Source organism: Acomys minous (assembly GCF_964271855.1).
Source record: "Acomys minous genome assembly, chromosome: 2".
Lineage (NCBI taxonomy): Eukaryota > Metazoa > Chordata > Mammalia > Rodentia > Muridae > Acomys > Acomys minous.
Window position 1 is genome coordinate 125,343,358 of NC_140484.1, and position 131,700 is coordinate 125,475,057.

The following is a 131,700-nucleotide window of genomic DNA, read 5'->3' on the forward strand; positions in this document are numbered from 1 at the left end:
GCTATCTACTCAGTACCATCAACCACACCAGTAGACACTATTAAATTTGATGGTGGTGGTGGTGGTGGTGGTGGTGGTGGTAATGGTGGTGGAGGTGATGATGGTATTTAAGACAGGTTTCTCTGTGTAGTCCTGGGTGTCCTGGAATTTACTCTATAGACCAGACTGGCCTCAAACTCAGAGATCTACCTGCCTCTCCCTCCCCAGTGCTGGGACTAAAGGTGCACATCACCACCACCCAGCTGATATTATTAAATATGTAATTAACAATAACTATGATAATTTTGATCTTCTTTATACATTATAGAAAGATTCAGTCTACTAGGTATATTTTGTGTACATGTGATAAAAATGTTAAATATATATTTCAGCACTTTTGAAATGCACAGTATTTATTTTTATCATCATCATCATCATCAGTAGTAGTAGTAGTAGTAGTAGTAGTAGTAGTAGTATTGCCAGGATGCAGGGCCATTGGTCACTAAACTATATTCCCTAGTTTAACTGAAACTTACTTACTTCAGCATAAACAGTTAATCTGCAGGTACCAAATAATCCTAGATCCACCTAATTCCTAAATCTCTCTGCTAGCAATATCTTATCATGGAAAATGTAGGCTTAAATTTTTCAAAACCTGCTTTATTTATGGTTAATCACTTCAACCTCACTTCTTTTTCTTTTGTTTTGTTTTGATTTTCGAGACAGGGTTTCTCTGTGTAGCCTTGGCTGTCCTAGACTCACTTTGTAGACCAAACTGGCCTCAAATTTACAGCAATCTGTCTGCCTCTGCCTCCCAAGTGCTGGGACTAAAGGCGTGCGCCACCACGCCCAGCTCTCAACCTCACTTCTAATCCACCAACCAGGGGAAGAGGAGAAAAAATGTTAATAGGAAAAGGGTTTGAGGACCTGTTGAGACTTAGTTCCACTCTGTGTTGTCAGAGTACCATCGGGCCAGTCCAATAGCCGACACCAAACAGCAGACCCATAGCAATGGCATGATCCAGCAGAAACTGCAAGGCTCCACCAAATCAGCATGCGGAAGCAGCCCCAGGATTACCACCAGACGTTCTCTGGAACATGTCTCTCCACGAAACAAAGAGCAGCAAAGACCAACGAAGACCAGCAAAGTGTTTCACACTGTAGCAATGCCAAAAGCCTCGTCTCACTGTCCGTGGGTCTTTTTATACTCCTTCCCACCATCACACACCCTCTCATGTGTCTGCTGCCCTCTATTCCAGAAAATGTCAAGTGACCTCTCACAAGGAGAAGACTAAGCATGGATGAACTAATTGGAAGGCCAACAAATAGCAGCTCCAGACTGGCAAACAGGAAGATTGGCAGATAAAAATTCAAACAGACAATGACAAAGCCCAGCTGAAGGCCCCAGGACAGTCAGAGTTCTGTGCTGTAGGTCCCTTGATAAATGCATCAGGTAATCAGATGCCAGGTTGGTAGTGGCCATTGCTATAACATAGCTAGGTGCCCACCTCTTTATGGGGTCCAGGCAAGAGAATTATAGCCTTCTATCAGTCTGGTGTGTGGTAAGTTCTTGTGCCTGGTTTCCCTGGTCCTGCTTTCAAATGACAATATGCTCCCAGAGTTCCAGTTTTCCCTGATAAATATATAGGATGACACATTTTCTACTCCTAGAAATAAGTCATTTACCAGTCTGTGCTAGATGGGTGGTACCAGCCAGTTGGTGCCAACTACATGTCTACCAGGTGCAGAGCCATCCCCTATCCGCAAAACATAGTCAAAGCTGCTTATAAAATGGAATTTCAGAGTAAAGCTCAGTCTGAAACACCTTTCAGCACAATAGAACTCAGCCTGAACTCAACACTTAGCACAGTGCTAGGTACATGTTAGGGATGGAATTATACTTGTTCATTAGATAGAAAGTGAGTTCTATTATTTGTGTGGTTTTAAAAATCTGAAAGCTTCTATGGGTCCAGACTTATCCCTAACCCTGATGTAATGAACTGTGAAAACTCCTGCTGAGTAAATCTAGGTCGACTCTGCCCAGGAGAGATGGCGTGCATGTCGTTTGTGATTAACCTGCATACATCTCAGGCGGGCATGCATCCGTACTCTCCAGGGGGGGTTATACTTACTTCAGCCTGATGCTCAGATGATGGATGAGCACAGAAGAGTTAGGTGGAGGAAAGCAAAGGCTAAAGTAGAAAGTCTATCAAATCCCATGAGGCCAAAGTGAAGCAAGAGCTCACTGGGATGGTTTTAATGCAGAGAAGCTGTGGTTTCTTCTGCAACCAAGAAGCAACAGTTCACACTGAGCTAAAAAGTCTCTGGTACCTGTTAAACAGGAAGCACTTTTACATCGAGAATTGGTGGGCAGAGTTCTGGGCTCCATTCACAATGAAAGCCCTAAATTCCCACAACTTATTTTCACCATCATGTCTTATTTCTCTCTGCCTTTTGACTATATCTTACCTCTAAATTCAAGACCAACAGGCTAGGACTGAAGAATAAATATGATTCCCAATGTGACCTTCAGTTCCTCTTGGGAATTATTTTCCAGGACAAGCAGAGCTATGAAGCCAGGACTTGAATTCTACTCACAAGCTGAGTTACCTTGGACAAGCTGCTCAAATCTCCAAGCCTCTGTTTCTTAATGGGTTTAGTATCTAACTCAAAGAGGTACTTTTGTGTATTAAATGAGATTGTTTTTAAGAGTAATATTATCAGTATCTTGCATTCTCTTTCCCCATCTGTCCCAACTAGCTTCAGTCCCAGAAAAGTCAACCATACCCTACAGGCAGGACATTTCTTAGTTTTGGTCGTTATTGACTCCTTTGAGAGTGCCACTGAGTTACTCAAAAGAGTTGTAAAGGCTTGAAGACTTGTGTATTCCTCACTCAACACTCTATGTCACCTTAGGGCTCTCGGCTACCAGATGAGGTTCCTTACCCTGGTATGATAGATGAGAAGAAAATATCCCCCTCACAGACAGAGCGCAACACCCAAAATTGATAGCTACCTAGCGGCCAGTCTCTTGCTGCTGTTTCGATGGCAGCCTGGAGAAGCATCCCAACAGTTCTCAAGGTTTCTAGTGACAAATCACAATCTCCTAAAAGATCAGTACTCAATGAGGGTATCGTGACCTTAACTTTTTTCAAGGAGAAAATGATTTATCCACTGATCCAGACCAGTGTGCCTTTAAAAAAAAATGATCTAAGGTCAATTCTTCTTTAATCTTCCTGTATCATGGAAACACATCCCACAGCAGTCCAGCCTGCATCCTGACATTTCTTTTTTATAACTTACCATGGTATCCAAAGACATTAAACATCATGTAATTTAACCCAAATTTGTTTACAGAGAAACACTGAGATTCAGAGAGCGCAAAAGCATGACAGAGGGTTAGAGCTGTCAGAGCTGTATGCACGCCGCCAGACAAATGGTAAACAAGTATTTCTTTTAAGTTTTAGGAGTGTGTTGGCTTGAATGAGATGCTCCCCATAGTCTTGAGTATTTGGATCCTTGGTCCCCGTTTGGTGGCATCAGTTGAGTAGGTTTAGGAGGTGTGGCTTTGCTAGAAAATGTGTGCCACTATGAAGAGCTTCGGTGTTTTAAGCCACATGCTGTTCCATTTTCTCTTTCTGCTTGTGTTTATGGTTCAAGACGTGATCCCTCAGCTCCCAGATTCCAGCTCCAGCCATCATGTCTATGCTGTCATGTATGCTGTGTACCACCCCCCACAACAATGAATCCTAATTCTCTGGAAGCATAAACCCAAATAAACCCTTCCTTCTATCAGGTGCCTTGGTCATGATATTTTATCACAGCAATAGACCAGTAACTAATATGGTTTTACCTTTTGTTGTCATTTTTGTTCATTTAGTTGGTTGGTTGGTTGGTTAGTTCATTTGTTTGTTCATTCGTTCATTTTGGTATTGAGGACTGAGCCAGGGCCTTGCTCTACCACATCACCAAATACAGCCATCTATTTGCAATGTGATAATACCACACTGTAGAAGCCACTACATGTTACTAAGAGACTATACTTTAAGGACATTCTTTCTTGTGTTGTAGAATATGTAGCATGTCATTTTCCATGTTTCTCCAAATGGATCCCTGGTCAACAACCTCAATTTCATCTGAGAACTTATTGGAACCGAAGAATCTCACACATCTCAGACCTGCTAAATTAGAGACCCTTCGCAACATAAAAAATGACGCCTTGCCAGGTATGATGTTACACGCCTTTAATCCTAGCACTTGGGAGGAAGAGGCAGGTGGATCTCTATGAAATTGTGGCCAGCCTGGTCTACATAGCTAGGTTCAGGACAGCCAGAGCTACATTATAGAGAGATGATGTCTCAAAATAGGAAAGGAAGAAAAGAGGAAGGAAGGAAGGAAAGAAGGAAGGAAGGAAGGAAGGAAGGAAGGAAATAACTTAGTGACCTGAGGAACTTGCTGAAATCTCATAGTTGTTCATAACCACACTCAGCACTTATAAATTATTCTATGGTCACACAGCTCAGGGACTACAGATTCTTTAAACCAGGCTTATTCTTCTTGATAAGTAACTTATCTCTGATGATTTTGATCATGAAAATTCACATGTTTCTTGCCACCTCCACAGAAAGCTTTTGATTCCTTTGAAAATCTCACTCTCTTTGCCCTTCACACAGGTATCTTCCAGAAGAAAATTAGTTCTCCCTCATTAAGCCAAGTCTATCACCTTAGAATAGAAGGAGGTGACCAAGGTTTGGTAGGAGCACTCCCTTGAGAGATGGAGGAAAAGGAAGATACCTGTGAGTTGTGAACACCCTGCAATAATAACCAGCCAGGCCTCCGTCTCTAAGCAACAGAGAGCATGGGGAGTAATTAGAGGCTCTTGCTTTCATATTGCATTCGACGATTTTCAAGGCATATCCACATCCTACCAAATGTTCCAACTATCTCAGGAGGACAGAAGAACAAGAATTATGATTGATGAGGCCCAGAAAGGCTAAATGATTTTTCTATAGTCACCAATGTCAGTGAATAGTAAGGCTGGGACACAAACCACAACCTGATCTTTTCCCCCAGAAAGCTCAGGACAGATTATGTCTTGTGCTAGTCTTAGAAATGCTCTGATCATCAGTCAGTGCTCTCACAGGGGTTAGCTGGAAGTCAGCTACGCACAAGAGTGACCCATAAACCCATCAACATCAAGACAAAGGAATAAGGAAGCATTCCAAGGTCAACCATAGGTTACTCCGTGCTTTTACTGAAGACTAAAGTTGAGGAACAAATCCATTTGTAAGTTCTTATTGTCTCTGATCTTAAACCAGGTGCTCCTAGATGGAACATTGTGTCTCCAAAGGCTAGAACTTTCCTGAGCCTAGGGTAAATTCTAGTATAAGTTTGATAAATGTATGAATCTCTGCGTGTCTGTGTGAGGTCCTGGTTTTGTCCTTCTCATTGGTTTTCTTGCTGTGCCCTGTCCCATGCCTCAATAGCCTGGGTCAGTGTATGACTCCTAATCATGAATAGAAGTCAGTACAATAGAGCATTCTTCCTAGCCTAGCACACAGCATAAGCCCCTCTGGTCCTGAGACAGAAGTCTTAAATAAAACCAACCCTCATTTCCCCAAGATACAATTGATTTGATATTTTCCAAGCAAAAGGATTTCTTGCTTTTAAGACAAAATCAAAACGAAACAAAATCAATATGGTATTACTTGCCTTTTGATGTGATAAACTTGCTAAATGATAGCCGCTGGGCCTGATTCTGACCTATCTAGGATACAAAAGATTAGAAGGAATGTCTCAGTGTCCTGCCCTCATCTGACCCGAGCACCTTCAGCTGATCCTCTCCACCACATCTCCATGAGTTTCTGCAAGTCGTACAATCAGCACAATGGAAGGATGACCCACCGTTAACAGTGACCATTAGGACAGAGAATTAGAAAGTGTTTTCATTTTGACCTATCTGTGTCTCCATGCTATTATTATTATTATTATTATTATTATTATTATTATTATTATTATTATTATCATCTAGCAATATGTTTGCAGTTTTTAAAACAGAAGCCAGCTCACCTCCCTACACCCAGCTACCTCCCCTCCGCCCTGCCTAGTGCTGTAGAAGATAAGCCTAGGGCTGTTCACAGGACTTTTCAAACTCTAGCGTTTCTGCAGGTGTTCTTTAAGGGAGGTGTGGCTCTGAGTGCTGCTTCCTTCAATCTGCCAATCACTCCCCCACCTCAAGAGAGTAGCATACAGAATAGGACAGGTAGGTGGGAAATCTGTGACACCAAAGCCTGCCTCTGCCTCTCTCTTTACCTACAAGGTTGCCTTGTCAAGCCCAAAATTAAAAGAGAAATGAGTTGTGTATGCACCAGTTCACTGCAGAAATACCATCCTCCAATTACCTTTCAATGGCATTCTAAGTCCAGGGCAGGGTGCCATCAAGAGAGAGTTCTGTGGGTACATAGGCTAGCCTGGCCAGGTACTGCCTAGAAAAAATACCCAGGTACACAACCCTTTGGGAAGGAAAAGAATAGAAATAGATGAAAGAAGTTTATGAATTGGCATATTTTTCTCATTGGAATGACAAAATACCTTACCAAAACCAATTAATTTAGCAAAATTTTATTATTTTTATCTATTTTTGGTTTGTTGAGACAGGGTTTCTCTGTGTAGCCCTGGCTGTGCTGGAACTCAATCTGTAGACCAGGCTGGCCTTGAACTCAGAGAGATCTGCCTGGCTCTGTCTCCCAAATGCTGGGATTAAAGGCATGTGCCACCACCACCTGGTTTAGCAGGTTTTATTTTGGCTACCATTTCGAGGGTACAGAATGGTACATTTCTACACTCATTGTGAGAAATTATGGTGGCAGGAGCTTGAGGCAGTTTGTCATACTGCATTCATAGTAAGGAAGCACTCAGATCTCTGTGAGTTCAAGGCCAGAATGGGCTACCTAGTGATATATAGAGATAAATATATAAATAGATAGATAGATATACATATACATATAGATGTTTTGAGTTGGGATTTTTTAATACACCCTCACATTAATCTTCGGTTAAGAGAAAAAATAGTAGTATATATTATTTTTAGAATAAAAAGTAAAATAATAAATATCAAAATTGATTGGAAACTCCCAATACCAGATCACGAAAAAAATAATCATAGCCTCAGAGATATGTATTTAAAAAACAAAATAGGGGGCTTGAGAGATGGATCAGAGGTTAAGAGCACCAACTGCTCTTCCAAAGGTCCTGAGTTCAATTCTCAGCAACTACATGGTGGCTCACAACCATCTATAATATGATCTGATGCCCTCTTCTGGACTGCTGGTGTACATGCAGGCAGAGCAGTGTATACATAATTAATGAATAAATCTTTAAAAACAAAAATAAAATAAATAATACCAGCAAGATGGCTCATCAAGTAAAGGTGCTTGCCGTCAACCATAATGACCTGAGTTTGATTTTTTGAACTAACATGAGGAAAGAAGAGTAGACAAGTTGTTCTGAGGCCTCTAGTCTCATAACTGTGGCACACACACACACACACACATACATGCATACGTGTACACATGCACAATGCACACACACACACATTCAAACACATTTTTGAGAGATTTGTTTAAACTTTTATGTGTACATATGTGTGCCTGTACAAGAGTATATGCATCACCTGTGTGCAGGGGCCTGTGACGGACAGAAGGCTCAGATTCCCTGGAGTTACAGGCAAGTGGAAGGCACTGAACCCAGGTCCTCTGCCAGAATAGCAAATGTTCTTAACTGTTAAGAGCCCAAATTAAGTACAAAATATAAAAATAAAATAAAAGCCAGGTGCAGTGACGCATGCATGTAATCACAGCACTAGGAGAGACAGAAACAGGATCTCTGTAAATTCATCCCTACCCTGTTGAGAAGAACAAACAAACAAAAAATAAATAAATAAATAAATAAATAAATAAAATAAAATAAAATAAAAAAGAGAAGCTAGATGACATGGAATAACAATAAATAAAGCCACAAGAAAGTAAAACACAGAAATTTATGAAGTTTACAAAGTGGTAGCAGACAAAAGATAAGCTCTCTTCTTGAAAGACCTAAGAATGTGGCAAATCTCTAACCACACTAACCAAAACAGAAATGAAAAGCTAACATTAAAACAACCATGGGGTGACAGCTACAGATACTATTAAAATTAAAAGAGAAGAAGGAGGAGGAGGAGGAGGAGGAGAATCATCTCAGAATATCCTCTTTAGAAGACTCTGGTTCTAGGGCTGGAATGATTACAGGTGCTCCCTGCTCTCTGAGAGAAGTAGAGTCTGGGTCCTAGTACCCGTGTCAGGTGGCCACAAGCACCTGTAACTCCAGCTCCAAGAGATCCTAAGCCCTCCCCAGCCTCTGCAGGCACCCACACACATGCATGCATACACAGCCAGACTCATACGTAAGAATAACATAATAAAAGCTAAAGAAAAATGACAACCTGTCGAGACAGTGTGTGTTGGGGGAGGGATGTGTGTAATATTTGAGACAGGGTTTCTCTGTGTAACCCTGGCTGTCCTCGACCTGCTTTGTAGACCAGGCTGGCCTCAAATTCACAGAGATCCAACTACCTCTGTTTCCCAGAGTGCTAGGATTACAGGTGTGCATCACGGTGCCTGGCTCAGTCCAGATATTTTCACCATTTTCACAGTTCTACCAAACCTTTTTGGGGGAGAAACAAAATGTAATAATAAAACAAAGAGCAATAAAATACCTAGAGGTGATTCATGAATAGTATGAGTAAAGTAAAAAAACACTATAAAATTAATAATAATGAAAATAAATTTAAGGAGTGCCATGGCTTACTTAGATTTCATTTTTAATTTAAATGTTCAATACTGTTGGAGGACCCTGTTGTTTGAGATTGTACCCCTAGCCTTTCTGAGCTCTGCATAGATGGAGGACTCCCTCTCTCCAGCAGGGCCTCCTGTTCTCTGCCTGAACCTCATCTGGAGAGTGTCTTTAGACACAGATGCCTCTAACCATACCTGGTATATGGCCTTAGGCACAGTTTCCTGCTAGCTCTTCCCGCTCTGTGCCTATAGGATAACTGGTACTGTGCTCCTGCTCGTGTGATGGGAGTGTACTGCCAAATGCAAATCAAAGCATCCCTGGACCCCTAGCCTTAACCAATTATGTGCACCTATCCTGTGAGCCTCCCACCCACTCCGCAAGGACTATTATGTAGCCTTTGTTGAGCTATCTCGCTGAAGTGGTTCCGGGAAGTCATTTCTGTCGTGTTCTTACTTCATAGCTCCTGCTCCTTTGTTCCTGGGGACTGGTGGCCAAAGACCGCAGGATGAGGGAGACACACAAAATATTACCAAAACTTGGCCATTGACCTGTAAATGCAACTCAAACCCTGAGATCCCACCCATTTTCCAACTGATGTCACCTTTGTTTCTCCTCTTTATTTCCATGAACCTTAACAGTGACTGACTTTCTTTTCAGCGGTACGTTTTGAAAAAAAAAAGAAAAGAAAAATATAAACAAACAAAACTCACTATATTATAAGGTAAGAATATTTGGTATGTGTTATATGTCTCACTGTGAAGGAATAAAGTGTATATTATCTCACTGTAGTTAATGCAATCCTGTATAAGACAGCTCCAGTTGTAAAACAGTCGAGTCCTTTATGTAACACTAAGAAAGAAGAATATTTATCATTTAATCAATACGCCGCTATTTCAGAGCTGATAAGCTAGAAAGTGTCTTTCGGCATCAGTGATGGATGTTATTATCCTCAAGGTAGAGTGAACTGAAGGTCATTTGGAAAGTTGGGAGACTCTCCAATTGCTTTCTTCTGTTCTCCAACTTGAAACTGTGTGGATTTTATTATTATTATTATTATTCCTTCTTGCCTTACTCTACATTTAATAGACAGGTTTCTTTCATTTGTTTCTGTGATTCTGAGTATTTTTCTTTCTTTTTTTTTTTTTTTTTTTTTTTTTTTTTTTTAAACAGGGTCTTGTTGACCACAAAACTGAACTGGCCTTGAGTTATTAATTAGAGGATGGCACCACACATTGGCTTCTTCATTCATTTTTTTTCCTAATCCTTTTTAAATGAAGCATGTACATAAGGACAGCTCCATACCTATTCCACTAGAAGCTTCTGATTTACTTGACTCATTCTAGAAAGAAGATAACTATTTGGAAGGTTGGGGTTTCAATTTTAAAATCAAGTCCAACAGTTGCCCTTCAAACCTTTGGGGGGGAAAAAAACCAATCTTGTCCCTAAGTCTTATTCAGATAAAATTACCCCAGTCTTTCTGTTCTATTTTTGTGTAAGATTATTTTTTTCCACCTCATGAACTGTTACACCCCTGGTGAAAAGTTACATTTGAAAATGTCACTTTAAAGCAATACATGCTATGATCAACATAGAAAAAAAATGAAGTCAGGCTATGGTGGTGCATGCCTTTAATCCCAGCACTAGGGAGGGAGAAGCAGGTGCATATCTATGAGTTCGAGGCCAGCTGTTGGGGATGATAGGCCATATGGCCAATGTTCAGCCATCTTGTCCAAGTCTGCACCTTTAAGTCTCTGTCTTTCCCAGAGCTTGCCTTTCAGCAGACACTAGCTGACCCTGTTGTGAGTCAGCAGTTAGACTAAAGACAGATAGGGATGGAGCGACCCTGTTGTGAGTCAACAGTTAGACTAAAGACAGACAGAGATGGAGCGACCCTGTTGTGAGTCAACAGTTAGACTAAAGACAGACAGAGATGGAGCGACCCTGTTGTGAGTCAGCAGTTAGACTAAAGACAGATAGGGATGGAGCGACCCTGTTGTGAGTCAGCAGTTAGACTAAAGACAGATAGGGATGGAGCGACCCTGTTGTGAGTCAACAGTTAGACTAAAGCTAGATGAAGACAAAGCAAGATACCCTGTGTGGCAGGACATTATGACCCTGCCTGGAATTCCCTGTGTTTTGAGAAAAGCCTGCAGCTGCGTTGCTATAGCAATATGCTTCCCTGCCTTCTGAACTATAAAAGCTGCTGCCTGACTAATAGAGATTGAGAGTTTGATCAATCAGACTTGCTCTCCTTTCTTATGCCTTGCATTTCTCAACAGGTGACCTCCCTCCCGAGTTTTAGTCAGCCAGCCTGGTCTACAGAGTGAGTTCCAGGACAGCCAGGGGAAAAAAAGAAAAACTCTCTCAAAAATGAACAAATCTTGAAAATATATTCAGTCTAGAATAAGTCTAGATCTCTAATTTGGGAACATGAAGAAAATCAATATCATATAATACACACATAATAAAGAAGAGGAAGTTAAGAGCTCAAATGGTGGATGAAGTAACAATATAAACACAAAATCACACCAGGCATAACCACTAGTATAAAAATGAAAAAGTAATAAAGTTCATTAATAATTAAAGAAATAAAGAAATAATAAAGAAATAGAAAGATATCATTCTATACGTAAAATGAGAGGGGGGGTAGTTTTGTGGCAATCAAATCCAGTGTAAGTGAAAGAGCAGAGAAACTGGTGCGTTCAAAATTAAAAAGGGGGCATAGGGGAGAGGAATAAGGGGAAAATGGGAGGGAGGGAAGAATGGGAGGATACAAGGGATGGGATAACCATTGAGATGTAACAAGAATAAATTAATAAAGGAAAAAATTAAAAGGGGGGGTACCTGCCCTGACCACACCCACCCTAGCCATGTCAGCCTCCGGAGGCCAGAAGAAGCCCAAGCAGCTCCATGGGTACCATGATGATAGATGAATGTGTGACAGAGAGATGGGAAAGATGGAGTGCCTGGTAGAGAAATGGATGGGGGGGGAAAGCAAAGCTGAGAGGTTTGTACACTGTGAAGAAAGGTGGAACTGGAGACAGTGAAGTGTAAAAGAAACCTTTTACGTCTGTACGGAAGCATCACCTATCAATAAAAAGCTAACGGCTGAGGCAGGATAGAGGAGGTAGGACATCCGGCAGGCAAAAAGCATTCTGAGATAGTACTAGGTATGAAAGATTCATCTGGCAAAATGTGAGGAGGATGGACACACAGTACCTGAGCAGAGGTAGCCAGCCACATGGCAAAATGGGTTATTTTAAGTTATGAGCTAGTCAAAGAAGAGTCTAGCTATATGGCCTAGGTATTTGTAAATAATATTTTGAGCCTCATGAATCATTACTCTGGAAGCTTAGGTCCAGGAGGAAAGCACCACAACAGTGAGGAGCAGGCAGATACCAGGAGGCCATGGTGATGTCCTAGCCCATGCTGTTGCCAAGGGCCATGTATAGGTCTGTGATCCTGCTGTAGCTGGAATCTGAGCTGATATCCGTATCCCAAGTTGCCACCAAAGACCAAGAGGATTTGTGGTCTGGGCTGCCACTGGAGACCATGTGGATATCTGAGAGGCATGCTGCCTCAGGGGGACATGCTGATCTGAGTGGCCTGCACTGTCGCCTGAGGCCATAGGGACATCCAGGCCCAGGCTGCTACCAGGGATTATGTCTCTAGTCTGGCCAGACACCTGAGGTGCAGTGCTTAGGGGGAAGAACAGGAGAGCTGACCTTGGTAGCGAAGGTGAGGGTGAACCAACACCAAGGACATGAGAGCAGGAGAGCTAACCCTACCCCTTGCCATCAGCGACAGTGGGTGAGTCAGCCAGAGCAGCAGTGGCAGAGTCAGAGAGCGCTCCCTGGTGGTATGGGTACAGGAGAGCTGGTGGGATGACCAGCTCAGTTACCTCCAAGACCCAGATCCAGAGCTCTGAGTTGGCTCACCCCAACTTCTACCCCATCTATGAACTGCTGGAGTATGTCAAAGGGCTGGTCCCACAGATCCAAAGCTGCAGGATCTCCATGATACAGGGCAACAACAGGGTATCTGAGAGGAGTCTTTGTGAGGATCCAGTATAGATAGAACTAGCAGAATCCAGAGGCCTCAAACTAGACCAATGACTCACTTGCAAGTGAACATTGACAAGTAAAGATACGTGGACAAAAGGGTATACTATGGGACTCAATGTGACACGCTACCGCTTTCACAATGAGGCTTTTTTATGTTTTGTTTTGTTTCTTTTTTTTTCCTTGGCATGGGAGGTTGTTTTTTTTCTTTTGGAGGGCAGATACAAAGGAACAGGGAGATGAATAGAATTGAGGCACATGATGTGAAATTCACAAAGAATTGATTAAAAAAAGGTTTTGGTTTTGGTCTTTTTTTTTTTTTAAGTAAAAAAAGATGGGACGGTTTTATTCAAATTATTTGGAGGACAATTTGACAAGACATACAAAGAGCAACTACACATGTTTATCCTTTGATAGCATAAAATCAATTCTGGTGAACTTTCAGTCTCCTTATTTGCCCGTATAAGGAGCTGTCCAAGGGCAGGAACCAAGTCTTACTTATTTTGAACTGCCGGGCCCAGTTGTAAACATGGTGCAGAGTGAGTGATCATTATGTTTTTGCTTCATTGGAACGATCCCGAAAGAATCACATTTACAGTATCCTGAAAGACACTGTGATGAAGACAAGCAGAGGGGAGGGTACATAGCAGAGTAGAAGAGGGTGTACACTTCCTGACCAATCATAACCCCATGCTGTGGATGGAGAGGTCTAAGAGGGGTATAGTCCAAAGACAGTAAGGACTCATGGATGTCCCACCCTGGGTCAGATGCTAAGTCATCGTGTAGCCCAGGACCTGATGTTTACAACCAGAAATGTCGGGAGCACCAAATGACCTTATTTTCAGCAGTAATGGTGAGTCTGGCTGAGACTACACTGTCTTGGAACCATCTTGTGGGGAAAGTGTGGAGAGTAAGCTAAGTTCTCACATGCAGCTGAAAGCTCCTCAAAGCCGGCCTGGCATTTGGACAAGCTAAGTTTACTACAGCCAGTTCTGATTAAAAATGTCCTTCCAAAACCCTATAGTTGTGGGAAGAGGGCAAACTCTGAGATCTCAGGTCTGTCTTTCCTCTTCTTGGCAGAACTGTTTGGAAGTGTGAAGTCAACTATTCGAGAGTAAGCAATCTAGAAGCTTGCCAGGAACCTGCAAAGAAAAGCTGTACACAGAGACGAACAATGGTAATTAACTGAGCCAATCTGATTTTCTTTCAGGACCTTGATTTGGAACCAATTTGAGAATCCACTGTTTAAAAAAGAGAACTCGGGAATGCCACGCTGGTTATTTGTCGCTTGCTGTCGCCCTCGTTCCTGATGCATCCCCCACTGTTCTCTGCCCAGACTTCCCATGCACCATTATGGTCCCTTACTTTCCACCTCTGTCTGGGTTCACAGTAGTCAATGAAACAACTGGCAAAGGCTTGAAGATGCGAGGGAGAGAAGTCATGGCACTGACCTCTCCCACATCCCCCACCTCTCCTTCCTACACCATAGTTGGCAACGTTGCCCTTCCCTTATAATTACAGCTATCCTCAGGTGGCCTTGACATAGCTCCAATTTTTATCCGGGCTCCAAGATCGCCATTTCCACAGGCCTAGCGGTAATGATGCCTGCATGTATTGCCCGTGTCTCTGACCACATTTTGCAAATAGTCTCCTCATCAAAATCTTTCTTTACAAACCCCAGGTAAGGGGTTGGAGAGAGATCTCCGTGGTTAAGAGCAGCTGTTGCTCTTGCAGAGGATCCAGGGTCAGTTCTCAGTATTCATCATCCGTAATGCCAGATCCTTGAGATCCAACCCCATCTTCTGACCAGACACGCCCAGAGTGCACATACACACATATATACATTCAGGTAAAACACTTAGACACATAAAATTAATTAATCTATTAAAAAAATCCCAGCTAAGGAATGCTTTTGGGGCCTGAACTGATCCAAAAACAAAGAGGCTGGGAAAAGTCAGCTCAGTGGTATAGCAAAGTCTTCCTTCCGAGGGACCGGACTCTCCATGTCTCCTTTAAACCCTTTGCTACTGATAACCCCTCTCCATCACAAAGCACGCCAGGGCTGAGCTTAGTACACAACTGGCTTCCTTGTGCTCACATGTCTCTTCAATAAATGACCCACTATGCACTGGGCATGGTGCCACATACCTGTAACCCCAGCACTTGGGAGATTTAGCAGAAGGAGAGTGAGCTTGAGGCCAACCTAAGATACATCACACCTTTTCTTTTTTTTTTAATCCCCATTCTCTTATTCACACACCACAGCTGCCAGGCTGCTGGGCAAGTGCTTTCTATTGGTCATGGCCTACAGAGCCGACATACCATTCGGGTAGGCCACTCCACTGCAGCCTACAATAGCCTGGTGCTTACATCCATCAAAAGGAAGAGGGGAGCACTGTCTCTGGATCTGGACTTTGGGATTGCCAAGTAGGCACAAATAAATGAAAAAGAACCTCTTTTACACCCACTCCATTGAGACTTAAGTGCCCTCAACTGTCTTTCTTCCTGTGGAGAGAACTTCCCCATCTTATGTCACTCAGAGAGGATTCACAGCTCAGAGTCACATGTTTTCATGGGCTCAAATACCTGACACATTGACTAAGCTCCTCAGAGAACCAAACTCCTATGGTTCTTTTGTGTCCTGATTTCATTAACATTTTTAAACTCTGCTGTTACTAAATTTTCTATTCTTGCACCTGTTCGCATATTTTATCTGTAAGGCAACCTGCCACTGAGCATTGACCTGAAAAATGAGAACCCAAAACTAAAAAATAAACTAAGAGTCTGGATAAAGCTAAAAATAATTTCAATCGCTATTGAGAGATATTCCATCATCACAGGAAGACTAGCTAACATCTCAGTTCTCTCTGGCTTTAAGACTCTTTGAAAGGCCTTGAGTGGTGGAGCACACCTTTCATCATAGCACTTGGGCGGCTGAGCCAGGTGGGCCTCTGTGAGTTTGAAGCCGTCCTGCTCTGCCTACCAAGTTCCAGGACATCTAGGGCTACATGAACAACCCTGTCTCAAAAATAAGAAAGAAAAGAAGTAAGGGAGGGAGGGAGAGAGGGAAGGAAAGGAAAGGATGAAAAGAAAGAAAGAAAAGGCAAGGCAACGCTTTAAAAAAAAAAATGAATGTTTTTGCTTAAATGCTAAAGTTTCACCCTTGGCCCAGCTTCATTCACCACTGAATGGCATTTGCTTGTCTCCCATTGGAGGAGGTTGAAGGTACCACTTAACTCCTACTTGAAACTCTCCTAGTCTCTGAAGCTAGCTGTCTTAAGAACAACATTTTCCTTCTAACCATCTCTGTATTCTTTTGAGTGAATACCAGTGTCCCCAAGGGCAGGGACTCTTGGTTCGGGCCCTAAACAGCACAGCTTCTCTGGAACCACTGTTGTATAAGGAAGAGTGTGAGTTTTCCCGTAGGCTTCCCAGCAGCCGAGCTGAGGCAGGCATCGGAAAACATTTTACCCAGGTCGCTCTGTGCGTCCAGTATGATGACAACAGTAAAAGCACAATTCCCCAAACCTCCTGTCGTGTAAACGGAGTGTGATTTAGTTCCTCTAGTCAGATAGGATGGTTTGAGACTTAAGCTCAGAGCTGAGTTGGATGGGGAAAGGGACACAGCCTGAGCCATCAAGTATTTCACATAAAACAGAATTGAGCAGACTTGCTTCAAGAGCAGACTTGCGGCGGCGGCCCCCTGATTGGGTGTAAGCCTTAACACTGCAGTGTGATTCTCGGTAATGATTCCTGAAAGCTCAGTTTAAGTTCTGTTCTTTTGTCACTTCCAGCAATTCTGTGGGCCATAAATGCTTTTTCTGCAAACTTCTCACTTAAGCAAGTGGAACAGATTCTGTTCCTTCTAAGTTCATTTTCTAGATGCCTCAGTCTCTCATCTGGCTCCGGCCTTGCACACACCAAAGTTACTCCTACATGCTTTATTGTGGCTCAGTTTACCTAAGCTCTATAGTGAACTTGTTCTGCCTCAGGCCCTGGCTGGCACCCAGATGGGTCTCTTCCCTTTTAGAGAAACAATAAAGTGTGTAGTCACTCTCAATCAGAAATTACTAATCTAATTTTAAGCTTGTGTTTCTTGGGGGTTTAGATGAAGAAACTCACGTTTGAGGATGAACACTAGAGGCATCTCATCTTTGTTCCAGGCGGCCAATTGGTCACTTACTCTGGGCATCTTCTAATTAGCGAAGCAAGGGTGAGTAAATGCCCTCTGAGGTAATGTATTTTAAATCTACCATGACTCAGGAGCATTGCTCATCACAATCAGCCTGGCTTCCATAGGGAAAACAAAACACACAAGATGTCCCTAACAGATGTGTCGTTCCCTGCCTACAACAGAACAAAGAGCAAGAAAGAGTTACCTGCTGCTCATCTTGGGAGTTGTGGGATCAGTAGCATTATAGCTTTATCTCTCATTCACGTCTTCATCCTGAGGTTCAGGCATATCTGGCCTTCCTCCATACTGTTCTCCTGCCTTGTTAACAACCTGCCCATCCTCCATGGCTCAGCTAAAATTCCACCTGAACTACAACCCTTCATTCACTATTGGTGGAAGTAATTTATTCCACATCTGTACAGGGAACCTTGACATTCACAGATTTCTACACTATTCACTTTGCTTGTTGTTGTTGTCATTGTTGTTGTTGTTGTTGTTTCTCGAGACAGGGTTTCTCTGTGTAGCCCTGGCTCTGGCTCTCCTGGACTCTCTTCATAGACCAGGCTCAAACTCACAGAGATCTGCCTGCCTCTGCCTCCTGTGCTGGGATAACAGGCATGCACCACTGCGTCTAGCTTCACTTTGTCCATTTTCAACCCATCATAAACATCTGGAACATAAAGTAATCTAAAATTTTGTTGGAACTGAGTTTGATTCACAGCTACTGTAAGGAGAATGTCTGATCCGACTAATGGTGAGGTTTGGGAAATGAAGTCCTGGAGGAAGAAAAGGCAGTGGGTGAAGCTCCTACTCCCGCCTTATCTACCCTCTACCTCATAAAAAAGAAAGGAATGGTCCTGTCTGTGATCTAGTTCCTAAATTTCATTAGAAGGGGGAGTCAGGAGTTGTAGTTCATACAAATAAAAGGAGGGGAAAGGAAGATGTACAGGAAGTAACCAAGAGCCAAGGGAGAAAGACTGCAGCAGATTTAGCTAGGTGCTTGGACTCAGGCTCCACTCACCAAGTAGAAGTTGAAGGTCTATGGTCCAGAGGACTGATGGGGTCCCCAAGAGTCAGTCACCTTTATTTCCATGCTCCTTTGTACATGCACTGATGCAGCCCCATCTGGCAAAACACTTCCACCATGTTTGTTTGTTTGTTTGTTTCTGACTTCTGTGTGGGTGATATGAAGCTATAAGGAACACCCAAGGGCAGCAGTCCCAAAGACCTTAGCCGTTGCTCTGAAAAGTGGAGCTGCCCACTAGAATCCACTAGTGAGTCCCTCCTTGAAGTGTGACCCTGGGAAGCAGAGATTCTGCTTTCTCCCTTCTAGGTGAGCAAGGGCTCATCTGTGTGGTCCTTGTATTACAGCAGTAAGTCAAAGCAAGCTTCTTAGACCGTGGAGTGTTTGGCCTGAGATGCTTTCACAGGGATGGACCACTGACCACGCAGGAATGAAACCAAACTCAAGTGCTCTGTGAGGCTTTTACTTTGCAGTTTTTAGACACAGAAATAGAGAAAAATCAACCTGATTCTGACAACTGGAGTAAAGCGTAATAACACTTCTGAGCTTTTACAGCCTGTTTTCCTACCATCTGGAAAATCACTGAAATAGAATAATAAAAATAATGGCAATAACCCTAACACTTTGTAAGAACTTTCTCTGTGTCAGACAGCATGCTGAGCCTCCAGAACTCGCTTAGCCCTTACAACAACCCCAGGAGGTTAGTGATCAGCTCACCCTCGCCTAAAAATGGAGAAATAGACACAGTAAGCTTAAGTAACTGGTTCAACATCACACAATTTACAAGAAAGTTTATCTGGTTTCAGACTTATCACCTCAATTATTACTATATCTATTTCAGGGCTGAAAGGCAGAATATATTAATAATTGGAAATAATAAGAAGCCTGCCCAAGCCTGTTGGTGCACGCCTGTAGTTCCAGCACTCAGAAGGCAGAGGCAGGCAGATCGTTGTGAGTTCAAGGCCAGTCTGGTCTACAAAGTGAGTCTAGGACAGCCACGGTTACACAGAGAAACCTTATCATGAAAAACCAAGACAATATCAAAAACAAACAAACAAACAAAAAAGCCTGGTCACATTCAAGTCCCATTTCCAGTTGCTCCAAAAGGCAGGCTGTAAGCACACTGTCCAATACTGGTCTGTCTCACAAAAGTCAGTTTCTATCTAGCAGCTAAACAGTTTAACACGAGTCTTAAAGCATGCCATGTGCTGTCCACCAACACCTTCTCCCTCTCAACCTAGTCTCCCATCTCCACTGGGTGGCCAGGATGGTGCTGCAGTTCCAAAACATACATCTTTAAAACCCTTTAGTGTCTTACTCTAATCCAGGAGAAAGCCCAGACATCTCCATGCAACACAGAAGATCCTCTAGACTCTGCAATCTTGTTCTTTATTTCTCACTATTATTGTCCCCCTGGTACATTCCCATAGTGCTATATGAGGGAGAAGGAAATGTATTCCTAGGCTCCCCTGAGCTCCTTCCTGCTACCACCTTTGTCAAAGCTTTCCCCAACTCTTCCCAAGTGGCCATTGTAGCTGGAGTCTGCTTTGGTCCTGCTCCTTTGACTGGTCTTTGCTATTCCCTACACCTGAGGTAGAAGGCCACAATGTGGATTTCAGGACTACTGCATAGCCTCAAAGGACTGCTTACCTAGTTGATTTCCAAGCATTTTCATTTCATCCACTGGCCTCCAAGTCCTCTGCTACCTTCTTGAAATGACATACAGAAAATGTCTGCACAGTGTCTAGAACAGAGTCATTGCCCAGCATGTAATAATTTTCCTTCCTTCAGTCCTCTTACTCCCCAGGTAACCCTATTGATGGAGGGCTGGTGTCCTCACCCTGCCTTTGTAAAGACATCGCTGGGCAGATGCTCTACGTCATTTGCCCTATGGCATATCTGAAAATATCGAGCCTCTGACAAGAATAGCTTCAAGTCTGAATGCTCTGCACCAAATGTGGACGCTGTGCTGGGATCGGCGTCTATGGCTGTGGGAGGGTATCGAAGAGCCCAGCAATAAGGAAGGTGGGCCTCCAGAGGATGGCAACCTAGCAGGCCCAGTGGGCCTTTCCGAACAGGACCTTGCTCTAAGCCTAGATACTATAGAAAGAACTAGCTCAAGGCAAGCTGCTCTGGAAGCACTGCCGCATCTTCATAGAGATTCCACTTAAGTCTACAAAAGCGAGGTGGTGGGACTTCTGCTGCAATTGGAACCATCAGCTCTCAACTACAATAATTACAGTTTGGCCATTTTGTAAGCAAAAGGAATATTGGTTCAAAGATGTGCTCTGCCGTGTTGTAACTTTCTCTGAAGAAACTGCCTTATGCTCCTGGGACACAGGCTTCATAGTGCAGAGGCATCTATGAATAGCCTCCAGCAGCTACACTTCCAAAAGGAGAATTTAGTTTGTAATGGTCTAAGAAGTTTAAGGGGGAGCCTAGATAATTATTTAGATAAACTGGACCCAGGAAGGCCAATGTATTAGTGTATTATTACTATGATGACTGTCTGAGAGAACTAATCTTGGAAGGAGGAAAGAGGTATGTGGACTCATGGTTTCCGTGGATGCTCAGCTAGCCTTGTTGTTTCCAGGCTGTGGTGAGGGAGAACATCATCCTGGAAGAAGGATCGAACAAAGCTGCTCACTGCAGGCAGCCAGAAAGCAGAGAGAGACAGGAAGAGGGGTGAAAAATAGAAAGCCTCAGGTACACGCTGCCAGTGAACTACCTTCCTCCAACTTGGTCTCACCTACTAGAAGTTTACAGCACCTTCCAGAATAGAACCACTAGTCAGAATGAAGCCTTCAACATGTGAGTCCGTGAGGGCCATAACAACTAAGTCTTTTGTGTACGCACATCATCTGAAGAGCTGGCTCTTTGATCAGAAGCCCTGCTGACATTTCGGCACCTATTTGATGAACACAGCAACATAAACGGTGTGCCCATCAAGACCTGGAATATGGAGAGCCTGCTTTATTCAATCCCATTTTATATGGCAAGCTGTATAACTGCTATGGGCCTATGCTCGACCTCTCAGTCTTACCTGCAAGATTCAAGGTTTGGGATCTTAAAATGGTTTTAAAGCCATGAATGAACCCTACTGACACACTTTTAAAATACTATTTTTATTTTGTATTCCTTAAACCTCTTTCTCCCTACTCCACCCCAATCCCTTCCAACACCCCAACACCAAGAAGGGGGGGAAAGAAGGTTAGTGGGGGTGAGGGGGCATGGTTTTCCTTATCTACTTCCTGCTGTTCAGGATCCCTGGGGTTCCTTGAGGCAAATCCAATCCTCCTTTCAGGTTATTTCAGATTTCTTCTCATCAGACCTCATCAACAGCAACCAGGAGCAGCAGTGGGAAGCACCAGCAGCCTTCTTCCTTCTTGGAGCCCCCAGTCTCTCTTTAGGTCTGACCTTTATCCCCACTGACAAAAACCACGCCCCTGCACTAAGTAGTTCACAGCTGACAAGCATCATGTGCCCTTGGAAGCTGCAGACAAAGTGGAGCAGTTCCCATATCCCACACCTGGCATTAAAATAAAAATATGTTTCTATATAAACCAAAACTTCCACAACAAAACCCAAGCTATGGAATACATTTGCTAAGAGAAAAGCATGTTTATCTATAAAAGCAAAGGCAACCATCACAGTGTGGTAGAAAGGCATATTTAGGTAAAGCCCTTTGTCCTTGGCTGAGTATATCTAAAGATGTTTCTGCAGCATTCCTGCAGCAGGAAGTCCTCCATTGTCATCCTATCTCCACGTTAGGATCTTTCTACAGGGCCCCTGTTCTGCACATCGACCTTTCAGGACCACCTCTTAGTGTTGCAGTTTAGAGAACTCATAGTCTTTCCCATTTATGGTTCTAAGCCCACCCACTAAGGGTTAATTGTATCACAGTATTGACATTCTGTGATTCTGGTGGTTGTTGCTTCTAATATACCAATCCAAAGATCCACACAATGCTCGAAGAGGTCCACAGTCCTGCTCATGTCTCTGTTGCTGCTGGGAGCTGAGCAAAGACACTTGTGTCCTTCAGGCTTCTGGAGGAAAGAGCACCACTTCTGAATGAAGGACCGTCTTCAGGAGTAGCCACAACATGCAGAAATCTTCTCTCTCAGGCTACTTTTAAGTGTCTCGCAAATACCACTCCCTCGCCTCTCCCCCATCCATAGCAGCTTGGAGTGCCACAATTTTCTACATTTCTAATTCTCTCTCTCCCGCTGTCTCTCTCTCTCTCTCTCTCTCTCTCTCTCTCTCTCTCTCTCTCTCTCTCTCTCTCCCTCCCTCCCTCCCTCTCCCCCCCTCTCTGTTTGTTTTGTTTTTCAAGACAGGGTCTCTCTGTGTTAGCCTTGGCTGTCCTGGACTCACTTTGTAGACTAGGCTGACCTCAAACTCACAGCGATCCGCCTGCTTCTGCCTCCCAAGTGCTGGAATTAAAGGGGTGTGCCACCAGACCCTGCTCAATAAGGGATTCTCAAGCCACTTCCTGCTGTATCGTCTCAGGCTGTATAATGTGGCTCTGCCATATAACCATAGTTACCAGTAAAATGTTAGATGACAAATCCAAATGGAGCGAGAATCCCTTTTCTAGCAATCCAGAATTGGAATTAAATGATTCCCAACTGAGCCAAGTGTTCCCCCCAATATGTGTTCTAGTGTGCTTCCTGCCCTATAAGACACTGACCAAAGCCAGCCCAGAGAAGAAAGAGTTTATTTAGCGTACAGTTTACAGTCTACCATCAAGGGATCTCAAGGCAGGAGCTTGAAACAGAGGCCATGGAGGAAAGCTGTTTACTGGCTCGCTCCCGTGACTTGCTCGGCTTCTTTTTTCTTTGTTTCTTTGTTTGTTTGTTTGTTTCTTTCTTTCTTTCTTTCTTTCTTCTCTCCTTCTTTTCTTAAGGTTTGTTTTATGTGCATTGGTGTGTTGCTTGTATGTATGTCTGTATAAGAGTGTTGGATCCCCTGGAACTGGAGGTACCGGTGTGTGCCACCATGTACGTGCTGGGATTAAACCTGGGTCCTCTGGAAGAGCAGCTTGTGCTCTTAACAGCTAAGCTATACCTCCAGCCTCCTCATCTTGTTTTCTTGTACAACTTAGGACCACCTGCCCAGGAGTGGTACCATCCCCAGGGGGCTGGGCCCTCCCCAAGGCCAATCTGATAGAGGTATTTTCTCAGTTGAGATTGACTCTAGCTCACCGTAGAAATCCTAAAACCCAGTAGCACAGTGGATAACAACAGCACAGGAAGTTCTTGAGAAAGGTCACACGGAAGAGAAGAAAGATCTTTTCTGGAGTCAGACACTCAAAAGTTTAGATTCCATCCACAGAAGTTGTGTGACTAAACAAGTTCTTTAGCCTTTTGGGCCTCAATTTATGCATCTGCACAGTGGGAGACATCATGGCTACTAGACATTGCTGTCTTGGAGAGTAGAGTCCATCACTCGAGAATCCCTAGCTTCTGTTCCTTTAAATCCCTGTGTCAGTATTTGCCCCAGTGAGGTAACCATAATTAGTGAGGTAATTGTAATTGGTGAGGTAACTTTAATTAGTGAGGTAACTGTAATTGATGAGTCAGGTTTAAAAGTTTCCAAAATAAAGCTAAAACCATAGGAACCATATGGCTAAGAAAAGGCTAGTTTGGGGCTAGAGAGATGGCTCAGCAGGTTATAAACATTTACTGTGCAAGCCCATGACTTGAATTTCATCTCTGAATCCCATGGTGGAAAGAGAGAACCAAGTCACAAAGTTGTCCTTGATTACGTGTGTCCTGGCACATGAAATACACACACACACACACACACACACACACACACACACACACACATGCACACACACACAAATAAATAACTAAATAAAAGGTTGTTTTTCTTCATTATCAAACATACATATATCTCCAATAGAATAAACAAAGAGAACTGGATCTTTCTTCAAAAAGTTAAACAGATTATATAACCCTACAATTACACTCTTAGATGTGTACCAAAAAGACTGAAAAGAGATTTTTGAAAAAAGTATGTATTCTTGTGTGTTCACGTCAGGCCTATATACAAGAACCAAAATAGATACATAATAGATATTGCTTAATAAATTAATGGAAACATTTGAAGGAATATTTGACATGAAATACTGATACATGCTGCAACACAGATAAACACCTAAAACATTTTGCAAAGTAAAAAGGGTATGACAAGAATGTCTTCTATCAATAGCTCCATTCATATGGTATATCCTGAACAGAGAGATCTGCAAAGGCAGAAGAGAAATTGGTGTTAGCCTGAGGTTGGGAGAAGGAGGGAAGGGGGATGCTTACCTAATAGGTAAAGGGCTTTACTTGGCAGGGATGGAATTAGATAGAGATAGTAGTTGCACAACACCATGAATCCAAGCAGTACAGTGAGAATGCTGCCCCGAACTGGGGTTTTCTCTGCAAAGACAAGGAGGAATCACTAAGGCTTCTAAAGTAGGTGTGTACAACAGGGGACCTAGCTGAGAAATACAGCCCTGACTGCTAAAAGCAAATCCTAGATATGAAGCCTGGGCAGAGGCTTTCTCAGTGTTACTCTCCAGGTAAATGGCTTCCAATGGGGCTTCCTTCTTTTTTGAAGAGGAGGTATTGCCTCAAGACGTTTTCTTGGAAGTGCTGGCTGTAGACCAGGCTGAACTTGAATTCAGAGATCCACCTGCTTCTGCCTGAGTGATGGGTTTAAAGGCATGAGCCACCACCACCCAGCCCTGTGTGCTTCTTACCCACCACTGAGGTCAGCCCTCCTTCTCTGATCTCATCTTCTGAACCTGTGCTCACTGCTGTAGCCATTGTCCCTGTTCCTGGATAAAGAAGGCTCTCTCACACACACTTCCCAGTTTTTGCAAATGCTATGGCCTTCTGCACACAACGCTCGCCAACACTGCCATCTGCCAAATCCGCTTCCACCTTTTTCCCACTCTCCCAAAGGAAAGCCTTGACAGAACTTCACGCCCAGTGGTATAAGCCTCGCTTACGTGTTTCCTTGGCAGCCGTGCCTCCCTTCGTTGTAGTAGTTATTAAACTCACAACCAACTTGAGACCAGGACAGTGTTTTGTGTCATAATCTATCACAGTACTTAGCACCATAACGCCATGACTTTTGGGGGAAAAAATGAATCATTAGTGAGAGGCAGCAGGAGATGATATACAACTATAACGTACAAAAGTCTTTGACCGGTTTGCTGCTGCTGCTACTGCTGCTTCTATTTTCTTTCTCGTTCTTTCCTTTGACTTATACTGTAATTTGCAGACTTGGAACTGTGGGTCTTTGTTGACTTCCTGGTACACTCAGGGAAAAAGTTGTCCTTTAAAAAAAAAAAAGATTTGCAAACGGTAAGGCGTGGCCATCACTTTTAAACCATGAAAGCAATGTGATGTCAGCATAGTCTACCCCAAAGCTTTAGTGGCAAAGGTTCCTGTGTCTCAGGAATTATACAAAAATCTGTAAAGTGTGCTTTAGAAAGAACAAAGAACCAACCCTCTAGCCTTTGTCACATACGCCCCCTAGTGTCAAGAACTAAGAAGTAAGCTAAGGTAGAAAATTGAATGCAGATAAAGCCATTTCACTGGCCTTCTCTTTAAAAACCACCTGGATCACTTACCATAGAGAAGATGACTGACTGTGTGAGCGTACGGTGATGAATTCTCTTTCATTTATGTCACTCAGATGGCACTCACAGTGCCTGGAGCTCCCAGTCATCCCAAGCAATTGTGCCAACCTTAGCCCTGGGTCCTTAAGCATCTGAGTCTTTGAGAGAGTTTGGGCATTATCAATGCTCATAACGCCGTTATATCACCACTAAACATGAACATGGAAGCCTACCAAAGAAACCGGCAAGTAGCTTTGCATTCTGCTGGGGATTTATCATCGTGCAGCTGAATCCGCACTGTCCTCCCACTCACTAATTAGATAATTTACCACAAATTACTGGAAAACTGGAAAAAAAGAAGTGATGGCTTCATTATATATGTGGTTGGCAAACAAAAGCGGTGTTTATCTAAATTTGGTGTGCACAAAAGTACAAAATAATAAAAAATGGTCCTCCATAATGAAAGACACGCTGCCTCTGCTAATCTGATGGCCTTTGAGTTATGGACAAACTAGGTTTCTTCTGAGTAGTCACGTTCCTAATGTCCAGGTCACCTCACACCCAGCAGAACAAGAAACGATTCGCTTGTCCGCATCAGTGAATGGTAATAAGTAGCTCCTTCCTAGAAAGGAACTAATACACTTTTAACTTACTTGGTCTCAAGAAACTCTCAAAATGTCTTGTAAGTCCACTTATGAAACCCAAATTCTTCACTCGTTCAATTTTCATCTTTATTTTCCCTAATTCTGCCCAAGAGCCATGTAATCCTTTGCCCCATCTAAAGGTTTCTTACCAGATTTTAACCAGATTTTCAATACTCACACACTTAATATATATATTGATCAAAGGCTTGTTATGGGTTTGGCACTATGCCAAGTGTATTGAACACAGCAACTGATGTGGTTACCACCCTCATGAAAGATATAGATAAGGTTATGACAGGGGAAGGCTGAGCTCTTGATTAAAGCCCCGAATGGCATATGTGTGGCACAAAGGCTTTGTGAGGTGGCATTTCAGCGGGGATCTGAAGAACATGAAGAAGTTGGTTTAACACATTAGAAAAAGTTCTTCACGCTGAAAAAGCATCACATGCAAAAGCCACAGACAAGACTCAAGATGAGTAAGGAATGCTTGCTCACTCCACCCCTCTCTCCTGGACCCTGTGTCCTACACTCTCTGCTTAATGGAAATCCTTAAAAACAGCCTTCAATCCTACCTTTTCCCTCTTTTCTAAGTTCTTTTATTAGTGCATATTCACTGTTCAGGTGGTGAGCTTATGGCATCCTTATTCAAGAGTGTGATTATTTGTGCTTGTTTACGCCCCACTCTCTGCTCTTTTTACTCTCCCCTTCAGTTTCATGTCACACACACACACACACACACACACACACACACACACACACACACACACACACACACCCCTAGATTGCATATGAGGAAATACATGGGGTCTTTGTACTTATGGGTCTAGCTTACTTTGCTTACTATGGTACTCTCCCATTTTCCAACAAATGTCATGAGTTTGATTTTCTTGATAGCTGAATAAAACTTCATTGTGCACATAATACAGCCTCATTGTCCATTCGTTTGGTGATAGACTCTTAGGCTTCTTTCATAGCTTGGCTATTGCAAATACTGCCAATATCCCACTCTCAGCTGGACTAGAAAATTAACTGTTTAAATACTTACACGATCCTAATGTATTACTGTTTCCTATGGGAGGCTATTCTCTACGTTCTCCTGTTCTGCTTTCCCCATTTAAAGTTCTTGGGAAGCAAAAATCCTCGTATTCCCCACAGAACCTAGCAGAAATTCCTGTTCAGTAAGAACATGAAATGTTGCCAGACTCGATTTTTTTTCCATATTCTTCACAAGATTGATCTTTAAACCCAGCTGACATTCAGATACTTCTGAGAATGAAATTGAAAAATATTTTAAAGTGCTTGGCCTGATTTAGAAATCGCTCACGAGTTAGGAGACCGCCTCGGGTTGTTGCTCAGGAGCAGAGCGGGGCAGTGCCTCCAGCCTCTGTGCTGGAGAACACAGCTATCCATGTGGTTACCACCTTCATGGAAGATACAGATAGAGCCGCCAACAGGTCTCCATTTGATCTACTTAAGTTTTGTTTTTAATGGGCTTCGGTGCTTAGCCTAGTGGATATTAGGTAGCCGATTCTCACAATGTTGACATCTAATCAAGCCACTGAAAACTCGTGTGTCATTTTCAAGATTTTACCATGTGGAGCAATGTCTATGGTAACTGAAGCTGGAAAGGGGCAAATCGTGAACATTATCGACCCAGCAAGAGAATTTTCATTTTCCTAATAAAGGGGGACTAGAACAGTTGGTCCTCCAGTGCACCAGAGGGCCAAGCAGAAAGATGGGAACTGCAAATAAGCGCTGAGGGATGGACTTCCACACGTCTCCTGCCTGAACTGAGGATACAATACAGTCTCTCCCCTAATTGATCAGCCGCGAGGACTGCGGGTCCCAGGATGCTGTGCGGCCACACAGGACTCGGTCTGGGAAGCTTGCTGTGGTACTGTAACTCACCGCTAGGAAATGGGCGCCAAAAGGTTCTCCAAGACCCCGGGTTCTTGCGGGAGCGACTGGATAAGGGGATAAGTTGTGAGTCGTGTAAGTGAAGTGTAGTTCTATCTGTGAGAAGGCCCAGCCTCGTAGAACAGGACCTCTCAAGTACGTGTTTTAGTGACAGGCCGGAAACTACATTTCCCAGCATCCTTAAGGGAAGAGAACTTCATTGTACGAAAGCCTTTGCGAGAATCAATACGCTTTCCGCTTCCTCTTACTGACCCGGAGCTCCGAGAGTATGAGGGGCCGCTGGATTTGGCGGCTCCTGCGCCCTGACGGCTGCGGGGTCCGGGGGACGTCAGCTCCCCACGGGCGTCTGTCATCCGCCCTGCGGAGAGGTGAGACAAAGAATCCCTTAGGGAGACGTTCTGGGCGGGTCCTACCTGCTCAGGCCTACGCGAGAGTGACACACCCCCTGCCGGGCCCCGCCCACAAGCGCATAGCCACTCGAGAGGCTCCGGGGCTTGCGGGGTCGCTGGCTGAACCCACGGGGTCTTGGAAGAGGATGACCTTCCTCCCCCGGTGGACCTGCGCTTCCGCTTGGCTTCTGAGTTTTGGGGGTGCGCGCTTTAGTTTCATAAGAACACTTAGGTAGTTTGAGTATCCCGTTCAGAGTTACTTACGTAGCCACTTGGAGTTCAGGGTTTTGGTAGAGTGTGGCGCACATTTCTGGTCAAGTGCTTTATTCCCATGGTAATTCTCGAGCTCGTATGTAGTAGGCATTTTTAAGTGACTTGTAACCTATTCGTTTCCAAACACTGGGCCCTCTGTTAGTCTGTATTTCCTGCAAAATATCTTACTTTATCCCTAGAACTATTTCTAAGGCTTTTTAAAAATATGTTTTTGCTTTTCCGTTTTTAAATTCTTTAAGGTCTTCCTCCGTAAAAGGCACCCCATCCGAACCTTCACATTGTTTTTCCTGGATCTAGGATGATAAGCTGAGCTATCCAAACACATCTCTCCCTCCCTTCTCCACACTTGTGTGACCTTTTTTGTTGTTGTCATTGTTTTGTTTTTAACCTGTTCTTTATTTTACCCACTGACCTGCAGTCAAGGCTACCCTTGTAAGGCTGCTGTTTAGCTGCAGAATTAGTCACATGTCTTTGATTATATAATTAGGCAGTTAGTACGAATACACATTCTGATAGACTGTTCAAAAAGGGGGAGGAGATCGTCCACTGGTAAAAAGCACGCTGCACAAGCATACTTGCACGAATTTGAATGCCCAGCACCCTCATAAAAGACCCTTGCTATGGCTGCCAGCCAATTCCAGGTCAGTGAAAGCTGCCCTCTCAAAGAATTAGGTGAGGCATGGACAGAGCAGGCTACCAAAGGCTTCTTCTGACCCCTCATGGGTATGTGCATCCTCACATACAAAGGGGTAGCAGTGGTACAAATGTGAAGAAATATTTCAAATCTCAGTTTATCTGTGTGCTTTTAGAAATATAGTTTATATATAAAAATGTATAAATAAACATCATTTTAAAATACATGTCATTCTGAAAATATAATACCCTAAGAAAATGTTAATATTATAATACAATTTTGTTGAGTTATTCCACTTGAGTCTGATTACTCGAGTAAATCTTAAGTCTCCCCTTAAAATTAGTGCATGGTTTGTGCCTTTGTTCAATGTAACAAGTATTTACTGGTTACTATAGACAACTAATATCAATAGCCAAGCAGATTTGAAAGTTGATCCTTATCCCTTGGAAAGACCTTAGTTATCTAGTCCAGTGCTCTTTACAAGGAAATGTTGGAGGTGCAAAGAAAGATGTGATTTGTCTAAATTTTCTCTTCAGTGGTGCTGCAGTCTTTGTTGGTTACTGCTTTCCACACTTAGCAGTACAGGAGAAACACTACAAATGTTTCCTTCAAGTACAGACTCCCAAGCCTTCTGACTAGAAGTATGAATTAGTCCTGGTGGAGAACAGGCTTGTTAGTTCATGTAGTTTGACATAGATCTCCTGAGCCAACACACACAGTATGTCAATAAACTATAATGTAAGAGGTGGGGGGGGGGGCAGAGTTTACTTTTGCGGTTGTTTGTTTGAGACATAGTTTCACTGTGTCGCCCTGGCTATCCTGGAATTCACTCTGTACATCAGGCTGGTCTTGATCTCACAGAGATTCCACCTGCCTCTGCCTCCTGAATGCTGGGACTAAAGGCTTGTACCACCACCGCCTGCCTGAGAATATATGATTTAAAGTTTATCATTTGAATTCCTATAGAGAAATAACAAGCTAGGCCCAGGCAAGATAAATCTGCTGGTAGAGGTATTGCTGCCAAGCCTGGTGACCTGGGTTCTGTCCTGGGACTCATGTAATAGAAGAAAAGAACTGAAAGTTGTCCTGACCTCCACTGTTACACACACATACATTTAAGTAAAAAAAAAATTAAATCTTAAAGAAATATCCCATGTATCTTTCATTATTCTCAGCCCCATCATAAATAGAATCCAAGGTAGAAATGACAGTGTTTGTATACCTTGGTGAATTTTGCCCCTTCTGTTTATCTATCTGGCTTACTTACTTCTCTAAGATTTTGTATAATTCTAGTGTCATTTCCAGATAATTTTTATTCCCACAGCAGACCAGGTGTCTCTCTCTCCTGTGGATATATTTTGAAATTACACCATAAGAACCACACCCTAAACACCCAGAGCAGAAGTCAACACCTTCAGTCTTCTGCTACTCAGAAGGCTGAACTGGGATCACCTGAGCCCAGCAATTGAGGCAAATGTGAACAAGTCTCAGGCCCCAAAACACATTCAACATGCGTCTTCTTAGAGCAGCTGAAACTGTTGGGCACTGAGAACTCAGTAGAGACCAACAACAGACGTGGCCCTTAATCTCACAGCTGACTTCGGTGATTAGCAAACTTTCAATAAAAAGGCAAATGGTAAATATTTTAGGCTATGTAGACCATATGGTTGACTACAACTTCCCTGTCACTATTACGTAAATTCACCCTTAGATAATAATTTCAACAAAGTTTTTAAAAATTTTTTATATAGAAACAACCTTGAAGACCGGGTGTTGGTAGCCTGATAGCAGCAGTTGACGGATGCCTAATCTAATGAGGAAATTAAAATCTATAGTTGCATAAATAAGGAAATTGTGAGTGATGTTGCAAAAACTATTACATAGTACTTTTAAAAATCCATTAGAAGAGATCAGATTTAAAAAGAGAGAGAGAGATCAGATCTCAGGAATTGTTGCATCCTTACCACCAGAAGAGACATTTGTGGAGAGCACTCAAGAATGCACATGAACAGGCAAACGAGAGCTTTCTGAACACAGGCTGGGCAAAGGCCCCAAGATGGCACATTTGTGGAATAAAAGGCACAGCAGGACATGAGATTAGCTGTAGCCTGCAATAATCTGATGGCAGTGTCAAGGTCTCTATCCCATGGAGTTGATTTTGTGTGAGACATTCATTATTTGTTGACTGAAGTCAGGAACTGTAGCAGTTTGACTGCCCATGAGTCCTAAGAGCTTAGATATATCATACTTGCCTCTGAACACCACTTTTTCCCATCAGTGAGAATTTTAAGAATATAGTAATAAGCATGAAAATATTAAAATATGTAAGTATTCCTGATTCTTTTCTAAACTAGTGTCATCATCTGTGGAAGCAGTAACTAAGGGTACCAAATCATTACCTCTAATGCAACTGGGTAATTCAGATACTGATATCTACACTTCTGTTTTTTATTTTTCTCTCCTACCTTGGGTCTAACACACAAAATCACTTTTTTAAAGATTTATTTATTTATTTATTTATTTATTTATTTATTTATATGTAATACAATGTTCTGCCTGCATGTAGCACTTGTAGGCCAGAAGGGGCACCAGATCTCATTATAGATGGTTGTGAGCCACCATGTGGTTGCTGGGAATTGAACTCAGGACCTTTTGGAAGAGCAGGCAGTGCTCCTAAACTTTGAGCTATCTCTCCAGCCCCTTAAAATCACATTTTTTTGTGTTTGTTTTTTTAAACGTTTCTAGATGACATTCAACCAAAAAGAAGGCTACTATGCGAGTATATTTCAAAGCATGGTTCTACCTTTCCACCTGCTTCTTCACTGTACTTTTCCTTGTGCCTAGTACATGACCTAGTGCTTAATACTTAATATTTGTTACTTAGATACTTAAAAATCACATATGCCTTATAAATTACTAGCATAACATAATACCTGAAGCTGAACCTGTCTTTTAAGTACCTAGATGTATAAGTAGCTTGGGATAAAATAATAAATACAAATAACACAAGTGATAGAAAAACTGGGAGCTTTGTAGTCAAAAGAACCTAAATCTGAATTCTATTACCTATGTAAGCATGGTATGGTTTGGGCTAGTCTAGACTGGTTTTGGTATGTAGCCCAGGCTAACAGTGAATTCATGATCCTTCTGCCTCCATCTCCTGAGTGCTAGAATCACCATATCCAGCATGAGGTACCATCCAGCTCTAATAAGCATGGAATTTAAAAATAAGAATACTACTACCTTGCTTTGCCAGCATATAAGTTATTGGTATAACATTTTATTCTTGACTATTACACTAACTGACAGCTATTATCTTAATGTCTAACAATAGTAAATAAGTTTTATATACGCAGAATTCATCCTTAGAGAAATAATTTGTAATAAAATTCATCAGAAACAGAGAAAAGGACAATAGTGTGTCTAAGTTTGGGGGATTTAATGGAACAGGACCAGAAGACTCAGTAAATGACTGGTAGCTCCTAGGGTTACTGTACTGACCAGAGAATGCTCCAGAACTTAAAATCAAATTCACTGACTGTGACTCACCTGTGTGTCAAAGTGCTGTTGTATGACAAAAGTTTTCCTGGGGAGGCACAACACATACATCCACTCACCCCAGCTGGGGAGCCCATGACAGACTGAAGTACAGACACTACCAAAGTCCAACTTGGTGAACCATGAATTTTATTGGGATTACTTACAGAAGCAGAAATGAGTAAAAAGACAGTTGCACCACCAAAGCCCTCCCCAGCATCAACAGACTGCCGGCTGCTCAGGTTGGAGTGTCCTTTCCAGTGCCTCAGTTGGTCTGAACCGCTTCCAGGTGGTTCGGCTGGTTTTTGCCTCTTTGGAGCAGCTGCTCTGGTCTGAGTTGTCTTTCAGCTCAGCTTATCTGAATATTTTTAGCAATGTGGCATCTCCTAGAATAATCTTTGCAGGGTCCTTCCATCTGAGAGGGACTCTCATCTTGTACTGCTCATCTGGCAGGGAGCAGTATGCCTTTCTGCTTAAGGAGCTTCCCTATAGGATGAAATGCCCCCATCTTCAAGGGAACTGTTAAACAAATGCCCTTGTGGGTCCTGATGATGCAGTAATGAAAAATACAGCCAAGGTAGCATAAGGCGTATAGTGTGGTTCAGAAAGGAAACAGCTGACATGCTAACTGTAGCTGAAAACCAGGAAATAAATGATATGGGTACATATGGGAACAAAAGATAAGAATGTACACATAGAAAGGTTTTGTAGCTCTGTAAGAAACTTCTCAGCACTGAGGGAAGTGGGGCAGACTCTGCTTCCCAGGAGTTAGGATAGAAGCATTGACATCCAAAGCAATTAATATACAACATGTTAGGATTTAGACCGACTCTCAAATCATTTCTAACTGCCAAAAGAAGAAAATGAAACATCTGTTAATGTTCGCCATGTGCCGAGCAGTATTATAGACTTTTCAAATGAAAAGGATTCAGAAGAGTCAGTTAATTTTGGATTACAGGACTCCTAATTAGGAAGCTAGAATTGTATTTAAATAGATGAGGAGAGCTCTTTAGAAGCCAAAATGTGATGCCACTGTAAATTATTACAAGATAACACTGTCTTCTCTTTGCAGGTTTCTTGACCACCACAACTAAGTCGGGTTATGATAGAAGGCCAGTGGACATAACTCCTTTAGAACAAAGAAAATTAACTTTTGATACCCACGCATTGGTGCAAGACTTGGAAACTCACGGTGAGAAATATGAATACTTAAAAGAAGAAAATTAGCAGCACTCATGTAATAAATGTCTAAGTCAACAATTAAGAGGGATTATTGAAACAGAAGTGCTTGCTATACACTAGAATGTTTTATTACCACTTAAAATCATAGTTAGGAAGTATATATAGTGAAAAAGCATAGTATAAACTTATATGCACAAAATTATCCAAGTAAAAAAAATTTTTAGGTGAATACTAAATTCTGGGAAAGTATAAATGTTGAAGAATATTAAAGAACAAAATATTTCCAGATACAGTAAATATATTACAGAGAACACCTAATTTGCAGTGCAGAATGGTATTCCGAAATAGTGAATCTGCCTCCTGAGGCTCTAGGAAACCTAAAATGTTTAGGAGTTCTTAGGAAGCAATAAAAAAAGTTTAGTAATTTTAAAGAAACGTAGGCAAAAACCATGCAAAAAAGTAGAACACAGAAGAATAACTAAAATTGTATGTGAAGGTGCTTAAGTTTATAACCAAGTACAAATGAAAAAAAGTACCATTTTATTGTCATTTATGTATAACTGCAAAAAAGACTAGAAATATTCAAATTTGTTGTAGATTGAATTATATTAGAAATTACAGAGTGCTTCTAGAGGAAGATAGCATCGTATTTCTCAGTGTAACAGTTGAAGTGCTGAACATCTGTTAGCTGTCTCTTTTCATGAAGACCATGTTTTAAAATGCAGATTTACTTGTATACAGGATTTGACAAAACACAAGCACAGACAATTGTATCAGTACTAAGTATGTTATCAAATGTCAGCCTGGATACTATCTATAAGGAGATGGTGACTCAAGCTCAACAGGTAATACGTTCATTTTTTTTTTTTAAATCACACCTGATTGTTTCATTAGATAAGGAGGAAAAGAAGAATTTGAAAGGCCTGTCACAGAGTCTGTGTCTGGAAGAATTGAGTGTCTCTAAGAAGAGTACATGATGCCTGGAGTGGGTTATAAATTACCTGACTGGAGTGTTTAAATCTGACTGGATATAAAATTCTTCAAAAAAAAGTTTAAACATTATTTACTGGGGGTGAGGGTGCGTGTCATGGCACAGCTGTAGAGGTCAGAGGACAGCTGCACAAGTCAGTTGTCTCCTCCCACGTGGGTCCCAGGGATTGAAGCAGCAGGTTGTGAAAGTAGACACACTAGTCTACCCACTGACCCATTGTGCTGATCTGTGCATGGGCTGAATCATTTTTAAGACTTACATATTTCAACGATAATGAACAAAAATCAATGACATTGAACTGTTGAAGAATCTGGGTTTTTGTTTTGTTTTGTTTTGTTTTACTTATTTTTTATTTTAATTTTTTAAGATTTATTTATTATGTATACAGTATGCATCAAATCACATTATAGATGGTTGTGAGCCACCATGTGGTTGCTGGGAACTGAACTCAGGACCTCTGGAAGAGCAGTCAGTGCTCTTAACCTCTGAGCCATCTCTCTAGACCCTATTTTAATTTTTTTAAATTTTAGTCTTTTTTCTTCAGATGGTTACTTCAAAACACAGATATAAAACTAGGATTTTTTTTACATAAAATTAGAATCTACTTTATGAAATTTAGTTATTTTAAGGGTTACAGAAAATCAAGTCTTAAAGACTTTTACTATAGTCCTTAATTAATTAGAAATTAAAACACTGATCTCTTACATTTACATTTCAAAAGCATTACAATTGCTTTTCAATTTTGCATTATTTTAGCTTATCTTCAGGGCCATCATAGATTAGTAAATTAACTAAAACAAACAAGCAAAAAACAAGCATTTAATTAATTCTCCCACAGTTCTGATCTGTCCTATTGTGACCTATTCAAAGGAGCTATTGACATTTTCAATAAAATCACTTACTATTAGATTTTAAGCCTACTTTTTATACAAGCATAAATTTAAATTATGACTTGAGGAATGTTCCTGCTGCTGGAACCATTTAATCCTACATATTAAAAGTAGCACTAAGTGTAGAAATTTTACTACTAAAATTTTGGTATTTTACCTGGTGTGGTGGCACAAGCCTGTAATCCCAGCACTCAGGGAAGTAAAGGCAGGTGGATCTCTGTGAGTTTGAGGCCAGCCTGGTCTACAAAGCAAGTTCAGGACAGCTAAGCTTACCCAGAGAAACCCTGTCTTGAAAAACAAATAAATAAATAAAACTGAAATACTATTTGTTGAAGAACACATAGGAGCTGAGCAAGCATTTTTTGTTGGGAATCTTCTTTATTAAAAGACCTAGATATTTTTCTTCTCTAGAAGATAGTTTTCCTCCTTGAATTTCCTCATCTTTATTTTGCTATTTCAGATACATGAGTTTCATATGTATTTTTTAATTAACCAGTAATTATACCTACCTGTTAGCATGTTGACATATTCTTTTAAAATTCTGTAAAATAATTTAAAAATGAAAGGATGCCACTGTCCCATATGTCACTCAATTTGTTTTTATACTTTACTTCCTAGGAAATAACAGTCCAACAGCTAATGGCTCATTTGGATTCCATCAGAAAAGACATGGTCATCCTAGAGAAAAGTGAATTTGCAAATCTGAGAGCAGAGAATGAGGTGATAGAATTTTTAACTTACTACTAGTGATAAAAAAGTAATTGATCTCACAAGTATGCTACTTAGTAAATAACTTAGTAAACCAGATAATATTATGTGTTACAAGTTTTTAAATAAAAATTCACTGTTTAGAGCTGGGCATGGTGATGCACACCTTTAATCTCAGCACTTAGGAGGCAGAGGCACCAGACTATGTGGTGGAGCCCAGCCTGGCTTAGACAGCACATTCCAAGCCTACTAAGGCTATAAAGTGAGATCCTGTCTGAAAAACCAAAAACGAAATTCACCGTTTAAAAGGTTAAGTTAGATTATCTAATCTTTATCTGTAAACCAATTTCTTGAATACTGGGTACATATTGTAAGCTTTTTATGTAGATATCGTAGAAAAGGGGGAAAATTGGAGCTTCAATATTACATAACTTTTCTAGTATAGCCATCATATATTGGTTTTAAAGCATAAAGTACTGTGATGTTTTCCATTTTATTTAATACTATGTTGTCCTTGTTATTGAGGAAAAAAGTATTTAAGATATTATTTTAAAATTCTGCTTATCTGTGTGTGTGGCTATGTTTATAGAGGTGCAAGTGCCACAAGATGGCATCAGATCCCATGGAGTTGAAATCACAGGTAGTTGTGAGTAACCTGCCTTGGGTGCTAGAAACCAAACTCAGACCCTCTAGAAGAGCAGTAAGCACTCTTCACCACTGAACCATCTCTGTCAACCCCCAAAACATGTTTCCCTAGTTAAATCAGAAACAGTTTAAAATTTAAGATTTATTTGAGGATAGGGGCTTAGAAGGGAGGCTGGAGAGAGAGGAGACATGCCTTCTGGTACCTGTAGAGGTCAGAAGAGGGTGTCAAATGTCCTGAAATTGGAGTTACAGGCCACTGATCCAACTTTGGTCCTCTGGAATAGCAGCAAGCAGTCTTAACCAATGAGCCATGTCTCTGGCCCTAGATTAATTATTTTTTAAAATTAAAAAAATAAATCATTTAAAAAGTAGAATCTAACACGAAAACTAAGTGTTTTGTACCTAAATTTATTTAATGAGTACAATGGTCTGTTTTTTACTTTTTAAAAAAATCATAATTCCATAATTTAAAAATCCATAGATACCGAATTTTGCTAATATATGTTTTCAAACTTTTAAAATAATCATAGGGACTTTTGGATTGATGTTAATTGTCACCTCTTTTACACCTAGAAAATGAAAATTGAACTAGATCAAGTTAAACAGCAGCTGGCTGTAAGTGAAATTTATTCTACTAATTTCAGAACAAATTCCCATTACAAGATCATTTTTTAAACTACTAATTTTCTTTAAAGCATGAAACCAGTCGAATCAGAGCAGATAATAAATTGGACATCAACCTGGAAAGGAGCAGGGTAACAGACATGGTAAGACTATTCTTTAAAATTTAATTACATGTTATTCTTTGTGTATATGCCTAGTAATGTGCTTTGTAAAGATTATTTTTAATTATGTATAGATATAAGTATGTTGTGTGTCTACCTAAGAGGCCAGAGGTGTCAGACTCCCTGGAGCTAGTGTTATACACAGTTGTGAGCCTCCTAATACGAGTGCAGGAAATCAAACTGAGGTCCTCAGGAAAAGCAGCAAGCCCTCTTAACTGCTGAGCCATTTCTCCAACCCCCCCCCCAATAATAATGCTTTCTAATGAATTTTGTTATTTATTCCTTTTAAAAATTATATATAGCCTTTTTCATTGTTGTTGTTGTTGTTACAATACATGTAGAAGTAAGAGACAACTTTGCAGAATCAGCTCTGTCCTTCATCTGTGTGGGCTCCAGAGATCGAACTCAACTTACAGGCTTGTGTGGCAGGCATCTCTGCCCACTCAGTCATCTTGCTGCCCTTTCTTTTAACCTGACTACATATCCTTTAGTTTACAGATCAAGAAAAGCAACTTATGGAAGCAACCAATGAATTTGCCAAAAAGGTAAGGTTAATATGTACAAGTTTATCTTTCATGTATCATGTGCTTTTTGGGGGGGGGGGGTGTTTTGAGACAGGGTTTCTCTGTGTAGCCTTGGCTGTCCTTGAATTCACAGCAATCCGCCTGCCTCTGCCTCCCAAGTGCTGGGATTAAAGGCGTGTGCCACCACTGCCCGGCTCTCATGTGCTTTTACATGTCTCAGTTTGTGAGTTTAGATTTTAAATACCTCACCCTATAGATCTGATTTCACAGCTGCTATAGTTGCCAGCACTTTGGGGAAAGCTGTCCCTAGGAAAGGGTGGTGCATGAATGCCACCTTGGAGGAGGAATTCAAGCTTTCCAGGGCTGGAGAGATGGCTCTCCATACCACAATTACAAAAGACTAGTGTTTCGTTCCCAGCACTCACATCAGGCAGCTCACAACCACCTGTCCATCCAGTTCCCAGGGATCACATGCCTGATGCCTCCAGCACACATGTGTGCACACACACACCTTAAAATAAACAAATCTTAAAGAGAAGAAAAGAATTAAAGATTGAGCACAGTAGCACATGCTTTTAATTCCTGCACAGGAAGCAGAGGTAGATCTCTGAGTTTGAGGCTAGCCTGTTCTTTACATAGTTCAGGCCAACCAGAGTTATGTAGTGAGACTGTGTTGAAAAAAAAAAAAACACACCCCTCCCAAAAGAATTAACTTTTCCATGACATACGTTTTTTTCCCCAATTTTTTTCGAGACAAGGTTTCTCTGTGTAGCCTTGGCTGTCCTGGACTCGATTTGTAGACTATGCTGGCCTTGAACTCACAGTTATCTGCCTGCCTCCCGAGTGCTGGGATTAAAGGCGTGTGCCACCACGCCTGGCTATACCTTTTAAAAATTAAGCTATTTTTTACATACAGAGTAGCTACTTTTATTTTAAAAACAAAAAACAAAAAACAGAATTCACTATTGTTTAAGTAAAATGTATAGATTTAATAAGCAAATCTTTAAATTTTAAAAATAATAATAAATATTTATATACCAGATAGCATTATACATGTCCTTGTGTCTGTTAATGAATTTAGTCTTCAGGTCAGCCTCTGCACTTACTATTACTTCTACTTTAGCAATTTTGGAAATAATACACGAAAAGGTTAAAATCACATAGCCAGTAGGTGGTAAAGTTGAAATAAGAACATAGATTCTAGGGGCTAGAGATGGCCCAGCAGTTAAAAGTACTGGCTGCACTTCCAGAGGTCCCAGGTTCAATTCCCAGCACCTACATGACAGCTCACAACTGTCTGTAGCACTAGTTCTAGGGGGATGCGATTCCCTCACACAGACATCCATGTAGTCAAAACACCAGTGCACATGAAATAAAAATCAGTTTAAAAAAAAAAAACACAGACATATTCGAATCCAAAAGATTCTAATCTAAGTGTAGTATGTGATTCCCACACTCAGGACTGCCATGCGTTTGAAGCCAGGCTGGGTTACTATCTGGTATTCTTCCTCAGACTCTAAACTTGGTACTTAGAAGTCCTGCTTACATTCTCAATAATCCTGTAATATAATCATTAAATAAGCAAAGCCTAGCTTTCTAATTTAGCCTCATCCTTTTCTTAAAGAGTTCTCTTGCTTAGAATTTAGTAGAAGGGAAGCTCACCTGTGCTCTTTCAAGAATCTGTTTTCTTACAGTTCTTGGCTAGAGAAAGTAAACAAGGATATGAGCAAATTCTCTCAGCTAATTTCTGAGCTCTGTTCCCTATACATGCAGAGCTACCCACCAGGTATATGCCAGCTCATTTTATATTGATCTCTGTTCATATTAAAAACTTGGGTTGGTTTTTTTGGGGAGGGGGCAGAAAATACTTAAAATTTGTCCTAGTTATGCTTAAAATATTAATAATATTTCAAGGACTTTATATACAAAGTGATAGTTCTTAGACTAAATGTTTGCTTCTTAGTTTATCACATATAGTTAGGTCTCAAATATCTTAGGAGATTTTCAGTAGACTGTGCCCAGTATTGAATGATCTCCAGATATGAAATTGGAGGAATGTTTTGTCACTTGGCAGTATTCATTTACTATTAAGACTTTTTCAATGCACCACTAGCACACAATTGAAGGTTTTAATATACAAGATTTTGTCCATGATGCATAGGGGAAATTTTTAATTCTCTGCTTATTCTGATTTGTTACAGGATACACAAACCAAAAGTATTATTTCAGAGACTCGTAATAAAATTGACACTGAAATTGCTTCCTTAAAAACACTCATGGAGTCAAGCAAACTTGAAACAATTCGTTATCTTGCTGGTATGTCTGTCAGAGAAAGGAACTGCTGATGGTGACGTTTTGGATATGTTAGTTCCTACTTCCCAGGGTATCCATGCCAAGACAGAGGGAAAAAATGGAGCTGAAACACTTCTTTATTGCTTGGTACCGTGTTTTCCTTGGGAAAAGGTTCCAGTTTCAAGATTGAAGTTTATCAGGCATCTGTGTAATTCACTGGTAGAAAAAGGTGTCTGGCTTTCAAGAAAATAAATAAACCCAAGAACAAAATGGTAAAATTAATTGAGGGAAATTCCACATGAAAATTTCATTTTATTGTAAAGTTTGAATGATGATATAAAGATCACTAAAGTAGATGTAGGCTATAAAAGCACAGCAAGCAGAGAGGAGTAGAGGGTAAGGAAACCTCTCACCTCGAACCGACTGTGCAAGATACTGTCCCAAAATTAGATTGTCTCATACTGAGCTCCACAATTTCTATCTGACCTGAGATTTAATGCCCCATGTGACTGGGAGAATGCACTTGTGTTTTATTGTATTTGTGTCTTCATTTGCTTTTCATAAAACCAGTATATTTTAATTTAAATTATCTATGTAATTCAAGAAGAATGAAAATCCCCTCACCTCTTTATTTACTACTAGTAGTTTATATCTTGTCTTCTGTATACAATGTGTACGCTTGTGAAAAAGAATTTCCTGTTATAATTAGCACCCATGTGATAAAATGTGACTAAATGTCTTAAATTATTTGAACATTAATACATTTATAAACATCTTTTTATTACAAAAGATGGTATTTTGCTGTATCAAAATGTTAAAATTTCCTCAACAATGTTGCTTTCAATTCTTCATCCTTAAGAGCAGTGCTACTCTGAGCATATATGTGTGTGCTTCACTAAATACAAACAAAACACACCCATGTTGCTGCACACATTTAAAATTTGGGGTCACATGGACATGATAGTGCACACCTTTAGTCCTCACACTTGGGAGCCACAAACAGGCGGATCTCTGAGTTAGAGGCCAGCCTGATCTACAGAGTGAGTTCCAGGATAGCTCTCTTTTAAATGTGTGTATTAGCAAATTACTATAAAAATAAAATTCCTGATTATAGTGGTTATTCCTGATTATTCTGGCCAACCCCCGTTTGTGATGTGGCAAGTTAGAAGGTGATATGTTTTTATCTCTAACATCAGGTTCCTGCTTAAATTCAGATTTTAAAAAAAAAATCTACAGTTAGGCTTTGAAAACCCGTACTCTAACAAAGTCTGTAGGACCAAAGGCCTTGAGCGTCACTGTAATGCTAATGGAAATTCCCAAACAGCCATTTGGAATGTTCATTATCTTCCAAAATCAGTCCCAAAGCAGCAAAGGAATGGTTTGAGAGTCTACTTGGTACTTCCCAATATTCTCCTAAGTATTTTCCTAAAGAATACCATAGTTAAAAACAAAATCCTGTCAGGGGGTAGTGGCACATCCCTTTAATCCCAGCATTCTGGAGGTAGAGGCAGGCAGACTTCCTTCAGTGATGGAGTTGACGTGTGAGAGTTGTTAAACCCTTTCCTCCCCAAGCTGCTTTGGTCATGGTGTTTATCACAGCAATAAAAGCCCTAAGCCACAATTTTAGTAACTGTGAACTACTGGCTTACATTTTCTGACATGACACCTATATTTTTAAAATTATTTTCATTTTTACTAACATACAGGAAGCTATTAATATAAATTTTGCCTTTTATCCTTGGTTTAATTTCCTAGGAAATAAAGAACATGGGATATGAATTTGATTTTCTTTATTTCTGTTCATTTAATTGGGTGAAATTAACTAACTATAATTTCTAACATAGTTTCTTTCTTTTCACAGCCTCAGTGTTCACTTGCTTGGCAATAGCATTGGGATTTTATAGGTTCTGGAAAGAGAACTGACACTCCTGCTGTTGGTGCTGATCCCTCCATAAAATATACTTACTACAAATTCTTCAAAGTACTTATGGACTAATAGCAGTGTCTTGGTATTTAATTTTTATGTTGTATGTCTTTACTATGTTGAAAACCTGTCACTCAAAGCCTGGTTTGAGATAGAAGGGCATTTCATCCTTATTCTTTTGGTAACTATAGCAACAAAAATAGTTTTGTATTTGGGCTTTGTAAATGAAGTAGGATTTGTTATCAGATTGCATACTTGAAAACAATTTCATAATCTATGTACTTACTAGATTTTTACTTTCTAGGTTATTACTGCAGTTAAATTTTAAATAAAAAAAATACTACAACAAAGTTGGTTGCCTTGGAAAAAGCTTTTTAAGAATAAAACTTCAGTTCAATTCAAAATAATCCTGTTATTTTTAAAGATACAGAGTGTATAGAGGAGCTAAGAGACATCCTTGTGTCTATTTGAAACAGGGTCTCATGTAGTCCTGGCTGGCCTCAAAGGGGATATAGCCAAGAATGACCTTGACTCTCCGAAGTGCTAGATATAAAATAAACATGCACAACCATGCCCAATTTTATGCAGTGCTGGATATTTAACCTAGACTTACATGCACACTAGGCAAGCACTTTTCCAACTGATCTACATCCCCATCCCATCCATGCCATTTTTAACACTTGCTTGTAGACTTCTGACTAGCCTGATCTGATCTCAGCAATCAGATTCTTAGGACCAGCAAGTGCTGCTGGTACTAGCTAGGCTGAAATAGCCATCGTATAGGAAGAAAGATAAGGAGAATGGAAACAAACTAAATCAGAACCACAGCTGCTTATTGGTCAACAAAGGAGAATGGGGATTATGGGGAAAGAAGAAAACAATAAGCCATGTGCTTTGGTCCTGCTGAGTCTGCCTTTTAGCTATATTCCCATAAAGCTTGCAGCACAGAGCAAAAATGGAATTCTGAACCATATTATTTAAGGGGGTTTCTTAGCAAAGGTGTAGCATATGCTTTTTTGTAAGAGATTTTCACTCATGTAAAGCTTTTGAGTGAGATGTTTGGTAGTTGTAAAGCTGTTCTGTTTGAAAACTTATTTCAATCTTATTTTTCCTTCCAAGTCTAGATGCTTTCTAAAAGTTAGAAGTCATCTGAACAAATAAAATGTTTTTGTCAAGGTGGGTGAGTGTCTATGTGCACACACATGTATGCATGCATGAGTGTACTGAGACGGTCCCTGTGAAGCCTGCATGCCCACAATTTCATACTTCCTTCCCAGTTTCCTAAGTGCTGGCCTTAGAGGCTGTGTGCTGTAATAACTGGCACAGAACAGAATTCTTAAAATCACATGCACATTAATAGTAGTTCATAGCACTTTCTAGACAGTAAAGTCAATACTTTATTATGGAGCCATAGTGTCATTGTAATAATTTTGATTATCTAGAATTGGATTTCCTTTCACTATTAGATTATAACATCTTATATTTCACAGCTTTTGTGAATAATTACCAAAGTATTACTCACAAATGTTGGCTTCTATATATATATATGTATACAAAACGTATCTTGGAATTTTTTTAATCCCTTTAATATGCATTTTCACCTTCATAATGTAAGGATTTCTGCTGACTTAAATTTATATCATCTTTAAAGTGAAGGAAATTAAATGTTTATTTAACTTACTTCATTCTTTAGTACCTTCTCACAAGTATGCCCCCAGGAGACACTTTTTTCTTCATTTGCCGCTTCTCTTTGCTAGACTCACATGAGTCATCTTCCTATAAACAAGAAAAAGATAGTCATATAAAAGCTTTAGGCTTTTATTTATACAGCATCCAAAAACAGAAAGAAAAAAAAAAAGCCATGCTAAATATTGTGTGCTCTGATTAAATTTCCTTTAGGATTTTGTGTAACTACATTCTAGATCTAAAGCACTTGTGCTTCTTGTTGTGCAGGATCAGGAAGACTGAGAGGCCCCTGGAAAGTCAGTGCTGTCTCTGCTTCCTAGAGACCCCAAAGGGAGAAACTGTCATTTCTGCTTGTATGGTGACTGACATGCCATGGCATAACTTCAGCGTAGAAGGTGCTAATGCAACTTCATGTGGAATCTTTAAGAGCTCTACAGGGCTGGTATTTTTATTTGACTTTCCATTCAGAATCTTGTTTGTTCAGTATTCCTTTACAACTTTTGTTTCATTTTCCACTTTTCCCATTCTTCCCCTGTTCCTGAATCTTTCACATCATCTTGGTATTCACATGACCTAAAACAGAAGACTCAATAAATACTATAGAAAGCAGCAAGGGAGAGGACAAGAACAACAGATGCTCATTAGATGTTAGTGATTGTTAGGTAATTCTAGTCAAAAATGCTGTGCGTACCACTTACCCCAGGCACAGGCATACTACATGTTCTGGAATAGTTGGCCAGCAGTGAACAGGCTCCATATTTTTGTTTTGTCCTGTTTCTTGACAGGGAGGTGCACACGTGCGTGCATGCCTGTATGTACACTTGAAGTTTGTTTGTTCCGTTTGGGGTTAGGTTTTTGTTTTTTCTTAGGAAAGAAAGAAATATGAAGTGTGGTGGTGGGAGTCTGGGAAGCGCTGAGGGTGGGGAAGAACATGGCCAGACTACTGTGGAACAGTTAAAGTACTTTTTACAAAAGAAAATACCCTATTTAGGTGAGAAAAAATGTGTACAGATATTCCCCAAAGAGCCTTTCCAGCACATGTCCTTGAGAAGAGTTTGTGGCTAAGAGTTACTTCTGAAAGTATTCCTGACCGTGCCATTGATAATACGCTGGAGAGCTAACTCTTGTATAATACCATGTAAACATGAAGTTGATACTATGTAATACAATCTGTAAAAACAAGGCCATCTCTCCATATCCTTCTGTCTGCTTGATTCCTGAAGGTTAACTTGGAATCCTCCAAGTTCTAAAGACAAGTTTGTCAGAATTTTTCACAAGTACAGTAAGAAAATGAGAGTGGATGGCTTATGGTGGCAGTAACACAAGTGATTTAAAAAACATGAGTAGATTTGGACGCAGGCAAATTAAAATTACAGCTACCTAACAAGCCGCTGTAACTTTACAAACTATTTTATCTGGCACTAGGTTTCTCAATTTGTAATATGAAAGAGTGGGTAAAGTATTCAACCACACTAAGAAAGTGAGACACCTTCAAAGCAGTACAAAGCGCTTAATGGAAAGAGTGTCTGGTTAGCAGGTCTTGAGATGGCAGTGTCTTGGGACAGACTTGATAGGGGACCTTGAGATAGAAGAACAAAATAAACAAAGGCTTGGCTCCGAGAAACTGTGCTAAATTCAGAAAGGATCACCTGCATACGAAGAACTGATGGATGTACAGCTGATAAAGTACGTTAGAACTAAACCCAAATTGAGGAGCCCACTTTATTGATGCAAGATTTCCAGAACAAGAAGTGAGAGAAAACCAACCTGACTGTTTACTCAATGAACCTGGATGGAGAACGACTAGATATCTAAATTCTGTGCTGTGAGTCCACAGTTTATGAAAGAAGAAAGAACTGTAGGGAAAGACTCAAAAATCCAAAACTGGCCTGCATAGTAGTGTACACCTTTACTCCTTCATTCCAGCACCTGGGAGGCTGAAGCTAGCCTGACCTGCATAGTGAATTCTGGGCCAGCCAGGGTTACAAAGAGAGACCATGTCTCCAAAAACAAAAAACACAAACACAAACAAAAAACCAGTTAAGAAATAGATCTGGGGGCTGGGCAGAGGTGGTACATACCTGTAATTGCAACACTCCAGAGTCAAAAGGTAGGTGGATGTCTGTGAGTTCAAGGCCAGCCTGGTCTACAGAGTAAGTTCTAGGATAGCCAGGGATACACAGTGAAACCTACACAGTAGACACAGCTGGGAATTTCAGACAGAAATGTTTAGTTATCAGAACAAAGGAAAGGAGCCCTAGTCAGAGCATAACACTAAAATGTAAGTGTTTGGGTCTTTGTACAGAAATAGAGACATGGTCAAAAGGCAGGATCTGAAATTTGTTACTGCTTCACACTGTGTGATCAATCAAGCCACTCAATTTAGCCTGACATGGTGGCACATACCTACAACAATCACAACACAAGGTAGACAGAGGCAGAGGATTATAAATGAGACCAGCTTAGGCTACCTAGTTCATTTTAGGTCTGTGATACATAAGACTCTGTCTCAAAAGAATAAATGGGAGGAAAGTAAAACATATAATACACATATTTGTAGATAAAATGGAAAATTTGCTACATCTCAGGATGTACTACACTGTTAGCAGTGCCTTCATCTGGAGAATGGGATTTGGTGTAAGGAAGAACATTTATCTGGTTTTAACATTGTGCAATCAAGTCTACTATGTTGTGTTCTCTGAAGTGATTAAGAAGCAAACTGTTCGGATAAAATACAAAGCCAGGATGTTTTGTTACAGATCAGACAAGGTGGCAGAGGTATGAAATAATTTATTCATGGTGACTGGAAGGGAAAAAAAACTTCCCTAAAGGATGAGATGTTTCTCAGTCCCCATAATGTCAGGATAAGCTGTCCCCAAGGCCACATCACAGTATATTTTGGTTGGTTGGTTGGTTTTTGAGGGTGTGTGGTGTTGTTGTTGTTATTGTTGTTGTTTGTTGCTGTTTTTGAGACAGGGTTTCCTCTGTGTAGTCCTGGCTGTCCTGGAACTTGCTCTATAGATCAGGCTGACCTTGAAGTTGGAGATCTGTCTGCCTCTGCCTCCTGAGGGCTGGGATTAAAGGCGTGTGCCACCACAGTGTCTTTTCTTGCAGAAGAGTGGGAGTCAAAGCCTAATCTACTGTGAGTAGATGCTTTACATTCACTGCTAACATTAAAGCTGCTTTTATATCCTCGTTCTATGTTTCTTGCATTCATTCAAGTGTTGTTGATCTGGGTTTTTGTGGGAAGGTTGTTTATTCTGTCTAAAACTGACACTGAGGGGAATCACAATTTAAATTCTTGCTCCTTTGATCTTGGCCCCCATCTTTTTAATAACAAAAGTTTTGTATTTGAAACTCAAAGCAGAAAAATGCTTATTTACAGTAGCAAAGATGGTCAAATTCCCAGTCCTGATGTCAGCTTTAGAAAAGACAGCTAGCTCTAATTTACAGCACAATTTCAAATAGGCCAAAGGCTTACCCACATCAAAAAAGATTATTGACAGCATTCAAATTCAGCCCCAAATCAAAGCTTACAATCTTAGCAACTTCTATAGGCCATTTATCACAAAAAAATAAATAAATAAATGTGTAAGGACACCAACCATAGCCACGACGCTGGGGACCTGAGTTTTCTCCAGCGTCTCCTTGAGCTGATCCACTTCTGCTCGATACTCATCCAGTTGACACTCTAACTTTTCCCTGCGGAGTCGCTCATAGGCCAGCTGGCCCTGCAGCTCTTTGATGATCCTATAAAAAAATGTTTCCTCAGTCAATTCTGATTTACCCAGCAACTACTTGGGGGAGGAGGTTCGAGACAGGGTTTCTCCGTGTAGCTTTTGCTCCCCTGGACTCGATTTGTAGAACAGGCTGGCCTGGAGCTCACAGAGATACGCCTGCCTCTGCCTCCTGAGTGCTGGGATTACAGGTGTGAGCCACCATGCTCAGCTCCAACAACTATTTTTTGTTGATGCTTTCCACTGTTAAGTCATTTATTTATCAACTGTACTTAGGCTCTTATATGAACCAGCAGAGATATATGTACTGGGGACAAGTAGTGATCATGAAATAAATAAGCAAAATACATGGTGTCCTGGAAGGTAACAAGTACCAAGAGAGGAAAAAATAAAGCAGGGATCAGTTATACCAAACCTGGAGCAGTGATTCACACTTCTGTGCTGGTTAGCTGCTTGTCAACTTGAAACAAATAGTCATGTGGGAAGAGGGAGCCCCAGCAGAGAATTCCTTCCATCAGACTGACCTGGAAAGATGTCTGTGGGACATCTCCTTAATTAATGAATACTGTGGGAAGGCCCGGCCAGGCGCACCTGGGCAGGTGGCCCGTAGGGTATAAGAAAGCAGGCTGAGCAAGCTATGAGGACGAAGTCAGAAAGCAGCTCCAGCACCTACCTCCAGGTTCTCCTTGAGTTCCTGCCCTGATTTTGTTTGGGGGGCATTGTGGAAGTTTTTGGAACTTTGGGCTCCAAGTGCTAAAAGCCTAATGAGCTGTTGTTGGAGCTTGAAAATATGAATTCTGAGAGATGTGGGCTGATTTGTAACATTTTTAAAAGAAGTGGAGACTACCAGGGCCATTCCTGTGATGTCTGAGTTAAAAGTCTCTGGTGCTGGTTAGTTAGGGCTTAAGAATCAGCTGTGATTAACCAGGACCAGCACCACCAAAGTGAAGGTGCTTTTCTGGGCTAATAAATACTGGTTAATGGGGCTCCAAAATCAGCTGTGATTAACAAGAGATCAGAATCATTGAGTTAAATTTTTCTAGCAAGTATTTCCTCAGGGTCAACACAGGCTGTGGTCCAGTAGGGAGTTCAAGGCTTGCATCTTAAACTAAAATATGAAGTCAGGCACAGTGGCACACGCCTTTAATCCAAGCAGTCAGGGAGGCAGAGACAGGCGGATCTCTGTGAGTTCCACTCTAGGACAGCCAGGGCTACACAGAGAAATCTTGTCTCAAAAGTAAGTGAATTGTTTGTTTTTTAAATAAGGATCTGTCTCTAATAGTCCCATCTATCCTAGAACTATGTAGACTCGGCTAAACTCAAATTCAGAGATTTACCTCCCAAGCACTGAGATTAAAGGCATGTACCACCATATCCAGAAAACATAAAGAGACACTCACATGGAATTCACAGGCACCGAAATACAAAGTATTGGCTTTAAAGACCTTACTTCTCAGACTCCAGCTCTTCCTTCCGCTGCTTTATATCCTCTTCTGTTATCCCACCCAAGTGTTTGAAGTTGCTCTCAGCAATTTCCAGAAGTGTTCTCAATTCTACAATTTTCTTATGAGCTCTCACTAAAAAATAGTTAAATAGGAACCTAATTTAGATGACAGTACATATGCTTACAGGATGATGATTCTCTCTCAACATTTGCTTCTTTTTCTTTTGCAAAAGCTCTTTGAAAATATTAATTTTATGTACAAGTGGTTTCCTCACATGTGTGTCTGTGGACTACATTCGTGCCTGGTGCCTGTAGAGGTCAGAAGGCACTGGGCCCCTGGACCTGGAATATCAACAGTTGTGAGCCACCATGTGGGTGCTGGGAATCCAACCCAGGTGCTCCTCAAGAGCACAAACGCTCTTAAGTAACGAGCCATTTCTCCAGCCCATTGGCTTCTTATTTAATAGGCCATTGTCTGCTACTTATGGAAGGAATTGATGGAAGTGTGATATATATCTAGAAAGTTAAATACCAGTGATGCAGGTGATGAAATACTTAGTTGGAAGATTATCTGTTATTAGAACATGTATCAGATAATTATGATGCTACATTATAAGTAAAGTGTCTTAACGAAGATTGGCAGTGTTTTAAGATGAGAAGTAAGTACCAAACCATATCATGTTAGAAAATTAGAGAAAACTGATGCCAGTATCTTCAGGCTCTCTCTTGGTTGAATTCACAATGGAGCATCTGCTATGTCCCTGGGAAAACAAGCCTGAAACTGTACTGGGAGCTTTTTGTTTGTTTGGTTGGTTTTGGTTTTGGTTTTTGGTTTTTGAAGACAGGGTTTCTCTGTATAGCCTCGGCTGTTGTCCTGGACACACTTCATAGACCAGGCTGTCCTCAAACTCACAGTGATCTGCCTACCTCTGCCTCCCTAAGTACTGGGATTAAAGGCGTGTGCCACCACACCCAGCTGCTTTTAAGTCTTTTTAAAGGAAAAATAAATCTAGACATGAATTTCAAATTTCAAAATCTAGTTTAAGCACTATATATTTCAACCAGAATAACTAGAAACATCCTCCAAAGATGAAGCAGAAGGGAACTGACATTTTCTGAATCTCTGTCATGAGCTAGTTCCCATTCTTTCATGTATGAAATAAGCCTTATAGCAATTATCTCAGGTGTTTTCATAGATGAGGAAGCTAAGGTTCTGAGAGCAACAGAGCTAAAACATGGTGAAGCTCTGATGTCTGAATCCATTGCCTAAGACCTACTATTCACTATGTGGCTGTTTGTGCTTAGATTAGCGTCAGTTCAAACACATTGTACTAACTCCTCACCACTCAGGGATCCACTGAAACCATTCTTCTCATTCGTTAGAAACAAATGATGGCTCCCTGAGCATACACAGTGAGAATATACATTAAGGTTATGTGGCATGAAAATACTCCCTTCAAGATACAGTGGGTACGGTGACAAGTGTATTATAAATAAGAAGCCTGAAAGCCTTACATCCAGTTACAGCATGAATTTGGACAAGTAACTATCATCTCTAAACCTAGGGCTCTGTCTTAGTCAAAGTTCTTTTGTTGTGAAGAGGCATCATGACCCCAGCAACTCTTATAAAGGAAACATTTAATTGGGAGTTAAAGTTTCAGAAGTTTAGTCCATTATCATCATGGCAGGAAGCATGGCGGCCCACAGGCAGACATGGTGCTGGAGAAGTAGCTGTGAGTTCTACATCTGGATCAGCAGGCAGCAGGAAGAGACACTGGGCCTGCCTTGAACATTTGAAACCTCAAAGCCCATCCCTGGTGACATACCTCCTCCAACAAGGCCACACCTCCTGATAAGGACACTCCCTATGATGCTATTTTCATTCCAAACACTACAGGAACTTCAGAAATAAAATAATATAGCTGGGTGTGGTGGCACAGGAAAGAGAAGAGAGAGGAAGAGGGAGAGAGAGAGAGCATAACACCTATAAGAAGCATAGCCCCATTCATTGGCTTCTGATTATTTGTGTCAAGTAACATGTACTCAAGGAGGGGCAGTCTAACTTAAACTAATTTAGATGTTATCCATGTTTTGAGGGTTATCCATTTGTTATGGTGAATGGATCTCTCCCAAAATTCACATTAAAGCTCTATATTCCAACGTGGTATTCTATGATGACAGGGGTTTTAGGTGATTGTGTTTTAATGGCATGGCAGCAGGGGGTCCTGTTCTCGTGGGATAGAAAGCACTTTAGATGGCTTATATTATGTCCTTGTTCTTCCCCATCCCCTCCTCACTCTTCCACCTGAGGACACAGTCATACTGTAGTCAAAAGCACACCCCTCTCCATAAAGCAATCATGTTGGACTCTGATCTCGGACTTCTAGGCCCTAATTGTAAAATATAACTTCTGTTGTTAACCTTCCTTGTCTCTAATTACAACAGCCTGAGCATATTAAAAACACCACAAAATGGAATCAGATTATCCTCCAACTGTTAATCATGAAGAGAATTAAGAGGCTAAAAATGTTATATTCTGCCTCACCCTCCAGTGGATTATATCCACAATAGTTAGAATGACATCTTTAAACATAAGCCAATCAACAGCCCTGTCATGGTACGAATGACAATGTCTCCAATAGGCTCGGGCCCAGAGTTGGCGGGAAACTTAAGCAGGGCAGCCTTGCTGGAAGAAGTCGCGGGGATTAGGCTCTGAGAGGAAAAAGTGCCCGCCACTCGAGTTTGCTCTCTCCATCATGCCTGTATTTCAGGATGTGAGCTCTCAGCTTCCTGCTCCTGCCATGCCTGTGGCTAGCAGCATGCTGCTATAATTATACGTGCCTGCCAAGATTAACACATAGCTTTCTGGAACTATAGGCCTAAATAAACCATTCCTTCTCTAAAATGCTTGGTTATGGTACTTAGAAACAGAAATTAACTAATACATTCTCCTGGCTGTTAGGAGCACTCACTGCTCTTCTAGAGGACTCATTTTGGATCTAGGCACCCATATTTAATGGCTCACAACCTGCAATGCCAGCTCCAAGAGGATCCAAAACCTCTGGCCTCCAGGGGCACCTGTACACACACTCCTCTCTCCCTCACCCTCTCTCTCATGCACACATACACTTGAAAATAGAATATATTTTTTTAAGAAAATGAGAAATGCTTCAATGGTTCTAAAAAATTTTTAAATAATGCAAAAGCATGGAAAAATGATGTATGTGTTTACTGATGTAACCCTGGCACTTCATACTACCTGATACATAATATTCAGAAGCATAAGTTGTATAGTGAAAGAAATCACTGTGAAAGCACAGTTACAGAGACATCTTGTAGTACTATGTTGAGTTCAGAATATTTCAAAATTCCAAAATGGAAAATTTTGTCTGGTATACTACCATAGTCCTCAGCCAAAGCTATGAACACAGCACAGATCCACACACGTTGGGTAAATGGCATGCCTTCCTCATCTGTTTCGCCTATGTAAATCCTATTCATTCAAGGCAAAGCCCAAACCCCACTTTTACAAAGGTTTCCTTGCTACTCTCTCAAGTGAATAATCCTTTTAAACTTATCCCTATTCCCCTAACTATCCTGGCCAAGCTCCTATGAGTCATCCTTCCCTGCCTTCATCTTCAAACTCCTCCTGCGCAGATTAATCAGTAAACCCATGACCCTCTTTAAAAGCACATCCAAATTTCACCATCTTCATTCCAATAAAAGCTATCAGCAAGTCTCTCCCCACTTAAGGCCACATCCTCCTGACTTCCCACTTCCATTCTTACTCCGAAAAAGAAAATGGCCTTTTTACCCTCTGAAAATCTAGATACACAAACAAGGAAAACTAGTAAGATCTTGGCTTGCTTTCTCCACAACAAACAATAGATAATGTATGGTCTTACTACTGTTGTCTAGATAAAACACCAAAAAGTGTGTGTGTGTGTGTGTGTGTGTGTGTGTGTGTGTGTGTGTGTAAGAGTGTGTGTGTATGTGTAAGGGTCTGTGTGTGTGTGCTCGAGCATGTGCGCACACGTAGTATCTTAATGGAAAACACATAGTGCTAATGCAAGCTCTTCTGGAATAAAATCTTAGTATATAAGGGTTGAAGCCAAACAAAAGTTTGTTTCTGGTAGTCATGACTACCATTACAGACTATAGAGCCCAGGAACCTATGAAGATAATGCTGTATCTGCTCTTGCGCAATTCTAATAGAGTGTCCTAGACACATTCTGTTATATCCCCAGCAGTTAGAAAGACAGTCTTTAAACATAAATCAAATAACACCATTCTTGCCCTAAACTCCTCCTAAGGCTTAGAAAAAACCCTAAAGCTAAAGTCTTATTAAGCCCTTTGTGATCTTACCAGACCCCCGCTCACCTCTCCAACCCTCTGTTAACTTCTCCTTAGTGATTCTCTCAGACACACAAATAACTCACCTTTGCACATGCTCTGTTTAGAATGTTCTCCCAAGATCTCCATACAGTTCATCCTCACCATTCACATCCCCTCTGAAACGTCGCCTCAGAGCTCCAACAGTTCCTATACCACCACCCTGTTTCGTTTTCTTTACACTCCTTTGTCTGTTTGTTGTTGTTGTTTTACCCTCCACTATGACTACCATCACCAAACAGAAGTTCCTTTCAGTTGATCCATTTCTCTAAAAACAATTGTCTGGCACAGTAGATAATCAGTTATATTTGTTGTACTAATTCTCTATAAATTCCTGGACTGTAATCCAGGACAGCCAAGGCTACATAGAAAAGCACTATCTCAAAAAACAAAAAACAATTTAAAAACAAACAAAAAAATCCTGAACTGAGTATATGCAATAACAATTAATGAAAAAGAGGCCATAAATTACGAAAGCAGAAAGGATATATGTGAAGATTTAGAGGGAGAAAAGGGGAGAAATTATCTAATTATATTATAATCTCAAAAATAATACAAGTATTGGTGCTGGAGAGATGGCTCAGCAGCTAAGAGCACTTGCTGCTCTTGTAGAGCTTTGATTCCTGGTGCCACATGGTGCTTAACAGCCTATATAACTGCAGATCCAGAGCATCTGATGCATTCTTCCAGACTTTTTGAGCACCAATAATACACATGGTGCACAGACATAAATACAAGCAAAACATGTATGCATATAAAACGAAAATAATAAATCTTTACAAAAATATCATTTGCCAACAAGCCTTGGAAATAGTTGAGGGGTGTGTGTGTGTGTGTGTGTGTGTGTGTGTGTGTGTGTGTGTGTGTGTGTGTGTGTTTGTGTGTGTGTGTGCGCGCGCGCATGTGTTAAAATCATACTATGCTTACTTTAAACTTACTATATAATCCAGGCTGGCCTCAAATTTGTGATCCTCTCATTCAGCCTCCCAAGTGCCATGATTATCACTCTTGGGTTATCTTTTTCTGTGTTTATGATCCATTTAAATATGTTTGTCTTATTTAACTTTAGTTTGCATGATACATTCTTCCATTCCAAAGGATGTATCTTACACTAGTTTATATTTTCAATAATCCTTGGGACTAAAATACTGGAACTGATTCTGGCTCCAAAAATACCAAATTGCTTTTCTTTGTAGATGGTATCATTTGAATACTTTCCAAACACGTAGTAACAAGTAGGCCCTATTGTTATTGTAAATTTTTATTTATGTGTATGGTGGGGAGGACCCTTGGAGCTGGAGTTACCCCAGAATTGGGTGCTGGGAATTGAACTCTAACAGAGTATCAAGAGCTCTTAGCCACCCACTGAACTATCTCACCAGCCCAGTATCTGTCTGTCTATGTATATGTCTGTCTGTCTGTCTTCCTTCCTTTTTTGTGGTGTGTATATATGATATATGTTGTCTGTGAGCACACATTCATATATACACATGTTCTTTTATGTGCACTCAGGCAGGCACATGCTAGAACACATGTTTGGGTTTCAAAGGACAACCTCCACTTTAGGTCCTTGCCTTCCTCCTTACCAGAGACAGGGTCTCTTTGTTGTTCATGGATGCATACTCCAGGTTACCTGGCATGAGAGTTTCGAGGCATTCTCCTGTCTCTGCCTCCCATCGCGTTAGAAGCACTAGGATTAAAGAAGCATGCCGCCACTGTGCCAGCATTACATGAATTCTAGGGATTAAACACAGGCCCTCAAGTCTGCACAGCCAGTGAATTTACTCACTGAAGCAGCAACCAGTCCCATAGCCATCGTACTCTTTAATGGCTAATACATGATAAAGGCAACATACTCACTTCTGGCATTTTCTTTGTCTGAGTCACTCAGACACAAGTCCTCCTTGGCATCAGTGCTTCCCTCAACACCATGCCTTATGAAAAAATTCACATGATTTTCATCAATTTCAGTGTCATCTATATCATATTTCTGTAGTCCCTCTAACAGTTTCACTGCTGCCAAATGGGCAAATCTGTAGAAAAGAATTAATAATTAACCAGATCCTCAAACTTCCACACATTTAGTTCACACTTAACTTACACAATTTCATCATATATGCACTTCTATCAACCCACCAAGCGGGGAAGCAGCCTATACCTGACTGTCACTGAAATCTGACACACTCAGCATGTCAGAACCTTGTGGGAATGATGGCCATTGAGCACTGTAAAGTTCTCCTACTGAGAAGTGATCCCGTAAGTGCTGCTGCTAAGAATCCCCCGGGAAAGAGATCTCATAGTAGAAGAATATTTAGTGTGTCTCAAAACAGAATTAGTCTACTGAATACCGAGCCCAGAACCATCCTACTTGGTTCCCTATTTCATTTCCTTTTGTTAGCCCAAGGTAGGTGACAGAACTAATCCTGGTTCCAGTTTTAGAGTTAGCTATAGTTCTTACCATACTTAGGGACTAACTTGTTTTTCATCCTTCAACCCAAAGCCCTTAACATGTTTTGAAATTTAAAGAAACAGTAATGGCCTTTCCTTCTGTTTTCTATTCTCTTTATTCCTTTTCACATTTCATGAAGCCTCTATTAATAAATTCTTGATCTTAGAAATTCTTCTGTTGCTAATAAATGAAATAAGCATATTTTCCCACACTTTCTTCTAGGACATGGAGAATCACCACATATTAAATTCTGTTTTCCATGCTGCTGTGGTTTGAATGTGGAATGCTTCCATACACTCGTGTTTTAACAGCTGGTTGGTCCCCAGCTTGTGGCACCATGTGGAAGGCTTTGGGAGATGAAGACTGGCTGACAGAAATAGGCTGCTAGGGATAAGGCTTGGAAGATGATACCCAACTCTGTCTGCTTCCATGTCTCCTGCATATGAACAACCACTACCACCATACACTCTCACCACCATGCCTTGGCTGCCAGGCCTTCCCAACTGGGATGAGCTGAAATTCTCTGAAACAATGAGCACAAGCAAGCTCTTCTCTTCTCAAGTTGTTGCATTAGGTAATCTGGTTACAACAATGCAAAAGAAACTAATACATTCATATTGTTTTTAAAACTACACACACATACACACACACACACACACACACACACACACACACACACACACACACACTTTTTAAAATCAGGTACAGCGAGTAAATTATTAAAGGTCTATCAATGCAGCTGAGTTTAAAAGTATCCAGGTTTGGGGCTGGAGAGATGACTTAGCGGTAAAAAACACGGATTGCTCCTTCAGAGGTCATGAGTTCAATTCCCAGCAACCACATGGTGGCTCACAACCATCTATAATGTGATCTGATGCCCTTTTCAGCACTGTATGCATAATAATAAATAAATATTTAAAAATAAATAAATAAATAAAAATAAAAGTATCCAGGTTTGAGTCCCATCACCACAAGTGACAGATTTAGTAATAAATGTATATAGAAAGTTGTACATCTGACAAGGGAAGAAAGCCCTGGGCTATAATAGACTGGAGACTTCCTGTATCTTCACAAGACAAAAAAGAACTTTGGGTGTGAGGCTGCAGGTGTGTGCACCAGTTAGTGACCAGGTCAAATGCAGAGATATTGAACCTTAAATTATGAAAGAGGCAAAGAACTGTAGCACTGACTGGTAGCCAGTGTTTGCTACTATGTGGGTTCCTTCCTCTCTTCCACCATTCTCCACCCCTACACTTCTTCCCTTTCAACCTGCCAACACTAGGTAGGAGAGAAAAAAGGATGGAGGGGAAAGGGAATGTCACTATCATTAGACTACTTCCTGCTGATTAGGGCATCAACTTCCTTGGGGCCAGTTTGATCTTCACCTTCAGGACATCTAATTTCTTGTCCTTTCTTTGTGCAGGACTACTTGACAAACTGCAACCAACAGCATCCAACCCCTAACCAGCCACACCTATTGGGGCTCCAGCATTTATATAGCCTCTGAAAAGTCCCCAGAATTCCAAATGTCACATGCTCGAAGAAACTATCTGAGGCTGGCAAACCCATGCTCCTGCCAGAGCACAAGGCAAATCATAGTCAGCTGAGGCAAAGCAGCCCACACCTGGGAGTAAAATATTCCCATAACATTTCTGTGTTTTTTAAAGAAAAACCAAAGTTGCATGAGTCTCACCACACTGACTGCTAGGCAGCACGGCAGAGGACAAGCAAGAAAATTCCCCTCAGAGCTTTAAGAAAGGGAGAGAAAGAAGCTGAGCGTGTACATGGGTTTACAATCTGGCACTGTGCAGAATTAGTTTAAGAAAGCAGACCTGGACCCATGAGCAGGCAGGCACAACACAGGGCTCTTGCCCTGGCTAGTCTACTAAGTGAGCTATACTGACCAATCACCTTAAGAGAGATGCCACTACCAAACCTACAGCTTGAAGAACCAGGGCCCCGCACCTTCACACCTCTCCTCTTTACTAGCCCCACACAGGCTTATACTGCAGGAGTCAATGTGGGCCCGAGAAACTGCTTGTGATGTGGACACATTTACTGACATAGATCTCCAAGGCGGGAAAATGCATGCAGAGGGAAACAGAGAGCTTCCGCTTGGAAATGGTGGCCTGACCTCTGAGACGTGGAGTGAAACTAGCTATTGGTAGCTACAAGCAGGGCCTGGAACAGACCCTAGCATTGCTAGAGCTGGCAGGATTACTCAGTGCCCATGCATCACACCCTTGGGGCAGACTGTGTGGGCTTGGCCACCTTGCCCACTCTCAGAACCCCCAGAGGCCATAGCTTTTGTGCCTCCCATGCCCAAGCACGCACTGGTGGGGCACTGCGCCTGTACATGGGCACTGCGCCTGGACGTGGGCACTGCGCCTGGACGTGGGCACTGCGCCTGGACGTGGGCAGTACAAGGTTCACATACAGAGAAGACAAGCATCAAGCTAGCCAGTAGTGGTCACTGTCCTAGTCTTGCCCTGCTCAGTAAGGCCCAGCCTCCATATAATTCTTTCAGGTTCAACCTGTTTGGAATAGAGAGAAAAACAACTCGCTGCCCACTTCTCCATCCCCAGCACATGTCAAAAGAAGCAGCTTGTGGGGAGAGGGGACATCAAATATCTCCCATCTGCTTATAAGACAAAACTAATGGTGGCCATTAGGGTTTGTTTTGTTTTGGTCTTTTTCTTTTTGTTTTGAGACAAATGTCTCACTGTACACTCCTGGCTTGCCTAGAACACACTATGTAGGATAGGCTGGAGTCAAACTCTACAGAGGTTTACCCACCCCTGCCTTCAGAATGCTAGGCATGCCCTACTGTGTCCATCTCGGGTTTTTGTTTGGTTGGTTGGTTTCGGTTTTGTTTTTTGAGACAGAGTCTCTCTGTGTAGCCTTGGCTGTCCTAGACTCTTTGTAGACCAGGCTGGCTTTGAACTCACAGCGATCCACCTGCCTCTACTTCCCAAGTGCTAGGATTAAAGGCGTGCGCCATAATACCCGGCTTCCCATCTTGTTTTTTAATTGCTTTATTTTTCTTTTTACTTTCGTTGCCCTATGATTTCTCATACCTTAATCCCACATACTGTTCCTCTCTTGCTAATCTTCCTAGTACTTTCTCCTTATTCCATTCCTCATTTTATTAATATTTTACCTGAGTTGATTTTTAATATCCTAATTTACCCTATAAATTACTTTATTCATCGTTTTTTATTCTTCTTGGAGATATAGTTCTTATTTCCTTTTTTTCCTATTTTATTATATTTAAGTATTAGGTTAGGTATATGGTAACACGTGCCTATAATCTCAGCATGTAGGAAGCTAAGGCAGGAGGATTGCAGCGTTGAGGACAGTTTGGGATATATGGCAATTTAAAAACAGCCTAGACTATAGAAAAAGACCCTGTCTCAAACAAGCAAATAAAGCTGATTTTTTACAAAGTCACAAAGGCAGTGAAAAATGTATACCATTTTCAACAAATAGTGCTATAATTGATATTCATATACAAAAGAACAAACTGAGATGCATACCTAGTACAATATAAAAAAAGAACTCAGAGTGAGCCATAGACCTCATAGCCTAAAACTATACAACTTCTAGAAGAAAACACAGAATGCAAAGTTACAAAGATTTTTTAAGGTCTAACACCAAACATACAATCCAAAAAAAGAGAAATTTCAATGAAACTGACTCACTTCCAAAGATGTTTCTAGGGTTATGAAAAACATCCCACAAGTGAGAGAAAAATCTTTGCGATGGATATTTTCTGAGAAAGAACTAGTATCTAGAATATATAAAGAACCCTTTAAACACAGCAAGAAAACAACCCAATGAGGAATAGTGGCACAAACCTCTAATCCCAGCACCAGGGAGGCTAAGACAGGACTGCAAGCTGAAGGACAGTCTGAGCTACATATGAAGTCAAGTGAGTGACTGGGCACAACCAAACACCAGGTCAAGCCTCATCTGCCACTGTAGCCCATGCTCATGGCTTAAATTCAGGCACTTCTGAACGATAAAATCGCAAAATGTTATGTTACAAATCCTCCAAGTGTCAATGTAAATGCTACTTCAAAAAATGTTATGTTACTAATCCTCCAAGTGTCAATGTAAATGCTGCTCCAAAAAATGTTTTCCTTGACAACAACCTAAGTTCTCTGCTGCTGTAATTTCTTTTTATGTTTTACTATCGTCTGCACTGTTTTCAAACCCACATCACTGACAGACAGGAAGAGCTGGCAGTTTTCCTCACTCATCGATGCCATGTAATGTGGTGTGGCCATGGTTATAACTACTAAGAAGCTTTGTTTGCATACGTGTTCTTCTTTGAAGTAAAGCTTCTAGGGCTTCCGTAACCACGAGCCCCTGGAAGGCAGGCACTGTGCTTCCCACCTGTATAGTCTGACTTCTGGCCACAGTGCCTGGACCATAGGAACTAGAGAGGATGCTGAGTAAACAACAACCAAATGAGCACAGCGATCTACACTAACTATTCCTTGAGGCCTGGACCTGAATAAGCTCACAGAGTTTTATAATATAGCCTAGATTTATTTCCCATGTAAACTCCTAAATATTCTTCAAACCCCTTAGAATTGCTTCTCTATTATCATTATTGTTATTCTTTTAAAAAAGAAAAAACAGTATTTCTCAATAAGGCATCAAGCATATTTGGGTAGAACAATGCATTGTGCACACTAATTAGATCACTGCAGGATGCTTTAGAAGTCCTGGACCTAACCTTATGTGGTAGATGCTCATTGCCATGGCCTTTGCTCTCATTTCTAAATGCCCTATCCCCAACGGAAATAGAACTAATACAATTATCTAATACTATGATCCAGATAAGAATAATTGCTTTAAAGAGAAGAGATAATAAGAAATAAACATCAATCAACTTAAAAACTGATTCCATCTGCATCTTATTTGAGTCCCCCTAACCTGTGTTAAATCCTTAGAAGTTTTTAAAGATTTATTCATTTATTATTATGCATACAGTGTTTTGCCTGCATGTATGCCTGCATGCCAGAAGAGGGCACCAGATCACATTTTAGATGGTTGTGAGGACCATGTGGTTGCGGGGGGAATAGGACCTTATAAAAAATAGGCAGTGCTCTTAACCTCTGAGCCATCTCCCCAGCCCCCCTCAGAAAGTTTCAAGTACAGGAAAGTAAGTGCACAACTTTAAAAGCAAAATCAAGGAGCACAGTAGATAGGAGTTTATACCTCTTAGCCACATCGCTGGGTTTCTCTCCTGCTTTGTTGGTAATATTACTGTCGGCTCCCATTTCAATTAACCACTGCAAACACTCTATGTGGCCCTGTCCAGCAGCTTTTTAAAAAGTAAAACAAAGAAACACATAACGCATACAAAGAAAAGTTGTTATTGGAAACAGTTTTCTGAAATTTTAACCTTATAGTAACTAACAAAAGTAGGCTGGTACAAATATTTTATTTTTCACTTGTACATTTATTTGACATTTAATCAAATATCTACTGTACTTAGGTATTATCTAAATAATTTTGGATACAGATATAAAATTGGAGCTCAAAGTTCAAACAAGCAAGTCGGAGAAACTAGAATCCAATCTTCCTCACCCACACCCTAGCACTACATCATACTGCACAGCACCTACTCAGTATTGTGTTGTACTCCAGCGTGTGAACATTCCAGTCACAAGGGTCTTAGGGACATCAAAAATCTTGCTCCATGCCTACCTACTGCATATGAAGAGCACACACAAAAGAAATCTTCTCTCAAAAATTTTACATCTATTTATTTACTTTGTGTCTGTACACGCACACATGTGTACCTGAACAGTATAAATCTGGAGGTCAGAGGACAACTTTCAGGCCCTTCTACCATGTTGGTTCTTGGGATCAAACACATGCCATTAGGTTTGGCAGCTAGTACTTTATACACTGAACAGTATCACTGACCTCCCTACCCAAACTTGCTCCAGCATAGGTAGATGAATGGACGGATGGATGGATGGATGAATGGATGGATGGTTTCAGTAATCATTAAATGTAGTGAGAGATATGCAGTTATCTGTCATAAATACATGCTATTGTTACTAAGTCCCCATAAAGACATCATCACTTTGATCTTTAGCAATTTGTTCTATTCCTCAGTTCCTACTTCTTCTTCATCTCTTTCCTATCCAGAAGCAGCTAACAAAAAGTATTTCCCAAAGCTCTATAAGTAAAGACAAAAATAGTACCATACTCTGGCTTTTCTGTTCTTAAGTGTGATCAAAGTCATACTATGATCATCAATAATGGTATAGTTTAAAATAATTAATTTACCCTGGTGTGGTGGTGCATGCCTTTAATCCCAGCACTCAAGGAGGGAGAGGCAGGCAGATCCCTGTGAGTTCAAGGCCAGCCTGGTCTACAAAGGGAATCTAGGACAGCCTAGGCTACACAGAGAAAGCCTGTCTCAAAACAAAACAAAACAAAAAACAAACAAAAAATAGCCTGCCATTTCTATGGAAAGAGGAAGGACAAATAATTTATCTAAAATAGAATATAAGAAAAAACATTCTTGGCTGGAGAAATGCTGCCATTAAGAGCACTTGCGTTTACAGTTCCCAGCACCCACTCAACAGCTCACATCTCTGTAACACCAATATCAGGGGATCTGATGCCCTTTTCCAGCTTGTGCAGGTACCAGGCATGCACATAGTGCATCTCCACACATGCAGGCAAAGTCATACACAGAAAATAAAATTTTAAATGGTATTTAAAAAGAAAAGAAAAGAGCAAGGTACGGTGGCATACACATTTAATCCCAGCATCCACGACAGAGGCAGGCAGATCACTGTGAGTTTAAGGCCAGTCTACTTTACATACACAGAAAGGGATATACAGCAAGACTCTGTTTCCAAAGTAAGAATTTTTTAAGAGAGGAAAATAAACTAATTCTTTTAAAAATATTGTTGTAAGAAGGTTCCTTAACAATGTATTTCACATGTCACTGTAAAAGCAATGTCAGGCTGGAGAGATGGCTCAGAGGTTAAGAGCACTGACTGCTCTTCCAGAGGTTCTGAGTTCAATTCCCAGCAACCACTTGGTGGCTCACAACCATCTATAATGTGATCTGATGCCCTCTTCTAGCATGTAGGTGTACATTGAATACATAATAATAAATAAATCTTTTTTAAAATACCAACAACAACAAAATCACCAAGAGCCTCTGCTGGCCTTAGCATTGAAGGCATACTTGTCTAGCAGCATAAAAGGCACCTGAATTAGAAATCAGGCTGTGTATTCCATATAACATTCACTAACATCCACCAGGGGAGATTTCTGATAACTACTTTAAAGCTGAATAATTCACAAGAAATCACAACAGAAATGAAGCAAGAAGAGCTCACCTTTGTGCATAGGAGTTGATCCATTATCATCACGTTCATTCAAATTGATTACCCCATCTCCTATCAGTTTCTTAAGCATTTCTAAATCACCCTTAAAGGCAGCCATGTGACCTGGAAAGGCTAAATCTGAATAAGAAGTCAGCATTTTAGCAAATACAGGGATTTGTTCTTTTCCCTACTAAAGCTGTCATACAATCCATATTTCAGTATTATCTTAAGTATGAAGCTACTCAGGTAAGTTCAACTGACACACTAACAAATAAAAAGAATGATAAAGTAAGATATTACCAAATTTTCTACACTATCTAAAACAACAAAATTACAAGTTATAACTTAATAAAATTTAAAATTTTCACCCTTTGAAAACAAAAAGACTATGAATGGGAGAAAATGTTTGCAATACACATCTGACAGTTTATGTCCAGAATACGTTAAATAACAAAGCAAAACTAGAAAAGCCTTATTTTTAAGATGTCAAAAACTAAAACATGTATTCCATGAAAGAAGGAATGGATGGCCAATAAAGGAAAAGATGCTCATGAAAACAGCACACACCCATTAATGACTACAACAGAACAGACTGACTACTACCTATATTGACAAGGATATAGAGCACTTTGGAAAGCAGTTTGAAAAGCAGTTTCCTGACAGGCATGGTGGCACACAACTTTAATCCCAATACTCGGGAAGCAGAGGCAGACGGCTGTCTGAGATCAAGGCCAGCCTAGTCCACAGAATAATTTCCAAGACAGCCAGGGCTACACAGAAAAACTCTATTTCAAAAAACCAAAATAGTGAGAGTGAATAAAAAAACAATAAACAAAAAGCTGGGCATGATGACACACATCTTTAATCCCAGTACTTGGGAGGCTGAGGCAGGAGAATCTCTGTGAGTTCAAGACTAGCCTGGTCAACAGAGTCCAGGACAGCCAGGGGAAACTGTCTTGAACATAAAAAAAAAAAAAAAAAGAAAGAAAAGAAAGAAAGAAAGAAAGAAAGAAAGGCAACCCCTTAAACAATATCTAAAGTTAAATATATACCCATCATATGTTCCACTCCTAGTACTTACCAAGAGGGATAGAAATATATATCTATGTAAATATAATTACCACCCTAATACAAAATTTCAGAAAATCCGAAGCAGATCAGTGATTGTGTGGGGACAGAATAAAAAAAAAAAAAGCAGTAAGGTAAAAGGAGTCTGAGAAAACCTAGGTGTGATGAAAATGCCTATATCTAGATGGTTATGGTGGAATGATGAATGTCAAAAATCATAAAATGGCATGCTTGAGTGCAATTTAACTTAAGTAAACAAAAAACTATTAACTCTGGTGCCCTATCTCTGACCACGTCCCCTGGAGGGGGAGGCATAGTGGCACTCAGAGGAAGGATAGCAAATTACCAAGAAGATACTCGATACCCTATGAGCATATACAGGGGGAGGAGGTCCCCCTCAGTCACAGTCATAGGGGAGGGGAGCAGGAGGGAAGCGGGAGGGAGGGAGGAATAGGAGGATACAAGGGATGGGCTAACAATTGAGATGTAATATAAATAAATTAATAAAAAAATAAAATACACAAAGAAAAGCAAAAAAAACTAAAAACTATTGTTTAAAGATATCATAATCAAAGTGAAAGAACAATCTACCTGTGAGAGAAAATTATCTATATCTGATAAAAATCAATAAATGATTCATACCAAAAATACAGAAAACCAAATTACTTAGAAAACTAAATGCAGACCTGGTATGGTGGCACACACTTTTAATCCCTAGTGCTTGGGAGGCAGGGGCAACTAACTCTGTGAGTTAGAGGCCAGTCTGCTCTACAAAGCAAGTCCAAGACAGCTAGGACTACAAAAGAAACCCTGTCTTGAAAAACCAAAAAAAGAATAGAAAAGAAAGAAAAATAAATGAATTGCAATTCTTAAAAAGGGGAATATAGGCATATAATGATGGAGAGGTGCTACTTCCTGGCTTGCTCTTCATGGCTTGCTCAGCCTGCTTTCTTATGGAACCCAGGACCAACAGCGCAGGGATGCCCCCACCCACAGTGAGCTCAGCCCTCCCACATCAATCACGAATGAAGAAAATGCCCTACAGGCTTGACTACAGCCAGATTTTATGTGGGCATTTTCTCAGTTTAGGCTCCCTCCTCTCTAACGACCCTAGCCCGCAGTCACACACCGTGCTCTTTATACTACTATCTACATGCTTTGTCTAAAATGCTTCAAAGTAAAGAGTCTGGATGAATATGAATAGTAATATATCTAAGCTTCAATGTACCGTTTTATTATTATCACTCTGTAAAAATATGTGGGTTTAATTACTTACCGTCCTGATCATCTGGGTTGTTTCCTTCATACTCCGCCCCCTGAATAAACTGTATAATGTTTTCTTTCAAGAACCGCTGGGCCAGGTCCAATGCATTTTCTCCGTTGTCGTTGAAGGCTTTTAAAGCTTGCGCACCTCTGTTCATCCTACTCAGCAGGAATTTAAAACAATGAAGGTGGCCTTCCATCGCTGCTAAGTGAACTGCAGGCGAGAGAAAAGGGGTAGCCTTAATCCTACACGATGACAACAAATACCTCAAAACTGCAGGTGAGAGAAAAGGGGTAGCCTTAATCCTACACGATGACAACAAATACCTCAAAACTGCAGGTGAGAGAAAAGGGGTAGCCTTAATCCTACACGATGACAACAAATACCTCAAAACTGCAGGCAAGAGAAAAGGGGTAGCCTTAATCCTACACAATGACAACAAATACCTCAAAACTGCAGGCGAGAGAAAAGGGGTAGCCTTAATCCTACACGATGACAACAAATACCTCAAAAAAGCCGGGTGATGGTGGAGCACACCTTTAACCCCAGCACTCTGGGAGGCAGAGGCAGGAGGATCTCTGTGAGGTCCGGGCCAGCCTGGTCTACAAGCGAGTTCCAGGAGAGCCAGAGCTTCATGGAGAAACCCTGTCTCAAACAAACAAAAAACCCAGAAGTTTTGGGGAGAAGAAAAAACAGTCATGAAGTAATGACTCCAAGTATCAAGAAAAAGATGGGTATTTGGGTAATCTGTGACTAAAGGAAAGCAAGGTGGTGTTCAGGTGGCCATTGGATGCTGGCCTTAAAGAGAAGTCCTTAGGTCCAGACGCTAGTTTGCTGGCACATACCATGTCATGCTGGGTCATCCCGCAGCCTTTTGAAAATATCCCCCCTTGAAAATGGCCCTGCTAACTGCTTACACATTACATATGCTTGCAACCCTCACAGAATTCTAACTTAATATAACAAAACTAACTCTTGCCTGACATTGTATTCAGCATCTTTACTAATAGGAAACTCTCCTTCCTGTGTTATCCAGGCTTGATCACCTGTCACTCCTCACACTGCTACATCAGAAACTCCTAGGTCTCCCTCAAAATACATGTAGGACCCAACTACCTCCCACCCCACTCTCTTTACTTCTTCCATTACAAGCTACCGTTCGGACCTCAAACAATAGCTTAAATTGCTACACTAGACTTCTGTTTTCCTTCCCCAGCTCCTGGAGATTAAACCCAGGGTTCTGAACATGCCAGAACTGTATGGTGAAAATATCTGTACTAAGCCAGCTGCGATGGCACACATACCTGTAATCCCAGCAGAGGTAGACAGATCCCTGTGAATTTGAGGCCCCTGGTCTACAAAGCAAGTCCAGGACAGCCAGGAGTACACAGAGAAATCCTGTCTCAAAATACTATACACACACACACACACACACACACACACACACACACACACACACTGTCTGGACTAGTTGTTATTTCTCTTTAGATTTTATTATGTTATTCTTACGTATGAGTCTGGCTGTGTATGCATGCATGTGTGTGGGTGCCTGCAGAGGCTGGGGAGGGCTTAGGATCTCTTGGAGCTGGAGTTACAGGTGCTTGTGGCCACCTGACACGGGTACTAGGACCCAGACTCTACTTCTCTCAGAGAGCAGGGAGCACCTGTAATCATTCCAGCCCCAGAACCAGAGTCTTCTAAAGAGGATATTCTGAGATTCTTCTCTCCTCTCTCTATCTCTCTATCTCTATCTATCTCTATCTCTCTCTCTCTCTCTCTCTCTCTCTCTCTCTCTCTCTCTCTCTCTCTCTCCCTCTCCCTCTCCCTCTCCCTCTCCCTCTCCCTCTCCCTCTCCCTCTCTCTCTCTCTCCCCCACCTCTCTGGTCTGTGTGTGTGTGTGTGTAGTTATGAGAGGATTGTTCAAGAATTCATACCTTTCCTAAGGCCTAAGTCTGCTCAGGTCACCCGTGCTCAGACCCTTTCAGTTGCTCTTGGTACCTCTTCGACCTCATCCCTCATTGCCTGTTACTTGGGCCCTCACTTTTGTTCCAGTCATACTGGTTTGCTGTTATGCAAACACTAGGCCTCGGGAGGGGAGCAGCACAGCCTCATCACCTCTTCCTTGGACTAGCCACAAGACTCAACAGTCACCAGTCACTTCCTCAGTGAAGGCTTTGTTGTTCTAAATTTTATTTCTCTATTTTCTACTCCCCTTTGTTATATTTACCCAAACATATATCCCTAAATAACGATGTATGTCTGGATCATGCAATGTGATGATCATCTATCTTTCCCCTTACCACCACATGAAAGTTACTTCTAACATATAGCTACATAGGTGGTACTCAGTAAATACATACCAAATTTATCCTTTGAGCGAGCGGCTCTCTCTCAGGGCGCACACTCATGATGTGTGATGTGCTTTGGAGCGAGCGGTTCTCTCTCAGGGCGCACACTCATGACGTGTGATGTGCTGTTGAGCGAGCGGCTCTCTCTCAGGGCGCACACTCATGATGTGTGATGTGCTTCTCTGAGCATATCTCTTTCTCTTAACTTTCACACTTAAATCACTATTCAAAGATTTTTTTACTAAACCCCAAATCTGCTTCATAAAAAAATTTTAAGACTGCCTCTAGTTGCTCAGGCATTCTTATCCTCTATATTATTCATACCTTTAAATACAAGCTTGATCATTTTAATGAGAAAACAGCAAAAGAGCCAACAAAAATAATCAGAATACTTGAAATGAAGCCAATTCTCAATAAGTTGGAGATATAAACATAAAAGTAAAAACATATACATCCTCAAAGATAAAGAAATGTCTTTATGACCACAGAATAGGGTGAGCATTTTTTAATCAAATATAAAAAGTACTAACCACAAAAAGAAGATATTATTAAACTGGACTACATTGAAAGTAAACTTCTGGGGGCTGGAGAGATGGCTCAGAGGTTAAGAGCACTTGTCTGTTCTTCCAAAGGTCCTGAGTTCAATTCCCAGCAACCACATGGTGGCTCACAACCATCTATAATGAGATCTGGTGTCCTCTTGTGGTGTGCAGGCCCACATACAGGAAGAACACAATGCATAGTAATTTTTTTAAAGTAAACTGCTCATTAAAGAACATCTCAAAAGAGTAAAACAGCAGTCTATAGAATGAAAAAGGTATGCATAATGTATGTAGCTGATAAAGGCTTCCGTCTGTGAAGAGCCCTTACAACTCAGGAGGAGGAGAACACCACCCAGAACGGAGGAAGGATGTCTCAACTAATACTTCACAACAGAAAATAGCCAAGAAGCTATTAAACAAAGATATAAAATGGTGTGACCTGTCAGCAGTCATGAGAAAAAAAACAAACAAACAAATTAAAGCCACCAAGAAATCCAATAACCCAACAGAATTAGTAAAATTAAAACAACTGATTAAAGGCCAGTGTTAAGGAGCTACTAAAATGTTTTCTTCCATATTACCATATTACCTTCTTTATTATTTCTTTAAATAATAATCCATTAAAGTAATAGATTTCACTATGATATTTCACAGGAGTATTATCATAAACTTCTGATAAATACTCTCCCATTTCCCTTTTTTGTTGTCCCAATACCCCAAATAGTCATCCTTCTGCCTTCTGATTTCATGTCTTTATATATACTCACAATGCCTTAATTATATTTGTTTAAAATTGTATTTACGTATTTTTGTATTTTTAGATAAAAAAAAAAACAGTTGTATGTGTGCATGTCTCTGTGTAGGCCTGGCCAGCTGGAGGTACTCAACATGGGTGCTGGGATCTAAACTCAGGTCCTCTGCAAGAGCAGTAAGTGCTGTCAAATGCTGAGCTACGTCTCCAGTCCCTATAGTTGTTTTACGTTGTCGTTACATATTGAACTCTATATTCACTTTAGTCTAAACTCTGCATATGAGGGAAATTCCCTGTACAGCCCAGGCCGGCCTTGACCTCACTATTCACCCCATGACAGTTTCCAACTCTTGATCCTCTTTTACCTTTCAAGTGCTGGGACTGGAGGCATGCACCACTACACCTGGCTGCACAAGGAACTCTTAAATAGGACTATGGCACCTACTTTGGAAAACAAATACAAGCCAGGCACTCCAAACACTAATACATTATTTTATCCCATACAGTTCAAAACTAGAGGGGCTGATTTATAAGCCAGAAGACAAAGATTAATTATGGAAGGTATATAAAGACGTCTCTGGCTCCACATAACAGGTATTAGTTTGTCTTAATGGTTACAGAGATGCATTCATGTATGAAAATTCAATGGCATATGCATAGAATTGGGAGCTTTTCTATATGCACATTATACTTTAATTTTTTTATACTTTAAAATTTTATTTAGGGGTTTGGGATGTATCTCAGTAGTAAAGATTATATGCTAGGCTCTGAACTCAATCCTGAGTAACACACACACACACAGAGAGAGAGAGAGAGAGAGAGAGAGAGAGAGAGAGAGAGAGAGAGAGAGAGAGAGAGAGACTGAGGAGATTTAATTGAACAAAAGATTAAACTTAAAAAGGATGAAAGCAAATTACTTCCATATATTTAAAAAATGTAATCATAAAAAATGTATTCATACCAACCAACAATCTTCATAAAAAGAATGCTAAAAGTGAACTTCAGAAAGAAAGCCAGCTATCCGAGATAGTAAGTGTAAAGGTACAGAAGACAGACAGGGAGGTAGACTACAGCATCCAGCAAAGCACAGTGAACAAGGATCCACGGGGATCTACAGATATTCTAAACAGCAAAGCAGTTGAATCAGACCCATTCCTATTATCTACCTAAATTTTCCCTTCATAGGAGCTTAAGATTTCTTTAATATATACTTCAAGGATATCTTTTAAGTGTGTGTGTGTGTGTGTGTGTGTGTGTGAGAGAGAGAGAGAGAGAGAGAGAGAGAGAGAGAGAGAGCGCACGCGCACGCAGTAAGTGCAGGTGACCTCAGAAAGTCCAGAAGAGGGTGTCAGATCTCCTGAAGTTGGAGTTACAGGCAGTTGTGAACCACCTGATGTGGGTGCTGGGAATTAAAGTAAGATAATAAATAAATAAATAAGAGCCTCTGGAAGAACAGGAGAGCAATAAATTATTTTAATCACTGAGCCATCTCTGCAGCTTTCAAGACTCCAATCTCACTGTGATCTGTCATCTGAATTTCAATACCACTTCATAAAGAAGGTAGAGTGTTTAGAACCTATGTGTCAACTAGCCAGTTTATTTCAAATTAAACCTAAACTGCAATAAGAAACCAGCTCATATACAGGTATATCCTCTATAAACCTAAACAGTAAAATACTTGTCTGTGTGGCATAAAGGTAGGAATTTAAAAATAAGAAAAAGAAAAGAAACAGGCACTAACCCCAGGGACACAGCCCAGTGCCCACCCGCTGAACTTGCACAAGGAAGGCCTCAGCTGCATCCCACTGAGGAAGGAAGAAGAGGCAGAGGAAAAGGAGGAACCAATTTCTCTACTGCTGATAAAGATAGCTCTATAAAAAAATCATGGCGTGTATATAACACAGCATCGTATTCACATAGTAAATAGTTCACATCAGCTTATCTGCTATTTTGGGCCTGTGAGGAAATTATGGAATGCTGGGACAGTTTACATTTCTTAAATATGATCAAGTATTTCAATATTTTATCATTAAAAACTAAAATATTTGCTTTGTTCACTACCCGGGAGGTTTCCGTTGCAGTCCACATCTTCTAGGCTGCATCCCCATTTAACAAGAAGTTGCAAACAGCCAAGCCGACCATGAAAAGCTGCATAATGCACAGGTCTCCACTCTCTCTTGTCAGTCACACTAGGATCCTAGAGGTGAAATTCACTCAGTTTCAGAATGAACTGTTTCTTATCATTTGTAAGGAAAACAGTAAATCTAGACGTTTAATTCTGGAATTAAAAATTAGAAGCTATTCATAAAATCACACAGCAAACATTTAATATAATAAAAAAAATTACTGCACCCACTGATCTGAACACAGGAAAAATGAGGTTTTTCAGTGAACTGTTATAAAAGTCTTTTTAAAAACTACTGCCAGGTATGGTGGCACACACCTTTAATCCCAGCATAGGCAGGCAGAGGCACGTGGATCTCTGAGTTCGAGACCAGCCTAGTCTACAAAGAGAGTTCCAGGCCAGCCAGAACAACACAGAGAAACCCTGTCTCCAAAAACAAAAAACAACACAAAAACAAACAAAGGTCATACAAAACAATGTTTTGTTGGGTTGTTTGGTTTGGCTTTTTGAAACAAGGTCTCTCTGTATAATAGTCCTGGCTGTCCTGGACTCTTCGTAGACCAGGCTGGCCTCGAGATCTGCCTGCCTCTGCCTCCTGAGTACTGGGATTGGAGGCTTGTGACGCCATGCCAGGTTCCAAAACAACATTTAAAAGAAATTTAAGTAATTGTTTCATTGTTTTGACCTATAAAATAAAAAGGATGGGGATGGGTTTAAATAAAAAAGTAATCGAGAGAAAAAAATGTTTAATGTTTTTACTTCTTAGAAAAGACTCTTACCAAGCTGGGAATGGTGGTACACACCTGTAATCCCAGTACTTGAAGAGGCAAAGGTAAGCAGATCTCTGTGAGTTCGAGGCCAGCCTGGTCTACAAAGCAAGTCCAGGACAGCCAAGGCTACACTGAGAAACCCTGTCTTCAAAAGAAAAGAAAAGAAAAGAAAAAAAGAAAGAAAGGAAAGACTCTTACCATTATGTCTTCCATATTTGTAGTATATTTCTCCCCACACTTCTCTGTGTATATTGGACATGGGGGGTGGGGCTGAGACAAGGTCTCCCATTGTAGCCTCAAATTTACAATTCTCTTGTCTCGACTTCTCAAATGCTGAGACTATAGGCATGAGCCATCATACCTAGTAGAAGTTCTATTCCTTAAAAAGTTATATAGCCACTGAGTATTATCAAAATATATATTAGGGAGCTGGGGAGGTGGCTCAGCTAAAATTAAGCAAACAGAGGAGCCGAGTTTGATTCTGAGCACCCACATCAGATGGCTAATATTAGCCTGTAGCTGTTCCAGGGACAATCTGAAGCCCTGGCCTCTGCAGGCACCTGTCTCCCTGTGTACATACGCCCACACATGTACACATAGTTTTAAAATATTTTTTAGATAAACAAACATTAAACTAAAATCCTGGAGAAATACATCACCTCCTAACCTGGTATATGAAATAGAGAGGTATTTTGAAGCATTATGCAGATAAACACAAATTCATAAAAACATAATTACCTGGAGAATTTTTGTTTAAAAGCTTCAGAGTCTTCTCAGTTAAGCTCTGAACCAGCAGCCAAACACAGAACCTCTGAAACATTTTGTATTACCACCCATTTTGGGGAGAGGCAAGGGGAGCTTTGTCTCAATTCCTGCATCCACGTTTAAAGATAGGAAAGCTAAAGGAAAAAAAATCACTTCCCCAAAGTCACAGAAAGGACTTTAAAAGTCAGGAAGAGATAACCAACCAGCAAATGCTAGTCCAGCCACATGACCACCCACTGCCACTAATCAGGAGGAGTCCCTCACCACTCCACTTCGCAGCATTATCTGTAAGGTAAAAGAGTGTCCGTGAGTGGCAGCGAGGTGTACTGGGGTGCATCCACGGTCATCTTGAGCCGCCAGGTTCGCTCCATTGATTATAAGAGCCTAGAAATAGAGAAATGGGGAAAGCATGCATGAGTACAGATGTTAAACTGTGAACGCAGACACAGAGTAAATGTAAGGAAGTCTTTTTTTTTTCAGACTAATTCAATTTATTGAGCACCAGTGGAGAGCAGAGATGAGCCGCCCTGCCAGCTAGAGGCGCACAGTCTAGGAGAAATCAATTAGTTTCGTGCTTATTATTCTACCACACATCAAGATAAAACATGGAAGGGTGATCTTAGAGCACCTAACTCAGCCTGGGGCTGCTGGTGCCTGAGCTGGGACAAAGATGCCGTAAGGCTGGGGGCATCTGGGGGAAGGCACAGACCTAAGATAGCATGGGGCCTGGGGAATGCCAAGAGCACAGGGCTCGGAGGCAGAGTGGTGGGAGGTAGTGGCTAAGCTCTGAGTAAAGCCTCACTAGAAGATGAACTCTCCAAAGGACCAATTTCCATATAGGTCATGGACTGTAGGATTTCTCCCAGTGTACCAGACAAACAATTTATTTCACCAGTCTATCAGTCACCATTGAAACCTGGTGATGTATTTTATGGATATCAATAAATGGATTCTAAAGTTTATAAAGAAGCAAAAAACCTAGGCTAGCCACGACAGCACTAAAGGAGAACAAAGTTGGAGGACTAACACTATCAAACTTTAAGACTCACTTCAGGCCAGGCACATTGGTGCACACTTTAATCCCAGCACTCAGGAGGCAGAGGCAGGTGGATCGCTGTGAGTTCGAGGCCAGCCTGGTCTACAAAGCGAGTCCAGGACAGCCATGGCTAACACAGAGAGACCATGTCTCGAAAAACCCAAAAAAATAAAAAATAAAAAATAAATTCTAAGAAGGAAGAGATCACGACGGGGCAGAAAATGAGAATCAAGGCCCATGGAGTGATCTAATGCTTGTTAGGAGGCACGCAGTGGTAAGACTTGGTAAGTAACTACCCTAGAGTTACTATTGTATTTTCTCTTTGTTCTCATTGCTTACCTTCTTCAGCTAACACCCATAACTTTGAGCACAACAAGCTACAACGAAGATACTCCAGACATAACTGTGACATCACTCAAAACAACCCAACTACTTTGGAGATTAAAGAATCTCCAATTAGTTCAAGGCTCTTTTCCACCTTTTCTTCTAACAGATTTAGGGTGTCCAGTTTTAAGTTAAGGATGAGATAAGATAGATATTGATTTTCATTCAGAAATTTAGACCCAACAAGATAGGAAAGATGTTTACTTCAAGTTTGCTATATACAAACAGCCAAATCACTATGAATGTAACATTTATATAATTCCTGATTGTCTTGTGGCTCTTCCTGCTATATGCAGTTTATTTTATTCATGTGTAATAATGTATATGTTAAAAAAGAAACATAATAAAAATGAAAAAAAGAATCTCTAATTACAAGTCATTTATGTGGATAGCTGGTATTTTCAATCCTTCTTTATAGGATATAACTGCAAGAATTGGATCAAGTTTAGTAATGGCAATATCCGTCCCAACAGAGCTACAGTGAAGTAACTGAACTCACTAAATTGAAAAAAAAAAAACAGTAAGAAAAATCATTACCTGCATACAGGCATCCTGGCCCCGGATTGCAGCTATGTGAGCCGCTGTCCATCCTCTGGCAGTTCCCTGTGTGGTATCAGCACCATGCCAGAGTAGCCAATGAAGGCACTAAGAGAATAAACCAGATGGTTTTAGCATTTTTATAGCTTTTAAATTTAGTCTGTTACTATGATATTCCCATGAGAAACAACATAGATGAGTGTAAGCCCAGTGTAAGAAAATCAAAAGCACAAACACTGTAGCATAGCAACCAACATTTGGCTTTACTCTTGGGTAAATAAGAGAAAGCAAGCTGGGCGTGCAGGCGCATGCCTTTAACCCCAGCACTCAGAGAGGCAGAGGCACGTGAGTCTCCGTGAGTTCCAGGACAGCCTGGTCTACAAAGCAAGTCCAGGACAGCCAGGGATACAGAGAAACACTGTCTCAAAAAACCTAAAAGAGAAAAAGAAAGAAAGAAATTAGCTGCCCTTTTCTACATCCCAAGAAGAAGATCTGAATAAAATATTCACTCAGCATTGATTGTACAAACTAAAAGTTAAAACCAACTCAGTATTCTGGAAAATGAATATATTCAATATTATATTATTCTAAGAATAAACTATTATCATAAGACTGAAGCAAATCTAGAGCACATATATGAAACTACATGGCTTAAACTCAAATGTTGAATAAATGAAACAAGTGGAGGAATGATACACACAGCACTGGCTGCTCTTCCAGAGATCCTGAGTTCAATTTCCAGCACCCACATGGTGGCTCACAACCATCTATAATGAGATCCGGTGCCCTCCTCTGGCCTACAGGCATACGTACAGGCAAAGCATTGTATACATACTAAACATTTTTTAATCAGGTACCTGGGGGCTGGAGAGATGGCTCAGCGGTTAAGATTACTGTCTGCTCTTTCAGAGATCCTAAGTTCAATTCCCAGCAACCACATGGTGGCTGACAACTATCTATAATGTGATCTGACGGCCCTCTTCTGGCCCACAGGTGTACATGCAAATAGACTACTCATATATATAAAATGAATAAATCTTTTTTAAAATGTGGTATCTGTATAATATCAGTCAAAAGAATAATATAAGGTGCAGTAAATGCTTAAAACATAAATGAATCTGATAAACGCCAAACCTGTATAACATTCAACTTTCTGGAGAGAAATGACACCTAAGAGGTGCTTTTTGGGACTTTAAACTTTATGCAAAACATGAGAGTAGCTTCTTATGTTATCCTTACAAGTTAGCCTCTCTGCTTGTCCTTATAACCTAGTCACTGTATTGTAAAGAAGCACAAACTAGCCCCATCAGAGATTTCCAAAATATCTACTTGGAAATAAAGTGCTCAGTCTATATCCACTAGCTACCTGAGTAAATGAGGCTTCAGAAGATATTTTTGTACTATTTGGTATCTATTTCGGTACTGGAGATGGCAACCAACTGCCTCATGTACACTGGGCATATACTCTACCATTGAGCTAGATCCCCAGCTGTAGTCTTTGAACCTTCTGCCTAAACCCCAGACATTAAAGAGCAAAGACAAGCTGTCACTGCAATTCAACTTCTTGGTTCACTCATGAGCATTAAAAATGGTTACTTTACAACACTAAGTCTGGGATGATTGTTGGGAAGCTCCACTAAAAAGCACTCAATTAACAAATGGAATTCAAAAGAAGATTATTTTAAGTGCCAAGCATGAAGTCTTATCACTGTATGCTAAATTTATAAAATTATCATTGTCAATTTGTTTTCATTTAATAGTAGCTATAGATTCTTACCTCTAAACTTCCAGAATGTGCTGCCCAATGTAAAGGAGTAAACTGATGGAGAGCATCCACTTCATTAAGGTTGGCTCCACGATCCACTATGTCCGAAAGCTGCTTGACATCTCCAGCCCGTACCGCATCATGTATGCTACCAAAATGCACCCTCTTCCTTGAACCTGTTGAAAAAGCAAATTTCTTCAAATATATTACAGAACTGTGAAAAAGGACTACAGCAATGAACCAGAGAAATCACATCACTTTACCTTTCTGAATAATTTATTACAAAATTTAGACCTCGCTGAAGTAGATTAGTCTAAAACAAAGAACAAATCACACAAATAACCGTGTTAACAGAAAAAAAGTTTGTGTGTATGTGCTCAGTACAGTTAATATAGTTTTGTGACTAGAGAAAGATAATAGATAATATAAACATATGACCTTGAAACATGAGAAATGCCATTGGCCTGGCACACATTCCCAATAGAATGTATTGGGATTATTGTATAGAATATTCACTAAGCACTGGTTATAGAAACTAAAAATTGAAACCAACTAAGTATAACTTTTTTGGGAGGAGGGTTGTTTTTTGTTTTTGTTTTTGTTTTTCGAAACAGGGTTTCTCTGTATAACCCTCGCTGCCCTGGGCTCACTTTGTAGACCAGGCTGACATCGAACTCACATTGATCCACCTGCCTCTGCCTCCCTGAGTGCTGGGATTAAAGGTTTGCACCACCACACTCGGCTAACTAAGTATATCTTAATCAGATCTTAGGCTATAGTTCTGATACATAACATGTTCCTTCCAACAAAGGAACTGAATATATCAAAAATTAATAATTGCCAGCCATGTTGGTGTATGCCTTTAATCCCAACACTTGGGAGACAAAGACAGGCAGATTTCTGTTTGAGGCCAGCTTGGTCTGTATGTTAAGTTCCAAACCAGTCAAGATAGTGAGACCCTATTTCCAAAGAGAGAGAGAGAGAGAGAGAGAGAGAGAGAGAGAGAGAGAGGAACAAAGAGAGACTGGAGAGATGGCACAGTGGTTAAGAGCACTGACTGCTCTTCGAGAGGACGCAGGTTCAGTTTCCAGGACCTGCGTGGTGGCTCACAGCCGTCTGTACTTCTAACTCCAGGCAATTCTTCTAGCCTCCATGACATCAAGTGTGCGTGTGGTTCACATACATGCATGCAGGGAAAGCACATGTATACATAAAATAATATAAGAAAGTGTGAAGGAAGGAAAAAGGGAATGAAGGGGGAGAGGGGGAGGGGGAGAGAGAGAGAGAGAGAGAGAGAGGGAACTGAAGGAGAGGGACAGAGAGGGAGAGGGAGGGAGGGAGGGAGAGAGAGAGAGAGAGAGAGAGAGAGAGAGAGAGAGAGGGAGAGAGAGAGAGAGAGAGAGAGAGAGAGAGAGAGAGAGAGAGAGAGAGAGAAAGTTTCTCGGTCCTATCAGACACTTAGAAGTCTCAAGGCAAACTGACACCCTGAATCTAGAGACAGCATATACAGAGAAATAGAGTAAGTTCAGCTTACAAATACTGCTAGAAACTGCTAGAAGCCCTTGAATGATAATCTGATGACTTGTCCTGGCTGTATCATGGTTAGGATTCCTATTATTGTGATAAAATACCAGAAGCAAAAGCAGCTCGGGAAGGAAAGGGTTTATTTCAACTTTTATGTCCCACTCACGATCCACCATGAAAAGAAGTCCTTCTCAGACAACAAGGAGCCCAAGCTGCAAACAATTGATACCGAAACAGGGATACAACAGAACCAAAGATGAGTTGAAAAAGAGTGAGTGCATGGCCCTGGCCATGGGTACCATGGCATGCAACTAAGGCTGAGAAGCTTGAGGGGTGAACATCTATGGAGGAAATTCCAATAGAACTGTCCTTTCCTTTATGGCATATGTTACTGTGCCTTTGTGCTACCACAGCGGTTATATGCAGCTGAGGCTGAACCATCAAGATTAGCAGTGTCTGTGGGAAGAATCCCAGGACTGCAGTGTTTGTCTATGCAGTATGTGGTAGCAAGCCTGCTTGATGAGGGACACAGAGATGCTCTAAAAGCAGTTAAAAGCTTAGAGAAAAGTTTGCAGTCTTTGAGATTAACACACAAGGGTCAAGAGTGTTGGCAAGCAGCAGCAGAAGTTGCCTGGCCTCTGTTGTGTGTAGTTAGAAATGCTTCTGAGGTAGCATCCAGGCAGGAGCTTGTTTCTGTAAAGGAGCAATATAAACGAGGGAGATGCAGCTACCATCTTAGCCCATATTAGTCTCTGACTGGCAAGTAAAATAAATAAACAAGAGAACAAGGTGCAAGTCTTGACTTGATGCTTCCTAGGGTTTAGGGGTCAAAACCGTAAGAAAAAAGAAGGAAAAGAGTACAAGTTAGATCCATGCTCACACGCCCTTCTTGGGATTGACAAACTTAGAACCCATGAGATTTCAGGAGTGAGGAAAAGGTAGTACAAGCAACAGAAGGTATCCCACAGGTCTGACCTTTAACAGAATAAAGGGAAAATCTATGATCCACCCTGATGATGGTCCTGTGCAGGAGACTATGGTAAACAGAATATTCAGTGCCTGAACTGCTGGAATTGGGGAAGGCTCCTAAGCAACGAAAGAGCCTGTCACAGCCTGGCTTGTGAGGTTGTGGGAACATGGGAGTAAATGGGATTGGTCTGACTGTTGTGGAGGAAGAAAAACTGAAGAATATAAACTACCTACCCCTTCTTAAGGCAGAGGATGCATAGCCCGAGACAGTATGAAGGAAGTCAGCCCTAACGCGCTGGCTTACCAAAGCCGTTAATAACACTTGGTGATCTCCATCTAAAGGCCCCATAAATGTCCCCAGAATCAAAAGCAACAGAGGAGGGACAGGAATAAGAGAAGCTATGAATGGTCCTCAATCCACTGGGCCAGACAGAACTTTTCACAGGAAAATTAAGGGGAAAATAATTTAATGGGGACCTCAAGATTGGTATTGGGTCTTAGTGGCTTTGCTGAGCCCTGTGGTTGGACAGAATCTTTAAGAAGTAGGAGAAGTTGGGGGCTGGAGAGATGGCTCAGAGGTTAAGAGCACTGTCTGCTCTTCCAAAGGATCTGGGTTCAATTCCCAGCAACCACATGGCAGCTCACAATTGTCTGTAATTCCAGTTCCAATGGCTCTGACACCCCCACACCAATGCACATAAAATAAAATTAAATGAATTATTAAAAAAAAAAAAGAAGTAGGAAAGGCTTTGGCACCTGGTGATCTAGACCATCATATGAATTGTGTTCATACGACTAAGTACATGGTAGGAGGTGAGAAAAATAAACAGGCAATGAGTCCTATCTGAACCACCCAAAGACAACTGTAGCTAGATTTGTGTCAAACAGGAGTTCCTAGGGAAAATAACTGATAACAAGTCAACTTTCTGTACTTGTGAGTCTTTGAAAGTTCACCAAAGGGTTAAAAAAAAAAAAGACAGGGAGGTACAGGCAGTCCCAACAGCACCACTTATGGAAAAAGAAAGTGTCCCAAGCCACTCCTTTGATGTGGTAGCCTAGTGAGGGTCATACATAGCAACCAGAGGCCTCATGTAGAGTTATGGATTTATTGATGCCCCACTAACTTGGACTTTGGTGGATACTGGAGTTCAGTGTACATTAATTTGTGGCAGCTTCCAAAAGTACCAGGGACAGTGGGCAACAGGAGATGGGTATGGTGATAAGGCAACACGGATAAAAAGGGATTAAGCTGGTTCTTGGGGTGGGTAGTTACACAGTGTGTATTTCTCCACTGTAAGAAAACATTCTGCAGGTGGATGGATATATTGCTAGGTCATACGCTGTATACCACTTTGGGGGAGTTTTGCCTAAGAGTGCACAGTCATGTGTGGTCAGGCAAAATGGAAAATATAGACTGGCTTAGGAGTTATAATAAAGTTTAAAAAATCATTAGAAAATTAGAAAGGGTAGAAATTATTCATCTGGCTCTGAACTCTTTCAACAGTCTAATATGGCCTATAAAAAAGCCAGATTGTTCCTAGAGAATGAGTGGGACATACTATCTACGCTGCTCTACCAAATATTGTTCAACGAGTACAAGCAATGGGGTCTTTCCATGCTGGATTTGAGCTTATGTTTGAATTTAGTATCTTCTTGGTTGTGAATTTCTGGGATCATATGACACTTGCTGAGAACAGATGACAACAAACATTAAAGTGCTCCACCAAGGTTATCTTTGTTATGGGATGGTGGTTGCCTTGTCCTGCTCATCCCCTGGAAAGGTTCTGTTATCCAGACAGACCGCTAACTGAGTGTTTTATACAGTTAGAAAGCTATTGGACAGACAACCAGGTATAACAGTACTTTCACCTACCTTACTGGGGCTAGGTTAATTTTTTAAAATGGGTTGTTAAAACAATAGCTACAGACTTTAAATCTAAAAGGTATACCCTACATGGGTGAAAAGAACACTTCCAGAAGCCATCAGGTTATTAAATAAAATTCCCAGAACCAGGGGTGAAATACCTCCTAGTAAGCTGAAGGTCCCTGAGGCCCCCCACAAACCATAAAGGATATTGCTGCTGATTGTATGCCAGAACTAGACGATAAGACCCTATTGCTAAAGACATTTGCATGTACATGCCTTGACTGTAGGACATGGAGAAATTAAACTTGGACAGAACTGCAATCTCTCACCCTGGTTGGCTTTTATAGTGCCAGAGGAGGCCATGCAGGCTGCTAGTGGAGAGCTGTCACCAACGTTGCCATATGTTAAAATACTGCACTGCAGGTGGATTATGTGTTCAAGGCCAGCCTGGCCTACAGAGCTAGCTCCAGGACAGCCAGGGCTACAGAGGCTTGTGCAAAAGTGACTGAGATCAATAGCCTTCCACTCCACAAGAGGGAATTCACGCCTGGTACTGGAAGCCAGGACAAAACCTGAGGTTCTGCACTCAGAGATCACTGGTGTCAGCCTTAACTCATAACCAATGGGAAAGCTCCTGAACAAGGCAACTGTTATTCTGGCATGGTGGTCCATTTCTTAAGCATTGCTAGCCATCTACAGTTACCCCTTCCAAGGCTCAGGGATCATCGGGAAAAGAGGAGAGGGGAGAATGTGAGAGCTGGAGGGAGGAGTGAATGGTTGTGTCACAGTCTCCTCCAAGGATTGGAGGCCTCCATCCTTCAGGAAGCTCCTCAAGCAGGAAGGTAAAGCACTCAAAACAGCTTTAGGAAGTCTCTGAAACTGACCCGTTTCACTAGGCCCTCTCCCTGCCCGAGTAAACAATAAAAGCTGAAAGGACCTCTCAGACCTAAGGAAGCTGAGCTGCAAAGAACATTCTTAGACAACCTGAACTGGGGGGTAGGGGGGCAGGGAAATGACTCTGAGAGGAAAGAAGCTGCAAAGACTCCAAGAGCAGCTGCTGGGAAGAGGTTTAGACCAACTGAGGCATCTGGAAAAGACAGTCTCCAACCTGTTGAGCTGCCTGCTAGCTGGCTGTTCAATGCGCTCCAGGTGTCCCAGTTTTTGGTCTGTCAGTGAGAACCCTACCTCGGGTGAATGGGATTCCTATCTGCGGGGGGGGGGGGGTGTGAATAAATGTGTGTTGTGTCTCCCCGGGAAAAGTTTTGTCACACAACACCCACCCTCACAAAACGGAGCAAGAAAAAGAAAGAGATCAAGAAATAGAAGAAGCCGGCAAAGGGAACTCCAACAGAATGAATATTAGAAAGTTAGATCTTATTTGTCATTTCTACAGTATCAAATGCTGCAGAAAAGGACTTAACAGGGATCCATTATATTTAACAAGTGATGTTTGATCTGAATAAGATGTCCGACAGACAAGTGATGTAGCTATAGAGGGGAGGAAAAACACAAATAAGGGGCTATAGGGGCAGGTGAGCAGCTTTTGGAATAAAGAGAAAATAAAGAGAAAAGGAAGAGTTAACAATAGAGAACGAAAATGTCAGCAGGGGCTCAGGCTGATGCCCCTGATGTAGGAAACGTGGAGACAAACGACAAGGAAAGACTCACTTGCGTCTGCAGGCTCCCTCGAGGACTTGGAGGGGCCTGAACTGGCCAGACCAGGCATGGTTTGGTCCTCTACCCTCAGCCTTGGACTCTGGGGGGGAGTGGAATCCAGGCCCCTGCTGCTGCGTCGGTCTTCACTTGCTCCCATGCATGGGTCTCTGCTGCTGCAGCAACTGGACTCCTGGTCGCTGACGCGGGGCCCACGGTCCTCCCTTTTCTCCCAAGAGTCCCTGAAGTGAGAATCTTCTTCACTTTCTCTCTCCCAGAAACCACTGAGGCGGCGACTGGAGTCTTCGTTGATGCTCACCCTGGAGGAGTCATTGGTCTCGTAGCCCCGGTCATCATTTACGCCTCCCCAAGAACGACTGGGGCAGCGGCTGCCATCGATACTTGCGCCTTCCCAAGAACCGCCGCGGTCGTCACTGCCTCGGTCCCCGGAGTCACTGGTCTGGGGCCCTCGGGTTTCAGGGACGCCCACCCAGGCGTCTTCGCTGACAGCTCCCCTCGAGTCGCGGGGATGCTGGCCAGCGACTTCGCCTAGGCACGCGTTGGTGCTGCGTGGGCTGCTGTTGCCCCTCACAGCCATCCATGGGCTGCTCTGCCTGTGGCCATCATACCCCCTGGGGCTCTCCGGAGAGACGCTGCGGTGGTAGCCTAGGTCTTCGCCGGTTCTTCTCGAGTCGCGGCGGGAAAAGCCGCCGTCTTCACCTATTCTTCCGGAGGAGATCCAGGAGCGGCGGTCCCCTTCTTCGAGGTTTCTTTCTCTGGAGTTGAGGCGATAGGATCCCTGCTCTTCCACGCCCCTCCCCCTGGTCCCGACGCCGAGGTAGCCGTGCGGAATACGGATCGCACTTGCGCGGCGGCTGGCGCGGAGGCCGCAGACGTCGGCCTCCTGTGCCCGCAGGTGGCTGTGGCGGCGGTCGCCGTCTGCGGGAACCCTCTCCACAGAGTAGTTGTCCAGCGTCTCAGTTCCTGCAGCTTGAAGGGAGTGGTGGCCCAGTCGTCGCCTTGGAAACAAGTACACTTCCGGCGTGTGGTCACTTCCGTATCCTTTATGCTGGCGTCACTTCCTACTTCCTCCCTTTCACCTTTTTCCAGGCATCGCCTGTGGGAAGCCGCGCGACGCTGGTACCGAGTGGGTTTTGATGTGTTTTTCTTTTGTTTGCTCAGTCTCACAAGAGCCTACCGAGGCCTGGCTCTGGAACACCCTGTCCTGGATCTCGCCCCCAAATGGACGTCCCAGGACTGAGGTTCACGTAGCTGACCTGTGTGCCGCGCCTGAGGGGCCTTTTCGTCCTTGGGAAGACTGGTATTCTATTTCAGCGCTGGTTTGAAACATCTATTTTTACCCTATGGCTTCTCAAACAGAGAAGAATACCTAAAGGGGGTGGTAGCAAGTGCAGTCCCTGTCATTGTCGAGTGAGTGCTTAGTGTCGGGTTCTTTGATGTTCGCTTGATCCTCAGCTTACACAGGTTGATACTCAATTTGTTTGCTAAAGTCAAACAGCAGGTAAGTGCTAATAACAAGAGTCGTTAGTCAGAAGATTCTCCGGTCCTTCTACCTTAAATGAATTTTTTTTTTTTTTTTGCTGCAGCATTATTAACTGAACTAAATCTTTCTCTCCAGCGTTGCTCATCATGTATTCTTCCAGGTTATTTTTGAGAATATATGCGTCTAGTGCTACCCGCTGATATTACAAAAACTGGTAAGTGTCTTCCACATCGCTTGCACTTCTCAGGTTTTTGGTTTTTTGTTGTTTGTTTTGGTTTTTGGTTTTTTACTGGGGGGAGTTGGGTTGGGTTTTTTATTGTTGTTTGTTTTGGTTTTTGGGTTGGGGCGGGGTATGATATAGTATGTTTGCATTAGCATCATGCATTCTTTCGTCGAGTAATAAGTTGGGATCCTAAAAAACACACTTTAATTCCTCTGTCATTAAATGTGTAGTTTGCCCTCAAGAAACTACTCTGCCCACTCCATGGTTATGTTCTCTGAACAAATTTGGAAAATCCCTGGCCATATATCTTCTCTCTTGAGGTAAATTGATCTTTAGCATAGCCTTTTAAACAGATAGGCTTGAGTTTATATACTTGAGTTTATATAATCAGTCTGTTTTATTCAGTGCTTTGTATGAGTTTTCTTATTGTTACTAAAACTTTGTTGATAGTATTCTTTTTTATTCTATGTATTTTTTTAAAGAACATCAGCATTAGTTGCTTGGGGACACGCAGTAAGTAGTGGTAAGTGCTTGCATTAGGATTCCTACTACATCCTTGCTCCCCTCCCCCACCCCACCCCCACAAACATTCCCCTCAAACCTGATTTCCTGCAGCTTTTATTAGATCAAATCACACATAGTAATCAGCTACTTGACATTTGGTTCTCACCACTCCACCCCACCCCAGGAAGGTGAAGCTTCTGGAAGGTAAGCATTCTATCATCATCTGGGTGTTCCTGGAATCTACGATATTTACTGCAGGGCAATGGCTGCTCAGTTGCTTTTGTGTTGTGGAGTGTGTGGGTGGATCTTACTGGCAGGTGAGTGAACTGACAGGCTGAGGACAAAGGGGTTTTTTGTTTTGTTTTGTTTACTGTTAGAACAGGATAGGGGATTAGTCATTCCAGTCTCTGTTTTTTTTTTTTCTTTTTAGAATTGGGACAACTAAGATCTTTTTGTGGAACAGGTATTTACTTATTTATATATGTGAACCAATGCCTATCAAAACTGATTTGCAAATAATTTCAGACCTAATCTTTATTATGCTTATTTCTTACAGATGAAGAAACAGTTCACATTTGATCATGATGACATTAGTAGGAGTTGGGGATTTGGAACCTGCTATATCTTAACTCCAGATTAACATAGTACTTATAGATAGCTACTTCAAATAGTAGAGGCTCTATTTCTGGGTTGTGCTATATAGAACACACAACACAGAAAATCTGGGAGAGAAAACAGTATTAAAAACAAGGGGAACATGTTACATAAGGGTCCCTTAAAAATTATTTTACATAGACAGCACTAATAATTTGGAAAATTGGCTCAAGAACTATATTAATCATAAAAGAGTATTGCCATGTAATTTATCCTTGGCAAATATCACCAGGGGAAAAGCAGGACAGAATATTTGCCAAATATAAGGCTAACATAACCATAATTCACAATTTTAAATATCAAATTCATTACCTATGAACCAGTAATTATATAAAGTCTTCTAAACTCCGTGTTCAGAAAGGTACTGTGGTCATTTAATACTTTACAGTTAGAGTAAAAAAGTCCTTAAAATAATGACTTAAGTTTTGCTGCACTTATAAGATGGTGCACAGAAACAAGATGACTCAGCCTGTAAAGTGCTTGATGACCTGAGTAGGGTCCCTGAAAACCCACATAATGGTAGGGAAAAACTGACTAGTGGAAGTTGTCCACTGACCTTTGCACTCATGTGACACATAAGCTTCCATTCTCAGATGATGTATACAAACTCAAACTTTTTTTTTACTAAAGAATGAAAAATATAGCTAGGTGTGGTGGCACATGCCTTTAATCCCAGCACTCATGATGTAGATGCAGGCAGATCTGTGAGTTCAAGGCCAGCCTAGACTACAAAACGAGTCCAAGACAGCCAGGGCTATTACACAGAGAACCCCTGTCTGGAAAAAAGAAAAAGAAAAGAAAATATAAAAAATAGAGGTAGAGCCGGGCACCTTTAATCCCAAGCACTTGGGAGACAGAGACAGGAGAATCTCTGTGAGTTCCAGGACAGCCAGGCCTACACAGAGAAACCCTGTCTCATTTAAAAAAAAAAAAAAAGCACAGAGGTCTAGGCAACATTTGTGATAAGCTCGAAACAGTTTTAATAAAACAAATCAAGATACAAAAACCAGATGCATAGGATTTCAAGGTAAGTCGACAGTCTCTCAATTGAAGTAAGTCAGATTCATACTTGAGTGGTCATATCAACATTCCAGAAAATAGAAATTGTCAGATAGGAAACTAGCTCTAATTATTAATGGTTAGTTGTCCACACCTGTTTTGTTTTTAATTGGTTTTTTAAATTTTTATTTTATATATAGGGTTTTTGTTGTGGTTGTTGTTGTTTTGTTTTTGTTGGTCTGTGTATCACAGCATTCCTGGTGCCCTCAGAGGCCAGAGGAAACCACTGTAACCCTAGAGTCTGGATGTGCAGTTGTAAGCTGCCTTGTTGATGCTGGGATTCAAACCAGAGTCCTCAAGAAGAGTTGCCAGTGCTCTTAACTGCTGAGCCATCTCTAGCTCCTACCTCTTTTTCTAAAGTGAGATGATATAAAACAAGTTAAACTCCCATAAGTCAGCTCTAGGCATGATTCTAGAGAGTTGGCCAAGCTCAGGGCAAATTGAGTTTTGACAGTTGTTTCTATTCCTTTGTCCTCGTGTACTCCATGAGCTTTTTTCCCCCAAAATAACAGTCACAATATTTTGCCCAAACTCCTAGGCTCGATTTTTCCTGTTTTAATTTCCCAAGTAGTCAGGACCATGTTATTTCACCCTGTTCTGCCCATGCACTCCTCAAAGATGCCATCTACTGTGTCCTTTGCCTTGGACATCCTATGGGTAATACTTGGTTCTTGGTTTATTCATTTGCTGAAGAATATACTACTTACCTCAAGGAATTGACCCTGTTTGAGTTACAGAAATAGGTGAATTGAAGCCACCTGTTCTTCCTTAATTCTACATTATTTCTGTGGGTGGAGAGGGTCATACGTGCCGCAGTGCCCATGAAGTCAGAGGATGATTTGTGGTAGTTCTTTGGCTCATGATTCTTTGATATTAAACTAAGCTCATAAGACTTTGACAGTCATCTCAGCTTGGTGGTGTATGCCTGTAATCCCAGCACTGGGGAGGCATAGGCAGGTGGATTTTGGAGTTCAAGGCCAGCCTGGTCTACAAAGTGAGTCCAGGGCAGCCAGGGCTACACAGAGAACCCTTGTCTGGAGTAGGGGGTACTTGGCTTACCTACCAGATCATCTCACTGGCCTGCAAATTGAAAGCCATTCTTGACAATAGCATCCTAACATTTAATTCCTCTTTGTCCATTTTATAATTTTGCAGCTCAAACCCAGGGCCTTATACATGAGGAAATGCTCCACTACTGTAGTATCAGCCCCTGAGATAGGGTCTATGTAGCCTAGGTTGGCCCATAACTTGTGAACTTCCTTGCCTGGGATTACAACACACCTGGTCAGTTTATCTCCTCTTTGCAGGCAGTTAAATGCCTCCTTAAGTTTTCCTGAATAATTTTTATGTGGTCTCAAATTTTTCAACTTTTTAAGAAGATTTTTGGGGGCTGGAGAGATAGCTCTGAGGTTAAGAGCACTGTCTGTTCTTCAAAGATCCTGAGTTCAATTCCTAGCAGCCACATGGTGGCTCACAACTATCCATGAGATCTGGTGCCCTCTTCTGGCCTGCAGGCAGAATATAATCTTTTAAAAGGATTTTAGGTAGGAATGCCTCATATGTGTATATATGTATGCACCCCATGTTTGCCCAGGCCAGAAGAATCAGACCTCCTAGGAACCTAAATTACAGGTGATGTGATCCACTCATTGAGGGTTCTGGGATATGAAACCAAGTTCTTTGCAAGAAAACCAAGTGCTCTTAACTGCTAAACCATCTCTCTAGCCCCTAAAACTTTAAACTGTTAATTCAGAAGATGGTTCATCTTCTAAGACTTTAGTTTTGATTGTGGTACTTTGTAGCTCCAGGGTATATTTATTTTCCATCTTTGGGAGCTAAAGTCTAATTTTGGTGATTTCTAGGATAGTTGCTTTTCATAAAAGTCAGCTCAGGGAGGTCTTATTAGATGAACAAGACTGCATAGGTAAATTTGGAAACCTGGGTCACATTTGGCCTCGTACAAGGAGAAAATTGAGAATTAGAAACTCGTCAGCTCAAAATAAGAATAGCATTAGTCATCCCAGAAACAATAGTATTCTAGATCTCAGCAGTAATGCCTTTCATGTTACCCTTCATTCTTTCTTACACCAGTTTGTTTTTCGGTTTTATTTTGGTAGTATCCCTTAAGTTGTTTTGTAGACCAGGCTGAACGACAATTCATAGAGATCATGCAGGCTCTGCCTCCCAAGTACTGGGATTAAAGGCATGCCCATGAGTTGTCATATTTTTATTATTTAACCTACCAACATTTTCCTGTTGGTAATTCTACTTTTCTTGGACACCTAAGTATTTGGTAGTAGCTATCAGTGTTCTAGAAAGAAAAAGGATGTGCAGCAGGAAATGTTTAGATGGTACAGCTATTCCATGGCAGCATTCATGTATACCACCAGTTGTCTTGACTTTTAATGCATTTATAATCTGTTGCTGAATGGAGAGTGAGGAACGTTGTTTTTTATTGTATATGGCAGTTTTCTCTCCTTGCATGAAAACTTACTAGGTGTGTGCCTGGTGCCCTTGGAACCAAGAAGGGTCCTCTCAAACCATAGATAGGAGACGGTTGTAAATTGAGGTCCAAGGGCTCTAATGCCCTCCTCTAGCCTCCTTGAGTACCAGGTACACAGGTGATCCACAGACACACATTAAAAGGACTCACATTTTAAAAATGTTTTAACTGTTTAAGCCCAACTCTGCAATGATAGCCTATCAGTGTGTTATCCATTCTTAGTTCTACTCTGAGACCACTTCTATGAACTACTGTTCCTTAAAAATTCTCCAATACAGCTGGGTGTGGTGGTACATACCTCTAATCCCAGCTCTTGGGAGGCAGAGGCAGGTAGATCTCTGAGTTCAAGGCCAAGCTGCTCTACAATGTCCAGGACTACAACAGAAACCGTCTTTGGGAAAAATAAAATCTCCAGTAGTTTGATATGCCTGTTTCTATTTTAACATTTATCTTAGTTACAAAATATGACAAAACCAGGCTTCACACTGTACTTTTGTTGGAGTGTGTAAATTTTATTCATAAACTAGAGTACCCTTTGGTGTTATAACCAAAGAAATCACATAAAGCCTGCCAATCCCCACCATAAAACATTACAAGCCTTAATATTGTGCATGTACTATATCCTTATCTTCTATAAATAGTAGAATATCGTATCTACAGGTATGGCTCATAGCTGGCACTGCATTCATGTTTTAAAACACGTGAAAGACATAAAAGTCACATTCTAAAGTCACCCAAGAAATACAAACAAAGATTGTTCATCATTCAATTTATTACATGTATGAATATTAACATCTCATGGTATCCATCTAATTCAATCAAAACCAACAAAGAAGAAAGTTAACCATGTTTTTCATATGAACATTCTCACACAGAATCTCTGTAACTTAAAATAGAAATATGTTTGTCTGCATTAAATTGACAATTTGAAAAAATATTTTCTAAGGAAAAAAATCACTTTTAGTACTTAAATATATTTGTTAATTGCTTGATGGCATCAGTGTCCAAGTTCAATAATAAGCATTACTGTTTTGTTACGTAGTTTCCAAAAATGGACATGTGGATGATTCTAGCTGGGGACACATGTCTATATGTAAGCACATATGTCCTGTTTTTGTTTTTGTTTTCTTTAATCTGGCTTTTCTATTTGAGAAAAAAAAACTAAGTCTGAACTTTGCTTCTTTAAGTCCTAGGAAGCTATTAGAAAAAGCATCTCACGGTAAGGTTGCTGTTCAGTTTCATTCTTACCCAATAAAAGTATAGAAACACTGTCTTTATTTGATGGTGTGCATAAATATTACACTCCATGGATAGCAAAAATATTTTTATTTATAATTTACATTTCACAAGTGAAAATCGTACATTTTTACACATACAATTTCATTTTGTTAAATTTGCACTCATCTACAGAACTTTCACACAACAAGCACCTGAAACTGTGCAGGCAGTAGGAAATGCAAATACTAAAATGTATTTATTAACCAAATGATAGCCGAAGGCCCTGCCTCAGCTAGGCAATTTATATAGATATATGTCTATATATACATAAAAAATTCTTCACCTCCTAGATCCAGCAGCAGCTTTTGTTAAAAAAAGAAAAGCATACCTTTCTCATTTTATTTAAACTGACTCAACTGTATCACTTTCTGTTTTAATTTCAGCAGGTGTTGCTACACTTTCTTCAGAACAAGCTGGTGGGGCATCAATTTGTTCTTCCTTAACTTTGGGACTTTCACAGGGTTCTTGCAATTCGTTTTTGACAATGTTCAACATAATGTTCAAAGGGTTTTCAACTGGTGTCTTGCTGGGAGATGGTGTGCAATCAAAAGAAGATGTCTACAAAATGAAAATCCCTATAAGTACTAATGAAGATTCAAATCATATTAACAGTTTTATAAGACCCGTAGTTCAGACAAAGGACTACCATGTTCAGTTACAATGCTTGCTTCCCACAAGCTAATACACTGATACCACTAACAGAAGTTAGGCTTCAGTACATAATTGTTATACACGGGACAACCCTATCCTAACTTTGTGAGGCTCCTATGTGGCTCTTAAGTACTCTTGGGAAATTTTTAAAGCCTCACAGCAAAACACCCTAGGAAACACTAATCTTCTAGTGGCCTAGATATAAAAATCTATATCAAACCAGTGTCATTACTACTAAACATATTCCACTAGCTTTAGAAAAGTTCAGCTACAAATAAAACAATATGGCCTTCTAAGGCTACTAGACTGGTATGGTTCCAATTTTACAGAGCTGGGGACACACTGCAAGTGTAAGGCTGAGTTCAAATCCCCACATAAAATTTGGATATATAAGAAAATCCCTGCAAACTTGAGACCAGCTAGCCTGGTACAATCACAAAACCCAAGAGACTCATAGGAGGTGGTCCTCTGGCCTCAACTTGTGGTCTGTGGCACATGTACAGCTGTATTCACATACATGAATACACAGACAACATTGGGGGGGAGGGGTCAGGGCTATTCTGGGACTCACTATGTAGACCAAACTGGTCTGAAACACAGGAGGATCCCCTCCTGCCTCTCAAGTGCTTAGATTAAAAGCTATATGTTACCATGCCCAGCCAACAAAAGTGTGAAATACTACTCTACTAGGTGTGTGGACAATACCCCTTCTCTTTAGCTCTTAATTTTTCTCTGCCTAGTGGTCCAGTAAAAGTTATGAAGATTCAAGTAAACAAAACAAGAAGTAAAATTTTAATTATTTGCATTTTATCAGCGATAAGTCAGTATACAAAGTCTATCTAATGTCAGTATTTAATGAGCCTACATTAAAAAGGCTATATATATTTATTAATAAAAATAAAAACATACAATATCCAAAAAGAACTTACATTTTGATAATCTTCATAACATGATGGATGGTAAATCTGAAGGAGAAAAAAGGGAAAAATAGCTATTCACATGCATTTTCATTTCTAATACATCATTCTTTTTTCTTTAAATTTTAAATCAAAGAATGGAAAAAATAATTTAGCCAAAAGAATGAAACCCAAACTTGCTTTTAGCCTTACGTAAATATGACAATTTTAATGGTGAAATACAGTGTAGACAGAAAATCTAGTTCTCAGTCTAGCTACTCAGCCTCATATGGTTAAATATAGAGCCATATGGTTACTAAGATCCCTCCAAAGGAAACATTCTATTTAAACTCCAGTATCACTTTTACTGACCAATGCCCAGAAAGGACTATAATCATCTTCAATATGGTGAGTTACTCTAACAAAACATGAACACTTCCTTATAAAATAAAGAACTTAAATGTACCTTTCCGTCTACTCTAATAGCATTTTTTAAGTGCCATTCCTCCTCCTCTTCATCCCAGTACTGTTCGAATTGTTCTTGACAGATTTCACAACTCTGAAACAGAATCATATAAAATGAAAGTTACATTGTTCATTAAAATAAAACGAACCTTTGCGTGAAACTTAAAAATGTACAATTTTAAGGAATGTCCATTAAATAATGAAGTTTTATGGATTGTGCCAACCTTCCACAAGAAGGGTTACTAACACTACACTGTGTTAGTCACTGATAGTATCTAACCCAAATTGGTCAAGAAACAGCCAAGATCTTATTTTGCTTTAGAAGGCTTACAAGAAATTATATTTGTTTACAAAACAATGTCTCAGTTCAAGGCCAGCCTGGTCTACAAAGTGAGTCCAGTATAGCCAAGGCTACACAGAGAAACCCTGTCTCCAAAAACAAAACAAAAGTCATGTAGCATCCAATTCCATAAGCCCGGCCTGGTCTTGAACCCCTGATCCTCTGTGCGACCATACCAAGGATAAGACATAAATATGTGCTTATGACTTAAAGGACATGAGGAACACTGCCAGAGACAGGGAAATCAAACACCATTCTACTACCTCAACTGCTCCAGCTGGTCCAGCAGGTACACTTTGGAACTCCTTTTCTTTAGCAGCTTCCTGAGTTTTAAGGACAACCTCTTCATGAACCTTTTCAAAAAACTGGCTTTTTGCACGTTCTTCCAGATCAGCTATTTCTTCAAATTCTATCCAGTCCTAAAGGAATTGATATAAAAGAGTATGTTCATTTCTGTCTAAGCTCTTTGTTTTCACTATAATCAAAGTTAAGGGTTTGTTTTCACATAATATGCTCTGATGTTATTTTAATACTTTTCTTTGAGCCCTGTAACCTTTTTTTTTCCTTTCAAACATCATCTCAATACATAGCCCGGCCTCGAACCATGTAGCCTAGCCATGCTTGGCCTATTGGCAATTCTCCTTCCTAAACCTCCCAAGTACTAAGATCAATTTAAATCTACATTAGAGCTGGAAAGACAGCTCTATGGTTAAGAGTATTTGTTGGTCTTGCAGGATCAGAGTTTGGTTCTCAGCACCAATATGGTAGTTCCCCAAACATCTGTTAACTCCAGTCCCAAGGATCCAACACTCATTTTTGGCCTCCTCAAGCAGTGCATGCATATAGTACATGGCATACAAGCAGGTTCTGCTATAATTTAAAGAACAACTAAAATTTCTAAATACTACTACTATGCATAACAAAAAAATTAGAAAAATAGTGTGTATGTACACATGGTTGCAGATGCCACAAGGAATCTAGAGGCATCAAATCCCATGAAGCTAGAGATGTAGGCAAGATGCCCATACACAAAATAATAAAACTAAAGAAAACAAAAACCTATATTCTAAGGATCAAATTTATTTAGAAAATTCATGTTAACTTCCAACAATTATTTACACTTCAGAATATACCTGACATCTAGATAACTCAGAGGCATATGGATTACTTACTGTTAGACTGTAGTACCAACGTCTATGAGTGACTTTTCTGCTAACATCTTTCTCAGTCCTGTTTTGCCGATAATGCCAGTCCAAGTGATCTGCATAAACGTCTGTCTGGGATGTTGTAAACCTCATTCCACAAGAGTAACACTGAATCCCAGTATACAGCCGGTTTATAACACTGTCATAACGCCTATTTTTAAAAACAAAGTCAATTTTTAAACATGACAATGGTTAAAAACAAATTACAAATACTTACTCTGCCACTGACCCTTTTTACTTTCTGGTTAAGTGTGAAACGTGGATCCTACTTTCTTATTTATAAATTTGCCTTTTGGCTAAAAAGGGAACAACAGACTACCTAACAAAGCAATTCATCTGCTTAGTATGGAGTTAGTATCAACATACAGTAGGTTTATGACTAATAGAAAGATATGGCAAGAGATTTCACCTCCCTGCAATTCTAGTGCTCTGAATAATTCAAATGTTCTACCCCAATTTAAGTAACATAAAAGTTCTAAGTAACAATGTGTATGAATATCTGTATATGTGTACATATATATAGGTACAGATGTCCAAGGAGGCTAGAGATGTCCGAGTCCCGTGGAGCTAGAGGTACAGGAGGTTATGAACCACCTGATGTGGATGTTTAGAATCCAACTCAGGGACTTTGGAAGAACAGTATGTGCTCGTAGCCACTGAGCCACCTCTCCAGCTCTTAATATTTGTATTCTTATCTACAGTTAGTTGTTCCCTGCTATCTCAAAGTGGAGCACAACGACTCAAACTTGTAATCCTAACATTCAAAGAATTCAAGAACAGCTCAGCTAAAGAGACATCTCAAAAAAGAAAGAATAAAAAACATGAAATAAGCTGGGCAATGGTGCCTTTAATCCCAGCACTCAGGAAGCAGAGGCAGGGGCTCTCTGTGAGTTTGAGGCCAGCCTCGTCTACAAAGTCCAGGACAGCCAAGGCTACACAGAGAAACCCTGTCTCAGAAAAAAAGAAAAATAGAAAGAAAGATATGACTAACTATTAGTGCCTAATATTTAAACTTAAGATGCAGATATTCTTAAGAGGTAGGATTCAAGCCATTATTATGTAAATTATTTCTAAAATTAGATTAAAAGGCCTGTGTGATAGCCCACAGATTAAAAAGTACTTATCATGCAAGTTTGCAAGCTTTTGGGGGTATGAGTCCAACCCCCACCTCCCAGCAACCACAGTGGAGGGAACTACCTGCCAGCAGTTCCCTCTAAGCTACACGGAACACCGTAACATGCATATACCTCCACTCACACACATACACATTACACATGAAAAGAAACAATGCACACGAATAAGAAAATTTGAAAAACATTACATACTGTTTCAATTCTTCAATTGTAAAATTAGTAAGATCTGGAACATCTTGATCTTCATTCTGATCCTCCTCCTCTTCTGGGGGAGGCTGAGTAGCAGTCTCATTTACCTCTGCAGTTGAAAAGATAAATGTCTCAATACTATAGGCCAGGTGTTCTTTGTAGCAAAACACTGGTTACAAGCATATACAGAAATATAGCTAGTATTAAGTGCATGTGATATGAAGTTTACTGGCCAAGGAGCCTAAATAAAATTTCTTAATACTTTGTTTCATCAATATTCAAATTATCTTCAAACCCCAAGTTAATATAGATGGACTAGTAAAAATCAGCACATGACATTTGTAGCAATGTTAACAAGCTAAAACAACAGTGGGCCAGTAGGATAGTTCAATCTTTAGAAATTGTTAAAATTTTCATTATAATCCAATTACATTTGGTTTTCAAAAAACACTGAGCCGGGCATGAGGGCATACACCTTTAATCCCAGCACCCAGAGGCAGAGACAGGCACCTCTCTGATTTTGAAGCCAGCCTGGTCTAGGAAACAAGTCCAGAACAGCCAGGACTATAAGTGAAACCCTGTCTCGGAAAAACCAAAGGGGGGCAAGCGCTGGTGGCGCACGCCTTTAATCCCAGCACTCACTCAGGAGACAGAGGCAGGCGAATCAATGTGAGTTCGAGGCCAGTGTGGTCTACAAAGTGAGTCCAGGATAGCCAAGGCTACACAGAGAAACCCTGTCTCGAAAAACCAAAGGGGGAGAGAGGGGGAGGGAACACGCCTAAAAGATAAAGTAACTCAATTACTCAAGTGCAAAACTTTGCCATAAATTATTCCACATAATGTATCTCTAAGTTAACTAAGCTTGATGTATATGAAGTATACACCCATACTCACGTGCTGTAGTTGAGTCAGGTTGTGACAATTTGAGAATTCCTGTTTTTAGCAGTTTTGAAAACAATTCATTTACATCCACCTGACTGAGATGATTATCAGGATATGCCTTAGGAAGACCTCCTTTAAAAAGAAAAAATAACATTCTTAAAATGAAAACTTAAAATGAACATAAAGATTCATATTAAGCATTTCCTCAAAGTTAAAAAGCTTTATACAAGATAATCCACCAACAATAAACCTTTTTAATAATGGGATTAATAGTTTTCTTTCCAGCTGACAAATCATTATTTCTTGAAAAATATTCCAAGATAATAAAAAGTGTGTGTGTGTGTGTGTGTGTGTGTGTGTGTGTGTGTGTGTGTACACTTGTGTACACACACATATACATGCTGTTTTATATACAATACTTATGGAAATATTTAACATAATTTTATATATACTTTTTAAAGGGAGATATTACCACTTAATTACTTTGTCTAGTTATTTTCAGACCAAATAAAAGCAAGATGCAAAGTAAGCCTGATGATCCCTTCTATGCGTACAGCACTGTGCCTAAGTCCAAAGTCTACTTTTCTAATTCTCAAGTCCGGTTCTTAACCACCTCAAAAAAGTAATTCTCCAAGGATGAAGCAGTGAAGCATCTCTTTAAAAAGACCAAAGCCAAAGCGGCAGTACTGCTGACTGTGCTGCTCCTTGGCATGATAAACCAGAGGAATGGTTAATAAAGGGTATGAGCCCTACAGCCCAGGACACCTACCCTCTAATATTTGTTGAGGCGGCCTTGCAAAGGAATTCAAAGCATTGCTAGTACTGTCAATTACACCAAAGCTTTAATAAGCTGAGTAAGACAACAATCTCCTCCCTTAATCCATCCCCAATATTTTGCAAGCACTATGCTAATAACTAATCCTTTAACTCATCAGTAAAAACAGCACAGCAGCTCAGCAGAAGAGGGCTTGCCTAGCACACTTGAAGTCCCTAGATTTGTATTTCAGCACCATTTTAAACAGTCTATTTTATCAGTTGTGGTGGTACATCCTCTTGATCCCAGCACTCAGGAAGCAGAAGCAGTCAGATCTGCTGGAGGCCAGCTTTGTCTACATAACAAGTTGTAGTCAACAACAAGGACTACATAGTGAGACCCTATTTAAAAATTAAATATTTTAGTGTTTACCACTGTTAACTATCTGCCTACACTTCCAGGAAAAAAAATCTAAGCCATTAAATGTTGCACTTAATGGCAGAATCTATTTGTATCCATAATAAAGATAGTTCCTACCCTTGACCCTTAGAAATGCCCAGCACATAATTAGCTGTCTATTCAAATTAAATATCTGAATGCAGGAATAAGTCCACTTCACTATTTAAATCAATTACAATAGCATTTACAAATTAGTTCAACATTTACATTCCATTAGAATGAGCTAGTTATATGTCTAAGAGGGAAGTATCCAAGCTCTACAGTGATGAAGAAGAACATTATGATACCAACTCTTGGGATTTTCGCTAGAAATTCTACTTTCTAATTGTAAAACACGAACTAGTTTCTTATTGGTGCCTAAATTCTATTGCTTGTGAAAGAGGAATTCAAACTTAGGTAGGATATGGGGGTTAAATAAATACTGTTTGTAAGTCAATAGGGTATTATTTGGCACAACATACAGTACTCAAGGGGGAGGGAGGAAGCCTATCTGCCACACCAAAAGTTCTTTCAAGGAAGTATCTTACTAAATTCCCTCTAACACAAAGCCTTGCATGCAGCAAATGAAAAGAAATAAAACTAAGGAAGAATCACATTTTTTTTTAACTTTTTTCTTTTTAGACAGGTTTCTCTGTGCAGCCTTGGCTGTCCTGCTGTCCTGGACTCACTCTGTAGACCAGGTTGGCATCAAACTCACAGAGATCTGCCTGCTTCTTCCTCAGAGTGCTGGGATTAAGGCGTGCCCCACCATGCCCAGCTGCATTTTTACTTTCAAGTAAAGAATATTGAGAGAATATGAAAGACAACTTTCTTTTTCATTGTTTTGCTTTTCAAAACATTTCCCTGTGTAGCCTTGGCTGTCCTGAAGCTCAGAGATCCACCTGCCTCTGCCTCCCTGAGTGCTGGGATTAATGGTGTGCGCCACCACACCTGGCTCTGAAAGACAGGTTTCTAGTAACGGTTCATACTTCTTGAAAGAACCTAAGAAAAACACACATAATGTCTTGTCCAATATTCCCAACCTAGAGGAACAAAATGTCATTTCATTTCCTCTGCAACACTGCTTTCACATGGGGGTAAAAAAATTATATATATATATAAAACCCAACATTCTGAAAACTAGAAGAAAATCTGTAGTTCTTACACATTATGCCATTAACTTCAACATAACAAACTTTTCCTAAAGAACTGTATTTTTTTATTTTACTTGTGTGCTGGGGAGGATAGTGAAATGTGTACATGAGTGCCAGTGCCCATGGAGGCCAGAGGCACTGAATCTCTCTGGAACTGGAGTTACACTACAGGTGCTTGTGAGACTGAGGTGGGGACTGTTACTCAGCGTAGGTCCTCTACAAGCACAGTATGCATTATTAAATTCACAGCCATCTCTACAGCCCCCAAAAATTCTTGATTCAACAAGAAAAACTAGTTTCTAAAGGAAAATATATTCATAAAGCATTTAAAAGTTACTTTTGCACATTTCATTTTTATTTTCTATAGAGAAAAATTCTAAGAAATGTTGATACTACTATCTCCTTTTATCAAGGAAAAAAATTGAATGGGGACAACAATTGTTTAATGCCTAGTCTAACCATAACTATACAAGAGGGAAGAATACTAATTAATCCTAATTGTACATCTAGAAATTAAAAGAATATGTCTTAAATTCAAACTGACACAATTTTAAGAACTAAATCATAAATGTAGTTTCATTATTAGAACCTTCCTAGTTTGTAAGTTATGAAAATTCTCTAAAAATTTAAGTCAATAAAAATATCATTTGTTTGGACATGGTTGTTTTGTATTTTAGGCTGTGTTTTTTGTTGGGGATATGACTGTGTGTGGTTCAGGTGTCTGGGATGGAACTCAAAGCTTTGCACGTGCTAGGCAAGTGACCTATCCCCAAGCCACACTCTAGCCCCAAAAGGATGTTTTTTAAACAGCTTGTTTTATTTGGCAGTGCTCAGGCTTGAACGCATTCTAGGTAAATGCTGTGCCCCAGGCCTTAGGATTTAGAAATTAAAATAAGTATCACAGCAGTATGTAATTCAAAAACTATATACCATCACACACACTTCCCATTTACCACAAAGTAAAAATAACTTTAAACTCCATTATTAGTTATGACACACACTAAAATAACAAAAATGCCTATCAGGAGACCTAGCTAAGAACTATTTTCTGTTGTTTTTTATTTTTTGAGACAGGGTCTCTCTGTGTTAGCCTTGACTATCCTGAACTCGCTTGTAGACCAGGCTGGCCCCGAACTCACATTGATCCGCCTGCCTCTGCCTCCCAAGTGCTGGGATTAAAGGCATGTGCCACCACCACCCGGCAAAACTATTTTTTTCTATTTGTCCACCCACTAAAAACTTATAAACAAATCCTTTTATGAGGTAGTATCCTCCAGTATTAACATTTACTGGATCGTAACACATACACTCAAAATATCAACTACAATTTCTGCAGTTTGTAGTTTCCTTCAGCCTATCATAACAAACATCATTCCTCTAGCCACTTCCGGTGTCCACTCAATAGATTTCCTTTCTTCTTGAATGGGTCTATGTCCAGCCTAATCATCTCTAGCTGAAAAATAAGGTTTGCATGACCATAGGTCAACAACATAAACTGAGAGAATAAAAACACTTCAGCCACATTAAATTACTATAAACTGAACACAATCTCTCAAAACTGCCATTTTCTAAACCAACAGCTATTGAACAAACAAGTTCTCTGTCTCGAATTTATCACAGCTCAGAAATACATACCTGAAGGATTTTGAATAAAAGCTCCAGGATTCTGTGGATGAACTGGTAAAAATTGTTGTCCTTGGCCAAACGCTACTGGCTGAGCAACACCACTCAGAACCTTTAAGATAAATGTTAATTTTAAGAACATTCCAGAAGTAAAAATTTAATATTCTCATTACCTGTAAATTTTCACAAATATCCTAAGGCCCAAAGTCTGGTAATACTTAGTAATAATTGGTTTACTTCTACAAACTAGAATAGCTTCTCTATCTGTTTCAGAGGTATAAGGAACTGAGAATGGGTAAAACTTTAAGAACCAGGCAATGGCAGTACACGCCTGTAATCCCAACACTAGGGGAGGAAGAGGCAGGAGGATCTCTATGAGTTGAAGCCAGCAAGTCCAGGACAGCTAAGGCTACATAGAGAAAACCTGTCTCAGGGGAAGAAAACAAAAACAGAAATACTTCAAAAGAGGTGTATCGTTTTTAAAATTATCTGTATTACCTGTAGACTTGGCTAGCGATCAATTAAGACACAGACACTTGTTATATTTTAAAATAGCCTTAGTTAACCTGGGGCAGGGCAGATATCAATCTTCTAAACTACCTCCCAGAGTGGGGCAGGCATGGGATCCCTGTCTCAATCCCATGCCACCTGCTTGTAAAAGTTTGTATCAAGTTTATCTCCCATCCATAATCTCAAATACTTGTTAATGTTTTTTATCGGGGCTGGATTCTCCATCCACACTGGCCATGTGCTTTTCTTCCATCTAACCCATGGCAGCCTTCCTCTCTTCTGAGGGCTCTCTCCTTTCTCCTCCTTGATCCTCTTTTTTTCTTCCCAGAATTCCTCTCTCCCCTAGACCCACCTATCTCCTTTGCCCTGCCCAGGTAGGAGGGCTTTTTTTTTAAGGAAAAGGTGGGTCACACAGACAACAAATAGTAATTAGCATCAAAATACATCAGACCACCCCCCCCCCAACTGAGGTGGACATAAAAGAGCACTCAGAGCTAGGCATGGTGGTGCATGCCTTTAATCCCAGCACTTGAGAGGCAGAGAGACAGGTGGATCTCTGTGAGTTCAAGGCCAGCCTTCTCTACAAAGTGAGTTCAGGACAGCCAAGGGTACAGAGAAACCCTGTCTTGAAAAAACCAAAAATAAATAAATAAATAAAAGCACTCAAGAGGCAGATGCAGGATTCTGAGTTTGAGGGTAGTGTGGTCTACAGAGAGAGTTTCACAACAGCCAGAGTTACACAGAGAAACCCTGTGAGGAATGCTGGGGGGGGGGGGGGGGGAGGGGGAGCTGTCCTTAAAGTATAAACCACGCAAATATAAGGACATATCAACCTATGCCTTACAAGTCACTTTATGCTTTTTCACAAAGGGAACTGGCATCCAGAGATAAAACCTTAACCCAATTAGAGGGTCTCAGAATGCCTGACCTTGCCTTTTTTCCAGTCAAAAGTCTGTTTCAACCAGGAAAGATAGCACATAACTATAATCCCAGGACTGGTGACTTGAGAGCTGAGGCAAGAGGATAGCAAATTTCAGGTCATCCTGAGCTATGCTAACAAGCCTGTATCTTTAAAAAAAAAAAAAAAAAGTAACAATGTGAACGTCGGAGTAGTCCTCCTATTTTGCCATTATTTTTGGATAAGGTGATTGCTGAGTTCAAAGTATATTACAAAAGACATCAAAGGGAATTTCAAAAAACAAAAACAGCTGGACATGGTGGCTCACATCTGTAATCCTAGCACTTGAGAGGATAAGACAGGACAACTGTCTTGAGTTTGATGTCAGCTTGGTTGGACTTTACAGTATGAGTTCTGAGCAGCTTGGACTACAGAGTTGAGATCTTACCTATAAAAAACAAAAATAAGACTGTAGACCTTCAACTACAGCTTAGTGGTACATCATCTGCTGAGAATACCCCTGATTTCAAGCTCCAGAACCATAAAAAGATAAGGATTACAATAAAGTCATGAAATAAGTATTGTAGTAGCATACAAATTTGATATTTTGGATTTAGTTATGTAAATAAATCTTTTACTGTATTTATTATTTTGTTATATGTATTATATACTATGTTATATATAATTCTTGTTCACTATCCATGAGACTTCTCAATGGTGTAAACACACACATACACACATATACACTCAACACTCACACACACCATTAATTTGATCACAGAAAAAAAGACCAAACAAAACACCATTATACAGCACCTGATAACAACAATATCATTTCTACACTATTGAGTTCCAGGTCATACAAAACTACACAATCTGTCTCAAAAGCAAAGTATGCAAGGGCTAGAGAGTTGGCTCAGTGGTTTAAAGAACACCGGCTATTCTCACAAAGGACTTGAGTTTGGTTCCCAGAACACCGTGGTGGCTCACAGCCACTAGTCACGCTAGTTCCAGTGGTGGCCTCTTCAGGCCTCCAGGGCCACTGCACAGATGTAGGGTACAAAAATACATGCAAGCAAACATTCAGACACATAAAACACAAGTAAAAATTTTTTTAAACTATGCAGAATAAAGCTACGAATCATAGATAGTCTATGAACTGAGCAATTAAAACAAAAAGAACTGCTAATTCAAGGGCAACTTGAGCTACACAGCAATCTTCACCCAGCTTGAGCTACAAGTAAGACTCTTCTAAAAAACAACAAAATGTATAAATAAGTATGTGGATGGATGACTGTATATTCTATGACTACAACAAATCAGAAGGCAGACAGCAAGTTTGCCATGTAAACATTAGTATCAAGCAATTGTATGCAACTAGAGTAACTAAAAAAGTGATGAAAATAGAAAATAAAAAATATATATACAATTTCATTTCTGACTTAACTCAGACCAAGAAAATTCTTGGTTAAGAACCAACAAAGTGAATCAGTTCTAATGGTTTCTTTTAAGCATATCAGGGCTCAACAGCTGTTCACGGTAATGGAGGTCATTAAAATTTCGTATTAGCATTAAAAATAAAACAATTAAAGAATCCAACAAAAAAGTGCATGAGGCTAGCAAGATGGCTCAATGTGTAAAGGTACAACTTGCAACCAATCCTATGATCCCTGGTGCCCACACAGGTAGGAAAGAAGTGATTCCCACAAGGTTTCCTCTGAACTCTACAGGCTCACCATAGCGTATGTGCACACCAACACACAAAATAAAAATACAGTATTTCTTCTTTAAGTAAAAATAGTTCAGTGGCACAGTCTATGGAGTGCTTGCCTACCACACACAAAGCCCTTGTTAAACCTAAACCCCTCAGCACTGGAAACAGTGGGCACGCCTGAAGTTCCAGCATTCCATGGGTAGAAACCAAAGAATCAAGTTCAAAGTCACCCTCTGGTACACAGAGTTCAACACCAGTCAAGGCTAAATGAGACCTTGTCACAAAACAATAAAATAGGGGCTGGAAAGATGCACCAGTTGTTAGCAGTACTTCCTGCTCTGCCCTTCCGGAGGACCTGAAGTCATGTGAGACAGCCCGCATGGGCTCTAGTGGCATTTCTGGCCTGTGCGGGCACTTGCACACACTTGCAAAGACAGGCACATACACACATAAATTAAAATACAATCTTTTAAAAATAAGTGCACACATACCATGAGAGGAAAGGGAGATATAAAGAGAAGACTGAAATGAGTCAGTGTCTCGGAAGAGCTAAAATCATTTTGAGTTTAAGTGGCAAATATGAATCCCCCAAAATCTCTCATCTCACTTCCCTAATACACAGGAGTTTCAGGTACAGTAAGAACTTACACAATAAAGTACATTCTTTCTTTTTATTTTCGAGACAAGGTTTCTCTGTGAAGTTCTGGCTGTCCTGGACTCATTTTCTAGACCATGCTGGTCTCGAGCTTAGAGATCCACCTGCCTCTGCCTCCCGAGTGCTGGGATTAAAGTGGTGCAACACACCACACCCGCTACATTCTTAAAGCTTGGCCCAAATACTACAATTTTGAAGCAAGAAAAAATGTTAACCCAACCTTGAAAACTAACGTACACAGAGAATGAGAACAGCCTGGACTACACAACTGTGTCACAGATTTACTTACCTATATATAATTTTTACCTACCACGTAATTTTGGACTAATTGGAAGAGCTTACCTGTTGAGATGCCTGAATATTTCCTACTGACATCGGAGTAGGTAAATTGCCAAAGTTTCCAAACTGAGAATTCTGAAGATTCTTTTCATCAAAATAGTGTCCAGATGCTCTGTTAAGAGGATTTGGGAAATTCTGGTTTCCAGGACCATGTGGTCCATTAAAGTTTGGTCCTTGAGGTGTATCAAATATTTGTTCGTGTCTTTGGAATTGTAGTCCTTGAGATGGGACATTAAAAGCATTGCCAGGTGGGTCATTAAATGGGCCAGTCTGATTGAAAGAGTCAAGCCTTTGTGAAGGATGATTGTCAAATCGAGTGCCTTGTAGACCAAGAGGAATATCAAATCTTGATGCTTGCTGGTGTTGTGGCCCATCAAATCTTTGAGGTACACCATCAAATCTAGGTTGAACCTGCTGTCCAGGTGGCCCATCAAACCTCTGTGGACCTGGCTGACCAGTTCTTTCAAACCTAGGACCTGGCTGCCCATGTAATCCATCAAATCTTGGCAAGAGTGATGGCTGGCCTGGCTGCCCATCAAACCTTAAAGAGTGACAACCTTCAAATCTAGGACCACCTTGACCCAGAGGCCCTTCAATTCTTAGGCCACCTCCTGGTACAGGACCCTCAAACCTAATTCCACCTCCTTGTTGAACTAAAGGCCCTTCAAACCTGATCCCAACCCCTGGTTGACCATGTGGTCCCTCAAACCTAAGATTTCCACCTAGTTGATTATGTCCTTCAAATCTCAGACCAGCTACAGACTGGCCATGGGGACCCTCAAACCTCATTCCAACTCCTTGCTGTAGCAAAGGGCCCTCAAATCTTATACCACCACCTGGCTGACCATGAGGCCCATCAAACCTAATTGCAGTCCCTGATGGACCATGACCCCCTTCAAATCTAAGCCCCCCTACAGGCTGACCTCGAGGATTATCAAATCTAAGACTGCCCACAGGCTGTCCATGAGGTCCCTCAAACCTCAAACCACCCACTGGTTGACCACGATGTCCTTCAAACCTGAGGCCACCCACAGGCTGACCCCCTGGTCCTTCAAACCGCAAACCACCTGCAGATCCCTCAAACCTAAGACTAGGTGAACCTTCAAATCGAAAACCACCTCCTCCTCCTTGTCCAATTGGCCCTTCAAAGCGCAGAGGTGTTCCTACTGGTCCTGGAGGACCTTCAAATCTCAAAGGGCACCCACCTCCTAGCTGACCTTGAGGTCCTTCAAATCTCATAGGGCCTCCTCCCCCCATTTGTCCTGGTGACCCATCAAACCGAAGAGAGCCTGGTGTAGGAGGTCCATCAATTCTAGGGCTTAATTTATTAGGTCCTTCAAAAATCATCTTGGCTGGGCCATCTCTCGTCACAGACGGCCTACCAGGCCCATCAAATAATGGTCGGTCTTCAGCTAAAGCTGTAAGTCGCTGATTTGTATCCAGGCCAGCAAATCTTGATGGCGGGCCATCTACAAATGGTTTATCTGAATCTTCATATCTAGGTCGCTTAAGTGGAAAACGATCATTGAATGGTGATCTCTGTTCTTCTCGTACACCTTTTAAAAAGAAAAATATACATTTTCACTAAAATTGAATTTATATCAAATTATCTATTCTTATAGTTACTAAATACTTATCCAAAGACATATTATCTCACTATATTAGTGGGTAGGGAAGAGACAGACAGCAACTGTAGGTTAAGAAGATGCCCTTTTGATTCAGGTACACCTAGGATTAAAAAACCTCCCATCCTGTCGAGGTACTTGTCATCTGACTTTAAGAGCAAGTTACTTAACACCTACAGTTTTGTTTCTTATTTGTAAAATTACAAAAATACGTATTTCCTTGGGTTTTGTGGATTTAATCAAATTAAATATTTAAAACAAAACAAAAACTAAAGAAGTCCCTGATATAACTGACCTTATAAATCATTAGGTCTCTTTCCTTCCCATGGGAGGGGTAGGGAAAAGGCAACAAAACAGAGCTACACATACACACACACACAGGTAGTCTCAACAGCGATAAAACCCAGCCCCACTTAGCTTGTTCATTTCCCTTCACTGCTGTGTGATTCAATAGGCATAATCTCATTTAACTTTTTCTACCTTTAGCAGAGACTTGCTCGTCATGTCTTCTCCGGCCCTCATGGGGTGAAAGATTCTCAGCATAAGTACGACTCCCAGATATAGGAGAAAGACGTCTTGCTCTTTCACTAAATTGTTCTTTTCTGTCAAACTGTGCTCCACTATTCCTACTTGCATGTTTAGTTTTGGATGGCTCACATTCTATTCCCGACAACAAGGCATCAGTCAAAGGGTAGTCAAAAATATCAGGATCTAAGAGATCAAGTCTTGGAAATGAATGCTGAACCTGTGTCCTTTTCAGTTTTGCTTTATGTTCATAGTAGGTTAATTCAGCATCAGATAAGAGAGGTTTCTTTTTTAATCCACCTTTATTTTCTTCTGTAGGACTATCCCGTACATTGCATCTATGTTTACCTTCTTGATACTGAAATAGCTGTCGAATTTGATGCACAACAACAAGGAACTCATCCTGTGTAATTTCACCAGAAGCTAAACGTTCACTCGTCTGCACAGGGATAAAACAAATTAAATATTTCAAATGTAAAAAATACAAAAAACTGGACAAAAGAAAATAATGGCTACATGATATTAATGACAGTCACTACCTTTTGAAGTAATTCTCTTTTGCTTGCAAGAGTTAACTCCTTAGGAATTTGAAGATTGGCATCTACACTTAATCGATGCTGCTTTGGGGCTCGAGGTGACAAGATTCCTTTAGTGCTTGACCAGCTCTCCCTATGCCTTAGATGAGGAGGTTTACTATGTTCATCACTCTGTTGTAAGCTGAAACCACAAAAAGTAATGTTACTTCCAAGTGTTTATTTAAAAAATGGAATCTCAGGCTACACTTAAGGATACTTTAAGGATCTAGTTAAATAAAATAGGTATGTAAAATTTTTTTAAGAATTTGAAAAAGCAAACCAAATAGAGAACTCAGACTCTTAGAGGTTGAAGATTTGATTCAAGGGAGAAATGGTTGTCTCGTCTGTGCAAAGGCCCAGGTCTGAGCCCTAACAGCAGTACCACCAGCAGCCCCAGAAATAAGAAAACAAGCTGATGGAGTAGAACCATGAATTCAAAGACAGAGTGGGCTAGCAAGCAAGTTCCAGGCCAAGTGGGGCTATAGAGCTGGAGCCTGTCAAAAAATATCAACAATTAAAAACACAAGCAACTGTCATTCTTGCATATAAACATACAAACCTCAAGAAGATGAGTATACCTTTCTAAACTTTCATGTCTCCATAAACCAAAAGTATTTAACACACTAGGTTGTTTTTCACAACTAGAAAAAGAATTATGCTGGGTGTGGTGGCACACACCTTTAATCCTAGCACTTGGGAAGCAGAGGCAGGGGGAATCACTGTGAGTTTGAAGCTAGCCTGGTCTACACAGGACAGCCAAGGCTACACAGAGAAACCCTGTCTCGAAAAACCAAAAAAAAGGAAAAAAAAAGAATTAAAATCATTATAACATCTGATTAATATCTTCTAATCCTTAAACTAACGCCACCTTTAAAAATGCATATTCTAAAGCCAGGAATGATAGATAGATCACACATATGATCCCAGCATTCGGGTGACTAAGGTAAGAAGACTGTTATTAGCTGGAGGCCATGCTACAACACTTACTTGTGCGTTCAGGCTAGCCTGACATAGTGTTTGAAACTTGTCTTAATAAAGTAAAAATATGCAAATAAAATCCATACACTTTGTATTTTAACAAAAACATCAGGAACATACCATTTATTTTCTTCCCAACCAGATTTCCATCTTTTCGCAGACTTAGAGCTTTGCCAATTCTCTATATTCTCCTTTGGTTCAGCACCTGACTTCATAGAATGCTGACTTGCAGTTTCTTGTGGTCGGTCCTCATCCATCTTTTTCAGTCGTCTGGGATCTCGAACATCCGGCTTGGTACTTCTCTTAACATTTCTCTCTTCCCTGGAAGATGGTGGGAACTCTTCCATATGTGACTGTTTAAGTCCTGACTGACGCATCTTCCCACCTTTGGGCGCCAAGGTTGGAGACATACTTCTTTGCCTTCGTTTGGGTGACCGCCTGTCTCTTCTCTTTGGGGAATGTATAATTGGTGACCGAGACTTAGGTGACCTGGACCTAGATCTCTTTCTAGTACTTGATCTCCCTGGTTTTGTCCCCTGTTTTTCCAATTCTTCTGTAACCATGTCTTGTTTTTGGACAATGCCATTTATGATTTTACTTCTACTTCCGATCAGTCTGTGCTCAGATGATTTCATGTGCTCATCTTTATCCTTCTTTTCTGCAGTTTTTCTCTTTTCTTTTACATCTTCATCTTTGCTCTCAGCTTTATCCTGAAGATGCTTTTTTAAGCGTGGATCTCTCTTGCTCATATCAGATAACCTCATACTTTCAGATTCTTGGTTTTTCAAGTCTTTTGTGTGGGATAGCTTGTTTTTCAATGGTGATGGTGATTTAGATTTAGATTTTGATTTAGAGTCTAACTGGTCAAGTTCTTTCTTGGTTATTCTTTCACCTGATTTACTTTTTTCTTGCTTTGATGAATTTAGTTTTTCAGAGGATACAGTTTTACTTGTTTTAATATCAGACTGGTTTAATGTGTTCATTACAAAATCTTTCCTATGACTCTGCTCTTTGCCATGGGAAGAATGTTGGCTCATCCTGTTAAGACGGGGATCCCGGTTAGTTCCTTTCAAGTCTTGAATTTGTAAGGGTGGACCCGGTCTGCTTTTGTCAGGTTGTACCGGAACCTGATGGGAAGTTTTAATGGCCATAGCAGGAATTTGTGAAACATGTAACTTAGACGGTGCTGATCCAGGACCCAAGTTGGCTGTCTCCTGCTGAACACTAAGAGATACTGCCTAAAATATAAAATGTCCTTGTTAATACCTTAACCCATAGAGACTATTTATTTCCTTGCCATTATATAGACTACTGTAAAGTTTTGAACATTTTCAAAACCCATTTGCTTAATACAGCATAACACTACATACTCTGGGGGTACAGCAGGGAGGAAGAAGGGGCTACGGATTTCATTATATAACCCTGGCTTGCATGGAACTCACACAGAGTTACAATGATCTGTCTCCAAGTCTCTAGCTCCCAGTGCCGGAATTAAAGACATGCATCACCAAGCACAGCAGTAATCTAAGCTTCTAATGTATGCATATAATAAAGAGTCCAAGCAGCTAAATGATAGCATATCTTTTTGTTTGTTTGCTTTGTTTGTTTTGTCTTTCGAGACAGGGTTCCTCTGTGTAGCCTTGGCTGACCTGGACTCACTCTGTAGACAAGGCTGGCCTGTAACTCACAGCAATCCACCTGCCTCTGCCTCCCAAGTACTGGGATTAAAGGTGTGAGCCACCACACCCAGCTATGATCTTACTTCTTACCAGCCCTTTATTCTGTACTTTTTTATACATTTATACATTTTTAATACAATGAATAGAATTAATTCTTCAAAAACCATCCAAGATTCTAAACCAGAGTGTGGCTCAAAAACAGTAACATGACTAAAACAACTGTGCACGAGACACACAATGATTCTAGTTAAAGTCATAAAATGGTTTCTTTCCAAATATTAATGAACTTATAAAATTCTGTCTTCCTCAATCTCAACAAAATTTAAATGCTAAATAAAAACTACAGTCTTTCATGAATACAAATACATACTCTTGGGTCTATTTTTTATACCTTTTGTAGACATTTAGAAATCTGATTTGTTCATGAACATTACTTATAGACATTCACTACAATACACTTGCTGTCTTAGGACTAAAATATTAAATCCCGAGTTCTTTGTTAAAGGACCTATGTATATAAGTAAACCTTTCTAGATGAGAATAAATAAAACAAAACTACAGTACTACCCTGATAAGAGTAATGCTTTTTGTTTGTTTGTTTTTTGTTTTTTGAGACTGAGTTTCTCTGTGTAGCCTTGGCTGTCCTACACTTGCTTTGTAGAGCAGGCTGGCCTCAAACTCACAAACACCCAACTGCCTCCGCCTCCCAAGTACTGGGATTACAGGTGTATACCACCATGCCTGGCAAGAGTAATGTTTTTTTCCTAGTATTTTGAGACATGCTGCCAAGGCTGGCCTCCAACTTGCTATGTGACTAAGGATGACCCTGAATTTCTGATTCTCCTATCTCCTGTTTTCAAGTACTAAGATTACAGACAGGTGTTATCAAACCTGGTTGTATGTGACAATAGGGATCCTAGTACCAATTGGTGTATGTGTGTGTATATATGTATACATGTATGTACATATACATTCACATTCATTATATATATATATATACATACATATACACACACATACATACACACACACATATTTACATCCAAGACAACAATCTAATAGAAAATACTGAGAAATAGCATTCCATTCAAAATCAAGCTTTATAATAAAGACATAAAATTAATCAGCATAATTTTTAAATTAAGTAAAAACAGGTAAAAAAAAAAACACATTATCAATAAAATATCCAAATATAAAATAACAACTTCCCTCTTAGAATGTTTAAAGACTTAAATTTCAAATTTCCCCTACTTACCAGTTGTGCCTTAGCTTGTTCTAACTCAAGCTCCAGCTTTTTTTGCTGAAGTTCTAACAACTGTTTTTGTTTTGCCAGTAACTGTTGCCTTATTAGTTGTTCTTGAGTAAGATTCTTTTGTATATCAGGCACAATCGGAGGAGTGGAGACACTGGGGGAACTGACCACTGTGCCAGGTGTTGAAGGCTCGTCAGGCTAGAAGAAAAGAATGCTTTTTAAGCAAAACATATCTAAAACTGCCAAAGGTCAACTAAAAATTATCAACCTTACCTTATTATTCTATCCATAAATATCTAGTCATAATTAAAAGCTCACAAACAAAAATGCTTAGGAATTTAAAATGCCAAATGTTAACACAGTAAGACATGACTACACGTACATTTTTTTTAAACTAAACTGATTCTAGTTTTGCTTTCTGAGATGTTTAGAGACTTGATAGTCAGGACTTGATAGTCGAAATTGTACTAGCATATACACCATTCATATAAAGACTTACCGATTTATTTAAAAATTTGGGATTCACATGGATGCTAGATGAATTCACATTAGGGGGCAGAGGTTTAATTGGCCAAGCAGGATCTAATGAATTGACTCTGACATCCAAGGCATAAAGTTTCTTCAAGGGGAATATTTCATCCCACGTGGAACGTAATTTAAATAAACTTTTCCTAGTATTTTCATCCACCTAGAAAAACAGAACAGTTCTCTGGCTTGTTAAGTTACTATAGAATGTTATATATATATATATTAAGTATAAAGCTACCTGCCAACTCACTTATATTATCCATGTACACATATATATATCATAAAACTTTATTAAAGGCACATTTGATCGTTCAAGTTAAAAAAAAATGAGTCCTCAAAAACAAAAACAACAAATCAGTAAAGCAGTTATGTAACAGACTGCAAGCAAGCAACCAGGCAAATTTTATCTTTTTAATTTATCTTTTTAAAAGCACAAGTCTCCACATTTTAGAGCTTGATATAATATTCCTAATAAACTCACTAGATAAAAACATGAAAGCCAGAAGAAGGTTTGCCTGGTAGCTAATTTTTGTAAGTTGCTTGCTAATAGCACACAATAAAAGGTAAGATTATTTTACCAACCTAATAGAAAATACTATGATTATAACCTACAAACTAGGTTCAGTACAGAAAATACCCTCATAATTCTAATTCTCAAAACCCTAGCCAATAGTGTTCACTATATAACTTGCCTACTCACATCGTAATGGATACAATGATTTCAAAAACAGAAAAATCCAGTACTTGGTTAAGACAAGTTTTTAACTTTAGCCTTTGACCTATATTCACATTTTTACAGATTATTTACAAGGTTATTTTTTACTAACTATAATAAAATTCAGTAAAACTGTGATACCAAACCCCCCAATTGGAACATACTGAAATTGAAATCAGCAAAGATCTACAAATACTCACACTGACTTTTTAATATCTGAAATATAGCTTTCCAAACTATTCCTCCATATACTATTTCTTTTCTATCCATTTAACCCTACAGCCCAATTATCCCAGACAGCTGATATGCCCTATAACAAGTGTTTTCTAATAAAACATAATATCAATCTTTAAACCTAAATATCTCCAAAGGCCTTCTGAATTACCTCAGAAAACCCCTCCTGTTACCCAAACTACCAGTTACATTGTTAAAAAGACTAACAATTTCTGCTCCTAGAACTACCAAGCATTATTCCCAAGCACTAAAGAGGAATTAAAGTATTTCAAGAATAACCTAAAGCAATGAACTGGTCGCCATTCACACATCCCTGTAACTTTTGCGCTTTAACAGGGTAACAATGTCTAAAGACCACTTTGGGGAAGAGAGTTAATAGGAACCGTGGACTGAGTGAGGTGCACTGAGAATTGCTTCCCACTCCCCAACATTAGATATTTCAACCACAAAACTAAGTATTCTGGAAGCTGTAACTTTGTCTATATTCTACAAACAACTTCATATGACCAATATTCATATTTCAAAAATACACAATTATAAAAGTATACTCAAATGTTCCATAGCTTGAACGGCATCCATTTTAAAGATCTAACGTTTAAAAAAAAAAAAAAACTTGCATTTGCCACTTTCCTTGAAAAGGCACTTTACAGTAAGTGTCCAGAAGAAACAGTCCACCACCCAAGAAAACCCAACACAAAACAAGTATTTATTTAATCCGGAACACATTTTAAAGATTCAAATGTTTCTAAATATGTGTGTATATATATATATGTATATATACCTTTTCAAACACACAAATAAATGTTGCAACTAGATTTTTAGTAAAGGCAGTGAGATACTCTCTTCCAACGTTTTTCACGATAGAATCCATAAGGTACATAACAGGAAGCTTCTCTGAGGAAGGAGCCTGAAGTATAAAAAGAAACTGACAAGTTTAGTATAGTGAATTGCCACCAAAGAATTACTTTTAAAAGTGTTTTTAAACCTACAATACAGACCTCTAGTTTTGTTGGTACAAATGCTTTTTGATTATGTTAACTTTATGCGCCTTAAGTGTTCAAGTACTTGTTACTTACAATGTCTTTAGTTGTGCATAAAGAAAGCTCAGAATTACCAAGAGAAAAAAAAACATCTCTAGTATTTAATACTTCGTATAATTTGAGGTGCACGTGACATGGTATAAAGGCCTTTGTTCAAAGTGAGAATAAAAGGAGAGGAAAAATACTTTTTGTAGTCAAAGTGTCAGCTTTGGGATCTGTGTTTATGTTGTGCCTTGACTCCATGAAATACTCTGGCAAATGCCCTGGTTTCACTGGATAATTTCATATGTTAAGGTCTATGAAGCTTTGTTACCTATAAAATCATTAATTTTCTATAATCCAAATGGATAATGAAATTAAACACACTTCACGTATGAAGTCAATACAAGACGCTTTAAACTCGGCACAGGAACACGCAGAAGTGCAAGCTTGCTCCTGATACAAGAAAAACTGGATAGAGGAGCCGCTGAGTCATGTCAGTCAGCTTCAACTTGACTGGAAACCTGGATGTCCTGAAGATTTTCTTCACAGCATGGACTGTCGTCGAGATATTTCTCCTCTTACATGCACAAACTAAATTTGTGCTGAGCCAGTGTGGTGATGCTGATAAAGGTACCAGCCCTTCCAAGGTAAAGTTGCCCCAGTTGAACTGCAAAGCCTACCCACCACTGGCTTTTAGAAAGCACAGCAAGCTTCCAGAAAAGCATCAGCAGGTTCACAGACTTGTTGAGGAGCACTAACACATGCCACATATAAGCTGTTAACTGACTCCACAGGAGAACCCATAATTAAAGAAAACAAAACTTAGGTGAATCCCCAATTACCCAGCCCATGTGTATATGAATCTAACTGAACACGACCCATAGCTACCTGTAGCTAGGGCAGGCTCACACTTCTGGGGTATGCAATGCCCCACTTCACAAAACCAATTGCCCTGACAAGTGTGTGGAAATGCTCTTGCTTCTGATATCACCTTTACAACCAAAGTTGACTAAAGGAATCACTTGAGTAGTTTTTTTTTTAAATGTATGTGCTAACAGGGTTCACAAAGCCACTGTGTGAGGGTAAACTATTAAGTACCAATATGTGAAATGTTTTATTGCTGTCTTCACCTTATCATGTCTTGTTTTATACCATTTAAGTAATTATTGCATTAGTGAAGATAAATAGGTTCTTTTAACACCACAATCTGTTCAATAGGCTAGTGTTTTATTGTACAAGTGAAGTCCTTCTATGAATTATTCTTTTTCACTACTGTTTTCTTATGGGAAGACTGATATTAGGTGTGAGTGCACTAGTTTAGTATTTCTGAGATGCTAGAGAGTAAGGACACAAACATACACTTTCATAAACATAAACCAAGCCAGCTGCTACCAAATGACGGCAAACCCTCCCCTCACCCTCAACCCAGATTAAGATTCTTTCCCCAAAGTGACCTTTACATCATCTAGTTAAGTCTGGCTTTACAAAAATAACCAGGAAGCATGTGCCCAAAACCTTTTGAGCTGTCTTTTACCAGCAAATAAATAGTCCACCTATTTTCACCACTTTGTGTAACAAAATACATAAATACAAGTTTTATGTGGTCAATATATTCTGCATAAAGTTTTCAGTTCTCCAAGGTCTTGTAGATCCATTAAAAAACAGCAAGAAGCTGTCTCCTCTGAATGGCAACCTGAGCTGCTAAATCTATTAGGTGCTGTGAATACCAATACCCAAAATATAGTTTGAAAACTTGTTATAAATCCAAGTGCTGTTCTTTTTAAAAGGTACTTAATGTTAATTCTTCAACTAAACAAAAAAAAGAAAAAAGAAAAAAAAAACACCCTACATTTTCTCCGCCAACATGTATGTGGTTCCAACAAAAAGTTGAGTATGAGGAGCACTTCCTTCTTAAACCTCATACGTTTAAAAAAAAAAAACAGCTGTTTCACAGGCATTCAACAGGAAAAGTTGAATGAAGACTTGTTTTAGCTGTCAAAATGAACATGATAAACTTGTTGAGCCCTTAAAAAAAAAAAAAACCTTTTCCCCCTCTTTAAATTAAGGTATGAAAGAACCACGTGAAACCGTGTATCTTGTGAACTGATTTACCCAAAAGAGTGGATGGACCTAAAGAAGAATGAACCCAAGTCACTTAAAGACTTTTGTTTAAAACACACAACCACGTAAGTAAAAATTCTTGGAAACAGATTCTACACCTTACAAAGGTAAATAAAAAAGACAAATACATATTTTATATGTTTTATTCACAAATTTTATAATACCAGTCACACATTTCAAAACCATTTATTAGAGTCAGACCACTCAGTTGTACACTAGACAGAAACCGTCTCTAAACAATATATTGGTGGTTGTTGTTAAAGTGGCCTTTTAAAAGGGGTTCACTCTGCTAAAAGGAGGCTCATCCTGATCATTGCAATCGCTAACAGCTAGAGAAAAAAAAAAAGCTAAACCTTAAGTACAAGCTTGAAAAGTAACTTAAAACGAACTAATTGGGAAGCGGTTAAGACTCATTATAACTAAGTTTAACAGTAACTTGACTTAAGTGACATATCGCTCCCACATGAATCCACAGAAAAGGAAGACCAGAGGGAAATAGAAGGTGGCAAAGGACCACTTCGGTGAAGGGGTGAAGAAAAGCAAGCCTTCACTATCAGGGAAGGGAGAAAAAGAGAATAGGAAAAGGGACTGAAATTTTCAAAGAAACTCCAAGTATTTGTTACCCACTGGGCCAACTCTCCACCTACAGGTTGGATAAGATCTCCCCACCCCAACCCCCAAAACCCCACCCTCGGCCCAATTTCCCTACCATTGGGGCAAAATGAGACCCTCCAAAAGGAGAAGAAAAGTTTGATCTTAAAGCCCCCACCCCCAAAACGGGGCTGACGGGTGCGAGCAGCTGCCTGGCTGGCAGGGAATGGATTCTCCTCTCTTCCCTTTCGCATCATGTGCTTTGCAGGCGCCATGTTGAGCTTACAGGCCGCTGCTCCACTCGGGGCCAATTCCCTATACCCAACCCACACCGACAGCTCGCTCCCAGGTCCCCCTTCACCTCCTTCCAACCCACGGAGCACAATTCCCCCAAAAGGACACTGAGGGAAAAAGCCCCTCCCCGCCTTCCCAGGGGCTTAAGAGGGTTTTGTTTTAACTCTTACTCGCCCAGACCACAAACTGCCTCTAAGTCTTCCACCAACCGAAAGGGCTGTCCCCCCAAAGCGTGCGAGCGTGGGGACGTTGCTCAGAGGTGGCCTAAATAGGGAGTTGGTAAGCGGAAACGGGGCTCCACCCTGCATCCTCCCCGCTCCCTCCCCGAAAGAGGCCCACGCTCCCAGCCGGGGCCAAAGACCAAGCCCGACTCAGGGGTGGGGGGTTGGAGAGGAGGACCTCCGTCCCCCTTAGGATGGAAGCGAGACCTGGGATGAGGCTGACACTAAAACCAAGGAGTATTAGAAGAATAGGAGGCTGCGGGGTGTATAAAAACCTTGGCGGTTTGGGCCTCGATGAGAGAGACGATCTCCTTGGCGAAGGGCAGGTTCTCCTCGGCTAGAATGGTCAGCATATTGATGTGCGGTTTGCTATTGAAGGTCAGGTCTTCCAGCGACGACTGATAATCCCGACAGGCGTCCTCCCGGGCCCCCGCAGCCCCGGCCTCGGCCGGCGTCTGCTCTGACATTGCGCCGCGGCCCCCCTCCGAGGTCCGCCGCCGAAGCCGAAGCTGAAGCCGCTCGACACCCCGCCTCCCTTTCCGACGCCTCGGCCTCGCTCCCCGGGGTCTCCGGCGGCTGCGGCTTCACCACATGCTGACCGCGGAGGGGGGATGGGGGACGACCCAGGGGGAACCTCGGGGAAGAAACGCCGCAGCCTCACGGGGAATCTCCGTCCACTTCCAGCCGCCGCCGGGGCTTCTTTCTCCACAGACACAAAATGGCGGCGGCAGTGGCGGCTCCAGCTCCGAAAATGTCTGTGTTCCCAACCGCTGCGTCGTGCGAAATGAACTAGGGGAGGGGATATGTGCGGTAAAGGGGCGGGGCCGTTGGAAACACCAGGCGGGATTGGCTGGCCCGCGCGTGTCACAGGCCCCGCCCCTGGCCCTTCCGCAAGACGTCCGAGCGCCGCCTTCTTCCCCGGCCGGGACTCGGCTTTCGCAACACCTCCCGCTCGGAGGCGCGGTGCGAAGGACGGTCGGTTCTCATTGGCCAATTCGTAAGGGACTGTTCGGTCATTTGTTACCATAACAACCCACCCAGGGAAGCCAATAGAAGATGGCTGCTCCCGAGGACCGGCCCAACCAGTTTCTGAAAGCTGCACCAGGCCCCTTTCGTCCCTCCTCTGCCAATCCTCCAGCCACTGGGCAGCGCCGTCAATCACCGTTCCTCCCGCCTGCCTCCGGCGTGCAGGAGGGGGTTGGCGTGAGCCGGAGGCCAGTCGTCCCAGTCTGAGTTGCTCCCGGGAGCCTGGGCGGGCCTCTCCGGGCCAGCTGGCCCTCTGGCTTTAAGGCGGGGGCGGAGACTCCTGGCCTTACCCGGAACCCAGACTGAAATAACTCCTGCAAACAGCCACACTCTTAAAAGCACCGAGACGGGATTGCAAAAGTTGAGTCCCCAGGAAAACGCTTTTATTAAGAGGTGCTATGTGAGAAAGGCGTTCCCAAAAGAGTTGGAGATCTTTTAAGGAGGTCTCATTTCTGGAAGGGTAGTAACAATAGCAACACTCAGCCCTGAGCCTAATAGCATTCATATACACTTGTTTTGTTTTGTTTTGTTTTTCAAGACAGGTCCTCTCTCTGTAGCCTTGACTGTCCTGGGCTCGCTTTGTAGACCAGGCTGGCCTCGAACTCACAACGCTCTGCCTGCCTCTTCTTCCCGAGTGCTGGGGCTAAAGGTGTGCCCCACTGCACCCGGCGTTGTTGTTGTTGTTGTTGTTTGTTTGTTTGTTTTGTTGTTTTTGTTGATCGAGACAAGGTTTCTATGTGAAGCCTTGGCTGTGGGACTCGATTTGTAAACTAGGCTGGCCTCGAACTCACAGAGATCCACCTGTCTCTGCCTCCCTGAGTACTGGGATTAAAGGCATGTGCTACCACGCCTGACCCAAGCTACATCTTTAATAAATCCATATTACATTTTTTAAATGTTCTTAGGGTTGTCTCCTTTGTGTGCAAAAATCAAAAGCAGCAGTACAGTATAAGTTTCATGAGTTAACAAATAACACATACAAAAATATATTTGTGTGTGGTTGGTCATTTTCCAAACGGCTATAGTGGTTTGTGCTGTTTGGTTTTTATTTTGCTCTTTGTCAAACTATTTTTACATTATTTGGTTACTGTTGTGTAACAAAATTTTTCCTGGGAAGACTCAACACTTACTCCAGATTGGGAGCCCACAACAGACCAAAGTACTGATACCACCAAAGTCCAACTTGGTAAATAAATGAGTTTTATTGTGGTTACTTGAAGGAGCAGAAATAACTTTAGCTATATTTCGTGGTGGCTCACGCCTTTAATCCCAGCACTCGGAAGACAGAGACAGGTGGGTCGCTGTGAGTTCAAGGCCAGCCTGGTCTACAAAGTGAATCCCGGACAGCCAAAGCTAACACAGAGAAACCCTGTCTCGAAAAAAAACAAAAACAAAACAAAGCTATATTACCAGAGTCCACCCAAATATGGGTGACAGCTCACAAAAGCGGAGAACCTGGAACACACTGCACTGCTTGCAGACAAGCAGCTTAACAAATTGTAGAGTGTCATTCCCAGGTGCCTTGGTTGGTCTAAACCTCTTCCAGGAACCTCAGCTGGACTCTGCTTCTTCCAAGGAAGTTGATCTGGTATCAGAGTCTTCCTCATAGCTCGGCTCCTCTGAGACTCTTTGTAGCGTTTTCTTACTCTGGCAGGGAAGACTTTAGTGAATCTGGTCAGTTTCAGGGATTTCCGGAAGCTGTTTTGAGTTGTTTACCTTCCTGCTTAAAAAGGCTGTTTCAATCTGGAGGAAATTGTTAGACAACAGTTTTCATTCTGAAAAGTATGAGAATTGGTTTTAATTCCAGTGAGTTCTAAACTCCGGAGGCTGTAGTACTTCAGCCCTAGAGTCCTTTTGTTTTTAAAGGGCTACGTAGAGAAACCCTGTCTCGAAAAACCAAAATAAATACATAAATAAATCACGGAAGGGGTTGGGCATGGTGGCACATGCCAACACTCAGGAGACAGAGGCAGGTGGACCTCTGTAAGTTTGAGACCTGCCTGGTCCACAAAGTGAGTTCCAGGACACCTAGAGCTATGTAAAAAAAAAAAAAAAAAAAAAAAATCTGTCTCAAAAAAAAAAAAAAACAGAGGAAACATAAATAATACTCTTCTGCATATACATGTAATATCATTAAAACAACATACAAAAAACTGGTAAATAAATATGTACTTGTAACACTATTGGAAGTATATGTATAGTAAAAGAAAAAAACCAAAAAAATTAGGAACTGGAGAGATGTACTGACCCCTCTTTTTGTTGTTGTTGTTTTTGTTTTGTTTTTGTTTTTCAAGACAGGGTTTCTCTGTGTAGCCTTGCCTGTCCTGGACTCACTTTGTAGACCAGGCTGGCCTCAAACTCACAACGATCCACCTACCTCTGCCTCCCGAGTACTGGGATTAAAGGAGTGTGCCACCACACCCGGCTTTTTAAAATATCTTTTTTAAAGATTTATTTTGTATTTCTGCGCATTCTACCTACATGTATATCTGCTTACCGCACATGTGCCTGGTATCCTCAGAGGTTGAGAAAGGCTGTTAGACCCCTTGGAGCTGGAGTGGTGGTTGTGAGCAGATCTGTGGGTGCTAAGAATCGAATCTGGGGCTCTCTGGAAAAGAGCAGCCAGTGGGCTGGAGAGATGGCTCAGAGGTTAAGAGCACTTGCTGTTCTTCCCAAGGTCCTGAGTGCAATTCCCAGCAATTCCCAGCCTGATCCCTCTAGATCAGGCAGTGAGAGAAAAAAAAAAAATCCTGTTACTTCTTTCCTTGTTATTTGCCTTTAAATGTTCCACTTTATAAAAGTATTAACTGTTCAAAATTAAATTTATTTTTTAAGAGAGAATAAACACAAATGTTCAGAGAGAGAGAGAGAGAGAGAGAGAGAGAGAGAGAGAGATGCCTCTGGCAGCTAGTCAATAAAATCACATAGGTCCTTTCTATACTGAGATAAAAACCACTTTTTTTTTTGCCAGGTGTGGTGGCTCCCACCCTTAGTACCAGCACTCAGGAGGCAGAGGCAGGTGAGTCTCTGTTTGAGGCCAGCTTGCTCTACAAAGCAAGTCCAAGACAGCCATCAAAGAAAGACCAAAAACACTGCGTAGTGGTGGCACACGCCTTTAATCCCAGCACTCTTGAGGCAGAGTCAAGTGGATCCCTGTGAGTTCGAGGCCAGCCTGGTCTACAATGTAAGTCTAAGACAGCCAAGGTTACACAGAGAAACTCTGTCTCAAAAAACCAAAATAAACAAACAAACAAAACTATTTTAGAAGTCATTTTGACAATCAGAAATGTGTGAGACAAATGAAAATCTTTTATTCGTATAGTATTCTAATACTGTCTTAGAGTTAAACACATAAAATACAAAGCTCCTTATTACTGAAATCACTTTAAGTGTTTTTATTAGAATCATGATAATACAGAGCTAGTCAAACATGCCCAATTCAACCAGGCAGCAGAGAGACAAGTGACCTAGTCAATCAGCTGAAGAATTACGGAATCCATAGAGCCACATCAGCATAAACTTCTGGAAAGTTTCACGTTAGCCGTAGGCTGGAAACAGGTTTTGCCGCTTATCAATAAACTTCAAACACTCAGAGCTTTATAGCTAATATTGTTTTCTCCTCTGGGTCTGTAGGCTGCCGTGGCTCTGCTGGGTCCGGCTACAATCAGATGGGCTTGAGTCCAGGCTACTGATTAGGTTCAGGTGTACTCCACAAATTTCCTCATTCTCCTTGGCCCACTGGCTCCATAGGGGTGTGTTTTTTGCTTTGTTTTGATTTTTCTCTCTCTTGCAGGGGCACAGGAGTTCCAAAACCTACACAGAAACATGAGATGCTTCTCCAGGGCTTAACCTGACATCTTTGTTATTTTGGTGCGTGTATCTTTGAACAAAACAATTTACAAGACCAAACACATCATGCTTGGGGGTGGGGGTTGGGGAGGCGTGTGCTTCTGCCTCCTCCAACTTGGAGATTTATGATAAGGGCAGGATGCAGAATTCTACTACAGAAACGTCATGAGGCACTTGTGATTCCGTCTACCATAGCATCTTATAGACGCTAAACAGTCTCTAAAAGAATATTGCCCCCTGCTATCTGCAGCCCACCAAGTAAGCCCCCCCCCATCCATAAATTTTCTGCTGAAGGGGCAAGGAGTGGGACTAGCTGTGGTCTCCTGGGATTGAAAGCAGAGGCAATGTCACAAGCAAGGCCCGGATTGGATGAACATGTGTATATTTGGCTTTTAAAGTAGTATTTGAAGGAGAAAGGCACAAGACAGTAGCAGCAGCAACCAACATGACAGAGTGAGCTTAGGCCTGGTCCGGACTCCAGGCTGCATCAGCCTGTCGGTGCCCCAAGGTGCATTCACCAGCACACATCCAGTCATCACAGGAGATGGAACGATCTGCTAGCAGGTTTGGTTCTGCTCTTCTCTGGTGCTGGCGACGGAACTCAGGGCCTGGTGCTTGCTAAGCGATTGCTCTCCCAACTGAGACACATCTCCAACCCCAACCAGTAGGATTTTTATTTTTTTCTGCTGAAGGTTAGGCATGGGGCAAAGCCAGCATCTTAGGCACCTAGCACTCAACATGATGGTGGAAGAAGAGGCCCCCCCCCATTAAACACAGAAACTATCCTTAAAAACATGTGAAGACATGGATGAAACAAAGGTAAAGAGTCACCAGTCTTCCAAAACTTAAATTCACTGATTGGATGAAATGATCACAGAACAGAACAAGGGGTGCAGAGCCAGAAGTTTCCAATCTCAATGGCTGTTTGCAACAGGTCCTAGTAAACATTAAAGGGTAGGATGAGGGGCTAGAGAGATGGATCAGCAGTGAAGAGCACTTGCTGCTATACCAGAAGACCCACGTTTGGTTCCCAGCACCCTTGCCAGGCCACTCACAACAGCTGCCCTCTGCTGCCCTCCTCCAGGCCCCACATACAATGCACATGCACATAGAGAGACACCCTAAAATACACATAAATTTTAAAATGAATCTTTAAAAAGACATGATAAGGAGGCAGTGTAACCTGAAATCCGAAGGAAAAAAATCATCAATAGTGGATGCTCCAGATAGAACTTGAATTAGCATATAAAGATATTTTTAAAAGGACATTAGGAATAGGCTAACACAATCTGAAAAAAAGATAAACAAATAAATGGAAAGGTAGAGAATTTCAGCTGAGAGATGAATCCGGAAGGAAAGAAAAAGAAAAAGGAGAAAGGAAGGCAACAAATAGAAAACCCAGAAGTTAACCATCTAACTTGGGGACCTGGAGAGATGGCTCCATCATTAAGAGCAAAAATGGCAAAAAGCAAAGAAATATTCCCATGGTTTGTCATGGATTTGACAGAACCCTGGTTACGTTGGTTTACTTTGAACCGAAGACTATCAGAGTGGAAGAGAAACAGGAAGTGGGGAACCTGGGGAGCATCCAGAAGTATTTGACTTCTAATTTGCTTACAGTAAAACCGGACTGAGACATCCACCTGTCTCCTCAGAATAAAAAAACAAAACAAAACACAAATAAATGACAATGTAATTGAGTAATTGATATTTAGACTTACGAAATAATGTTAGTGTTTAGAGAGAGGGAGGGAGGGAGGGAGGGAGGGAAGAAGAGAAAGAGAGCTCATGAGAGATCACCTCCTGGTTGTAGGATCTGGCAACTTTAACCTATCCCCTCTGAAGTATATTTAGGTTGTTTATAGTATTTGACTATTATAAGCAATGACTCAATTACCATCTTTTTATGTTAACATCTGACAACAGCTGCTCTGGTGTCTCCCTGATAGTCCCTTGCTGCCCACTGTTTCCTTAAACACTTTTGACTTCAAGCACCTGTGACTCTGCCTTAGGCTTTCTCACCAAGAGGAGAAAGCTTGGTCCCCATTTGCGGAGGCACCAACCTGCCCTCTTTCCCGCAGCGGCTAGGCAGCGATGATACATAGGAATCCCCTGCGATGACTGCCCCAGCTTCCTCTTCTTCCTGAGGCAAATTTTATATGCTATCCCTGAGTAGGATTGTGCTCCAGTTTCCCAAAGTAGTAATCTGCTAATTAACTTTGCACCCTGTACTGTCTTCTTCCTCAACCCCTTCGGTGACTCTAGGGTCTCTGTCTAAATGAGCCATTTGCTCTCAACTCCCTGCTTAGGGACTGTCTCATTTGGTAGCTTAGTCACTCAGTAACAGCTAAAGTGGAATTTCCAGGTCAAAGACCTATAATCCTTCAGAACACTCGCTCCAAGATTGATGTAAAGAATGGATGGGGAGGCCTGGTGGCACTCAGAGGAAGGACAGTAGGCTACCAAGAAGAGACTTGATACCCTATGAGCATATACAGGGGGAGGAGGTCCCCCTCAGTCACAGTCATAGTGGAGGGGAGTAGGGGGAAAATGGGAGGGAGGGAAGAATGGGAGGATACAAGGGATGGGATCACCATTGAGATGTAACAAGAATAAATTAATAATAATAAAAAAGAATGCCCGTTTAGCAAGAACCACTTACATTTCTTAATTTTTAACATACATCCAGTTTTCTTTGGTTTTTCTTTTCTTTTCTTCTTCAAGACAGGGGTTCTCTGTGTAGCCCTGCCTGTCCTGGATTCGCTTTGTAGACCAGGCTGGCCTTGAACTCACAGAGATATGCCAGCCTTTGCCTCCCCAGGTGCTGGGATTACAGGCATGCAGCCCCCATGCTCGGCTTGTTTGTTTGTTTGTTTGTTTATCAGAACTGGGAATCATTCCTAGGGTCTGGTGCATGCTAGACCATAAACTGCCACTGAGTTATATACATCTGATGCTGATTAGTTTTATGTCAGCTTAACAAAAGTTATTACCATCTGGGAGGAAGGAACCTTTATTACAAAAATACCTCCTAGCTGGGCAGTGGTGACACATGCCTTTAATCCCAGCACAGGGAACCAGAGCAGGCAGATCCCTGAGTTTAAAGCCAGCTTGGTCTACAGAGTGAGTTCCAAGATAGCTAGGGCTACTTGGAGAAACCTGTCTCTGAAAACACCAAAGAACAAAACACACACACACAAAAAAACCAAATCAAAACAAAAATGCCTCCATAAGGTGGGGTTGCAGGCAAGACTATATGGCATCTTCTTAATTAGTAGTTGATGGGGGAGGCCCCAGGCCATGTTAGATGGCACCACTCTTGGGCTGATGGTCTTAGGATTTATCTAAAAGCAGGCTGAGTAAGCCATGGGAAGCAAGGCAGGAAGCAGTAGCCCTCCAAGGTCTTTGCATCAGCTGCTGCCTACAGGTTCCTGACCTGTTTGAACTCCGTCCTAACTCTCTTCAGTGATAGAGTAGGATGTGAAGTGTAACTCAAACAAACCCTTTCCTCCTCAGCTTGCTTTTGGTCATGGTGTTTTATCACAGCCACAATAACCCTAACTAAAATATATCCTGAGCATGCTGGCACACGACTGTAATCCTAGCGTTCAGTGGGGTGGGGGGTGGAGCGATTGATCTCTGGGAGTTCCAGGCCAGCCTGGTCTGCAGAGCCAGTTCCAGGACAGGCAGGGCTGCACAGAGAAACCCTGTCTCAAAAAACAGAGAGAGACAGAGAGAGAGACAGAGAGAGAGAGAGAGAGAGAGAGAGAGAGAGGAATAAGGCTGGACATGAGCTTCTCAAAGACAGCCATGACTAAGTATCTTAGCATTGTCCACACATACTCATGAAAGAGATAAACTTTTCTCCTCTCTTCCTCATTTTTAAAAAGAAATAGAATATGGGATGACTTTGGGAGTGCCATGGACAGGATTTCAATCTGATAAGGTAAAGCAAGGTGTCTCACAGGCTTCACCAGAGGGATTAAGACATAGCTTTAGCTGTAAATGGAATTTCTTGTGAGGCAGAGGGATGATTAGGCCTCCATTGCTACTTTAAATTATTAGTAAAATCATCTCTACATAAAAGAAATATTGTCCCTGTATATATAAAGTTCACTGTTGCAGAATATTTGATCCCATTGTGAACCCTCAGATCATCAACTATAAAAAACCTGTTTCTAGTTGTGGAGTGGCTCAGCCTTAACACACACCTTGAACCCAACAGCTTCCTGTTTCTTGTAAACAGGTGATGATGGTGTGGCTCAGCCCTAGCACACACCTTTAATCCAAGAGCATTCTGTACACAGGATTTAATAAAGTTAACCCTAAGTCAAGAGGCTGAGCAGCAGGGTGTGGTGGTGCATGCCTGTAATCCCAGCACTTGGGAGGCAGAGGCAGGTGGATCCCTGTGAGTTTGAGGCCAGCCTGGTCTACAAAGAGAGTCTAGGACAGCCAAGGCTACAGAGAGAAATCCTGTCTCCAGAAACAACCAACCAAGAACAACAAAAAAAAGACATAACCCCAGTCTTTCCCATTTTTTTTTCACTCTGAGACAGTCTTGCAAAATTGTCCAGGTGGGAAGCAGTCCTTGAATCCATGAACTGCCTCACACAGCTCCTCAACAACCACAAGTACAGCTTCCTGACATTCGTTCCCAACATTGGCAACAAAGCCACTACAGTGTCGCATGGACAAAGATCACCTTGAAATGGGTGGCTGACTGTGCCCGGGCAGGCAACGTACTCAGGGAGCTGAAATATTAGGATCACTGGAGCCCAGGAGCTTGAGGATAGCCAAGGCAACACAAGAGGCTCTGTTGGAAAAGGAAAGAAAGAGGAAACCACAAAAGAAAAGAAAGAAGGGAAGGTGAGGACAGTTTTACTTGAGACGACTAATAGTTGCCCAGAGGTAATTAACCCACAAGTAACCATGTGATTCTCAGAAATTATTTTATTTTGCGGTGTGTGTGTGTGTGTGTGTGTGTGTGTGTACACCTGTGTATGCGTGTTGGTGTGTTTATGATGGTCAGAAGATGACCTTGAGTGTCATGCTTCAGACACTTTTTATCTTTTGTTTAAAACAGGGTCTTATTGACTTGGAACTTTGCCAACTAGGCTACCTGGCCAGCAGGCTCCTGAGACCCACCTTTCTGTTTTCTTACCATCTTACCATCACTAGGTTTACAAAAGCTTGCCACTGCCCAGTTGTGTGTGTGTGTGTGTGTGTGTGTGTGTGTGTGTGTGTGTGTGTGTGTGTGGTTTGGTTTGGTTTGGTTTTTTGAGACAGGGTTTCTTGGTGTAGTCTTGGCTGTCCTGAAACACACTCTGTAACCTAGGCTGGCCTTGAATTCAGAGATTCACCTGCCTCTGCCTCCCAAGTACTGTTTATTCATGTTATTGATTTGATTCCTTCTCAAGTCTCTGATGGGGTTGAAGGACCAGATAGTTTAGTTTTACAATTAAGCTTAGTTGTTTAGGGGCTAAGATGTTTTTAGGTCTAGATAGATTTTTTTAAGGTGATAATGACAAGATAAGATAGATATTAATTTACAGTCAGAATTTTAGACTCACCAAGATAGGAAAGATGTGTTCTTCAAGGTTGTCAAATATAAATAGCCAAAACACTATGAATGTAACATTAATATAATCCCTGGTTGTTTCATGGTTTTTCTTGCTGTATGTAGTTTATTTTATATATGTGTAATAGTATAAATGTATACGTAAAAAAGTAAAAAACAATATTTAAATAAAACAACTGAGCCATGTTCCTAGCTTAATGAAACAAACAAACAAACAAAAACAAAAAACACTGCTGAATGAAGAACTTACACAGATGCGTGCCATATGAAGCTCAAGACAGCTTCAATGTGGTCATTATAACTCCTATAATGAATAAGAGAATTATACTTCCTGGTGTAGCACCTTCATTATAAAAGTCCATTTCTGTGGTTTGTAGATCAGAAACCATTCATGAACTTATCAAAGAATTATTGAGCTTATGTTATATGGTGACCTCTGTTCTAGGGGCTGGAGACACAATAAAACTAGCAAATCCCTTCCCTGCAGGAGCCAGGCAGAAGAGAGCAGGCAATAAATGATAGCGAGTGATAAGGATTACATAAGCAGGTATATAGTGTGCCATATAAAAGGTCAATTCTGAAAATACTACATTTGGGATCAGTAAGAGAGAAGCCCACTATAACATTATAAAATAAGAACTTTATAACATAGAGTTTATTTCTCATATAAAGAAGTCTTGGTTGGGTTTGTTGAGACAGAGATAAGTAGGTGGATCTCCGTGAGTTCAAGGCCAGCCTGTTTGAGCGAGTTCTAGGACAGCCAGGGCTGTTACACAGAGAAGCCCTGTCTCAAAAAACAAAAACAAAAACAAAAACAAAAAAAAACCAGAACAATGACTACAACAGAAGAAGGAGAAAGAGGAGGAGGAGGAGGAGGAAGAAGTCATCTTGGGAAGGAATTATGACACATTTTTAAACTGTCAGAGACCCAAGTCCCTTCTAACTTTCCATTTCACCACCTCGATGGACAGAGGCTTTAGTCCTCATGTTCCTAGGTAGTTGTCAAGATCCAGGAATGACGTCATCATCCCCTCAGCTGGACTGAGGTATAGGCCCTTTAAAAGGTGATACACATATGGTGGCAAGTATGCTGGCAATCCCAACACTCTAGAGACTGAAGTAGGAGGAGCCCAGGTTGAAATCAGTTTGCCTAAACACCAGGCAATTTGTTGTCAGTTGTGGGGAGGATTATTTGGCTTCTTTTTAAAGTAGGCTAGCAGCGAGTCCAGCTAAAAGTTTAGCACTCTTTTCTCAAAGAAGGAGAAAAAAAATCGAGTATTAGAAATTGTAATAGTGAAAGTCCAATGGAAAACAAAGGAAAGTGTCTGCAAAGGAGCTGTTTTTACATGCAGAGTTCCACAGGTGCAGTGCAATAACCTAAGGCTAATGGCCAGCTAGGTCTAGAAGGACACAGGGATTTAAGGGCATCAGAGTCAGGGTGAGAGAGTTTAGTTGCCTGAGAGGCTATGACTTTGGTTGAGGAACTACACTAAGAGGACGCAGCCCTTCAGGGAGAAAGGCAAGAGAGTAAATATCCCAATGTCCCTTCTTGCCTACCCCTGCTCTCTGGCCTACACTTCCCTTTCTCTCAACCACTGGAACTAAAAGGCCTTGGACATGAGGAATCTTGAAACATCTGGGACATCATGAATTTTGATAGCTTCAGCAGCAGACTGGCTAGAACCAAGTGTTCTTTGCCTCTTACCTTGGCTTTGAGTCAGACCTTCTCACCTGGTGTTCTGAAGGCTCCATCTCAATGTGCTCAGACAAACCGACGTCCACAGTTGTTCCTCATGATTAGGAACACAGTGCTCCTGAATGCTTCTAAAGATAGTTAGGAACCCACACAGGATGTGTGGTCCATACACAACAGCCACAAGTCTGAGTTCACAGTGAGGGGCTTGCACTCGGTGGTGGAGAGAGGACTTCTACCACAGCCTTCTAGAAACTTCCATTGCCAGGACTAGGACAATGGAAAGGTCAGCTCTGCAAATCCCAAAGCTCAAATCCTAAGTCACTCCCAGGGTCATCTTGGGAAACTGAGCACTTAGAAGCCCCAGCATCTCCATCATGTTAGGCTTATAAATAACATCCATAAGGCAGTTGTAAACTTTTAATGACAAAACAAATTTAAAGGGGCTCAACAAATCATCTACAAGGGAGACTTTGCAGCATAGAGAAGGCTTTTTATTGTGGAGTCACTGGCCTTAGGGACACCAGAGCTTTGATACTAAAGTACCCCAGTTCTCCCATATCATCTTTTACACTAGATAAACCCAGTTTTAGACTGACTGTAAAGCAGCCAACTGTTCTGATCAAAGAGTAGATTGGGGAGTTTCGGAGGGAATCCGTGAGGTTATTGAAAGGAGTTAAAAGGTGTGACTGGAGTTCCTACTATATGGAAGGCAGGGTGGGAACAGCACAGCACAGAGGCTGTGAGCACAGAGGCCGGTGCTAGACTATGTGGGATCCAGATAACCGTGAGATTCTAAATCGTTGAAGTTATAATGGTATCTCATAAAAGTTAAATAAGATGGTCTTTAATAAGTTTTGGTAGTAAAGAACATGTATTATATTTGATATTTTTTAAAAATAATGTATTTATTTTTATATGTACATTGGTGGTTGCCTGCATATTTGTGTGTGTGTGTATGTGTGTGTGTGTGTGTGTGTGTGTGTGTGTGTGTCTGTGTGCATGAGGGTGTCAGATCCCTGGAACAGAAGTTACAGACAGTTGTGAGCGGCCATGTGGGTACTGGGAATTGAACCTGGGTCCTCTGTAAGAACAATCAGTGCTCTTAACCACTGACTCATCTCTCCAGCCCACATTTGATAAATTTTTATTGTTCACTCTTATATAAGTATTGGGTTTTTGCACAGTAGACTCAAGTCCCCTAAGAAACATATGTGCCTTGGGAAAGGAAGAGGGGAAAACAATTCTTTTCAGTTAGACAATATCCTGTTGAGGCCTCCTCTTTGTAGCACAGCTGAAGCCATTGTATTCCGTATCTATTTTTGTTTATAAGGTGATATTAAATTAAAATTTTTGTAACTTACTTCCTAGAAGTGGTTACCCATAGCTGTCAAACCCTGGCAGAAGGTCAAGTGTAAAGGGAACTTTTATTTGCCTGTTTCAATTGTTGTCTGGAAGGATTATTACCTCTGTTTGCTAACTGAGGCCCAGTCCTGGAAGCTTCTAGCCTCCATACAATCTAATTTAGGCCTAGAATGTTTTCAGCCTCTGAGACTTACTGCTTAATAAGCTCACCCTTTCTTGTTCTGAGTTCATAGCTGCCTGGTTCAACTCAGCTGTTCTGGCTCAAACTCCTCTTTCTCCTTACTTACCCAGCTTCTCTCTCAGCCTCTGAATTGCTCTGTGTGGCCTCAAACTAACTCCAGCAATCTGTTCTAATTTCCTGGCTTATTTAGTCTTCACCTGAGTTCTCTCTCTGCAACCTGTCTCTCTATTCCTGTCCGGGTAAAACTGCCTCTTCTCTCTTTCTGCATCACCCCTTAAGTAGCTTCCCTTTCTCCACTTTTCTCATGAGAGTTGGGCGTATCCTATTCTGTCAGATCTTTCTCTGATTCATTACCTTTTCTGCCACTCATTTAAGCATCACTTTCTTTTTAAAAATAATTCATTTATTTTTAATTTTATGTACATTGGTGTTCTGAGTACACGTAAGTCTGTGTGAGCATGTCAGATCCCCTGAAACAGGACTTACAGACAGCTGTGAGCTGCCATGTGGGTGCTGAGAACTGAACCAAGGTCCTCTGGAAGAGCAGTCAGTGCTCTTAACCAACAAGCCATCTCTCCAGCCCCCTAAACATCACTTTCAAACAT

General features: G+C 41.0%; 3 protein-coding genes and 1 long non-coding RNA gene across 17 annotated transcripts; 2 read left to right on the forward strand and 2 right to left on the reverse strand.

Annotated features, from left to right (window-relative positions):
• Positions 1–28,146: 28,146 nt before the first annotated feature.
• CCDC90B (coiled-coil domain containing 90B) lies at positions 28,147–44,574 on the forward strand. 3 transcript variants are annotated; one of them, XM_084768089.1, is made up of 9 exons: positions 28,147–28,327; positions 34,158–34,277; positions 35,009–35,112; positions 36,767–36,868; positions 38,075–38,116; positions 38,197–38,268; positions 38,785–38,831; positions 41,012–41,126; positions 42,964–44,574. In XM_084768089.1, exons 1-8 carry the CDS (start codon positions 28,186–28,188, stop codon positions 41,076–41,078), a joined length of 696 nt encoding a protein of 231 aa, XP_084624215.1. In that variant the 5' UTR covers positions 28,147–28,185; the 3' UTR covers positions 41,079–41,126; positions 42,964–44,574. The 3 variants fall into 3 exon arrangements, with proteins under 3 accessions (XP_084624215.1, XP_084624213.1, XP_084624214.1); XM_084768087.1 differs by having other exon boundaries at positions 28,155–28,327; positions 38,778–38,831; XM_084768088.1 differs by lacking the exon at positions 28,147–28,327 and adding an exon at positions 28,371–28,620 and having other exon boundaries at positions 38,778–38,831.
• Positions 37,629–84,500, reverse strand: ANKRD42 (ankyrin repeat domain 42). Of its 10 annotated transcripts, XM_084767971.1 has the most exons (14): positions 83,488–84,500; positions 77,472–77,638; positions 75,695–75,802; positions 74,002–74,121; positions 72,139–72,274; positions 66,449–66,649; positions 64,117–64,242; positions 61,964–62,069; positions 56,146–56,318; positions 49,900–50,026; positions 48,318–48,462; positions 44,708–44,802; positions 40,473–40,511; positions 37,629–37,823 (listed from the first exon to the last, which is right to left on the reverse strand). In XM_084767971.1, exons 1-12 carry the CDS (start codon positions 84,068–84,070, stop codon positions 44,716–44,718), a joined length of 2,079 nt encoding a protein of 692 aa, XP_084624097.1. In that variant the 5' UTR covers positions 84,071–84,500; the 3' UTR covers positions 37,629–37,823; positions 40,473–40,511; positions 44,708–44,715. The 10 variants fall into 10 exon arrangements, with proteins under 10 accessions (XP_084624097.1, XP_084624095.1, XP_084624096.1 ...); XM_084767969.1 differs by lacking the exon at positions 40,473–40,511; XM_084767970.1 differs by lacking the exon at positions 37,629–37,823 and having other exon boundaries at positions 38,889–40,511.
• Positions 84,501–84,570: 70 nt separating this feature from the next.
• On the forward strand, positions 84,571–88,308 carry LOC311589619. Of its 2 annotated transcripts, XR_014776587.1 has the most exons (6): positions 84,571–85,190; positions 85,430–85,519; positions 85,682–85,722; positions 85,815–85,907; positions 86,134–86,166; positions 86,260–88,308. It is a non-coding gene; the product is annotated as an uncharacterized lncRNA (long non-coding RNA). The 2 variants fall into 2 exon arrangements; XR_014776586.1 differs by having other exon boundaries at positions 85,815–88,308.
• A 2,365-nt stretch (positions 88,309–90,673) lies between these two features.
• Positions 90,674–118,016, reverse strand: PCF11 (PCF11 cleavage and polyadenylation factor subunit). Of its 2 annotated transcripts, none has more exons than XM_084767669.1 (16): positions 117,679–118,016; positions 113,936–114,061; positions 112,177–112,365; positions 111,681–111,875; positions 108,867–109,984; positions 107,733–107,910; positions 107,542–107,632; positions 105,047–106,599; positions 100,940–101,039; positions 96,971–97,090; positions 96,080–96,185; positions 94,722–94,905; positions 93,813–93,968; positions 93,211–93,303; positions 92,778–92,813; positions 90,674–91,755 (listed from the first exon to the last, which is right to left on the reverse strand). In XM_084767669.1, exons 1-16 carry the CDS (start codon positions 117,868–117,870, stop codon positions 91,540–91,542), a joined length of 4,653 nt encoding a protein of 1,550 aa, XP_084623795.1. In that variant the 5' UTR covers positions 117,871–118,016; the 3' UTR covers positions 90,674–91,539. The 2 variants fall into 2 exon arrangements, with proteins under 2 accessions (XP_084623795.1, XP_084623794.1); XM_084767668.1 differs by having other exon boundaries at positions 107,149–107,632.
• Between the last annotated feature and the right edge of the window lie 13,684 nt (positions 118,017–131,700).

Excerpts from the sequence above, each read along its gene's own strand:
- CCDC90B (XM_084768087.1), top strand. The coding sequence starts at position 28,186 with ATGCTGTGCGGCCACACAGGACTCGGTCTGGGAAGCTTGCTGTGGTAC. Across the intron at positions 28,328-34,157 it reads GGGGATAAGTTGTGAGTCGT|GTTTCTTGACCACCACAACT; the intron begins GTAAGTGAAGTG and ends TTCTCTTTGCAG. Across the intron at positions 34,278-35,008 it reads GCAAGACTTGGAAACTCACG|GATTTGACAAAACACAAGCA; the intron begins GTGAGAAATATG and ends ACTTGTATACAG.
- PCF11 (XM_084767668.1), bottom strand. The coding sequence starts at position 117,870 with ATGTCAGAGCAGACGCCGGCCGAGGCCGGGGCTGCGGGGGCCCGGGAG. Across the intron at positions 107,911-108,866 it reads GGTTGGGAAGAAAATAAATG|CTTACAACAGAGTGATGAAC; the intron begins GTATGTTCCTGA and ends TTGTGGTTTCAG. Across the intron at positions 93,969-94,721 it reads GTTGGTACTACAGTCTAACA|GACTGGATAGAATTTGAAGA; the intron begins GTAAGTAATCCA and ends CAATTCCTTTAG.
- ANKRD42 (XM_084767969.1), bottom strand. The coding sequence starts at position 84,070 with ATGGCTGTGAGGGGCAACAGCAGCCCACGCAGCACCAACGCGTGCCTA. Across the intron at positions 66,650-72,138 it reads CTGCAACGGAAACCTCCCGG|TTCACTTAGCAGCGATGGAA; the intron begins GTAGTGAACAAA and ends TCTCGCCTGCAG. Across the intron at positions 44,803-48,317 it reads TCCCCAGCGTCGTGGCTATG|GAAGATGACTCATGTGAGTC; the intron begins GTTGGTGTCCTT and ends TCTTGTTTATAG.